The 121,896-nt window shown below is 39.5% G+C and overlaps 2 protein-coding genes and 1 long non-coding RNA gene across 6 annotated transcripts; 1 reads left to right on the top strand and 2 right to left on the bottom strand.

Annotated features, from left to right (window-relative positions):
- Positions 1 to 279: 279 nt before the first annotated feature.
- On the bottom strand, positions 280 to 3,968 carry LOC129713079 (uncharacterized). The gene is made up of 2 exons (XR_008726182.1): positions 3,877 to 3,968; positions 280 to 1,630 (listed from the first exon to the last, which is right to left on the bottom strand). It is a non-coding gene; the product is annotated as an uncharacterized LOC129713079 (long non-coding RNA).
- A 273-nt stretch (positions 3,969 to 4,241) lies between these two features.
- On the top strand, positions 4,242 to 98,455 carry LOC129713008 (A disintegrin and metalloproteinase with thrombospondin motifs 14). 4 transcript variants are annotated; one of them, XM_055661850.1, is made up of 22 exons: positions 4,242 to 5,503; positions 5,739 to 6,106; positions 11,000 to 11,147; positions 38,096 to 38,292; positions 64,652 to 64,735; positions 65,744 to 65,891; positions 69,381 to 69,486; positions 73,145 to 73,288; positions 74,116 to 74,248; positions 75,758 to 75,871; positions 77,037 to 77,185; positions 79,155 to 79,330; positions 81,343 to 81,476; positions 82,502 to 82,625; positions 84,389 to 84,469; positions 84,972 to 85,135; positions 86,090 to 86,255; positions 87,268 to 87,400; positions 88,856 to 89,063; positions 90,984 to 91,116; positions 95,151 to 95,261; positions 96,433 to 98,455. In XM_055661850.1, the coding sequence occupies exons 1-22, from the start codon at positions 5,428 to 5,430 to the stop codon at positions 97,047 to 97,049; spliced, it is 3,714 nt and encodes a 1,237-aa protein (XP_055517825.1). In that variant the 5' UTR covers positions 4,242 to 5,427; the 3' UTR covers positions 97,050 to 98,455. The 4 variants fall into 4 exon arrangements, with proteins under 4 accessions (XP_055517825.1, XP_055517824.1, XP_055517826.1 ...); XM_055661849.1 differs by having other exon boundaries at positions 65,744 to 65,900; XM_055661851.1 differs by lacking the exon at positions 5,739 to 6,106 and having other exon boundaries at positions 65,744 to 65,900.
- A 2,722-nt stretch (positions 98,456 to 101,177) lies between these two features.
- Positions 101,178 to 106,002, bottom strand: LOC129713009 (steroidogenic acute regulatory protein-like). Its single transcript, XM_055661853.1, has 7 exons — positions 105,725 to 106,002; positions 105,435 to 105,551; positions 104,575 to 104,720; positions 103,600 to 103,758; positions 103,304 to 103,488; positions 103,120 to 103,213; positions 101,178 to 101,729 (listed from the first exon to the last, which is right to left on the bottom strand). The coding sequence occupies exons 1-7, from the start codon at positions 105,786 to 105,788 to the stop codon at positions 101,619 to 101,621; spliced, it is 876 nt and encodes a 291-aa protein (XP_055517828.1). The 5' UTR covers positions 105,789 to 106,002; the 3' UTR covers positions 101,178 to 101,618.
- Positions 106,003 to 121,896: the final 15,894 nt, after the last annotated feature.

Below are 121,896 nucleotides of genomic sequence, written 5' to 3'. Positions count from 1 at the left end.
ACCAGTACGTCTTTGGGGTGTGGGAGGTAACCAGAGCACCCAGAGAAAACACACACGGTCACAGGGAAAAAATACAAATTCTGTACAGACAGCACCCGTAGTCATGATCGAAGTTTAAATTCAATTTGGAATATTTTTGGTGGACCAGGAAACCAAGAACCCGGCCTCTGGTGCTGGCAGGAAGCAACTCTACCACAGTGCCGTTACCTGACAAATCAAATCCTCCTTTGTCAGTGATTGTTGTAAACTGGGTAAAATAATGAACTGCATACTCATGTTCTTTGTTGAAGTTTTAATGTCCTCCTTAAATAGCACTTTCATGTGCTTATGAAACTTGAATACAATATTGTACACCAAAAACAATACTGACACCTGTGATGTTAATTGTTATTTTCTTTGGAATGGTGGCCAATTTAAGTTCATCACAAACCAGCACCAAAAACCTATTGGGAAAATTGGTCAGTTTAATTTCACTGTGCAATAAGGTATACTTGAGTGAAAATAAGTTCTTCGTGGCAGAAGTTGACTTTGCTTTTTACTTGGAAATCAAACAATTACAACAACTGTAGTGGAATTTCACCCCTTGGTGTTGCTGACACAATATCCATATGGGTCTTTCTTTAAAAAACTGCAAGTACTTATTTGAACATGTTTATCCAGAGAGCAAGTGCGGCTTCAGTGCTGTTAAATCAACAACCAACATAGATTTGCAAGAAGAGTCAGTTGTATGCCTTTCAATCTGACAAATGCTTTTGATTGACCCAGTCAGCAAATAAAAGTATTTTCCAATTATTTATGAGATTTACCTGCCGTATCTTCCCAACTTCCACTATTCAGTATTTTGTTAGTGGGTTTAAAAACTTGGTTTTGGGTATTTTAAAAGGCTGGAACTTCGAAAATAAAGGTGGAAATGCGACGGGAAGATATTTATGGCGACCATGGGAAACATGTGAGTATGATATGTGAAAATGGGAAAGCTATGGCCAAGCGTTAGGAAGAAGATAGGAATTAACCAGATTTTAACCAGATTGACACACACATACGGAGACGGCCACACATAGAGATCGTGGGCACAAACACAAACAATAGGAAGACTTGGGGTGTTGTTAGAGATGGGGTGTTGTTAGAGCAAGACCCAGTGCAAGCAAAGTTTTGAAGAATCACATGTCAAGCTGTATTTTTTAATAATATTTGAAAAATATTCAGTTTGGGTAGAACATGGAAAGGTGTTATTAGCACAATCAACACACTTGTGATTATGTTATCAGTATCCCAGAAACTGAAATGGAATGGAGCTAGGTGGCATTATGGACATTGAAATAGTTGACTTAAGTAGTGGAACAGCAATATGGTTAAAACATAACCCTCTGTTAACACAATGCAAAAATTGCAAATGATCTGACCCAGCTTGGGTTAATTTTCTGGAATGGTTAGAGATTCAAGCTAGTGGGGGTCTAAAACAATGGTTTCAAGTCTTCCCATATTGCTTGGATATGTTACTTGCATGTTATTGTATTTTATTAGATATTGTGTTATAACTTCTAAAAACATGGAATAGAGCAACACTTGGGATGAACTGGACCCGTGAAAAATGACATCATGCTTTTGAATGAATTTGCTGAAAAGTAACCTGTAAATGAGAAAATAAAGGGGTCAAGTACAAATCGTCAGGTGACTGTGAAAGCATGGTAACAGTAACCTTTTATATTTGATTCTCTGGCTTTTTTATGATAAGTAGCAGAGCTGACAGAAAACATGCTCATCTAATTAAAACATAAAAATACAAGTTCAAAGACAGTAATAAAAAAATGGTTTAAAAACAAACCCTAGCACCAAACTTTTTAGATATAGTTATTACATCAAATAACTCATCTTTGTAACATAATAAATCTAGAGGTTCTTTGTACAATGTTGGAAATGAGATCGGGAAGAGCATTTCAGGTAGGTAGTTTATGATAAAGAAATTGGCATCATCTTTGTATTTTTTAAATAATATTTGAAAAATATTCAGTTTCAGCAATGGAAAACAGAACCCTATCATTGTTTTTGTAGCTTAGCTGAAGCCAGGATTGGATAATTAAACTAGCTGTCTGCCAAAGATATTTAAACGTTAAATGTGCGGTGGTCCACATGACATGCCAAGATCAAAGGGCCGACTATAAATATAAGACATTGATGTGGGAATAAATGTATGGAAGAAAGGAGAGCAAGGACCACTGTATAAAGGGCAAGTAGAAATGACACAATATTAGTGGGCAGAAATCAGTGTTGAGGCTTGGACAGGAAAATTATAAAGGAAGACTATTCTCTCTGGAATTTATCAACCTCTGTCAATAGCTGATTAGAACATTAACAAACTACTTTATTCAGAGTAAGTACATAACATATTGGAAAGAAAGACTCAGGGTCAGGTAACATCTGGATAAAGAAAAACAGAGTAAATGGAGCATTGTGGGCTCCGCCTTTCCTTGATCACTGTTGTGTTTTGAACATCTTTCATTAATTTGTACTATTTACCTTCTATATCTTTCGTTTCCCTTTCCCCTGACTCTCAGTCTGAAGAAGGGTCACAACCCAAAACGTCACCTATTCCTTTACATTGAGATGGTATATTGATTTACAAGAACATTGCCAATGCTGGAAATGTTTTACTGAGTATTAGGTGCATTCAGCCCTTTGAGTTTATGCTAACTGTCTGACTCACCCCATCGCTCTCATTCTACCGTTTATTTCTTTATATCGATTCTCTCACACATGGCCAATAACACTGCCTCGATCATCCAGCACTTACACAAGGACTAATTTCCAGTTAGCAATTAATATATTGGAATGGCAGGGGCGGGGGGTAAACTAATCGAGAGGCTGAGATATCTATAGCTTCTTCTTCTTGCTTATGGAGTGCACAACCTAACTTGTTCTATTTGATCTTATTTGTTTGTGCACACCAGGATGATTGCATTAGTCGAAACAGGGCGGACCACGTGAAGGTTGCAATCTCCCACCCCAGATATCTATAGCTACTCTTAGTTCATACATTCACAAAACCTGCTTAGGCCTCATTGAAACATACCAAATACTAAAAGGCTTGGATAAAGTGGATGTGGAGAGGATGTTTTCACTAGTGGGAGAGTCTAGGACTAAAGGTCATAGCCTCAGAATTAAAGGGCGTTCCCTTTAGGAAGGAGATGAGAAGGAACTTCTTTAGTCAGAGGGTGGTGCATCTGTGGAATTCTCTGCCACAGAAGGCTGTGGAGGCCGTCAATGATATTTTTAAGGCAGAGAGATAGATTCTTGATTATTACAGGTGTCAGGAGTTATGGGAAGAATGGGGTGCACACACGTGTGTGTATGTATGTATATATATATACACACACACACGTATATACATACACATGCATACACACATATATACATGCGTATATTATATACATATGCATATATATACATACGCTATATACATGCATATATACATACACACGCATGCATATATACACATGCATGAGTAGATGCACACATGCATATACACACACACATGATTTTGTGTCTATTATACATACAAATATATATATATACACTCTGACATAGTGCAGTGGAGAGATACGTTTTTTTGGCCTTCCATCACAGCTATGTGATGGATGTTTATGTAAAATGTAATTATGTTGTGTCTGGGGTCTATTTGTGTGTAATGTATGGCTGCAGAAACGGCATTTCATTTGGACCTCCAGGGGTCCAAATGACAATTAAATAGACTATTGACTATTGACTATATATACATACACACACGTATACATATACACATTATTATTTATATTATTCAGTACATTTTGGATTTTAAAAGTACCAAAGAAATATGAAAGAAGCCGCGGTTGTACTGACCTTCCATTTGTGACAGCGCGATGCGCGGTAGATATTCAAATACTAACCAAAGATCCTATAGCAGAGCTCTGCTAAAGGATCTTTGATGCTAACGGGCGCCGCATTGGGGGGGGGGGGGCGGGTCGGCGACGGGGGCGGGTCGGCGACGGGAGGGCGTGGTCGGCGACGGAGGGGGGATTGTGGTCGGCGACGGGGGCGGTCGGCGACGGCGACGGGGCGTGGTCGGCGACGGAGGGCGTGGTCGGCGACGGGGGGGGCGGGGCGTCTGTGGAGAAAAGGAACATGCGACGTTTCTGATCGAGACCCTTCCTCAGACTGAGAGCCAGGGGAGAGGGAAACGAGAGATAACGACGATAGAGTGGATAGAGGTGGCAAATGAGGCAAAGTAGGAAGCAAGATCATGGAAATGAGGCAACTTTTTGGACTGGGCTCTCTGGAAAAATAGAAAGTTGCCTTACACCATAGGAATGTGTGGAACTGTTAACTATCAAATACAAATGCGGTCGTTATTGGATGTTCGGGCATATTGTAGAGATTATTATTGGTTGTGCGCAGTCTTGGCTGGGTTACAACGCATTTAACGGGCATATAGTCATCATTTTTCACCAAAGGAAGCTCCTAGCGATATACTTTAATACGAAGTTAGACAGTTCAACACCATTTAGTTACTCCAGCTTTTTGCGTCTATCATCACTTATGAATATGTGTCCCAACAATTGGTACAATTAACGAATGCAATAATTCATTAGTTACTGAATAATTCGTTGATTACTGCGTTCATTAATTATACCAGTTATATAGGATGCGTTTTCGTAACGGGTATTGAAGTGCATAACTTGCATTAAACATTTGATACAATTCACAAATGCGGTAATTCAAGTCTGAAGAAGGGTCTCGACCCGAAACATCACCCATTCCTTCTCCCCAGCGATGCTGCCTGTCCCGCTGAGTTACTCCAGCATTTTTGAGTCTTATCTTCGCGGTAATTCATTCATTGCTGCATTCGGCAATTGTGCCGGCTAATTGCTGAATGACTGCATTCAGTAATTGTACCAGTTGTACAATCGAGTGTGGGAAAAGTGAGCAAACAATGAAAAGGGGGCGGGGAAATAACACCAAAAAATGTAGAATTGATTGCTTTTTGTAGAGGAAGGAATAAGATAGTTGGACTAGTTAAACTCAGGTGAGTTGATGTGGGTCTGATGGTTCTCATTCATATTCTTCAGCAGTGGCCCTGTGTAATCTGTGTACTTGACGCGTGATCTGTCAATCACCCAAGCGTCACTGCATTTCCAGGAGCCGATGGTTCAACAACTCCTGCCTCCAAGGGCTGTGATAAAAGGGATCGCTGCCCCCAAACTAAAGAACAGTTAATCGAAGGCCAAAAATAGTGGATCGGCTGTATGCCGTCTGTCAGTCGGAACAGAGGGTGGGAGAAAACGAGCGAACAATACCTTTTGCATTGCAATTCCACCGCACATGAAGTAGAATCAGGGTTTGCGTGGAGCTTTTTTTTTCCAGATGTGTTGGCTTCCAAGCTAGAAAGACGCTATGGGATATATTTATTTATTGATTTCTTTCATTCCGATCATATTAAAAAGCAAACTTCATGCATCCCGAACCGAAGGTAAATATTTACAAAAATATCCCTTTTTGTGAACAACGTGTATTAGGTTTAAACATGTAAACCAAAACACTCCCAGTAAATAATGTTTTATCCAGAAGGCAATGGCAATCCTCTGAATGTAATTTAATGGCATAAATTCAGATCGAACTGCATGGAAATGCTATTTTGCAGCAAAAAGATACGCAGAAACTCGATACAGGTTCGGAAGTAGCAACTGTGTTTTTTCCCCCCACAGATGTGCTTTTCGAGAGGTTTACGGATTATGGGCTGATAGTACCGTTTAGTACCGATGACCGGGGTCAGTACATTTCGCACATTGTATCGACGGTGTACGGCCAGCTTCGGTCTGGGCGGCGCGTTGCACGGAGCAGCCCACAGCAGAGCGGAGACCGGGAACTGTACTTTAACGTCACCATTTTCGGGAAAGAATTGCATTTACGCTTGAAACACAACAGCAAGCTGGTTGCTCCCGGTGCAGCGGTGGAATGGCAGGAGGATTTTAAGACCGTAGCTACCGAACCAATCCATGGAGACTGCGTGTTTTCCGGGGATATTACTGATATGCCAGGAGCAACCGTGGCTCTAAGCAATTGCGATGGATTGGTGAGTGCGGAAAAATAACTATACTAACTACTGTAATTAACACAATGTTGGCGAGGGGAGTGTGATGATTATTAGTGAGATGACCAATGGAACCCATTTGGGAAGTTCCAGTAAACATCACAGTAACAGAAGTATTGTACATTGTGTATGCAAACAAAGAATCTCCCTGTGCCTAGCACATGTGACAAAGTGTTCCGATTCCTATCCCTATCCTCCACTATCCTTCCCACCCTTGAATATATCAGCCAATCGCATACAAAAGCAACTTGAAAGTTTTTTTGTTGTTCACTTGGTACATTCGCTTATTTTTGCAATGATAAAGTAAATTGGCTCACTTTTAATAGATTCTCAAACGGGTATGTTTAAACAATGTTAATTAATTTGTTACTTTGTGTTGTATACGATATGTCGGGCTACAGTAACACAATTCGCCGAATATCAGCATCCTGCGCTACTAACACTAGCGTTCTTCCATGTTAAGGGTTTCAGTTTTTCCGCCCTTCCCTGTGTTGTTCTGATTGGTGTGATGTTAGGGTGATTTGAGATAGTGACCTTTATCTCCTTTCCGGATTGGCTTCCACTTTATATGCAATTGGACCGAGGAAGAGGAAGAGGGCATCGTTTTTGTTTTGGGGAAAAAAAATCTTCAGGATAATGACTCTTTTTGGAAAATGTGTATTTGTCAACGACGTTTATTCTAAATGTTTTGGATCCATTATTGCGATACCATGGATATTCCGTTAACCAAATTCAGTGATAGACTCTAAGTACTGGAGTAACTCAGCGGGTCAGGCAGCATTTCTGAGGAGAGAAAAAAAGATAGATGACGTTTGGGACCGGGGCCCTTCTTCAGACTGAAGTTATCTCTGGTATAAATCAGCATTTGTAGTTCTTTGTTTCTGTCGTTAATTTTGTTGCGTCGCGAGTCCTATTGTCACCATATAACTGGGGTGACGGCTTGAAGGTTAGATTTTCTGGAAAATGACAAGGATGAAGCACAAATCCACGCGGATCTACGTCGAGCGTTTAGCTTGACAGGATAATCTTGGGAACCTATCAACATTTGGTCTGCTTAACTGTTGCCCAACAATTACTCCTGCACCGTGTTCCTGATTCCAACTACCCTGTGGATATAAATGTTATTTTTTAGATCTCCTCGAAACTACTTTTGAAAAACAACTGGTATGGCAAGGCGTCCTACAATGTACTCTGTGTCTGTCATAATTTTGTATTTAGGACTTAAATCAAAACTACACTTTGCGTTTTAACCACAGCTTGCAGGAAATCGTAAATTATGGTAATGGCAGGGTTGTGAAGGAAGCAGAAGCCTGGGAAAATGTCTGTTCTGAATAGCATAATCTGCTGTGTATTTTCAACCAAATGAGTTACCATTGTAAGGGCAACTGAACACTGCATGCTTACTCCATATTGCCTTCTTTAGTATGGAAATACACGTTAAATTTGCTTTGTGTAATTAAAAATTGAATTCCAGCAAGATCTATATATTCCATTCAACTTAATTTTCATGCCTTATTTTTTATAATCTGTCTTTAATTTTGGAAGAATGTTTCCTAAATCAGATGTCAGTACAGACTTGTGAGATGGAAACAATCCCAAAATTAACATCGATATTTGAGTATACCTATGGGCTAGATAATTCTGAAGATTTACCAACGTTGTGTAAAGAATTTTATTCTCACTTCAATTCACAACAGTCTGTTCTTTATCCTGAGGCTATGCTTCCTTGTTGTAGATTTTCCATCTAGAAGCAACAACCTCTTGACATTCACCATATCAAATCCTTTCAGAACTTTCATATTTCAATGAACTAACAACTCATCCTTGGTGTATGTAATTCCATTTTACTTGAAGATAGACACAAAATGCTGGAATAACTCAGCAGGTCAGGCAGCATCTCTGGAGAGAAGGAATGGGTAACGTTTCGTGTCGAGACCCTTCTTCAGTTGACCCAAAACACCCGTTCCTTCTCTCCAGAGATGCTGCCTGACCCACTGAGTTGCTCCAGCATTTTGTGTCTACCTTCAATTTAAACCAGCATCTGCAGTTCTTCCCTATCCATTTTGCTTGAAATTGGTTTGTATGACAATCATAACATTCATAAAAACAACCTAGCTGTTAAAACATATCTAATAGTAAAGGCAGAGGAATCTTCCACTTTTTTTTGCAAAAGGCTAGTGTGCAGCAACACAAATAACTAGGAAAACTAACAATACAGTTTTGTTGCTAGAGGAAATCTATATAAAAATAAGGAGGCCATTGTTCAGTTCAACAGGGCATTGTTGAGCCCACGTCTTTGATTCCATGTATACTATAAGTTATAGGAGCAGGATTAGACCATTCGGTCTATCAAGTCTGCTCCGCCATTCAATCATGACCGATCTCTCTCAACCCCATTCTCTTGCCTTTGCCCCATAACCCCTGACACCCAACATTATTGGCCATCTTATTTAAGAGAAGATATTAATGGATTGGAAATGGTTCAAAGAAAATTTGGAATGGATAGGTTGTCATTATGAGAGTATGCGGATTTAGGTGCTTCAATCCACAGTCCAATTGGCAATCAATTGCTCATTTTTACACTAATCTCAGCATATATCATTCTCTACATATTCCCATGAACTTCCCTTCTTGCCTTAGCAAAAAGAGTTTTCGGGCAGGTATGCATTTATTGAAACCTCGGGTGACTTGATGAAAGATGCACGAACCTGTTGTGAGGACGATGTTTCCTTGTGGGAGATAAAAACGTGAGGTGACTATTTAAATATAAGTGTAATCAATTTTATACGGGGATGAAGCAGCTTTTGTTCCGGAGCTGAATCTTTGGAATTATTTCTCCTTTGCATGGTGGAAGCAAAGTTAGATAAATTCTTGATATGAATGTGAAAGGTTAACTGGAATTGTGGTACAATTGCCTTCTACAGGAACCAAATGACTGACTTGCTCTGGCCCTTCTTGCAATAAAGGTCAACATACTCATTGACTTTCTAATTACTTGCTGCATCTCATTTTAACTTTCAGTCTTTTGTATAATAGCATCTTGGTCACATTAATGTTCATTTCTTGTGTATGAAGGAACTGCAGATGCTGGTTTACACTGAAGATAGACACAAAATGCTGGAGTAAATCAGCGGGACAGGCAGCATCTCTGAAGAGAAGGAATGGGTGACATTTCTGGTCGAGATCCTTCTTCGGATAGCGTCGGGGTGAGGAAGTCTAGAGATATGGAGGCGTGAGGTGTGAAAACGACAGATCAAAGCAGACAATGTTAAGGAAATGTTGAATCTGAATAATCTGAAGAAGGGTCTTGACCCGAAACGTCACCTATTCCTTTGCTCCATGAAATTTGCAGATAATTTTATTTTGATTTTAATTCCAATATTCTTGTGTGCTTATACCTCTGAACTAAAGTATATACTCAATCCGTTCGATCTCTTCTTGTGCGTTTTAACCCACTTTTCCAACAACAGATCAAGTTAAACTTGCTGCTGTTTCTTTGTTGCAGGTATTTCCTTATTTTCACCTTCCATCACAGTGATGAATGTGGAGTGGCCACTGTGGTGGATGTTTATGTTAAAATGTATTTGCCGTGTTCTGTTGCTTTTTATTTGTATGACTGATTTGGCAAATTAAAATAAATTCCTCGTATGTTGCAATATATACTTGGCTAATAAAGTATTATTGTGTGTTTGTGTAGTTAGAGATCAGGCAAGTGGCAATCTTTTCAGAAGCTTATGTATTTGGAGCAAGGCATTTCCATATAAATCGTTGGCCTCTATTGTGCTACAATGAAACCAGCTGACCCTTGAGCTTGGAAATTGAGTTCGAGCTTGAGGGCTGAAAGCATCTTTGATGTACATGCTTCCCCAAGCCGCATGAAGTGTTCTGATGTTTCACAAGACTGATTATTGTAGACAATAGGTCTTAGCCACCCATCAATGATCAGAGAAGCCTTGTAATTTTTTTTTCCTCTGTTCTGTTTTTAATTGGGTTTAATGTACCTGATCATTCTGGACCTTGGATCATTGCCTAAACTCAATTCCACCCCACTCCTCTGGACATAACTTCAGAAGTTGGGAGGGGGGCAACAAATTGACTCTGTACTTGTGAGGTAGCCTCTAGTTCTATGTCCTGATTTTTCTTCCATGAAAGCTCCTATTGTTGAGCCATTTAAGAATGTCAGATAGACAAAGTAATTTCAGCTTTTATTTCAGAAAAGGAAACCATGTAGCAGTATAAAGTACTGAAAACAAATGAGGCTCTTCACAAATATAACCTGTGCTTGTTTTACAATAAAATAGAGGGGAAGAAACCTACTTGATAGGTATTTTTTGTTCTTTAAATATTTATCTTGTAATGTTCTTGTAGACATACAGTTGAGGTTGAATTTAATTTGCAAAGGGCAGTTTTCATTCTCTGCATTATTTGGAGGCTACCTTTCAAACACAGGGACATGAAAGCTAGTACTTTAAGTCTGGGGAGGAGTCTGAAATCAACAAGCCATCTGGCAACAATGGCAATTGAATGAATAACTTGTATATTTCAGCTTGTAAGTTTCGGCTTGTAGGTTTCAACTTGTCAAAACAAACCAGTTTTCTTTTTATTTACTATTCTTACTGGGAGGTGATTGATTAACTGCTTGTTATTCACAACAACAGGTATCTACGGCAAAAGGTGAGGGCTGCGTGAATTTTCAAATAATGGGGACTTCTTTATGAATCTAATCTCTTAATTAACTGGTGGAGTCATGATTATTGGGAAAATAGTGAAAATTTACCACTGCTGATTCAAAACATCAGAAGTGACAAATTGAATCATGTTACCTTGTTATTCATAAGAAGTTGCTAACCAACATTTAAATGTTATATTCACTAGGCTGGATTGATTCATGCAGATATTGGCGAGTTTTTCATTGAGCCATTGGAGAAAGGCCAGAGGGCGCAGGAGGAGAAGGGTCGTGTTCATGTTGTGTATCGTAGATCATCTATCAAACAAACTGTATCAAAGGACCCCGATACTGAAGGTATTTAAAGGAGTAATGCTTGCAGAAAATTTCATGTCTTAAAGACATGATTAAAAATAAAGATCTTATTTCATAAATCCTTGGAGTCTGAATGCTAACTTAGCACAATATAAATGTATGCTTTACAAGACAAATTTTATTAAATATTTGTATTCTGCACTATTTGCTTGTTTTATCCATCTGCACAGTTATTGTGATAATCTGCCTTTTTAGTATTTTGTTTGAAGGCCTGTAATTTCTCTTCTAATTTAATACCCTGTCTAGTGTTGTTAAATGTCCAGAAAATCAATCATTTAAAAATTATGTGAAGTTTAGCTAAAATAACTTGCTGATTTAATCTGCGTTAATCTATATTTCAATACAACATTTGTGGTATGCTGAGTTCTTGGAGAGAACATCTGCTTTATTCATATTTGAATGAGGAAAGAAATTATAAGATGAGCTTTCTTGACTTTCACAAAGTCTCCTTTGCCTCCGAACCCATTCTCATCTAATTGCACGTTAAATCAGTGCCTTAGGATATTTGTGTATATTAAAACCAAGTTGTACATAATAAGCTCGGGGAGAATAGTTGAGGCTGTTGTTCAGTGGAATTCTAACACTCTGAATAGTGCGTATTGCTAAACCAGGTGTTTCTATAAACTACACATTAAAAGACATGTAGCACTTCATTACTCAAACTTAAAGCTAATTTATTCAGATCAAACTCTGTTTGAAGCCCATGAAAGTAAGATTGATTACACTAAGGACAATGTAGTTCTTGAGTGTATGAGGAAAATTTGTCTTCAATATGATTATTTATTGTCATGTACACCAGGGTGCGATGAAATTCCTAGTTCACATGAAGCTCACAGTGCAATATGTGTACGTACAGTTGTTATAAATACAATGACCAATGCAAAACGGCAGAATGCTGCAAGGATGTGGCACAAAATCAGAGGAGGGCAGAAGTACAAAGCTGAATAACAGAATGAGGTTGAGTTAAGAATGGCAGCACCTCTGTGAATGGGGTGCGAAATAAGTGATTGGTTCAGAAACTGTGGGGAAGAAGCTGTTCTGAAGTCTGGATGTCCTTTCTGATTCTTCTCCCAAATAGTAGAAGAGAGAAACGGGAATAGCCAAGGTGCAATGATCCTTGACTATACCTCTAGCATTTCTGATGCAACACACTGTGAAAATAAACTGGATGGTAGGAAACGATGATCATGTGATGCACTGGGCTGTGTTCAGCACACTATACAGGTTCAGCCTGTCAAATTGAATTGCCATTGGAAGCACAGTGTAAGAGTTGCTGCCTTATAACACTTGAGACCCTAGTTCTATCCTGACTATGGATGCGATCTGTATGGAGTTTGCATGTTCTCCCTGTTATCCATGTGGGATTTTTCCTGGGGCTCTGGTTTCCTCCCACACTCCAAAGACGTACAGGTTTGTAGGTTAATTAATTTCTTTAAATTGTCCCTAGTGTGTAGGATAGTGCCAGTGTACGGGTCATTACTGGTGGGTGTGGACTTGGTGGGCCGAAAGGCCTGTTTCCATGCTGTATATCTAAAATCTAAAAATATATAATTTCAGGGTACAAAATAATGACCATGACATTTACTCCACATATTGAGAGCATAGTTGTTGTGGAAAGGGGAGGCAATGAACTATTGCAGATTAACACTTTTCAATGGAAATGTAAAGACAAAGAACTGGAGTTGCTGGTTTAAAAATAAAGACCGTTGGAGTGACTCAATGCGTCTCTTAACAACATCCTTCCAGTAACTGCTATACTGTTCCAGCAACCCAGAGAGTTGTGAATTTGTGGAATTCTTTGCCTCAGAAGGCAGTGGAGGCCGATACAGATGGATGCATTCAAAAGAGATTAGATAGAGCTCTTAGGGTTGGAGGAACCAAGGGATATGGGTAGAAGGCAGGAACTGGGTACTGATTGTGGATGATCAGCCATGATCACATTGACTGGTAGTGTTGGCTCGAAGGGCCGAATGGCCTACTCCTGCCCCTATTTTCTATTTCTACCTTTCTAACATTGCGCCCAGAACTGAACACAATACTCTAAATATGACCTCACCAACATCTTGTATAACTGCAATATGACCTTCCAACATCAACACTTGTACGAAGACCTAGTATTAAAAGTTATTATGGGGCCAGAAATGGAAGTAGTGTGGTTAATAGTTTATTGGGCATAGGGCCAAGGCAACAGCAAGTGGGCACGTGGGAAAACTTGTTGGTAAGGACTCCAAGGGAAAGCGAAAGATGCTTGAGAAAGACGTACCCAGAAACCTCACTTTCTTTCAAAAATATATATATATATAGAGCACAAAGGATAGAATGTCCTTAAGTCACCATGGGTTGTGTGAATATTAAATACATTATTGTATATTTGTAATCCCAATTATCCTCTTGTTAGATTGTTAATGTAATAGCGTTCCCCTAAGCACAGCTAAGAAGCAGTCACTCATAAAATTATCCATTTGCTATTTAAATTGTAGAAAACTATATGAACTGCCAAAATAGTCCATCAATCAACTCTGCTGTTGTGCAAAATGTATGCCAAGTTTTAGAACTTATTAGACCAAGTGGGACCTGTTGGGTCCCATCCTCCAAGGCGCGGGGAGGGGGCGGCATCATAGGGGGGGACTGTTCCCCGAACGCAATACACCACTTGCACTCCAGGCCTAGTTCCAGACCGAGGGACTGAAGAAGTATTTTGATACAAAAGGTCACCTATCCATGTTTTCCAGAGATGTAGCCTGAGCCACTGAATGACTCCAGTGCTTTGTGTCCATTTACAGTATATATTAACCAGCATCTGCAATTCTTTGTTTCTACTAATACAGTAATAATCACTTACTCGGTTAGAGTGGACGATCGACAATAATCAACACCATTTCCACCCACTCCTTCATCCGTTATAATGAGGGTTTACCATAGTTTACATACTGAATAGATGCCTGAAAACTAAACATATATTTGTTCAGTGCTATCAATGCAGTCAGATATCAAGAATGGAAAGTTGCTGTATGCAATTTTGTTGATTTTGATTATTAAAGAAAAATCTTATTCCATGCTGAAACACTTAGTTAATGAGTATTATGAATTATAGCCTACATAAAACAATATTGCTGTCTTTCAATGAATGCCATGTGTATGTGCAAAGGAAAAACACTCCTTTTGATTAACTGTGCCCGTATTGATCGTGTAAGACCAAAGACTGAGTGCAATAAACTAAAAAAAAATCTATTAATGGATAAAACAATCAGTGTTCAGTATTCAAGAAACAGCTTAAATCAATGGTGCACAGTTGTTAGCTGCAGGCAGGGTAAGATTAACATTTCATATCATGAGGCGTTCTCGTGTTGTATTTTCAGAAATATCATCTGTTCAAATAATCTGGCCCAAAAATTAATCCTAAAATCAGAGATGGTGTAGCATTGTACATAAAGTATGAAAAAAAACTAATGGTGAGAGTAAAAGCTGGCTCAGAAAAGCGGGGTGAAGACGCAGTCTGGGTATAGCTACGATGCACCAATGGGTGAACATTTTCAAGAGAGTTATCTATAGCCCTTCAAACAATGGGGTAATTTAATGTGGGAAGCATATAAAGTTACCAGAAAAAAAAAGTTGTTTAGAATTTGACAAAATTCACCAGCAGCTTAAGTTGAGAAGAACAATGCTCTATCTTGCCTGGATCATAAAAGCAAACTTTAAAAGCTTCCATGTGTTTGTAAAACAAAAGAGACAAATATAGGTCCCATACAATCAGTAATTGAAAATGTTATAATTGAAATTACCAGGAATGGGTATTAGTTAAAGAAAAAGAAACTGGAGAAAGTAATAAGACTGAAAGCTCATATGTCCCTCCAGTGATAATGTGCATTCTGAGCAATTATGAGATGAACAAGTCTTCGAGCTATAGGGAGAAGTTGATTAGACTAGGACTCTATTCCTTGGAGCACAGGAAGATGAGAGGTCACAAAGGATGGTGGGTGTATGGAACTAGCTGCCAGAGGTGGTAGTATGACTCGAAGTCCTGAGGATTTCAGTTTTCCTAAAGATTGGACAGATGGATAATGTGGGATGATAAACCACTTGTCCTAACATCACAAGTAGGGAAAATGCCAGAATTTGTAATAAAGAATGTTATCAAAATGAAACTTGTGCTAGAGGACCTCCGAGTCAAGCAGCATCTGTGGAAGCAAAAGGCTGACACTCTGCATTAGGACTTTATTTTCTGCACCCTGCCAGCTTAATGATGTATTTTCTTTGGAAACTGCGCAATATTCCAAGTGCAGCCTCACCAACATCTTTTATAATTGCAACATAGTGGCCCATTCCTGTACTGCTGTAGGCACTGTGCCACAAAAACCTCCTTCAGCACCCTGTCTACCTTTGACACCATTTTCAGGGAAGTATGTACTTGCGCTCCCAGGCTTATCTGTTCCATGACACTACCCAGGGGCCTATCGTTCACTGTGATCATCCTATCCTGGTTTGGGTATCCAAAATACAACACCTCAATTATGTGAATTGAATGCTGCTCTGTCATTCCTTGGCAAACTTGCAGAACTCGGGAAGATCATGCAATTTTTGACACCACCTTCAGTGTCTACAATACCTATTTTAGTGTAATTTGCAAACTTACTAAATATGCCTTACACATTCCCATCCAAATAATTAACAAACGCCGAACAACATTGGGCTCCGCCCCATTTCCTGTGGCACAGCATTATTCACAGGTCTCCAGTCTGAAAGGCAATATTTCTGTATCACCTCCTATTATCAAGCTATATATATATATAATTATTTATGTATTATTATCTGTATAACTAATTATTAATATTGATTCTTGTATATTTATTTGTTTTATTACATTAATGAACCTGAGCCTGTGACGCTGCAGCAAGCAAGAATTTCATTGTTTCATTCCTGATGAATAGAACAATAGAACTCTCTTGACTCCTGGACGACTTGATTTGCTCCAACATTTAGTTTGATTGCGGCTGGTTTTCCCCTTTCTAATGCACCTTAAAGCTTTTTGTGTCAAAAAATCTATCTGTCTCCTTCGTAAATGTATTCAGGACATTTGTCTCCACATGTGGCAGAAACCTTGAATAAACTGCTCAACGAGAGTATTTGCCTGTTTGATTCATACAGTCAATATCCAGTATATACTCAATTACCTAATTCCATGTGGATCCTCTGCAATCTAACCTTTTTGAGTAGGCTACCAAACAGGATGTACTTGAAGTTGGTCATGATTACAGCATCAATGAGGTCCTCTGGTATATCCGCTTGTTCTCCGAAGTAGGAAAAAGGTGCGGGTTCATGAGTGAAGCTCTTCTCCTCCAACTGTTAGAATCTTTTGCAAGGATACCATCTGCTGTCGATACCATGTTCATTTTTGAGATGGCACATGGATATTTCTGGTCACTTGCAGTAGTTGCAAAGCTGAGCCAGAAGGTTTGCTGTCGGCACGAGTCAGAATGAGATTTGATTAAAATCAGGGTCGTAGTTCCAAATGTTTTATCAACCGGCACTTAACAAATCTTTCTCTCTTGTCCTATCATCTCGATGATCAGGGGTTTTTGTTGAACCTCTCTACCTTTCGCAGCCTAGAGAGCTGTTTCTTTCCCCCTGAGGCATGGGAATGAGAATCCGTATTGCAAATATGATAAATTAGTTACTGCATCTCAAGGACATTCTTATAAAACTAGCCTTTTGTTTTCTGGTAAGAAGACTGTTTCTCACAGTATTTTCTTGTGACAGTGGACATGTTTCTGCTACTGTGCTAAAGCCGTGCAGATGGGGGATAACAGTGTGGATTAGGTGGTCGTTGAACAGTCATCAGTGCAGTCCTTGCCAGGGAATGTGGACATTCCTTCTGTCTTTAGATCTTAAAATGATGCATTCTAACAGATGCCAGTTATTGGATCAGGATGTTTCCATGACATCTTGTGTTTGTCTCGTTCTGGCAAAACAGGGGATTTGTTATGACAAGCCTTTTGTTTGCAAGAGGACTCCATTAGAGTTTGTTTTCCCTGCTGTTCCTTGTCAATCAAATACTGGCAGAGTATTGTGAAGTTTCCAACCCCAAAGGATCAGTTTATCTTCTTGGAATGCAGGCTAAGATTGGGGCATATACACGCTTATGGCCATATTATGTTGGTTGTTTGAGTGAACCATTTAAAAAAAACAAAAAAAACCGTATCAGCCATTTGGCTCATAGCATATGCAATCCTAAAGGAAGTTTATCAACGTTTTTGCTTCCACAGAATATTGAGGAAATTTGGCAGGTCGCTGAAAACTCTATCGGTCTTCAACAGGTGAACAGCAGAGGGAATACTGGCTGGTAGCATCGCAAACTGGTTTGGTTACTCAACCACCTAAAAATGAAGGAGGATACATAAAATAAAGGACATTGCCCAGTCTAACACGGGTATTAACCTGCTCACTATCAAAAGGAAGTACAGGAAGCGCTGACTCAAAGACAGTTAATATCATCAAAGACCCACACCACCTTGACCACGCTCTCATCGGGTAGATGGTACAGGAACCGAAAAACATGATCTCCAGGTTCAAGAACAGCTTCTTCCCTATGATCACCAGGATCTTGAACCACACTGAAAAATCCCAAACTGGTTTACGTTTATTATTGTCACATGTACTGAGGTACAATGCTTTGTTTTGCAGTCTGTCCAATCAGATACTATACATAAATGCAATCAAGACAAACTCAAGTACAATAGAGCAAAGGAGAAGATACAGAGTGCAGAATATAGTTCTCGGCATTGTAGCACATCAGGTCCCGAGACAAAGTCCAATGTCCACAGATGGGATAGAGGTGAATCGGGCAGTATCCTAGCTTATGGATGGTAACAGAAGGAAAGAAGCTGTTCGTAAGAAACCACCTACTTCAGCAACAGTTTACTAGGGACTTGGTTTTGGTTGCTCTACATACTTTGCCTATTAGAAACAGAAAATAGGTGCAGAAGGAGGCCATTCGGCCCTTCGAGCCAACACCGCAGCAATCAAGAATTTAATTGTTCCGTCCCGATGCATATAATAATTAACCTCCTTTCACTCTTGGTCTTGACTTGATTTGCTCCAGCATTCAATAGACACTCAGCATCATTGTGGCTGTTTCTTAATCCTGATGCCATATTTCCCCTTTGTTCCGAATATCTGCCTATGTAAGTGTATCCAGAGAACTTCATAAACTGCTCAGTTTAAAAGTAGATTAAAATCTCCTATTATTAACACTGTACTCCCAAGCAGAACTGTGTTATTCTTCCCGGGTGGACAGGGGAAAAGGTCCAAAGATCTTTTCAAAGCTTCTGTGAAATGTTTGCAGCAGCTTGTGGGAATTCCTGGCCCATGGCCACTCATAATGGAAGACAAGAATTCAACATGGTGTTGAGGACCTCAAATCCATTCATTGACAGCACCTAAACCCAAGAATCACACTACCTCCCGAACTAGCCTCTTAACTGCCTCGTCATGCACTTCTTGCTTGACCAGAATATGGTCGAATCTGTGGGTCCAGCATTGGCCTATTGGCCAGCTCAGAATCATAGAAATGAAATGGATCAGGTTATCCTTGAGCCTAGGTCTAAGAATATAGCCCATATCTAACTGATGCCTTTGCATCTTTTCTGGCTGTTATCGTCATTTAACTTTAATAAAATAACCAATTTATAGCATTCAAACAAAATCAAGTTGGATGTACCCAGTATGTTTTTCATTTCTTCCATGTTCTTTACTTACCCCCCCCCCCCCCCCCCCCCCCCACTCCTTAAGTTTACTTGGTGCCTCTGATGCTTTTCTAAGACCACTTTATTGCAGAATAACAAGTGAAATCTCCTACTCCCAACCAAGCAAATACTGTAATAGCTGGTAAGGCTGAATTGAAGTTGACCATGAACACATTATTAATGCGCTGTGAACCTTGGCTACCTGGACACTTGTATCCTAGCTGCAAAAGAAAAACAAAAGACGTATTTATCTTTAGTTTTTTTTCTAACTAAATGCATTTACTCTTGAGCATTTAAAAAAACACAGCAAACAATCATTGTTTGTTTTAGGACTGAGAATCCATCAGTTTATGGTGTCTGACGAATAAATTCTTGGTAATTATTTCACAGGAGGGGAGTTTCACTATAAATCCTACAGAAAACAACAGTGAGAATCTTTCTGTTCAAGAAGGAACTGCAGATGCTGGAAGATCGAAGGTACACAAAAATGCTGGAGAAACTCAGCGGGTGCAGCAGCATCTATGGAGCGAAGGAAATAGGCGACGTTTCGGGCTGAAACCCTTCTTCAGACTGATGGGGGGGGGGGGGGAGAAGGAAGGAAAAAGGGAGGAGGAGGAGCCCGAGGGCGGGGGGATGGGAGGAGACAGCTTGAGGGTTAAGGAAGGGGAGGAGACAGCAAGGGCTAGCAAAATTGGGAAGTATGGGAAGTGAGAATCTATCTACTTTCTACATGTATTCTGTCTTAGTGAAACGATCAAAAGTTTCAAAGGTCTTTTATTGTCACACGTACCAATCAAGGTACAGTGATATGTGAATTACTATACAGTTATACAAAAATAAAGCAGCAAGACACACAACTACATCAAAGTTAACATAAACATCCACCACAGCGGATTCCCCACATTCCTCACTGTGATGGAAGGCAAAAAATGTCCAATCTTCTCCCTCTTTATTTCATGGTAATGAAAACCAAAATCTAGCTATTCAAAGAGAATAATCATGATGCTCTTAAACTTTGTAAATTACAGTGAATTTGGGCATTGAACATGGTTAATTTACCGCAATACTTTGATCACTTAATATTACAATTAGTAGCCTCCAAACAAAACATTTGTTAAATGCTGATTCATAAAACAAACCACAATACCAATCTTTTTGTTTCTACAAGGAAGGACTGAGATTGGCTATTTCATAGTAGCCAATTATAGTGTTTGTTAGTAGTGACTCTGCCTACTATGTACTTCATATTATCAAGAGCTTGCTTGCGCTAGTTAGAATGAATAGCAGCTCGGAGATGTGATGACTGCAGATCCTTGCTGTATGTAGATTTAATAAATATGTGTTGTATCGTGATGTGTGTTCAAGTCCACTCATTACAGAGAACAAATGAGCATATGGATTTGTGTCATGGATAAACCATAATCTTATTAAAATGAGGGAGCACCCGTCTGGTGCTAAATAAACCTCCTCTATCTATGTGGGCAGAAATACAGAGGCATACTTGCGTGGTTGATTTTTGGCATGGCCAATTTGGTGTGGCCGATTTTTCTATCTTTTAATATTTTTCGGGCTTTATGTAGTGAATCAGCTGGGTGCTGCCAAATCAATAGTAGCTTGGGGACTATTCATACTCTGCTGAGTTATGTCCATAGCTTAATACAGACCTCCCTAAGATAGTGATCAATGTGGCATTAAAGAATTTAATAAGAATGAATCTTGCCTATTTCCTTCGCTCCATAGATGCTGCTGCACCCGCTGAGTTTCTCCAGCTTTTCTGTGTAACCTGGCATTAAAGAATGCCTTGCACCTTTGTCTTCAGTTCTCCAATGGTGTTTCCAAGAAAATATCCAATGCGACCATTCTGGTTTATCCTTCCACACAATCAGTCAGCGTGAATAGAACATGAAACTAACATTTCTTTTCTTTTTTGGATAATTAGGTACTTCTTTGCTCTTTTGCTATCTTTGAGAAGTGATTTTGGTCTTGAAGGAAACATTGGAAACCGTTTTAGAGAATTTGTCAGGGAAGGCATGTATCAAGCCATTTTAACCTGGGGGTAGAGGACAATTTTTGCAGAGAACAATGTATGTGCTGTAAATAAATACAGCACTTCTCATGGATCTTTTAAGTGCACGTATTAAATAAATTGCAATGAATCTGTCCTATTGAAACTTGATACTTTTTAATAGCATTAAATTATATTGCACATTAATTACTTAGATTCTCAAAAAAGTGTATTTTCCTCCAAGAGTATGTAGAAATTACAGGATGAAGGAATGCTGGTGATTTTGGGACACTTGGAACTTTGGTGCACTGGTTATGTTTCATTCACTGCTTACCACCTTGTGGTAATTAATTCACTAGGAATGCAACTGCTATATGCAGTGCCTACATGCATGCCTCAATTTATATGTCAGATCTGTTTTGACCTTTATTAGATTTAAACTTCATAAAACGGGAGGAAAGAGAACAATTAATAATGAAAAATGTTCTGGCATTTTTGAACTACAACTTTTTAATGGTTTGTGGGATTAATAGCATTAGTATTGGAATAAATACATCGGTGTTAACATTTTTACGTATCAAAGTGCTCAGCATTGCTCTCTGCAGCTGAAAATGAGTGCATTTGATATTGACCAGAGTTAAGAATTCTGCTTTAGAAGCAAGTTGAGTAACGGTAATTAGACAGTCAAAATTCATAGTTTATGTACACGTGTAATGAGATTGGATCTAAAATATATTGCTTAAACCTCCTCCTGGTTGCACAACAACCACCGATAGCTGTTCTGATCTTCACAGAGCATCTGCTGTAAATGCAGAATGAAAGGATCTTCTGGTTGTGCTGAGATGTAAGGAAGCCATTATAGAACAGTGAGACAATGCTAAAAAAGTAGTGAATTACATAATGTACATTCCATTTGGTCATGCAGCTCTAGAGATAGTTAACTGTTTAATCCATCAGCAGTATTTTTAGATTTTGTTTTAATTCTTTTCTACCAAATTAATCCGTCAATGGGCCTTGTTGACTAGAAACATCAAGAGATATTGTGTCTCATTGTGGCGTTCCGTTTTTCTAGAAAACGGGCTGCATCGCGAGTTTCCATAAGATGAAGTCGCATCATCTATGTATGCTGATTCTGAGGAAGGGTCCTGACTCGAAATGTTGCCTGTTCATTTCCCTCCACAAATCATGCTCCTCCCACTGAGTTCCTCCAGTAGTTTGCATTTTGCTCTTTATTCTCACAGCTGCAGATCCCGTTTTTTGTGTATTAGTTAACTACAAAAAAACAAAGTGCTAGGCTTTGCCCCATTCTTGCCTCTTTTTACCCAGCTTTCATCACTCTACTCCATCAGTATGAAGAAGGGTTCCGACCTGAAAAAGCTGTATGTCCATTTCCCAGCACATGTTGCCTGACCCGCTAAGTTTCTCCAGCAACCAAATTTCGTTTGAACCTCTGGGTTCAAATGACAACAAATAATTGTATTGTATTGTATTGTACTTTGCTTTATACTCAAGAATTCAGCTTCTCTAGTCTCTTGCGTCACATCCATAATAGTCAGTTGCTTTTGCTTAATATTTGAGCAGAGGGGCATATTTTAAATTTCTAAAGTATGCGGGAGATCAGATGAAAAATGGTGCTTATGTTGATAGCGAGAAGGTCAGATGAGGCTACTGAACGATATATATTAATCAACTGGTAAGCCGAGTTGATAGATGGATCAAGTAGCAGAAAAATATACATTTACATAGGATTTGCATAAAAAGTACAGCACAGAAACAGGACGTTCAGCCCAAAGATACTTTGGTTCAGCCTAAATAAGAAGGTCAGAGTTCATGCACCACATGAGCCTCAGCATAATCCTCAAATCACGTTTATATTTATTTAGTTGCCTCAGTGCAGTGGTTTATAGTTGACATGAAAATTGCTGATATGTTTGATAATGAGGCGAAAAATCTTAGGTTGAGGAATGATATTGATCAGCTGCTATATTGCGTGCAGCAATGGCAGGTGGAATGGAATCTTGATAAGTATGCAGTACTGCATTTTGGGAAATCGAATAAAGATTGGGCATACACCATGAATAGCAGAGTCCCGAGGAAATATTGAAGAACAGAGAGAGCTTAGTGTTCATAGATCCGTAAAGGCCACAGCATAGGTTGATACGTTAGTGAAAAGGACATCTGGGATGCTGGCCTTCATTAGCCAGGGCATAGAATATAAAAGCATAGAGGTCATGGTATAATTTCATAAAATTTTAGGCTAAGCTGAAGCGTTACATGAATTTTTGACCACCAAATGCTCTGGAGAAAATGCAGAGGAAATTTCCATGATGTTGCCTGAGATGGAATGAGAGAAGACCAGACTGGGTTTATTTTTAATTGGAATGGAGGAGGTTGAAGGGGAACCTAATAAAGGTGTACAAAATGAGGGGGTGTAGATAGGTGGGTTGTCTGAAACTTTTCCTCAATACAGAGCAGCCTAAAACCAGCAGGTATGGATTTAAGGCAAGCTGTAAAATAATTTGGGGGAATCGGGAACATTATTTTTGCCTAATGAATGGTTTCAATCTGGTGCCCACTGCCTGAGAAGGTGGAGTGGCAGGTATTCTTGCAATTAAAAATATATAAATCTAGGTGAAGATTTGAATCATAATGGTATGGAAGACCAGGGATCATTTGCTGGTAAATGGAATAAGTGTAGATGATTAATTGATGGTGAACTTTTGGTGGTGAATTGATCGTGAGTAGTTGTCGACTCCCGTGACTTTTCACAGGCACAATCAAAACTAAGTCTAGTCTTTGTCAAGTTGTAATTGCACCTACTTCCTAGCGTGATTTTATAATACTCGCCTGAGCAGTAACATGGAATTGTTCTACGTTATTTTTAACTGTGCGTTTCATTACAGTTTGGATTTGAGAATGCATTTTGCATTATTGGAAATGGCTAAAAGCTACCATTTGTGTAGTATAAACATGACTTGCCATTTATTAATGACAATGTGAAACATGCCTTGTTGCAAGTTTAGATGGAGTGCTTAATTATCTGATGAGTTGTGAATGGATTGAACACTCGGCAATCATCTGTCTATACAAATTCCTGATATAATAGAGGGAAGGTCGTACCTGAACATGCTACTTACAGCCGTAATTCCCTGAGGCGGTGTCTATTTTTATAAAACTACAGTATTTGTGCTTGGTGTGACCCTAACCAGTGGAATTTTCCACTTGACTCCCACTATTTTTTATTGAGGCTCCCCATTATTCCTAAAATGCAGCATTTATCTCAAGGGCAGTAACTCTCTAATTGTCTCCACAATTAAGTTGTTTTGTCCATGTCAACATTTTTGACCAAGGCAACAATGAGAACAAGCTAAATGGTCATTTTGAAACCCAAATTGAGTATTACTGAACAAGCTATTTCAACAAGTTAATGAAGAAGATCACCTTCGTTTTGGTTGACTTTTATCAATATATGTTGCTGAGGTTGAAGAGAACAGACCTATCAAATTTCATTCTAATTGTCCATTTTAGTGGTGGCCTCGTACAACTGAGTGGCTTGCCAAGCATTTTGGACAGCAGTCAAGAATTAAGCAGGTTAGGTGACCATGCCAGACTTGGGAGAATGGGAGATTTCATTCTCTGTAAAAGACATAAGTGAATTAGTGCATTTGTGTCATTTGAGAGAGTGCTGACCAAGCTAATTTCACCTTCTAAAAATAGGTCTGTAGCACTGTAAATCATGACTAAATCAATTACTTTTGAAATGCAATGGGTATTTATTTCATGCTGTGGATATCAAGATCCTCTAGGTGGAAAAAATGCTTGCAAATCTCCCCTCTGATCCTACCAGATATTTTAAATGTCTGTCCAATGGCATTTGACCCTTCTAGGTGAAAAAGCCCTTCCCTTTTACTTTGTTTAGTCCTCTCATTCATTCATCCAAACAAAACAACTCTGACTTATTCAGTCTTTCTCAATCTTGGCATCATTCCCATAAATTTATTCTGCATCCTAACTGTTGTAATAATATCTTTCCTCTATAGGAACCAGAGCTGTAGAGTATTCTAGCTGTGAATTTACTCTTGTGAAAGTGTCCTTTCTTTGATGTAATGGTCAGTTAATGTCTTCCCCGTTAGCACATTACAAGGATAACTGCTTTTAATGTCTCTGTAGGAAAAAATGTGCTAGTCATCTAATGGGCTAACCTATGCAGTCTGGATGATTGAACGTGATTCTGCATGTAGTGAAATTAAAATCATCTGTCCTGCGTGTTTATCTGACCATATTAATATTTTAAATAAGCAGCTGGGGCCATTTAATTGGTCTCTGGAGAAAGGTTTTGGCTGGATTCCCAGTACTGCGATGCCTCTGACTCGCCATCAAGTTTGAGGCAGGGAATGTGGCTTCCTATTAAATACCAAAAAGAAAGAAAACACTGGAATTGCTCAACACGTCAAATGGCATCTGTGAAGATGATTAACATTTTAGGCCATGAGGTTTCATCCGAAACAGGCAAATTAGGACACAAGCAAATGTTAAATTGGAGAGAAGGTTGAGGGGTGGGGGTAAGAAAGGGAATGCAGTGGTGTCACCAAGAGAGACTTTTACAAATGGTGGTACACTTTGCAGAGAGAAGGCAATGGAAGCATATTGATTGCATTTAGTTTATGTGGAGGAAATGCTTGAGGATGGAAGGAGAAAAAAAAGAACAATGCTGGCATTGTGAGAAACCGAGCATGACAGTTGCTGGAAATTTGAAATAAAAATATCCAGCAGGACAGGCAGCATCTGCGGAGAGGGAAGAAGTATTATAGACCATTCATCAGTTGTAGCAATATACTTGTCAGAGGAAGAATCCAAACGTGTATGAGAAGAGGGTACACAAAAATTCTGGAGAAACTCAGTGGATGCAGCAGCATCTATAGAGCGAAGGAAATGGGCAACGTTTCGGGCCGAAACCCTTCTTCAGACTGAGATTGGGTTAACCAGGTCTGTATCCACAAAAATGATTCATATTTAGGATTGTGATAAAATATTTCTTCACTCGGAGATTAGTGAATATGAGATCCTCCCACGGAAGGCTTAGCACACAAAGTCATTGAATGTATTTAAGAAGGAGAGAAGGTTTAAACTCATAAATTCACATTATAGGAGTAGAATTCGGCCATTCATCCCATCGAGTCTACTCCACTATTTAATCATGGCTGACCTCTGCCTCCAAATCCAATATTCCTGCTTTCTCCCCATAACACTTGACACCCATTCTAATCAAAAATGTGTCTATCTCTGCCTTAAAAATATCCACTGACTTGGCCTCCATAGCTTTCTGTGGCAATGAGTTCAACAGATTAACTACCCTCTGAGTGAAGTTCTCCCCTCAACCTTCTAAAGTCCAGCGAGCAGAGGCCCTGTGCTGTTAAGCGCTCATCATATGCTAACCCACTCATTCCTGGAATCATTCTAGTAAATCTCCTCTGGGCCCTCTCCCGAGCCAGCACATACTTCCTCATATATGTGGCCCAAAATTGCTCACAATATTCCAAATGCGGCCTGACCAGCGCCTTGTGGAGCTCCAACTCTAATATCTCTGTTTGTCTTCCAGTCAACTTGATATAAATGCTAGCATTGAATTCGCCTTCCTTACTACAGATTCGACTTGCAAACTAACTTATTGAGAGTCCTGCACCAGCCCTCTGATTTCTGGATTCTCCATCCATTTGGAAAAAAAATTACGCCCTTATTCTTGTTACCAAAATGCACGACTCCACACTTTTCTATACTCAATTTCATCTGCCACTTCTCTGCCCACTCTCCCAACCAGGCCATTTCCTTCTGCAGAATCCTTGCTTCCTCTACACTGCCTGCCCCTCCGCTTACTTTAGCATCATCTGCAAACTTGGCCACAAAGCCTTCAAGTCCATTATCCAAATCATTAAAAAAAAATTATTGATGTTACATGTACCAAGGTATAGTGAAATGTCTGTGTACCTTCTGCAGGACTGGAGTAGGAAGAACAAGGAATTACCGGAGTGGAACAAGTAATTGATTGTGTCAGCATTTTTTGGTGGGAATCTGGTCTGTGTGATGGACTTGGCTACATTCACAACTCTGCAATTTCTTGCGGTCTTGGGCAGAGCTATTCCTAAATCAACCCATGATTCAACCCTACAGTATGCTTTCTATGTTTATCATATTGGTTTGGGAATATAAAACAGGAATCTGATGTTGAGATAAATAATAAAGCTTCATTGAATGGCCCAGCAGTCTCAAAGGTCTACTTTTATTTTAGTTTCAAGACCAGGTGAAATGCAGGTGTCAGAAGAAGTAATCCTTGGAATTTGTACTGGATAGATCTCATTACGGGCAAGTGGGCAAGTATTGGGTGGTTCATGTAGGCAAGTATTTCTTAAATACAAAATATAAATAGCTTGATATTGGATTTTTTAATGCATTTAATCTAAAATCATATTTAATTTTGAATTGGTACGAGGTAAACATCTGGCGATAACCAAGTTTTATAATCTGAATTTGAAAGCCTCAATTGGATGATTGTGAATCTGGAATTATGTTCACTGAACAAAGAAAAGATGTAGAATAAACAAAATGCTATGTTATCAATGTTGGTTAATATTACACAAATGTTGCCCTTTTTGGTGGACCAGTTATCTTTCTATTTTGAAGTAGAGTTCTGTTGAGCTATAAGGTTAAAACGTGAACCAAAGAGAGCCGATCCAAAATTAAGGAGTACCTATCTTTTCCATACCTGACCCAGCCATTCTGGCTGTACATAGTGTAACTCCAGTGGCGCAGTGGAAGAGAAGCTGCCTTACAGTACCAGAGACCCGGGTTTGATCCTGACTATGGGTACTGTCTGTGCGGAGTTTGTGTGTTCACTTGGCTTGGTATAGTTATGAATTGGCCCAAGTGTGTGTTAGACAGTGTGAATGTGCAGGGATTGCTGATCAGCACTGACTCGGAGGGCCGATGGGCTGTTTCCACGCTGTATCACTAAACTAAATAACTATCTTAAACCAACTCTTGATCTCTTGGAGAATTGTTGTAGGCCTAAGCAAGTCATCTGACTTGACGAAGGTAAAGTAGTGGGTAGACAAAAGTGCTGGAGAAACTCAGCGGGTGCAGCAGCACCTATGGAGCGAAGGAAATGGGCAACGTTTCGGGCCGAAACCCATCTTCAGACCGAAACGTTGCCTATTTCCTTCGCTCCATAGATGCTGCTGCACCCGCTGAGTTTCTCCAGCACTTTTGTCTACCTTCGATTTTCCAGCATCTGCAGTTCCTTCTTAAACACAAGATAAAGTAGTGGCTGGGCCAACACAATCTGATTGAACGCTACCTTTGGGTCCCATCTGGGTGAGGAAAATAATCAGGCTAAAATGTACAGCTTCATCAGCAAAGGTACATAGTTTACAAAGATAAGTGGAAAAGAATATTAACATGCACCAATTTCTATGGTTTAATTATCCTATGTATAAATTGATATTAGATCCACTTAGTTCCTGTCTTTAAAACATTTAGTAATTTTTTTTTCCACAAAACATATTTATATTAGAAGTAATCTTGCTCACTCTAATTGAGCCATTCTGCCAAAAACATTGTTGCAGCATGTCCATTTGTTATTGTTAGTTTTGCTCAATACATTCTATTGTGGTTAGAAGCTGTGGTTTCGAAACAAATCATTTTTTAAATAACATTAATGGAATGAGAGTTTCATATTTAATTCCCTTGGAAGTTGTAGACTTTTTTTTCCAATCCTTACAGTGCCCTCCATAGTGTTTGGGACAAAGACCCAATATTTATTTATTTGCCTCTGTACTCCACAATTTGAGATTTGTAATAGAAAAAAATCACACGTGGTTAAAGTGCACATTGTCAGATTTTAATAAAGGCCAATTTTTACACATTTTGATTTCACCATGTAGAAATTACAGCAGTGTTTATACTTAGTCACCCCCCATTTCAGGGCACCATAATGTTTAGGACACAGCAATGTCATGTAAATGAAAGTAGCCATGTTTAGTATTTTGTTGCATATCCTTTGCATGCAATGCCTGCTTGAAGTCTGCGATTTATAGACATCACAAAATGTGTAATATAGGCAAATAATTTGTACACAGAATGAACTCAATGGTTTAATTGCTGTTTCAGTAATGTTGGTTGACTGATAAATATAGGCCACTACCATGAGGCCTTTTGCATCCACATGAAATTTTACCTGCAAGATTACAAAACTTGCCTAACTGTTCGATACAAAAGGCTGAAGTAACTCAGTGGGTCAGACAGCATCTCTGGAGAAAAGGAATAGATGACGTTTTGTGTCGAGACCCTTCTTAAGTGTTAAGTATTAACCTAATTTATGTGCTGAACTTCCTTGGCTGGAGCATAACACACATGGTCATATATTATGTCAATAAGAAAAGTCAACTCGGGTTTATAGCAGTTAGCTTTTTGTGAATTTTATCGTAAATCTTATGGCAAACTATTACCTTGTAGGGATTTGGTTTTGGTGTAATGCAAATGGTTTCACAACTCATTTTGAACCCAAATGATTTTTTTCTTTTCAAATTATTTGACACTGACAATTAACTTTTTTGAAAGACTGAAATATTTGAGCTTCAACGATTGAACTTGAAGTGCCGACTTATTACAGGGATTGAAATATCAAGTCCTATTAGCTCTACTATGGTCATTATAGTCTTTAATACTTATTTGCTTTTGAGAGTATTGTTCAATTTCAAATTAAGTTTGCTTATGTACATCTTCATAATATATTCTTAGGAGCAAGTTGTTTAAAAGCCCTGGTGAATTTGAGCATATAATTTAATCATATTCTGATGGCTTAATAACATTCAAGATTGATTTGCATAAATATCGGAAAGGGAATGGACCAGGCATGGTTTTAATTGAATAGTGAGACGAATGTTCCAGATGGCCACCCTTGCCATATTATTCCATGATTCTATCCAATTTATTTCTTAATCCTGGCCATTTTACTCGCAATTATTGTGGCAGTTTGTCACAAAAAGTATTTTTGGTTCTGTATTCTTGGTGGGTATCTGCCTCATGTTTTACTAATTTACCATATGAATGATTCACATTTCTATCTGTGCGAGTCAAGGGCTGAGGTCGAATGGAGTTAACATTTTATTGCGAAAGATTGGATTTCAAGTTTATATTGGCTCAACTAAATATTCGGATCTCAAGCACTGTTTATGGGCCCTGCTGTTCAGCATGGGTAACTATCATGGAGAAAATTGAAATATTGCATGCAAGCAAAATTGGAAAATAACAGCATTAGAATGATAGCAGAGAAGTTCACATATGTTCCTGATGGTCACTGTTATAGGATGTGGGGGAAGAAATTCTGGTGGTATGCTATTAGTTATTGGGTAAAGAAAGTGTATGACTGCTAACACTGGCACATATTCTGGTGCTTGCACAATCCAATAGTTTGGTGTCATGTGAGCACATTGTTCCAAGTGGTGCAACGTTTTTCTGAAACAATTTATTCTGAAATTATTAGAAATGCCATTTTTATGAAGACAACAGTCAATGGTATAAGGAGTGCATTTTCATAACACTAAAGGTGTCTGTCTTATCACTGTAAATATCCATTTAATTTCCAGTCACCTCTGGCTGCTTTGTATGAAATATTCATTCTCCTAAAATCAGCTCAGTAAATTTTTCAGTGCATTGATTGAAGCCAAACCTTTTGGATAGCGTGCTAGATTAAATGTGTCAGTCATAGATATGCACAGTGCTTCAAAGCAGTTATTCAGAACAAAACATAGTTCAAAAGTATTAGAAACAAAATGCAAAGGGCAAGACAGAACAGTTCAAATCTGACAAGATGTGATGCAATACATTCTGAAATCCATCCAGCTATTACAGCATGTGAAATTCATGGATTTACTTGTAGTGGCAAGAATTCAGTATTTTTCCAACCGAATAGTAAAATACACACTGTGAAAAGTGGCTGTATATAATTTTTAAGTTTTTAAATAAAAAAACAAATCTGATATTTATCCGACCACATTCATTAAGAGTTTTTAAAACGCCATCTTTCACATTTTAGTACTGAACTTTACATTAATGATAGAATCATTACAAAGTTTCCAGATGTTTATGTTATTGATATATTTGCTTGGATGTCCATTAAATGCTTAGAATAACTTGCAGTGAATATCAGAATATGACAGTTTTTCATGACCAAGCTTGTTATTGATTTAATGGACTGTTATAATCTGATTATTTTTTTGTGTGAGGCCATAGCATTTACTGAACCTATTTTAGGAAAATGATTGGTGATTGCCTTGAATCATTGAAAATTCTTACTGGGCTTGACATTGTAGATGGAACGTATATTTTCCTTGGCTTGCGTGTCTTGAACCAGGGCTCACAACCTTAAATTAAGTGGTGATTTAAGATCAAGTATAAACGTCTTTAGTCATGTTAGCTAGTCTTTCAAATTCTCTACCCACGGAAAATGTGGAGGTTCAGTCTCTGAGTATTTAGTTTAGTTTAGAGATACAGATACAGCGCAGAAACAGGCCCTTCGGCCCAGTGAGTCCATGCCGACCAGCGATCTCCGCACACTTACACTATCCTGCACACACTCGGGACAATTTACAATTATACCAAGCCAATTAACCTACAAACCTGTACGTCTTTATAGTGTGGGAGGAAACTGGAGATCCCGGAGAAAACCTATGCAGGTTACGGGATGAATTAACAAACTCCATACAGACAAGCAGCCATAGTCAGGATTGAACCTGGGTCTCTGACGCTCTAAGGCAGCAAATCTACTGCTGCAGCTCCATGCTGCCCAAACATATTTAATTCAGATTTGTGGAGAAACTGGCACTGAGTTAAAGGATCTATTTGAATAACGGAACAAGAACAAGGTGCTGAATGGCCCTCTACCTCCATTTCTTTTGTTCTGAAATAACATTTTGACATCCCTGAACCAAATACCTATAAAGGTTTCTCCAGAAAAATAGGATATAATTTTATAAATTGTATTATCAGGGTGTTGGAGGGAATTTTGTGTTATACTTGTACCCTGAATCTGGCTTTACTAGGGGTCCCGCTCAGATAGGAACAAACACAAAATAAAACATCTCAAAGATTAGTGGTGAATTTCTCGAACAAGTCGGTTTATTAAACTGGAAAAAATACTCTGAGAAAACCCAAAGTGTGGGTGGTGAGTGGGGGAACCTGGGCCCTGATAATTATTTGTTGAGAGTACAACAAATGGGACTACATCAAGCAGCCACTAAGCACTGCACCCGAGCCTCGGGAGCAAGAGAGCCAGGTACCTGAAGAACAGGAAGGGAGCATGGGGACCTAGACCCTGGAAGTGGACAGGGAGCATGGTGACCTAATGAGAAGGAAGGCAGCATAGGTACTGGGGACCCAGAAAGGAGAAGATAAGGGCAGGAACAGGGGCTGTGTTGAGTAGAAATTGCCAACCTCGTCTAATGAGTCAGATGCCAAACCATCAGAATAGACAAGGGATGGATGCTACGATTTTATTCTTTCTCAGGTGGAAATAGCATTTAGCTTTTTCAGAAAAGAAAATAGCTTTCTCAGGATTCATGTGCAATGTTACACTGCTTCTGGGATATCACTTTAGTAATGTCAAGTTTTATTTTTAATATTGCAGGATACATTTAAGAAGTCTCAAGGTTATCATCTATGATGCAGTTATGCTTTTCCTTGAAGCCACAGTAGGGAAAAGGCAAGTTTTACAGTTAACTTTGTGTCTCAATTTAGAATTACTGATGTAGAACTTCAGCGTTTTCTGCAGTATTTTTGGCAAAGCAAGTCAGAGCACTGATGGGTGAAAAGTTCAGTGCTAAATTCCTTTGATTCTGGGATAGCTAAAAATTAGCCTGAGGGATTTCCCCTTTTCTGAACTTCTGGAAATTGTTAAGAATCGCTGCTTCCACAGAGCTTTAGAAGACCCAGATTCATAGTTGTTCAAAGATTACCTGGCAGTATGAAAATGAAAGCCTATCTTGCAGCATTTGTGTATAAATCAGTTTGTTTAGCCTGAAAGTTTGTGAATCGATTGAATCGAGAGGTAGGGTGATTTATTTCATGAAGATTATTAAGATAGACTGTTAAGTCAGGAGGATAGACAGATAGATAGATATAGATATGCCATTTATTGTCACTATACATGTACAGTGAAACTGAAAGCTGCTCGTACTCAGTGCATACATACAATTTTACACAAAAAACAAGAAACAGAAAAACAAAACAGAAGGGAGATGGGGGGGGGGGGAATAGGTGCACAAATTCTACGGCGCTACATACATATATACAGATGGAAGTCCTGTTGGGCGGTGTAGTCAGTGCATGTGTGGATTTGAATTTATGGTAGATATAATTCTCGGGAAGCAGCTATTCCTGAGTCTGTTTGTCCTGGATTTGATGCACCTATAGCGCCTTCCAGAGGGCAGCAGGTCGAACAGTCCAAACGCAGGATGGGAGCTGTCTTTGGTGATCTTCTTTGCCCTGCTAAGGCAGCGGGAGGTGTAGATGTCCATCAGGGAGGGGAGAGGGCAACCAATGATCCTCTGCGCTGTCCTGGTTACCCTCTGAAGCCTCTCCCTGTCTGCCATGGTGCAGCTGCCATACCATGCTGTAATGCAGTATGTCAGCAGGCTCTCGATGGACGAGCGGTAGAAGGTCAGCAGCAGGTTAGAGTCCAGGTTGTGCTTCCTGAGGACCCTCAGGAAGTGCAGCCGCTGCTGAGCCTTCTTGATGACCGCTGTCGTGTTGTCCGTCCAGGAGATGTCAGCCGCGATATGGACGCCGAGAAACCGGAAGGTGTTGACCCTCTCCACACACTCGCCGTTAATGTGTAGGGGGACTAAGTCGGTGCTGTGCCTCCTGAAGTCGACAATGAGCTCTTTTGTTTTCCTGGTGTTCAGAGCCAGATTGTTTTCTGAGCACCAGGTTGTCAACTTCAGGACTTCCTCTCTGTAGGCTGCCTCGTCTCCCTTTGAAATAAGTCCGACCACAGTAGTGTCGTCAGCAAATTTGACGATGCGGTTGTTGTTGTGGGCCGGACTACAGTCGTAGGTGTAGATACAGGAATCACAAGCCTGTAATGCCCCTGTCCCACTTAGGAAACCTGAACGGAAACCTCTGGAGACTTTGCGCCCCACCCAAGGTTTCCGTGCGGTTCCCAGAGATTGCAGGTGGTTGCCGGAGGTTGCAGGTAGTGGAAACAGGTAGGGAGACTGACAAAAACCTCCGGGAACCGCACGGAAACCTTGGGTGGGGTGCAAAGTCTCCAGAGGTTTCCGTTCAGGTTTCCTAAGTGGGACAGGGGCATTACTCTTTCTCAGAGGAATCTTTCGCCATTAACATTTTTTGGATGTGTGTCATTGAGTTACAGACTTTATCTCTGTTGCATGGTAAATCATATCGGCTTATTCAGCATCAATGTATTTGAAAATATTTCTGCAAGTTACAGTATTTGAATCCATGTGATTTCATGAAATTGACTGTAGAGATGATGATATTTATTGCAAGTATAAATCAAAACTTAAAAAAAAAGGTTTTGCTAGTGAATAACACTATAATAGTAGATGAGCTGCTCCTCCAACACCCAGAGAGTGCACAGGATACGTGAATATTGCAATGTTCAATTGTGTCCCACTGTCACTGACAGCATACCATCTGTCAAAACACAACTCATTTTTTCCATTTCAAACTCAAAACTTCAATTTTATTCCGGTAATTGATAAAACAAATGCGAATGAACCCGGAGATGTCTAGATTAACACATGATGAATGTTTGATGGATCTGGGCCTGTACTCAATGGAGTATAGGAGGGTGAGGGGGGGGGGGGGGGGGGGGGTCTCATTGAAACTTACCGAATAATGGAAATGACTGGATAGAGTGGATGTGGAGAGGATGTTTCCATTAGAGGAGAGTCTCAGAGCAGAGGACACAGCCTTAGAATGAAAGGGATGAGTTAGAAAAGAGATGAACAGGAATTTCTTCAGTCAGAAGGTGGTGAATCTGTAGAATTCATTGCCACCAACTGCTGAGGAACGCAACTCTTTGGGTATTTTAAAATCAGAAATTGATAGGTTCTCGATTAGTAAGAGGGTCAAAGGTCAGAGACGAGGAAACACTTTTTCTCACAGAATTCTGTGGAATTCTCTGCCTCAGAGGGTGGTGGAGGCAGGTTTCCTGGATGCTTTCAAAAGAGAGCTAGATAAGGCTCTTAAAAATAATGGAGTCGGGGGATATCGGGAGAAGGCAGGAACGGCTTTTTTGATTGGGGATGATCAGCCATGATCACATTGAATGGCCTACTCCTGCACCTATTGTCTGTTGTTATGGGGAGAAGGCAGAGAAATATGGTCAGAGGGAAAGATAGATCATTCGCGATTGAATGGTGGAACAGACTAATTCTGCTCCTATATCTTTGAACTTATGAACAAATCCTTGTGTATTCTTCCATGAGGTGAAACCATTCTGTTGATTCTTTGTAAACTGTGACAATCTTTTTGTTTAGTGTTTAAAGCTTCAATTGAACACAGTGTTTTGCACGCAACTAATAAGCAGTTTTCTTCTAATCTATTTTGGCAAAAAATGAACTACACATTTAATGGAAGCAATCTGTAGCCCACCTCTGAGAGTTTCAGATTCTTTCTGCACATTTTGCAAGATTTTCTTCTCACAGGCAACTGTTGTCTAACATGTTTACAGTTTATGTCTCTGTGCAGGTATATTGCAGGTTGATATGAGCCTGTTTGGTGTTACAATCTTTGTTAAAGCTGAATTATTTTTGGCACTGCAATTTTTCCATTACATATCAAACAATAATTCAGCCCCCTTTCTTTAACAAAGCAGCATTTTTCTGTGCAAATCTCTTGTTATTTCACTATTTCCCATCTATGTTTAGCTACTTTATCACCACCATGAGCTTTTTGCTTCATTTACTTCACCAGTTCTTGCACTCTTTTTCATAGTTCTTTTATCCCCATGGTCTTTACTGACCATGCTGCCTCTGTGTTGCTCTCTTGTTTCTCTCCAGCTTGTAGAGTGCTCTTCACCCTTCTCTGGCTTTGGTGCTTTTGGTACCACTTTGTCATTTCCGGTACACCATCCAACATTGCCAACAACGTTGTTGTCTCCTGTAAACCTTTTAATACTCATTTGATCGAATAATGGTGCTCACCTGCGTGGAACACAACGTGGCACTGAGGTGGGATGGATGTAACCATTGGGGTCTCTGCTGTGTACATAGGCCATAAAATCAACAAGTTTACCGAAGGGATATATCGCGTGACTAATTTGCGATAAATATCTGACGCAGATTACCGATATTCATAGATACGAGCTTTGTCTCTGATACTTACTAAGATCATTAAACATCCACTTTACTAAGCAGGTAAATAGCTGTTAAAAGGAACTTTGTAATTGAGAACAGCTCATTGTTTTATCGATTAACCGCTAAGTGCTTGGAGTGTATTCCCTCACTCTGTTGTCGACAATAATAGACACCATTCTCTCCCCCCCTTCCCATCCCCCATCATGGTCTGTTATAACAAGAGTTATCTGTAATGAAAATGATTGTGTAATTTTGAATATGTTGAGCATATTATTCATCATTATATGACGAACCCCAATATGGGATCTTTCAGAAATCATTCTTTCACCTGTACCATTCTTGGAGTGAAGCAAAGAATATTTGGTTGTCTTTTAATTTGTTAGCTTCATGTATCCGGCAACTAAATAGGAAAATAAAATGTATTTCTAATGTTGCCCGAAGGAAGTTCTATCTACAATTTAAGAGTTAAAATCCTTGCAAGGTATCTCTGGATTTTGCAGACTGACTGAGGCAGTGAACATTGTATGTGAAACAATTCTGCTGAAGCTAAAAATGCTCATCAAATCATGTAATGTCGGTCAAGAGATAAATAACTTCCAGATGCAGGGAAATGGATGAGGGAGCGGTTGGTAGGTCAGTGATGGACTGGGAGATTGGAGATATTAAATGAAGAAAAGTAAGCCAACAGAAGTCTCAAAGATATACAAATAATGAATAATTATCTGTAATTACCAAAGGAAATGGAATGGAAATTGTGCAAGGAATTCAAATTTCTGGAAATGTTTTTCATCCAAAGTCTGTTCAACTCAATGATTGGTCATGAGTGTCATCTTCAATGGAGATCAAATATAAATTGAGAAACCAGAACAAATAGCTGTTAACCGGTTCTGCCTGAGTATTTCCAACATTTTTCCTTCATTTCAAATGTGTGCCTTCTAAGTATTTTGCTTTCGTATCACATTGCCTCTTGGCATCAACATGTGTGAGATTATTTTAAAGGTGTATGATCAATCTATTTATCAAAATTTGCATGCATCAATGTTACGTTTACTGTCCTTCCCAGTCTTACAAATAAAGTTATGCTTCCTTTGTTTATCCATTCTTATCAACAAAACTGCGTCTGGCCCTTCATTTACATAGTTAACTATATAACCATATAACAATTACAGCACGGAAACGGGTCATCTCGGCCTTCTAGTCCGTGTCGAACACTTACTCTCACCTAGTCCCATCTACCTGCACTCAGACCATAACCCTCCATTCCTTTCCCGTCCATATACCTATCCAATTTATTAAACATTCCACTGGAAGCTCATTCCACACAGCTACCACTTTGAGTAAAGAAGTTCCCCCTCATGTTACCCCTAAACTTTTGTCCCTTCATTCACAAATCATGTTCTCTTGTTTGAATCTTCCCTACTCTCAATGGAAAAAACTTATGGAAAAAGTTCATGATGAATGTTTAGTTGCTTGGGCAAGAGTAATTGTAGGGCTACATGTTACTGATTATAAATGATAACATAAACATTATAATCCTAAACAGCATAATTCAATCATATAGAATATTTATTATTAATAATTATTGTTTGGATTTGAATGTAAAGTAACTGTCTTTGAAATTCTGAAGTTTGGATTTAAATGAAATGCTGCTATATATTGCTGAGATGCGAGTAAACTGGGTCAAATTTTGCACTTTTTTAATACTGCTTATAAGATGTATTTTAATGTTTAAATATATCAATTAATTATTATAAAAGCAATGTTGATTTGTTTTTCTTTTGTCTTGCTAAATTTATTTCCCCAAAGCCTTGAAATTTGGTATTGGTGATCTTGCAAACTCTTTAGACATCATTGAGGAAAAACTAAATCATCCAGCACGAAAAAGAAGGCATGCAAAGAAAGATGACTACAACATTGAAGCTCTATTGGCAGTAGATGACTCAGTTGTTCGCTTCCATGGAAAACAGCATGTTCAGAACTATGTTCTGACCCTAATGAATATTGTAAGTGGCCTTATATACTATTTATTGTATTTTATTCTTCCTTCATTAGTAACAATTGAATTTTGTGTCACCCATAAATCTGTAATTTGAAGAGTTAGTGTACGTAACATTTATCATTTTCTGTATTCTCATGGAATCTGGAGTTGTATAGTGGGATGATATCGTGAACGTTGTGTGAATTTTCCACTTTAGGCTCTTCTAGCACAGCCATTCATTAAAGTAAATGGTATTGTACCTCCACAGTGAGAGCTGAGATAAAACAGCTGAATAGATTATGTGTATAGCTGTCCATTTCATTGAGTAATGTTGAGAACGATATGTTCAATTATATATTTTTATTTAAAATTACCAAGAAGTTCATCAAATATGCAAAGCACAAACATTTTCATCACATGCCTGCTGCTTGTAAAATTTGCAGCACAAGACATTAATTAACACTAGTGAATCACGTTTGAACTTAAATAGGGTTTTCCTTCATGCTTTGTACCAATGTACCTTGCACAAAAGAAAACTGGTAACTCAGCGTGTTACTGGTAACTCAAGAAAGGCCAGGAGTCTTGAGGAAGCAAAATAGAATGTTAGCATATTGGGGCAAGGTTTGGATGCCAGCAAGTATCGTGAATCTGAGGCCTGCATTCACTAGGTGGCTAGGATTGTAAAGACTGCAAGCTTGGTGATGTGGCCGATAAGTGTGATATATATGGTAAAGGAAAGATACAGGACATCCCCGGGTAACAAACAAGTTCTGTTTTTTCCATACAATGTTGTCCCATGTTAGAAAATAGAAGAGTATAACTTGATATAATAACCATACCTCCATAGTATTGCAATGAATGTCACCAAAAGCACATTAGACTGATGTGAATTAATCTTCTGGCCCAGCCTGTCATGAGGAAATTTGTTAAATGATTTACTAAAGTCCATTTAGAATGTTTTCCATTTTGAAAACATCCACAGCATTTTCATTACCTCTTCAAGTGCACACATCAAATTTGTGAGAGAGTACCTCCTCCACAGAAAGCCATATTGACTGATTATGATCCAATTATGATGGTCTATTTATATATTTTAAAAACCCTCCTGGATGTAGTTAATAAATTCTGCCCCATCTAAGCCCCTGACACTAATTTTCGAATCAGCAGCAAGTCTGGATACATTACACAAGATCCCCTTATTCAAACCATCGATAAAATGTAAGGTTGGCATCCAAGTATTGTTTCTATCTATATTTAGCACTATAGTTTTGGACTTTTTGGCTGATTAGAAATATTGGAATTGTTATAGCTAATCACCAGTTGGTATCTGGGAAATTTGTGAAGTAAAATTAAGATTTCTATGTGCTCAAGCGAAAAATAGTTTAAAGCTAGATTACCTTCTGCTAGTTAGAGATAACTTGGATTATCTCTTGGGTTACTTTTCATAGAATTATGTTTGACTTTAGTTCATTTTTTCTTAAGGCATTCATTTTTTTGGAAAAAATGGCCTGTTGGCAATAACCAGTTAATGTATATAGTGCTTGAATCTTGAACTGCAAGAAGTTTTTTGTTTCACTTTTTTTCTAATTATTCATAAAGTCTTTGCAAAATTACCAGTATCTCCTAAATATTGTCTCTCTGGCCTTTTCCTCGTCTGTTTTGCTCATTTTACCATAATGATCAATAAGCCTGTGTATGTGCCAGTAATATTGAGTTTTATTGTTCCACTATCATCAACTGGTGACAGGATACAACTGGATGATTGCTTGTTTAGTATGATTGGGAATGGACCAAATTTTACTTTTGCCACTTCGAGTTCAAGATTGAAGACATGCTGTCCGGTCACTACTTATAAACACTGCAGCTTAGTTTGTGTTCATTTTTTTCCTCTGAGTGCCACAATGTCTTTGTAATGTATGTTACTTGGGTGACCTGCTAAATTCTCAGCTTAGCTTCAAATCCTAAATTCTGTCCCATTTCCAGCTCTGCAATATTTTCCTGCTGTTTCTGTTCCAATTTTAACCCGTGCCTATGGAAAATATGAAGTGTTAACGATTCCAAATATAGAATAATTTTATTATTGGATATTTCATGTGCCTTTCTTTACTCTGTTACATCAAAATTTTCCAGTGAATGAGTCTCATGGTATGCTAAATTTTGTATGTTTACTCATCCGTGAAGCACCTTGGAACTATTTACTGAAAATTGTTTATATGTGCTGAGATTGATGGGCAGTGGAGCCATTTGAGAATAATGCTGGATGGTGAACTGGCCTGTATCACTGTTAACTTGTAAAATGCCTTACAAATACTAGATTAATCTCCTGATCTTTTAGTTTAGTGTTGTCGTTCACTAGGCCTTAAAAGTTTGTTCTTTAAAGTTAAAGTTATTCAGTGCACGAGAATGCACAAGAATATACAATTGTTGCAGTAATTTATGTTTTTAAAACTCTTTTTTCCATCTGCACCATTACACAATAAAATATTTTTCTTGAAGCTCCATCGAAAGATGGTAAGCATGGATGGAATCTCCTGAAATACACTAGTACGTCGAATTGGAGGGACCCAATTGAAGCATCTGATTTTTCAGTGGCAGCAATTAGCAAATAAATATTAATAGTAAAACAAATGCCCAGAATTTGAAATGGTGAGATATCCAATTGCTCTTGCACTATCTTATTAAACCTTTTCTGTGCAGTTTTCTAAAAGTGTGATCTAATGTAGGTTAGCAAAGGAAATGGGGTCTGAAAATTTTATTTTTAATCTCTTGGGTACAGTGTGTGTGGTGTGCTTTAAGATTGTGTTCCCTAGTAAATAATGTAATTAGGTTGCCTAGTGCAACAATGCCCTGTTTACATTCCAGCATACTAAGTCATTAATGTGTTTAAAATTGCACAGCTGCTCTCATTTAACCTCACAGCTATGGACTTCACATATAGCCCTTAAAGGGCCACTTGCAGAAATAAACCACTGTTGTTCCAACTAATGTTTAAGAAGGAACTGCAGATGCTGGATTTGTCTACCTTGTTCCAACATGGTGTGTTGCTTTCTCAAATATGGCTTCTGTAATCATGGAGGAAATAATAAAAGGTTTCAAAGGTGGCCTGTCTTAGAGCAGTGGAGAACGATGCCCACTGAAGGGATTGCATCTATTTCAGACATCCTCAGAGAACCTCCAATGCTATAATCAAATGTCCCTGGTATTAGATACCTATGTGAGCACTGCATGGAGTAAGCAATGAGGCTACATAGTACTGAGCAGGCATGGAAATGCTATCAAAACATGGGGGGGACACAATTTCTTGGCAGGCGCACACATGCACACACACAAGCGCACACACGCACACACACACACACACGCGCACACACGCTAGGCTTTGGCCATGGGCCCTGTGGATGATAACATCGGGAGCTGACCAGGTTGGTGACCGACTCCGAACTCTAGCAACAGCAGTTTCGTCCGCCCCGAATCGTGGGGCTTCAATCCGTTCGTTCACGGGGCTTTTCATTGGTCGGTGGGGACTTCAACATCGGGAGCCTCAATCACCTCGATGCAGCAGTTTGATTTTAAGCCGCGACGGGCGCTGAAAGGCCCCGCGGAACGGGCCGATTCAGCCCTTAGAAAGCATCTGATAAAGTCCGGATTACAAAACATGGGGGGTTTGCCCCCACCCCTCGAAGCATGGGGAGGACATGTCGTTGTCTTCCAATACCAATACCATGATATTTAGCAAAATAATTTGCAAGGGAAAGAGAATAATTTGAAGATGTCAGATCATAGCATAGATAACAGTAGGCAGGCGAATATTAAAATAAATGCCATATCCATTTTGTGTCAACAAAGAAAGAAATCGTCTAATTCAAGAATATTAAAGTATTTTAGGATTTTTGGAATCCATTCCAAAATTGTATTTTAACAAGAAGCCCCATTTAAATTAAAGGATTTAATGAAATGTCAAAATGTAAACTTATAATAGTGTGTTTTATTACTTTGGGGGATCAGGGAAAATATTACTAATAAGGTAAATTCTATACATGGCAGCTGTGTGAATGAGAATTAATGATGTAATAAACTATGAAAATAAAGTTGTGTGATTCATATAATAAAAATCTCAGAGATTATGTTACAGTCTGAAATACACTTGTAGACTGTACATTTGAGTAATTTTGCCACTTGAGTTAATTTTCATTTATGCTGCCACTGTTATACTTGGATGCTTGGATCACCAGTGAATGTGTTTTATGTTAAACTTTCATTATGGAAATAGCAGAATGCAGGTATGGAATGTATTTCTGAATAAATAAACCTGTTCAATGCACAGAACTTTAGTTAAAATCATACCTTTGGGCCCGAGATTATTGAGCATGCAGGGACAAAGAGGGATGGATTTGAGATTTGTGAAAAACACTTCACAAGGTATGAACATTGCTGACAATGATGCCTGCATTTGTTGGCCATCCCTAAATGACGTTAAAAGTCTTCTCGCTGCCCACAACGCTGCCAATTTCTAAGTCATTAGTAAACTAAGTTTAGGGGTAGCTATGTAAACATGAGAAGGAATAGAGGGTTATGCTGAAGCTTATGTGAGGTACAAACTCTGGTATGGGTCGTTTTGGGCAAAGGGCTTGTTTCAGTGCTGTACATTATGTACAATTCTATTGTTAATGATTCTACTAAAATGGTGAAGAACAGAATAACCTCTGAGCATTATTGGTTTACCAACATTATCAATTGTACATTTTTAGGTGTAGTGTTTGATAAGAGATTTCATTGATATTAATTATTTATAAATCTAATAACCAGTTACCAGTGTAGGTAATGCAGAGTTTACTTTTCTCATTTCGTTGCATTTGATGAAATCAAAAAGTATTGCTGTGGGATTAGAAACATTTTAAAGGTAGTTTGGTAGTTTATCAAACAAGTTTTGTTTGTTTTTTTGCTTATTTACTTCAGTTATGGTCAAGGTCTCTTCACATTTATACTGAATTGTATTTGTGTGTATTTTAAATACATTTAAAAAAAAAATAATGTCCTAATTGTCCCAAAAATATCCACATTACAGCTCCAAAATGTAGCATGTGAAATGAAGGGATATAATTTATTGTAGTTTCACCTATCTGTTCTGATAAATGACTAGGATTAAGTTAATTGTCGGGATTAGATTATTTTTGTAGTGCCAACGCATCAATTAAATGACAGTTTTTTCACACAAGATAAAAAAATAAGTAAAGAAATATTGCTCTCTTACCTCTAGATCTATTTCCTGACAAATTCAACTTTTGCAACTCTTAATCCTAAAAATAGACACCGATGCAGAGATGAATCATTCTTTTTTTAATTCATTCATTCATTCGATTTACCCTCTATAGTTCTTAAAAGTGCATTTGTTTAATATTCGGAATATACCTATTTAGGTTGGCAGTTTTGATTAACATGGTGTATTAGGTTTGTGCAAAGAGGCAGGGTCAATAATTAGGTTGTTAAAAAAAATTGTTGGGTTTCTGGTATAGATTTACAACAGTTTGTGTTGTATTCAGCCAAATTCATTGCTTGGTTGATTATTGCATGCAGAGAGATCAAGATGTGCCTCATTTACAGCGGAGAATTACAATAGCCCATTTGCATTAAATGTAAGTGCTTTGGTATGGGATTTGCTGTGGTTACATTGTAGACCACATTTGAATGTAAATGCTGACACACAATTAATTGATCCAGTAAGCTTGTACTGTGGTGCCCAAAAGTCTCAATTATGGCTTCTATTTATCTGATGAAAGGCTTCAAATCTGAACAATGGGGGTATCAACTTGAAAAAAAAATCTAAATGTTGAATTGGCTTTATTTAGTTATATTGTAGGAATAAACATTGCAATTTGAGGAATTCTCTGTCACTCTTTCTTTAATACTTATCTATGAGAATAAGATCACCTAAGTGACAACAAACTTAATCTTATTTGATATTAGTCCTGAAAAACATATTCTATTTTGAAAATAAGTACTTTGTAGCAAAGTGAAAGTGTATTAAGTAAAAAGAATAATTAAAAAATCATCACAGCACAAATTTATCTTTGAGTGTTAAACTTTGTACCTGCGAAGGCTATTGTTGATATGATGAATTAAGAACAGATTTGCAATATTTTACATTGCCCGTTTCTCTTATAATCCTCATTGGTCAAAGCAATTCCAATACGGAATGTCCATGCTGCTGCCATTGGTGAGATATATCTGAAAATAAAAACCTTATTCATAATGTTTGAATTATGGAAATAGCTCATGAAGTAACTGGTTGCAAGCTGTCTTAATTCTTCTTTCGTTAAAGGCTCCACCAGTTCCTGACACCTTAATCAGATTATTACATAAATCCTTCAAGTCAGATTTTGTAGCAAATGGTTTCAGCCTGTAACAGTTACCATTTGGCCCCAAAGATGGTTTGATTGTTATACTTGGTTAACCATTGCCTGTGATGGTAGAACCTGCTGCAGATGTCTGATTAAGTCATGAAGAAAAATGAATAAGTAAACTTAAATCTTGATTGATTAAAACGATGAAAAAATATTTTCTCAATTGAAAACTATTTATAACATATGCATCTTCCAACACAATTTTTCTGCAATACGTTCTCTAATCGGCATTTGAATGGATTAATTTGATCTCAAAGACAGGTTATGGTGCCCATCATTCCAACCAAAGTGGAATACAGGGACACCCCAGGTTATGAATGACCTGATTTATGTTAATCTCACAATGCAAATTCTCCCATACATTTTAAAAACATTTTTCAAGATTGTAATAATAATAAAATGTTTTGTGATATTCATTAATAATGGACGCATTTGATGTATTTGATTATTTTAATTATGGGTAATGTTAGGGTGATATTTGATTAAATGAAAGAATTACAGCAGTGTACATAAAATAATACCATATGGGTACCTATGGAAAATGGTGTTTCTAACATGGCTTATTGGCTTATAAATAGTTCTCAGACTTGTATTTGTTTTGGAGGACTGTACTTTAAGACTGGATTGTGTACATCACCACAAAAATTATTGCTGTAAATTACCCCCAAAAAGGGGTGGCTTCCACTTAGCTTCATTGTGCCAATCTCAAATCTTGCCATAGTTAGTATCTGCCACTAGTTTGAGCAAACTCTGAGGCCTGCATTCACATTACTCAGGAACAAATGGAAACACATCTCTTTGACAAGCTATCTTCATGAGAGAATGAGATGCCCATAACACTCAGAATGTCCAAACTTTTAAAGCCAGAAAAAAATAGAGCTGTTTGCTGGAGGGGCATGTAACTACCTCCAGTTTAAAGGTAAAGGGCATGTGTGTTCTGAAAACTCAATTTGTCTTTGAGAATTGCCACCAGCATTTAAGTTTCTGTATGCTTTATACCATTCTCGAATGCCATCAATGTCAAAGTTTGAATTATCTGAAGTACATCTCAAACTCAGCATGCAAAGACTGATTAAGCATTTAGCCATCAATAATGTAAGCCAACTATTTTACTTAAGCAAACTTACATACAGTGAATTCAGAATGTATTCACACCCCTTTACTTTTTCAACATTTTGTTACTTTACAGCCTTATTTTAAAATGGATTAAATTCCATTTTTTTTATCATCAATCTACACACAATACCCCAGAATGAAGAAGTAAAAACAGGTGTTTAGACTTTTTTGCAAAGTAATTAAAAATAAATAACTGAAATATCACATTTACAGAAGTATTCAGACCCTTTGCTACTCTGACACTCAAAATTGAGCTTAGGTGCATCCTGTTTCCATTGATTATCCTTGAGATGTTTCTACAACTTGATTGGAGTCCACCAGTGATAAATTAAATTGATTGGACATGATTTGGAAAGGCTCACACTTGTCGACATAAGGTCCCACAGTTGACAGTGCATGTCAGAGCAAGAACCAAGCCATGAAGACGAAGAAATTGTCTGTAGACCTCCGATACAGGATTGTGTCGAGACACAGATCTGGGAAAGGGTATAAAACAAGTTCTGCAGCATTGCAGGTCCATAAGAGCACAGTGGCCTCCTTCATTCTTAAAAGGAAGAACTTTGGAACCACCAGGACTCTTCATAGGGCTGGCCGCCCGGCCAAACTGAGCAATCGGGGGAGAAGGGCCTTGGTTAGGGAGGTGACCAAGCACCTGATGGTCACTCTGACAGAGCTCCAGAGTTCCTTTGTGGAGATGGGAGAACGTTCCAGAAGGACAACTATATCTGCAGCATTCCCTCAATCAGGGCTTTATGGTAGAGTGCCAGACGGAAGTCACTCGTCAGTAAAAGGCGCAGGACAGCCCGTGTGGAGTTTGCCAAAAGGCACCTAAAGGACTCAGACCATGAGAAACAAGATACTCTGGTCTGATGAAACCAAGATTGAACTCTTTGGCCTGAATGGCAAGTGTCATGTCTGGAGGAAACTAGGCACCGTTCATCACCTGGCCAATACCATACCTACGGTGAAGCATTGTGGTGGCAGCATCATGCCGTGGGGATGTTTTTCAGTGGCAGGAACTGGGAGACTAGTCAGGATCGAGGGAAATATGAAATGAGCAAAGTACAAAGATCCTTGATGAAAACCTGCTCCAGAGCGTTCTGGACCTCAGACTGGGGCGGAGGTTCACCTTCCAACAGGACAACAGAACAACAACCCAAAGCACACAACCAAGACAATGCAGGAGTGGCTTTGTGAGAATCTGTGAATGTCCTTGAGTGGCGCAGCCAGAGCCTGGACTTGAACCCGATCGAACATCTCTGGAGGGACCTGAAAATAGCTGTGCATCGACGCTCTCCACCCTATCTGACAGAGCCTGAGAGGATCTGCAGAGAAGAATGAGATAAATTACCCAAATACTGATGTGCCAAGCTTGTAGCGTCATATCCAAAAAGACTTGAGACTGTAATCACTGGCAAAGGTGCCTCAACAAAGTACTAAGTACAGGGTCTGAATACTTATGTAAATGTGATATTTCAGTTATTTATTTTTAATTACTTTGCAAAAATTTCTAAACTACTGTTTTTTCTTTTTTTATGATTTAAAAAAAAGAATTTAATCCATTTTAGAATAAGGCTGTAATGAACAAAATGTGGAAAAAGTGAAGGGGTCTGAATACATTGTGAATGCACTGTATATGCCAGCTGAAATCTCAATTTTAAATTTCTGATGCAAAACATAATTCTCCAAAAACCAACCATTAGGAAACGTCGGTGAGCCATTCGCTGCAATGGAACAATAGGCACTTGAACGTCCTGGAGGAACAGAGGGAAAATTGGGGCAGGTGTAGCAGGGTAATCGTTTTTGAATATCCTTAGTGAGAAAGCTCTCCATTGTGGAATAATGAACTGCATCAATTGTGGATTCAGTTTAGTTTGTAGTCACTGGTATATGACCTGTTTAAGTGGTGTGGTGCGCACCAGACAGGAAGCTCAGTCTGGAATAGTCATCATCACAAATATAAATACCTACCTGCTGCTGAATGTCATGAATTTTAGTCATGCTTGTAGACAGAAACACCAGTTTTGGCTCACAGCTATACATCAATCTCCGACTGGAGTAGCTGTTCCAGATAGTTGTTTCTATTTAAAATAAGAAATGTATCTACATCCTTAAAACAAAGTTACTTGAAATAGTGAAAAGTAAAACGAGCTTTATATTGGTAAGAAAGCTAAATGCTGAAAAATTGTAACAGAAAGGTTAGAAAGGTGCATGGATCTGAATTCGATTTAAACTTCTTTGTGCTATAAAGTTCATCAGTGCCTGATGTTCTGGCCAACTATTAACGACAACTAACATCACTGGAAAAGATTACAGTAAAACTCAGATAATCTGGTATCCAGTTGTTCAGAACACTCAACGGTTCCGCATGTGGCTTGCTCATTAGTCCTTGTTATCCTTAGTCCTCCTCTCTACAGATCCAATAATCTCATCTGTTCCTGAGAGTGTGAAACAGATGTGCAGCCATCGTTTGGATTGGGAAAACCCGGGTTCAAGAACATGGGTAGGTGTGAGGTAGGAGCTGGAATCCAAAGAGCAATCGGGTATCTGGAGTGCATGTACATTTACCCATCAGTCAAGTCAAGGTGCTGGAAGAACCCAAAGGATCAGGCAGCATCTGTGGAGGAAATGGATAGGCAATTATTCCGATCGGAACCTTTCTTCAGACCCTCCTTGAGTCTAACGGATGGCGCAACCCCAAATATTGCTTGTGCAATCCCCCCAGGGTGCTGCCTATAACTTGCTGAGTTCCTTTGTGTTTTGTGTTTGAGCAAAGATTTGCAGTCGCTTGTGCCTGCATTTTCAGTTTGTTTGACAAACTGAAATTTGCAAGCTGAAACTCACCTGCTTCCTTTTTGAACTCACTTGTGCTCAGTTTTCCACTCCCTTCAAACTCACCAGGTTCACTGGAAAATTTACAATAGCTCTATTTAAAAAAAAAAGGAAAAGTACTTTGGGGTGCGTGAATAACATCCAATAGTATGGTCACTCTGCTAGTCTGGCACCATCAAAATTCTGAAGGAGCTTGATTAGTTTAATTCCGAGATACATTGTAGAAAGTGGCCGTTTGGCCCACCGAGTCCGTGCCGACCAGTGATCACCCATACTCTAGTTCTATCCTACACATGGGACACTTTACAGAAACCAATTAACATACAAACTTGCACGTCTTTGGAATGCGCTAGGAATCCGGAGCACTGGAGAAAACCCACAAAATCACAGGGAGAACATACAAACTCTACAGACAGCACCTGTAGTCAGTATCGAACCAAGGTCTCCAGTGCATCTACTCTGCCACTGTGCCACATTATCAACATTTTAGTGCATTTATAATTGTGAAAAAACGATATGATAGGATTGAACTTAATTTATCCCAGGACGGAAATTAATCAACTTAGACTTTGCTAGACTGGCTGAATTTCCTCCATTTAAACAGTTTCAAGAGTATTTTAATTAGCTTTAAAACATTTTGTTAATATTAGGAGTTGTGAAATGTAGTATGCCAAAGCAAGTTTTATTACTGTAACAAGGTAAACAATGGGAAAATTGGTAAAGAGCAAACAAAAAAATATCTTAGTCCAATAACAGCAAAATGCACAAGGAATGTCAATTGTTGTTCTTTTGAGGTTTAGGAAAGGCTTTTTCCCAGCACAATTTTGAAATTGCTCACAGATGACTGAGAGTTGTATTGCCTTCTACATATAAGAAGCTGTTTATTTTTAAGTTCAAGGTTTTATTGGAGGGGATATTGCACTCTGGAGCATTGAGGATGGTTAGACTTGGAGGTAAGATCACAGCTGCAAAATACAATCTAAACAATCTGGTGAAAAACCATCACCGCTACTTCAGGATGCATTGAAAATAAAGGAGATATACAAAATGAGGGCCAAAACATTAATGTTGCATAGCATTTTTAAATTTAATTCTAAACTTAGCCCTTCAGGTTAGAACGGGAGGTTGTCTTTAATATGTCACATCCCATCACAATGTGCCATATACTGTACCTGCCTACTTTGAACATTAATAACTATAATGTTAAGTATATTTCAGTAAGCCCATTTGAAATGCCTAAATTTGCTTAGGTTCTCATTTTTTTGCATTAGCACAGTCCACCACCACTAATTCAAAAGCGGAGCGATGGAATTCTGGCCCATTGGTTAAAAAGAAAAACATTAGGGTTGTAAAAAGTCTACATTGACACGCAAACATCAATCCAATTGTGGCGCATGCAGAACTCAGGTGACCCAGCCAACGATGATTTTACAGAAATGCACAGTGCTTGTTGACTCACTTGACTGAAATGATGTTTGATATCCTGTCCTGACCCCTGCTGGCAGCTCACTGACAAAAAACTGACAAACCAACGGCTCACAATGTACATATTTGTAAAACTATAGAATTCTACAGTTTGAGAGGAGGACATTTGGCTCATCATGCCAATGCCAGCTCTTTGAAAGAGCTAGATTAGTTGATAGTCATATCCATCAGGGTGCAATTAAATGTAATGTTCACATCAAGCTCACAGAGTAAACATACATGCAGTAATGATAAATACAAGAAAAATACAAACAGCAGAATGGTGCAAGATTGTAATGCAAAGTTTGAGTAATGCAAAATAGTATTGAAGTACAATGATAACTAAATAAGGTAATGTTAAGAGTACGTGGCAGCATTTCTAGGAATGGGGTTTTGAAAGAGATGATTAGTTCAGCTGTTGGATAGCAATGGGAGAAAAGCTATTCTGAGGTATGGACACCCAAGCTATCAAGTTCATATTTTCTCCAGAAGGGAGAATAGGAAATGGCTAAAGTGACGCATCCTTGATAATACTTCCAGCCTTCCCAATGCAAAACACAGCAAAGAAGGACTGGATGGATGGAAATAGCAAATCATGACGGACTTGGCGGTGTTCACCACTCTCTGCAGTTTCATGTGGTCAAGAGCTAAGCAGTTGCCATACCAGACTTAAATGCCAGAATCTGTCAGAATACTTTCCATTGTGCATCTGTAGAGCTTCAAGCCAATCCCCATGGACATGCTGAATTATCTTGGATGCCTAAGAAAGTAAATGCGCTGGAGCATTTTCTTGATTACCACATCAGTGTGAAGGGACCAGGTTAGGGTCCTGGTGATACGGCTGTCTAAGAACTTGAAGCTGTCAACCAACAGCTGTTGATGAAGCCAGGGTTATGTTCACCTCCTCATTTTTTTTTTTTTTTTGGACAACAACCAGTGTTCTTAGTATCCAGACATCATGACATTAGGTTCTCGATCTCTTTCCTGCACTTTGTCATATTGTAGATCCGGCTGACAGCAGTGGTATCATCGGTGAATTTAAAAATTGAGTTGGCATTGCAAATGGCCACATACTCATCAGTGTACAGCAGAACAAGGTACTGAACACACAACCCTAGGGGCACCAATGTTGAAGGTCTGGGTAGCAGAAATGTTATGACCAATTTTAACTGACTGAGATCTGCCAGTCAAGAAATCCAAAACCCAAAGCTAAGATCCAGAAGTTTAAGGATGACCTTATTTGGAATTCTGGTGTTGATGGCCATGTTGTAGTCAATAAATAGCATCCTGACATAAGAATTCTTATTGTCAAGGTGATCCTGGACTGAAGATAGTGCAAGAGAGATGGTATTCTCCATAGACCTATGTTTCTTGTATGTGAATTGCTGGGGTGTTGAGATTGTCTGGAAGATAGGTGCAAATGTAGGCCATTCACAATCTTTCAAAGTACTTCACGTGTTCAATGTTAGAACTTATTGGGTGGAATTTATTGAAAGGTCACTATTTTTGTTGAGCTCTCCATTTGTACTGTGTATGCTCCATGACATTTAAAATCTGAAAATCTCAATGAAGCGATTGCCTTTTATTTTCCTATTCCTTTGTTTAGGTATAGGTTTTTCTAATATTCAGGTTACATGCATTCTTTTTTTTAAAGTTGATGATTCTATAACTGGAATTAAGTCAAACAAAAAAGTTGAATCATCAAATTCAATGAAACTATGATATTCTAGCTTTTGCACTTGAGTTTTGTTATTTATTGCACAAACCTACTTGGACTGGACCCTGGGGATATACGACATGTAATGCAATTCTTAATTCTTGCAAGGTTTTGGCTATTAACATTTTCCCCACAGTATTGGACATTAATTATTTTTGCAATGTTTTTGTCAATGGAAATCGGTATATTTTTGGATTTATTTTTTGCTAATACTTTTTTTCCTGGGAAGTTATTGCTAAAATGAAAGATTTAATGGATCATGATTGTTTGCTAAGTTACGAGAAAGCCAACTGTGAAAACATTTGATCATTAGCATTCACAACCAGAACACATAAATAGCTCTTCAAATGTCAACTTTCACAGGGACCTAGAAAACTGGAGGCACTTTTGGCTTGAATATCAAGTCTGAATTTCTTGTTGGCCAATGAAATGCTTCAAAGTAACAGTTACAGGAAACAAGGACATCATTACAAATCTGTGCATACATTTATTTTCATCGTTTTCCTTGTTGTGGACTCACTTCCATATGTTTATTGCAATAAATAATTGTGAGCATGTTGAAAAATCAAATTGAATAAGACATGGAACAGCAATTGCTGCAATGATGAGTTTTGGTGTAGTTAAAATGAAATTACTCAGTATTATTTGAGCTACGACTTCTTAGAAATTTTGGTGGCTGTGGAACCTTATATCATCTAGTTATTTGTATTTGTGTGAAATAAAAATTTAGAGAAAAAAAAAGCATGGATGAAAAGAAGGAATTAAGGCAAAGGCAAAGTAAGAATAAAACAAAAATGAAAAAGTAGAGATATTTGTAATTTAGTTGCTTGGTTTATGGTGAACTAACTCTGGAGAGTTTAATAGCAGGATTCAAATGTGAAACGTATATTTATATTTATTGATCAAAAACAAAATGGCCACTTGTCTAATGATTAGGAAAGGTGGACCACCCAGTTTGTGTCATAGAACAGCTGGACAATTAATTATTTTCTTGAACCTTTTCTGCAATTGGTACTGTTAGGAAGGGTGTTACAGGATTTTGGTCCAAAAACTATGAAGCAATATACTTTAAAATTCAGCATTGTGTGACTTGGAATGTAATAGCAGATGATACTGTTCCCATGTGCCTGCTTCGTGTGTTTTTCTAGATGGTAAAGCTTGTGGTCCTGTCAAAAAAGGCCATGGCAATTGGCTGCTGTGCAGGAGTAGAAGAGGGAGTCAGTATTTAAGTTGTTGATCAAGCAGACTTTGTATTGGTCTGGATGATATTTAGTTCCTTGAATGTTGTTAGATCGTCTGATCCTAATTTCTAATTCCCTGATCCCGACTAGTTCATTTTTACCTTGGGCATGCAATCCCCCTAATACTTCCAGTCTGGGTTAGGAGGATGTTGGTCTTTATGGGCTACCTTTTTTACTTGCCCATGGTTTGATTGCACTCATGTTTTGTGTGATTTGCCTGGATTGCACACAAAGCAAAGTTTTTCAATGTATTCTAGTACACATGACAATAATATACCAATACCGAACATTGGTTCAGTATGTTTAAGATGCTGCAACAAGAAGTATTTCAAATGCTAATAACTTGCATCATTGCAATGATAGAAAGGATTGAAAACAATAGATAGAACTGGAATTAGACAAAAAGTGGAGTAACTCAGCTAGTCAGACAGCATCACTGGAGAAAGGGAATAGGTGACATTTCGGGTCGAGACCCTTCTTTGGACTGGAATGGTCTCTGAGAATTAAAGCAAAATCTTAAAAACCTAATTAATTTCCTGCTGTATCTAAGGTTCTGGTCATTTTTACATCAATTTTGAACAAGTATAATGTGTCGAACTTTGCTTTTGGTTTATGACTATTCTTTGGAACTATTATTAAGCTAATCTATGACCAGGTGCCCAAACAGGCACTTGGGACAAAAACCAGGTGGCACACCTACTAACAATGAAAGCATTGTTGTAGATGTCAAATCTTTAATGAAAAATTAAACCACACTTGGACACAATATATTCCTTAGTACTGTATCAAGTAGTGAGTATTCAATCTAGTGTTATCCCTCAAGCAATATTTATTATGCATCCAGGGCATTATCACTTTTTTTCCGGGATCTCGCTGTCCAAATGACAAATGTGTCTTCCACTTTATAACAGATGCTGGTTTGCAGAGATCCATTAAGATGATAGATGAATGTAACAAGATCTAGTAGTACAAGTGTACCTTATTTAAGTGACATGGAGTATTTGCTTGATCTTTTACACCAGTAAATTACTATCACCTCATGTATTTCTGTGGATGTATCTGCACTGCCCTGTGGCTCAGCACTTCAACTCCCCCTCCCCATTCCGAATCACACCTTTCTGTCCTGAGCCTCCTCCATTGCCAGAGTGAGCACCACCAGAAACTGGAGGAGCAGCACCTCATGTTCCGCTTGGGCAGTCTGCATCCCAGTGGCCTGAACATTGACTGCTCCAATTTTCGGTAGCCCTTACTGTCTCCTCCCCTTCTCGGCTCTCCCTCAGCCCTCTCGCTCCTCCTCTTCCTTTCTTCTTCCCTCACCCCCCCACCCTGTATCAGCATCAGTCTGAAGAAGGGTTTCGGCCCAAAACGTTGCCTCTTTCCTTCGCTCCATGGATGCTGCTGCACCCGCTGAGTTTCTCCAGCAATTTTGTCTAGTTGATGGATTTTGTTTTTGTGCATCTGAGGAGCGGCAATTTGGGAGAATACAATATAGTAAAGAAACGTTCCTATTCACATGCAAAGTGAGGTAAATGAGTATTCCTGCTGTCTTGACTAGTCTAATTTGTTTCAAATAGTTAACGTTTGCACATCTTTATCATTTATTGGGAACTGTTGCCAGCACAACAGGCTTCCTCGGGGACTGTTCACACAGTGCACAATAGTTTCAAGATCACCACGTGCATTCCTTTTATTTATAAATGAAAGGAATTTGAGTTGAACGATTCCCATATAATGGAAGGGTCTTGACCCTGCACCGCTACATTTAACTTCCTGCCATATTATTAAAAGTGGTGTCTGAAGCAGACAACTGACAGCACCAGAACCCCAGGATCCTGGCTCCGAAAGTGAAGAAAGATGACCCATCTGAAAACTGCTGCCAAGGTATAGTTCCTGACTATTTTCTAAACAAGCTAGTGGCCAAATGTATTTGCCACGTTGCAATTCCTTGCACTTTTTTAAAACTAATGCTGTTTGTATACCTAAATAACCAACATCAGCATTTTAGATTGATGGACGATAGTTACAGTGCTTCGATTACAACATTTATGATAAATTGAATGATATCATCAGTTTAAACAGTTGGCATTGGTATAAATCTAATGAACAGCAGCCCCAATCCCAGTGCCACTCTAATATCTCTTTATTCCCCTATTCAGTTTTTAATTCAGATAAGGACCTTGATAATACCCCTGGGAGGAGATGTGAGTATTTGTAGCCTATGCAACATGGGGAGATGCAGGTTTAGGATAAGGCAGGTGGTGTAGCTGCGCCAAACACTGAATGTCCCCTCAATTAGTTATAGTGATAAGATGTGCATGGTTTGCCTCGTGGAGTGATAGAAAATTCATTGTCGTAATAAATCGACTTCAAAACAGACTGGCAAATTTGTTGTCTGCAAAGACTAGCATTTGATAGTGCCTGGTGGAGCAGTGTGTTCCTACTGTTGCCTTGTATGCGTCCTTGTTCTCCTTCTCACTAATCATGTGCTGCCAATTAACAGACCCATCACCGCCTGTTGGTTAAGCGCCAAGGATCCCTGACCATGTCTTTGTTTCTGTGCTTTTCCACCTGGGAACCAGCCATTCCATCTTTCGGCTGGGAAGCAGGTGGAAACAGGAAAAAAGAATCACAATAGCAGCCTTTTTTTCAATTGAAAAAGATCTAAGTTTGTCTGCGACCTTCCTGCCTCTTTCAAAATTGAAAATGCTTTAGCCTTATTCCCTTACGTGAACATGACAATTTCTGGGGAAAAGGAGTGTAATTGGTGTCTTTAAATTTGTCCACCAACTTGTATATAGTTTAAACAAAGACATTGTTGCCTGAGTAATCAACTGTTGATCCTTTAAAACGGATCTAGAACTACTGTTAATCAAATGATTTGTAGAGTTGTCAATATCTTAACTGCATCTGCATTTTGTAAATAACACTTTACCGTGGCACTTATTTTTATTTTGTACCAATAACTGAAAATTAAGAAATCCTGCTGCTGAATTCCTAATTCTTTCCCTTCCTAACCACTTACATTTTATGTCCAAAAAGGGAACAGAGTATATTGTTTAGTATTTGCCAATTGCCTTTTCTCCATACAACAAATAAAATCTAACTGGTTCAATTGGTATACGTTGCCCATATTGGGTTGGGTTTGGCGATTAGCAGTGAAATATCTTAAGAACATTTGCTTTGGTCTTTGTCGGAACTACTTTGGACAAAAATGCTGGAGAAACTCAGCGGGTGGGACAGCATCTATGGAGCGAAGGAAATAGGCAACGTTTCGGGTCAAAACCCTTCTTCAGAATGTTATAATTTTATAATTGTCTTTCTCCTTAAATTTATAATATGGATACAGCTCATTTAAATTGCCCCCAAGTCTCATTTGTTCCCAAGTCCAGTCCGAAGGAAGGGCCCCTTCCCAAAATGCTGCCCATCCATGTTCTCCAGACATGCTGCCTAACTCACTGAGTTACTCCAAGACTTTGTGTCCTTCCAAGTTAAGTAAATTTACCTGCATAATTAATGTATTCGAATACTGGAAATATCCTTGTTCAATGGTAGACACAAAAGCTGGAGAAACTCAGCGTCAATGGAGTGAAGGAATAGGCGACGTTTCAGGTCGAGACCCATCTTCAGAATGGTTCAATGGTTCGTTATCTCATCGTACTCCAGTAGCAGATTAATTTTAACGGTTTTATTCTACTGGTTTATTTAATATAATTCTCGAGGGACCACCCTGAACCTACATTCTCTGCCTTACGGCAAGAGTCCCATATGCCTTATTATCCACTTTGTTTATGAGTCTTACTACCCTCCTGAACTGTGGAAAGACCTCTCTGTCTCTCTACACTATTTTATAGCTTATAAAAAATTATTATGTATTCTGCCACTCTGTTTATCTTTCTCAAATGCACACATCTCTGCGCTGGCTTTTGTTCTTGCCTTATCCACATAACCTTTTTTAAAATCATTTCTATTTGATCTATCGTCCTGTAACATTCTTCCTCGTTGTCTATTAACTCTGTGGAGGACCTTGCTAAAATTGCATCTGATCAACTGGTTTGCAGTTCTTTTGAAGCATCCTCCTTAAAGAACAGGTACAGTAAACCCTCGTTTTTATAACATCTTTATAACGGATTTCAGTTATAGAGGACGGACTTTCATCGCCAGGCCGAGCTGCCGACGCCACCTGCATTACCTCCTCGGTCACTGTCGGGCCATCCCTGCTGCTACCGACACCACTGATCCTTACCTGCACTCCTGCTGTCTGCAGAAGGTAGTTGAGGCCAGTTCATAGGCTATGTTTAAGAGGGAGTTAGATGTGGCCCTTGTGGCTAAAGGGATCAGGGGGTATGGAGAGAAGGCAGGTACAGGATACTGAGTTGGATGATCAGCCATGATCATATTGAATGGCGGTGCAGGCTCGAAGGGCCGAATGGCCTACTCCTGCACCTATTTTCTATGTCCATGGACTGTAGCCAATGCCTCACGGTCCTTGCCTCAACTCACCTGGATTCCAGGCCCAGTTCTAGACCGAGATTCTGAAGAAGGGTCCCAATCGAAAACATCACGTATCCATGTTCTCCAGAAATGCTGCCTGACCTGCTGAGTTACCACAGCACTTTGTGTTCTTTTGTGTATTGACCAGCATTTGCGGTTCTTTTCTCCAGAGATGCTGCCCGACCCACTGAATTATGCCAGCATTTTGTGTCTATGCAGTTCTTTGTTTCCACTACTTGTAATCCCTCACTCAGTTATAGTGGACAATAGGCAATAATGGACACACCCCCCCCCCCCCCCCCCCCCCAAACCCCGCGTGGGCCATTATGACGAGGGTTTAGCCCCCTTTCCACATGGCTGTAGCCAAAGGGGACTGGAAAATAGTCAAATCCTCATCTATTCCTCCCTTTAATAATAGAGCACAAACCTACAGCGCTCACCCTTTTTTTTTCCCTTGTCTGTTGATGTATGAATTCTGTACATATGTTTCATTACTTCTCTGTGGTATAATTTGCTCCAAGCAAATTGACTGACAATATAACTAAATAACACCCTTGACAAAAGGAATTATAAGTATGTGAACTAGCTCTTTATAACGCCACTTGCGTACACCTATTTATAAAATAGTCTATCTTTGCAATGCGTCCTGTAATTTATGGACGGCTCCTTGTATTATACCGAAAAAGCCTATGTACTGAGATATATGACTGTTCCTGTATAAATAACTAGTTGACTGCAATTGAGACAAATGGCATGTTTCTATGTAAGGGGGGCAAGCTGATCACATGGGGTTTAGATGATGGATGGAGGAAGCTTTTTTCTAGTTTATAAATGCAGTCTAGAAAAGGGCCAATTAGTTTGATTATATCCTATAGACTCAATGTAACCTGGTGCAAAGCACCTATTAGAAATAAAAAGGGAGCATAAAAAGTTATCTACTTTTATAATCGCAGACCGAACATAAATAATCTCCACTGGTCATTTAAAATTGGCGCTTTATTCTTGAACTGTATATCCTTCTTGGTCTTTTGGCAAGAAATATATGGCATCATGTATCACAGCATGTGGGAAGAACAATTTACTCCCAGTTGGGACTTGGGTCTACGAACTTGAATTTTTTAAATTGTATTAACTAAAGTACTATCAAAAGCAGAAGTTTATACAAGAAAAATAGAACATTTTGTCTTCTTGTCCTGTGACCTGCTCAACTAAAAGCAGAAAACTCAAATCACATGTAGGGAATTAAAAAAAAAAAGTTTTTCAGCTGTTACCAAGCAACTGAATCATCCTACCACAACCAGAGAGCAGTGCTAAACTACTATCTACCTGCTTGGTGACCCTCGGACTTTCCTTGATCAGACTTTGCTGGCATTACCTTGCACTGAACGTTATTCTCTATACACTGTAAATGGCTCAATTGTAACCATGTACAGTGCATTCAGAAAGTATTCAGACCCCTTCATTTTTTCCACATTTTGTTACGTTACAGCCTTATTCTAAAATGGATTAAATTCTTTTTTTTTTATCACCAATCTACACACAATACCCCATAATATAAAAGCAAAAACATGTTTAGATATTTTTGCAAAGTATTTAAAAATAAATAACTGAAATATCACATATCACATCAGTATTCAGATGCTTTACTCAATACTTTGTTGAGGCACCTTTGGCAGCGATTACAGACTTAAGTCTTCTTGGGTATGACGCTACAAGCTTGGCACACCTGTATTTGGGTAATTTCTCCCATTCTTCTCTGCAGATTGGCAGGTTGGATGGGGAGCGTCGATGCACAGCTATTTTCAGGTCCCTCCAGAGATGTTCGCCCGGGTTCAAGTCCGTGCTCTGATTGGATCACTCAAGGACATTCACAGACTTGTTACGAAGCCATTCCTGCGCTGTCTTGGCTGTGTGGTTAGGGTCATTGGCCTGTTGGAAGGTGAACTTCTGCCCCAGTCTGAGGTCCAGAACGCTCTGGAGCAGGTTTTCATCAAGGATCTCGGTACTTTGCTCTGTTCATCTTTCCCTCGATCCTAAGTAGTCTCCCAGTTCCTGCCGCTGAGAAATATCCCCACAGCATGATGCTGCCACCACCATACTTCACCGTAGGTATGGTATTGGCCAGGTGATGAGCGGTGCCTGGTTTCCTCCAGACGTGACGCTTGCCATTCATGCCAAAGAGTTCAATCTTGGTTTCATCAGACCAGAGAATCTTGTTTCTCATGGTCTGAGAGTGTTGTTTGGTAAATTCCACGCGGGCTGTCATGTGTCTTTTACTGAGAAGTGGCTTCCATCTGGCCTCTCTGCCATAAAGGCCTGATTGGTGGAGTACTGAAGATATAGTTGTCCTGCTGAAAGCTTTTGCCATCTTCACAAAAGCATTCTGGAGCTCAGTCAGAGTGACTATCAGTTTCTTGGTCACCTCCCTGACCAAGGCCCTGCTCCCCTGATTGCTCAGTTTGGCCGGACGGCCAGCTCTGTGAAGAGTCCTGGTGGTTCCAAAGTTCTTCCATTTAAGAATGATGGAAGCCACTCTGCTCTTCGGGAACTGCAATGATGCAGAAATTGTTTTATATCCTTCCCCAGATCTGTGTCTCGACACAATCCCGTCTCAGAGGTCTACAGACATTCCTTCATCTTCATGGCTTGGCTTTTGCTCTGACATGCTCTGACAAGCACTGTTAACTGCGACCTTATATAGTGTACCTTTCCAAATATGTACAATCGATTTAATTTACCACTGGTGGACTCCAATCAAGTTGTAGAAACATCTCAATGATAATCAATGGAAATAGGATGCACCTAAGGTCAATTTTGAGTTTCATAGCAAAGGTTCGGAATACTTATGTAAGTGTGATATTTCAGTTATTTCTTTTCAATTACTTTGCAACAATTTCTAAACACCTGTTTTCGTTTCTTCATTCTGCGGTATTGTGTGTAGATTGAGGAGTAAAAAAAATGAAGTGAATCCATTTTAAAATAAGGCTGTAACATAACAAAATATGGAGAAAGTGACGGGGTCTGAATACTTGCTGAATGCACTGTATTTATTTCTGCTGACTGGATAGCACGCAACAAAAGCTCATCACTATACATTGCTACATGCGACAATAAACTTAACTAAACAGTTACCAAAATTAATTCACAAAGTGGAAGATGGACACACTTTAATCTTTTTTTTTCCCCAAAAGCTGAGAATATTTAAATGTTTGAGGATCATGTGCTCATCTTACTAATACCAATTATTTTTAAAGAATGTGGCATCTATAATTGATAATAACACCTGATTTGTTGAACTTGGGTATTTGTCCCCAACAGCTCTCACCAACTTCTACAGATCGGCCGTAGAAAGCATTTTATCAGGGTTCATCAAGCATGATTTAGGCACAGCTCCATACAAGACCACAATAAATTGCAGAGAATTCTGGTTGCAGCCCAGACCATCACACAAATACTTGGGTATACTAAAGGTATACTTGCATACTAAAAGATAAATTACAAACTGTCCCTAATTGTTTTGCTCCACACCTCAAGTTCAGTCCTGTGAATATAAGAACAATTAAAAGCATTCTTTGTTGGTGTTGGTTAAGAGCACAGCCAGAGTATTTGGCTATGGAAGGCATCATACAAGCCTGACTCTATTCTTACCCAATGTTTATATGTATGTGCTGAACCGGTTTGTAAAACATAGGGACACGGAAATAAATGTCAACACCACACTGCTGGTCCAGTGTAGATTGGAAGAGGCTGTGGATTGAAGCAGGGAGAATGCCCCTCAGTAAAACCTATTCAGCAACCAAAATGTTCATGCATTTTCGGATTAATTTTAGAAACTTCATTTCCTGGGATTTCTGGCGATATCCCTAACTCCACCCTTTACTTTCCAACAGTGCGTTGCTGAATTGAGGACTCGTACAATTATTAGAATAAGCATTTCGGGATTTGTACATAATTAATTAAAACATTATTGGAATAAGCATTCCAATAACGCTTTAATTAATTATGTACAAATCCAGAAATAATGGATCTTTTTAGCTAATTATTGAAATTTTGTTTTATATCAAAAGTCACAACACATTGTTAGTTGGGAAATTAGCGTTATTGCATTTTTGTCCGTGAGGCTAAATGAGAACAGATTCAAGAAATTGACATTTTAATTTTTACTGGGTAGATATTCAATATGTAGATCTTTCTTCATTACAATATTAAATATCATACGGATAGCAATTGAAAGACATTGAAAAAGCAAACTAACAATGGCAGGCTTATTTTTCTTTTTGAGCCCTATGGTACAGTGACTAATCTTCTCCTTTACCAGAAATAAACTTTGATCAGAAAATTAGAAACATAGAAAATAGGTGCAGGAGTAGGCCATTCGGCCCTTCGAGCCTGCACCGCCATTCAATATGATCATGGCTGATCTTTAAGAGCTTTGAATTTTACCAGTGAGTTTGCACACAGTTTGGTGAAAGATTCTCGATCCAATATGAGCATCTTTCTATATTTAAGGAGACTGGAATATTATTTGTAACTGTATTTCACATTTTCAGAATGCAATCCCAGGAATGTTACTTTTCATATAGGCTACTTGGTGAAGCTGCCTTGGCAGATAATTCAATACCATTGAGTGCAGATTAGTAATGATTGAGGGCAGATTATCAAGTAATGAGAAATTTTAAAAAGCTTTCTCTTTTGATCGATGCAGTACAACTAAATGTGATGCTTTTCTGGAGACTCCTCATTGCCAAGCGATTGATCCGTGCCTTGGTACCAGTCTGTGAATAAGCCTTCTCAATGTTAGCTTTGTCCTTTGCTGATGTCACAACTGGAATATTTATCTTTTCACAACAAGTCAGTTTGTTGTTCTATATCAGCAGCCTCTCACGTCTTTCTTCAGCTATTGAACCACATCCAGTGTCAACACATTCATTCTGTATGAAGCTGTTAAAGCACAAGAAGTGTTTTCACAGATTAAGGCAATATTTCTTTTGATTAAACAAGGTTACTATATGCATTGCTAAGGGAGAAAGGTTTCACCATTCAGAGTTGAGGAAAGATTTGCTTTTTTTAATCTGACTGCTCAAGATGTTTGCTTAGCCAGGGCCTAAATCAAATAGACTTTAAATTTAAGGTCTGAGGTCTGTCACCTTAAAGTGCAATAAAATTATCACATTGCTCTTCATGTGAGAACTAGTAGTAAATTTATATCTATCATCTCATCTCACAAAATGAAAGCCAAGCTAATATCTCAGAGCAATTTGCAATTTTCATGTTAATTGTGCACAGTTGAAGCACATGTTCCCACCCCATGGGTTGCAGTAAATGGAACTGCTGCCTCAGAAATCCAGTAACCCTTGCCCAATTCTGACCTTTGAGTTGTCTCTGGAATTTACAGAGTTACTTCCTTACAGCGCTTGCAGTGCCGGAGACCCGCGTTCGATCCCGACTGCGGGTTCTGTCTGTACAGATTTTGTATGTTCTCCCGGTGACTATGTGGGTTTTCTCCGAGACCGTCATTTTCATCCCACTCTTCCAATACGTACCTGTAAGTTTGTAGGTTAATTGGCTTCGTATAAGTGCAAAAAATTGTCCCTAGTGTGTGTAGCATAGGGTTAATGTGCGGGGATCGCTGGTCAGTGTGGACTCGGTGGGACGAAGGGCATGTTTCTGTGCTAAACTAAACTCTGCATGCGTTTAAGAGTATTCTGGTTTCTTCCCACATCCCAAAGGTGTGTAGATTGGTCAGTTAATTGACCATTTAAAATTATTCATTGTATGTAAATGAGTGATAGAATCATGTGGCAAATAAAACAGGTTTACTCCAGTAAATGGGTGCTAGATAGTTGTCATGGACTTAGTGTGTCATGGACTTAGTGCCTGGATCACATTAATCTCTCACTATTGCTAATGTAAGCTATCAAATAAAATTGACTATAGTGTTTTAGTGTTTTAGTGAATATCAAGTCCTTATTGTACCAACATATAACAGATGTGTTGCGTTAATGCCATCTACAAACCTACATATCAAAATGGCCTAGAAAAACTAATACAAACTAGGGGTAAGTATCACCAGCAACATGTCCTGGACCTGCCCCTTTGAAGAAATTGCCAAGATAACACATCAAAGCCTTTACTTTCTTAGAGGCTTAGGAAGTTTGGCATGTCCCCAACAACTGTCACCAACCTGTACAGATGCGCTGTAGAAGGCATTTTATCGGGACGCATCACATCATGGTTTGGGATCAGCTCCATCCAAGACCACAAGAAATGTGGAGAATTGTGGATGCAGCTCACAAACCAGCCTCCCTTCCATTGACTCTATCTGCATCATGCTGCCTCGGCAAGGCGACCTGCATAATCAAGGATGAGTCTCGCCCCAGACACCCCCTCTTCTCCCCACTACCATCAGGCAAGAGGTACAGAAATGTGAAATTGCATCCCTGAAGATGGGCTTTTTGCAACAGTCCAGTGCTTTTAATCATGATCATTTATCCAGCTGCTGTACTAGTTACGTGGGTCTAGGACTCTGCAGTCCAAGGAGATCACCATCGTTCATGGTGAATAGTTTCTCACCTTCTCTAAGTTCATGGACTACAATTTTAATTTATTTGCTTCCAACGGTGACTGGGCTGTGTCCGTTCAAAGCAATCTGATTTGAACACTACAATTAATGATTTAATTGCAAGTTCCAAGAACATAAATCAAGAAAACAATATAGGGATGAAGAGAATTGTGTAAAATATTGGGTTAGAAAATGCAAACATGATTTTTTTAATGTATCTCCAAAACTTTAAAGCCTAGAAATTGGATCCATTGGATCTCCTCTGTGTGCACCTTCAATCACCGGCGGATAAAATCATTGTGAAACTGGTGTGGATAAAGATGTGGGCGTTGGAAACATTTGCTGCAGCTTTCATCAGAAACTGCAGGAATTCCTTTATAGTGCATGATTCTGGGCGTAAATCATATGTTTCTACATTTTTAATTATGATTATGATTTTTAAATGGTTAAAGAGAAAAAGAATCAACTGGTAGCTGTAAGACAAAGGATGAAATGCATTCCTGACTCACCCAGCAGAAGCTTATTTATATCTAATTGAATACCGTTTGGTTTTCTTGTTTCAGGTTGATGAAATCTACCATGACGAGTCGTTAGGTACGCACATCAACATAGTTTTGGTCAGGGTGATTATGGTAGGCTACAGACAGGTGAGTCAGCGACATCTCAAACTGTTCATTATTTATTTTTCTCAAGCAATTATACAATGTTAATTGGATTCTAATGAGTTATAGATGATTTAGCGCATCTCGTAGGAGCTGTAACTAACATATAATCATCTACTGTTTAATACTGTATAATAAGATACATCAGATGGTGGCACGGCCAACGTTTGTGGCGGCCTGTCTCGGTGGCAATGCAGTGCAGTGGTGTGATTGCAAAGTGTGTGGAAGGAAAGTGTATGTATGCAACAGTATGAGCGACAGTTTCTGTTCGACATCCGTAAAGAAGTTTCTTGTTGTGACAAACACTTGCTGAGCGTACTGGGCGAGCTTGGACTTCTACGCCGTATAGGCCCAAGGAAGGCCGCGACTGCACCTGAGGAATCACCGTAAGCGGTGTGACAGGATGCGGAAGGGGGGCAAGCGCGGAGGAGTCCACGCTAGGCTAATCGCTAATCCACACAAACCAGCAAATGTTGGCAAATGTCCAATCCCTCGACAACAAGATGGATTACATCGGAGTGTGGAGAGCTTCTCAATGTAGCGTGAGGAACTGCTGTGTCTACGTTTTCGCGGCGACCTGACTGAACCAGAACATCACGGACGATGCGATCCAGCTGGAGTGGCTAATGCTCCACAGAGCTGACAGAGTAGCCTCGCTAGCCGGTAAGCTAAGGGGAGGTGGCCTGGCTGTGTACATCAACAGATCGTAGTGCCGGGATGCCGTGGTGGTTTCCACTCACTGCTCACCCCACGTAGAGCTAATGACTGTGAAATGATGACCCTCCTACTTGCCGAGGGAGCTGACGGCAGTCTTCATAACTCTTGGATTCATTTTAAGATGTGAAGACATAAAAACTAAACAAGAGTTTACATTATACCAGTACTTCACCGTACTTGTGCATATGGCAATAGACTCAAACTTGACGTGAATCGGGCTTCCTTTTTAATAAGTTTATATTGTGCTGTTATCTATACATTATTTTTATTTTACAGTCGATCAGTTTAATAGAGCGTGGGAATCCATCTCGGAGTTTAGAACAAGTCTGCCGGTGGGCCCATACTCAACAGCGCTCTGACCCAGATCACAAAGAGCATCACGATCATGCTATATTCCTTACCAGGCAAGATTTTGGTCCCGCAGGTATGCAAGGTACTGTATTGTTCTCGATCAGGTTTTGTGCAGTCTGAATTCTATAGCTGTAAGAGGTAACTTCTCTGAATACAATTATTGATACAATGTATTTATTACTTGCCAATTAACCACCTTTAGACATCTGTAGTGCTGGTGTGTCCTTAACCATACTTGTTATTTTTGAATGATCCATTTTAAAAGAGCATAGTTATTTTTCCTTCTCAAAAGCTTGTTTCTTTCCACAGCATGTTATTTTAAAATCCTTTGTGTTCCCTCGTCTGCCTGTTCACTTTTGACATTACATAAAGTTTCTTAGTGAATTAAATATAACTGCCAGAATGTCCAGACTTTGCTTATTTTCAGCTGGGAAATTGCCTGCATTTTTGTCCCTTTCCATGTCAATTAGTAGAACTTGTCGCGTTTTGGTGTAGTATTTCCGTTTTCACATTTGCTTAACCAATTGTTAATGAATGCAAGCAATTCCTCATTGTGGCTAATTGAATGCGAAAACTGGTGCATGATTTTCCTAGCTCCATGCTTTTAGCTTTAAGCTTCGAAAACCGTAACACTCAAACAATGATTATTCCATCAAAGATATTTAAATTATACGCTGCTCCTGCATCTTATTACACTATTGATCACGGCAATAAGCGCTGTTAATAAGTACCTTGATTTGTCTTTTATACCATTGGCTTGAACTTTCTGCAAAACCGCTTGTCTATTGCTCAACTGTTAAACCTTTTCTTCCATGAGCTAGTCCCCATGCAGAAATTCAGATATTTGCTCCATGGTCTAAGATGCTTCTTGCAACCTAGATTAATGCTCTAAAGCAAACTGTAGTTTTCACCATTTAAGTGACAAATGCACTGCACCATTTTGCTATAGCTGTTTAAATAAAAACTTAATGCAGTTTTGCACATAGCATTAGATATTACCAGACAATTGTGCAATATCCTGATTTTATTTTCTGTGATGGGAGAATTCATCAAAATAAAGATATTGTATTCATTACAAATAGCTGAAATTACGTTTTCCTGCGAGCAGTTATTAAAAACATCTTTGCTAACAATTCTTTCAGCATGCTGTATTTTCAGAAAGGACAGATTTGCATGAGTTTCACAAAACTAAATAAACTAAGATCCATACTTTCTAATAAAGCAATTTCTTGCCTTCACATTGCATAACTGGATAACTGCACACTACTTGATCGAGGAAAGTATATAAAATGTTGCTTTTCATTTTTAATGTAAACATATATGCTGAAATGCTGTCTGACTTGGTATCGCCATTATCGTTGTTACGCATTTGCTGATGCTTGTAATCTCTGAAGGAAGGTGTGTATTTGGAGTTGGCCTTACAATACAATGTTTAAGTAAGATTAGTCTAATGAGTTTGCCTGAATGGTGTTCTTCAAGACATTGTTTGAAAAACTGCTTCTGAATGCTACCACAACAAAAATTGAAAGTCGTGCGAAGACTCTTGCTTCTTGTACAAGAAAATGAGTTGTGAATCTGTGGAATTCTCTGCCACAGAAGGCAGTGGAAGCCAATATTAAAGTGATAGTTAGATATAGCTATTAGGGCCAACGGAATCGAGGAATATAGGGAGAAAGCAGGAATGGGGGACTGATTTTGGATGATCAGCCACGATCATATTGAATGCCGGTGCTGGCTCGAAGGGCTGAATGGCCTACTCCTGCACCTCTTTTTTCTATGTTTCTATACGTATTATGAAATGTATCTTCACGTGACTTATTTTTGAAGTGGAGTGATTTCCTGGGTAGGTCATGATAGTATTGGAATATTGTACAAAATTAACCAAGAAGGTACTTGAGATGTACTTCAAACATGTTAAAATTTTAACAACAGCAGACAAGATATTTAGTTGTGGCTTAGGGTAACAATAGCATTGATGGTGGTCTGAACGTCACAGTCTACGTGCATTTTTTAAGTGCATTTCCTTAACTGAAGAAAGGTTTAAATGATATTAAAAGGCTGTTTAAATGTAATCATAACATTGTACTGATAATGCCGTGCTGAAATTGTATTCTAAACATTTCAAATCTTTAGGTAATTTGCACATGCAGCTTCTGATTTTATTTTTCACCCAGTCCCTTTCATTAATCATTTTATTTTCATATCTTTCCTTGTATCCAACCTGGACCAGGAATTATTAATGATGGTATTGAAACAGGACCTGTGAAGGCCATAGAAACTGCTGGGATAAATTTAGTCCAATTCTTCAACAATGCTGTAATTTTGTCCCTCTCTGTAAAATTAAATATGGACATGAATATTTTTTGAAATTCTTCACTTTAAAGCTGATGGTAGTCATTAACTTAAGGTGTTGTGTTGGTGATCATGAGCCTTGTTGCTGTATTTTGATTTACATTTCCTGCATTAAGTTGCCAATAAGCACCATATTCACTGTCAATGGAACAAGTATTTTAATCACTGAAGTTGTGTTCATTATATGAATTTAGCAGTTTTGAGAAACAAATGAATGAACCTGATTGAAATGTTCAAATTTAAAGGCACCTGCAAATCATTTTCTAATTCTGACTGAGACTGAGAATTAGAATGAGAAGAAGCATGGAAACCAAATAATTAAACATACAAACAATGTTCCAATAAAACAAAGTACTGGAGAAGCTCACCAGGTTAGGAAGCATCCTGTGGAAGGATAAAGCAAGTTAACGGTTTATTTAGGTCAATGACGAATCATTACAAGACCGCCTGACCTACTGTTTGTTTCCAACACTTCCTGTTTTCATTTCAGATTTTCAACGTCTGCAATTTTTTAAATCAACCATTTTCTCAAGCGGATCACTGGATTAGGGTCCCAACCATATGGTTAATGGCCAAATCGCTATGGATCCTGAAGAAATGGGGTTTTAATAATCAAATTGCCAAAAGCAAGTGTCCCATTGTTATCTTAATCTAAAATGTGAAAATCATGCATTATTATGCCATGAATACAACATTTAGAAAGATAATTAGATCTAGATTTGAATTGTGAAGTAAACTGTTGGTCAGGACCTTCACTAGAATCAGACAAAGGAATTTGTTATGAATGCTAAGTATTTGAATGATAACTTCATTAAGTTACTTCCAGGCTAGTTTCCATTTGTATGAAGAATTATTTAAAAATTGATAGGAGTTTATTCGTGCTATGTGAATCTTTAATATTTCAGAACCTTGAATCTGGGACTGACAGTATTATCCAAAGCTTTGCTCAACATGATTTTATTCAAACAACATATGTACTCTGACCCTATTATTGTTCCTCATGATATAAGCATGGAATAAAATTCTCTCTTGAGTGTATAAACTATGGAAAAAAGATATCGCTTGTGTGGTATGTTGGCCTCCATTTTATCTTTCTGAGCACTTACATAGCTACCGTATTAAGAGGTCGAGCATCAGTTGTAAGCATCTCTGAGATGAATTTGTGCAGTTTCAGTTTTCTTATAAGTTCTGTGCTCTGTGTTATGTTCAGGTTATGCTCCAGTGACAGGCATGTGCCATTCACTCCGAAGCTGTACCCTCAACCATGAAGATGGATTCTCTTCTGCATTTGTTGTCGCCCATGAAACTGGTCACGTGTAAGTACGCAGAGCAGAAATACTCCGGCACAGACACCAGAGGGACAAAACTCCACTAAACCTTTGGGTTGTAGATCAGTCACTTATATAGGGGTAGTGGCTGAGGCAAATACAATTGTGCCATGTAAGAGACTTTTAGACAGGCATATGGATATGGAGGCGTATGGATTCTGTGCAGGCAGAAAAGAGTTAATCTCGGCACACATATTCAGCACAGACATTGTGGGCCAAACAGCCTATTGCTGTGCTCAACTACTCTATGTTCCAAACTGGGGTAGGCAGTTTAGTAAATAGAATATGTTTAGATTGAACTAAATATATCAGCTTTATTGCCACATTTGTCTGATAATGCACACCTATGTTGCAAACAATGGGTTAGAACAGTAAAATAGGACCATATTGATACTAGCTAGAATAATTAAAACGAAAACCAATTTAAAAAAAAAAAGCCTTTTATTAGCTAAAGCCAAATCTGCTTACTCATCATATTTTCTATACCAGTAAAAGTAGCAATCAAATCAATATGAGAACAAGTGCAGTTGGTTGCTATATCAATATTTTTTTTCCATAACTGACGAGCAGAAAGTCAGGATACATTTATGATAAATATAAGCTCCAGAACACACACTTTTAGCTGGTGCTAGCCGTCTGTTTTGTATGACTTGGCTTGAGGACACTTGATTGTCTTACTCTTGCCTCCCTCCCTCTCCCCATAAGTATCTTGCAGGTCTCTGCTATTCCTCTACTGACATGGCCATTGTGCCCTTTGCAAACTTGAGTTTATCAATCACTAGGCGGTGTGTATTATAAATTGTAAAATACACAGCCCAGAATCCCTCTTATCTCTGTAATTGCTGCAATCTCATTCATTCATACAACTTGCAAATGTTATGCAATGATTAGTTTTCTGAGGAATTTTGTTTTATTTTAATTTAAGCGCACCAGGTTATTATTGCTGGACACAACTAGAGAAATGACAGTGCAGTTTTACCTAATGGCCATAGTTTACGCACAAATATATCGAGATGTGAATGTAATGTTGAAAAAAAAACACCATGCTACATCAAAGAATCTCTGACCTTTGCATTTGTAGGAGTTTGTAAGATTTTTATAATGAATCATTACAAAATAATTGTTAATGAATGTTTTAAAGTCTTTTAGTGTACACTTAGTCTCGCTATCGTGAGCACTGAATGCAATAGACCATGTTGCAGGAGATGCCTCAGCCCTTCCAGGTGACCATTTTGCAGAGCCCTTGCATTTTATCTGTACAGGCTATCTTGAGCTTTAAGTTGCACGTCACTTCAATTCACCAACTTGTCTGTCCTCTGCCTTCTCCACTGCAATGGGAGACCAAATGCAAATCAGAACAGATCTCTAATTCCACTTGGGTGGCTTACACCCTGTTGTATAAACGATGAATTTTCCCATTCCACTCCCACTTCCACCGTGAAAAAAGAGTCTCTCCCTTTTATTTTCTGGACGTATCACCCTCCCCCATCTGGCCACCCCCCACATATCTAGCCTTGTCATTGTCCTTCCCTCTTCCACAATAAGCTCCATTTGTTTATCATTATCCTGCCTCATCTGGTTTCACCTACCAGTCTTGGCCTCACCCCTCCCTCTCACTTCTATGCTGGCTATCTTCCCTTTACACTCTGTTCCGATGCTGGGTTTTGACCCAAAATGCCGACCAAGCCCTTTCCTGCACAGATGTTGCTTGACCCACTGCCGTTTTCTTTTGCTGCAATTCCAGCATCTGCATTCCCTTGCGTCTCAGTTTAATAGGCAGTGACCACAATGATAGCAGTGTAAGAGAACCATCTATTGGAACTAATCATAAAAGCTTCTGTTTATTGGTGTTAAATACCCAAGGACCACAGTAGTTGACCATCCTCAAAATTGTTCACTGTTCAATGTCATGTCAGATCTACTATGTTGATTTAATTTATCTACGTAGATACAGATCCTTGAATTCATAATGATATAGTTGAAGTATGGAGCATATTCAAAGGGCCAAATGGCCTGCAACTGCTTGTCTTTTCTCTTTCCTTCAATTCCTTGATCTACACTCAACAAAAAGCAGTATTTGTTTTGAAAATAAATCACGAAACTGCGGTTATATATCAAGATTGAAGATGTTATGTAAGGAGGCATGTGGCCGTTGAGAGTCTGTTGATTGGAGACGCGTTTCAAGTCTCAGCTGAGCAATTGTGCTATTTAAATTCAGTTAATTAAAGAATCTGAAATTTTAAACAGAAATTTAAAATTTACGATTATGCTACTAGATTGCAGTTTAAAATCCCCTCAGTCAGGGATAAAAATCATCTGCCCATAACAATTCTGATCTGTATATTGCTCTTAACTGCTCGTGAAATAGCTGAGTAAGCAAGGACTGAATTGTTAATGTGTATCAATTAGTTCAAATCCAAACAAAAGCAGCTGAAGAATGTGATTTATATTCATACAGTTGAAATAAAAAGACTGGGCATTATTGTATTGTTGGTAGATAAATTACAGGTTTGTCTATGTCAGCAACATGGAAACCTCCCCTTTGGCCACTAACCGCTAACACTAATCATCAAGCACATCTATCTTGTCAAACCGCATAAGAATTTTGCTTGCTCAATCGAATGTCTCATTCAAGAGAATGCTGGTCTGTTTAATCTCATCCAGCAGAGATTCAGTCCGGTAAACCTGAGTTTTGCTCCTTCAAGCCCGAGTCATCCAGCATGGAGGAAATTTGACCCATCGCATCCACACTGACCACTAGATACCCATCGGTATTAATTCCATACACCACCATTTGGCCTAAACTTCTATGTCCAGGTCGCCTATGTCGCCTAGACACCTTTTAGCATTCTGCTTGCCTTCCTCTGGGTGAAAAAGGTCCATCTCAGATCCCTTCTAAATATCTTAACCCTTACCAAAAATGTATGTCCTGGTTTGCTCTACTTCTGATGTGAGTAATAGGTTCCTGCAGAGTAAGTATATCCTCCTTTGTGCTAGGAGATCAGACCGTTGCTTAACATCACAAATGGTGCTTTATAATTGCTTTACAATGTTTACCTCGGGCGTGCTACAGAGAGCCAAATTTACGAAATTTAGTCCTTGCTTACTCAACTTTTTAATGAGCAGTTAAGAGTAATATACAGATGAGAATTGTTATGGGCAGATGATTTTTCACCCTTACTGAAGGACCCTGAGGGTGTTTGAAAATGCAATAGATGTGAATTTGCCGTGAAATCGTGAGGCTCTGGAAAATCATATATTTAAATGGGGAATGATGACTTTTGTATGAACATCAACTTAATTTGGGTGCAGCATAGGAAATGGAAGAGAATTAGAAAGGCACATCAGCACAGGGCCAGATAAAGTGTTGATTCAACAAGAAGGCTTGAAAGAAGTGACAGGATGAACATTAGTAGTGAGGTTGTCAGATTTTGATGTTTTGTTTTCTGCAAGGGTGATGAGAGCACTAAAATTACCAGGCCGGGTGTCTGAAAATTGCATTTCTGTCTCAAAGTAATGAAATGTGTTAAACTTCAAACACAATGTTGTAACAATGCTCGAGTGCATGTCCATTACATTAAACAATTTGATTGTGTCTTTTTGATTAAGTGGATTTCTGAAATGACTAGCACATGCTTGCAAACAGTTTAGGAATGGAACATGACGGGCAAGGTAATCGCTGTGCTGATGAGACGAGTATGGGCAGCATCATGGCACCTCTGGTACAGGCTGCGTTCCATCGCTATCACTGGTCTCGCTGCAGCAAACAAGAACTCAGCCGCTATATAACGTAGGTGATCAAATTGCTTAATCATCTGTCCGATTCCAAACATTTTTATGGAAATTTGCCAATTAAGCAAATTAATTAAAACATTGAAAAATTCTGGATCAATGTTATATGTAGCAAGTAATGCCAATGAAAGATAATATGGCAGTTATGGCTGAGAATAGTTTTTCCCCCCCGCACAGTCTGTTGAGTACTCAGATCTATACCAGAGATACAGCACTAATTCCTGGGTCACTCATTGTTCAGAGATGATAGAGTTGGATGGATATATTTCTTGCAAACTCCATGCTGAGCCAACTGTAGTGTTTGTCATTTGTATACGGGGCATATCATGTTTCACTGAAATTCTGATCATGAACAAATCCCTAAAAATGCTGTTTGGACAGTATAATCTTCCTAGCATAATACAGTGCAGATTGGGACATGTAACAGATATGTGAACTATTTTGCATCACTCTGTGGCAGCCCCTTATCTGCCCAGCCTTGCCATCCCTTCCTCTCACCAACTCGCCCATCTCCACCCTGGTCCCTTGCTCTGAAACTGCCATACCACAGGTCCCAGTCACATAATCTCCTCCACTGAAATTCCAACAGTGACAGCAAATGAGATAAGAATTGAGCTTGGATTGGTAGCAGCATCACTGACTATACCACCACCATCTAACCTCCCCAATAGTTAGGTTTTAGATTGCTTTAGCTAGGAACAAGTGCACACCTGATGGAATAAGTGACATTCTACTGTATTAAATATTATTCTGTGTTTTACTAGAAAAGTCCAATTGGTATAGATTAGTTCCTTGTTTGTAACATTTTCTCATGATTGTTGTCAGTTCCTATGATTGTCTACTGGATGATCCATTTGAACACAAGTGGCCAGTATTGCCAGAACTTCCAGGAATCAGTTACTCAATGGATGAGCAGTGCCGCTTTGATTTTGGAGTGGGCTACCAAATGTGTACAGCAGTAAGTGTCCCTTTGTTTCTTAGCTTAATCACACACCTCTTTGCCTTTCTTTCAAAACCATGTCAAACAAATAATAAAGGATTCTGAATCTTTTTCCTTGACGTTTTTTCCAATTTTTGATTTTTGTACCATACGGTTGTATTTGTGTCTGGTTTATTAAATCTTGTACTCTCTGCCACAGAAGGTAGTTGAGGCCAGTTCATTGGCTATATTTAAGAGGGAGTTAGATGTGGCCCTTGTGGCTAAAGGGATCAGGGGGTATGGAGAGAAGGCAGGTACGGGATACTGAGTTGGATGATCAGCCATGATCATATTGAATGGTGGTGCAGGCTCGAAGGGCTGAATGGCCTACTCCTGCACCTATTTTCTATGTTTCGGGCCTCATTGGTCTACCTAATTTTTGATCCCATCACAGGCTACATGATATAAAGGCCTTAGAAGGATCTAGACAGGAGGAACTAGACTGATCACGGTCCCTTTGTTTCTTAAATGCTGCCTCACCCACTGAGTTTCTCCAGCATTTTTGTCTACCAACAGTTTTAAAATAACTTATTTGGCTCAATATCATTCGCAAAGTGGGTCTTTCTACTTAAGAAAAAAATACTGGAGATTTGATTGGGATTTTAAATAATTTACGTGCCAGTCAGTGTCAACTTTGATTTGCATTAGTTAGAACAAAGGATGTGAGTTTAATATATATGTTTGGTTAGGTTAGGTGAGCCAGGTTAGAGGTCAGGAAGTTCTTCCTCTCACTAGAGCAAGTAGCTCAAACAATTGGTGCAGATTCACTGCATATTGGTGCAGAATCAAATTCCTCATATGTTGCAAAACATACTTGGCTAATAAAGTGTGATTATGATAATGATTATGGTGTGTTCAACAAAAGAGTTGCACTGTCTGGGCTGAGGTGATGTATACACATATACAATATGTGGTGCTATGTGTTAAGGTAATGGTGATCTTATTGAACTTGTTTAGAATGATTTTTCTGAATTAGATAAATATTTCCCAGATTTTCTCCCTAAACCTCCACCAAAACATCGGCCCCAAATTGAATTTTCTTTTGTTGTCTTTCCCAGGAGATTATATTGTTGGTGCTGTATAGAACCTTTTGTTTTTGACGCTTGCTTATAATAAATGGGACTGTTTATTTGTGACTGACTTGCTGAACTAATCTGCCTTTTTCCTTCCATTATTTTCATGTTCATAATTGATTGGAGCAGAATTAGGTCATTTGGCCCATCAAGTCTACTCCGCCGTTCAATCATGGCTGATCTATCTATCCCTCCTAACCCCATTCTCCTGCCTTCACCACATCACCCCTGGCACCTATACTAACACGATTCTATCTATCTCTGTCTTTAAAATACACGTTGATTTGGCCTCCACATCCTTCTGCGGCAATGAATTCCACAGGTTTGCCACCCTCTGACTAAAGACCACAGTGTTGTCAGCACTATGATTAGATATCACAGGCTTACGTGTGCCATTTGTTTGACCTGATTGCAGTTTCGAAGCTTTGATCCCTGCAAGCAGTTATGGTGCAGCCATCCTGATAATCCTTACTTCTGTAAAACTAAAAAAGGCCCTCCACTAGATGGGACAGAATGTGCACCTGGAAAGGTAAGCTACCAATCTACTATCAACAAGAAATGGTGTGCTTTAAGATTGTTGTAAGTGCCGTTTGATGTTATTGTAACAAGTTATCATGCTATTGTATTGAACAATCAAATAATTTGGTAATCTTCCTATGCTTGAGGTGATTAATACTTATTAGCCTGTGTTTCTGTGTGAAAAGCATGGAGATGAAGAGAAAGTTGGATTTAAAAAAAGCAAACGTAAACTAGCTATTCACTTTGACATCAATTGAAATAAGAAAGTTTACTGTCCTTTGTTTTGCTCTGGGCATGCTTGGAAGATATTTCTGTGTGTAATAGATTAGGACAGGACCTGGGGCAGATTCCAGTAGTCCAAGGGCTTTGTGTCAAAGATGATTGCAAGTAAAGTTTTTGAGGTTAGGAATAAACATTCTGGAAGTATTTTCCAATAAATTTATGCCTGGCCTATCCAAAAGATACTGTTTGCCAGCCAAATGCAGGCTTCCAGTAAAGAGTTACAGCATAATGAGGCTCAGGGGAATGGCAAGACCTGGACACCACTGAAGAAGAAAATATTCTATTCAACAAAGCCCTCTACAAGAGCTCCAATATTTTGTTTTGATCAAATGCTGTACCAAATTCTTAACTGTAGATAACCTACACCACATCCTGTTTTCCTGAATCCACTCTGTAACGTTTACTGGGCACAACTACTGTGAAGTACAAGTACAATGGAAACTTTGCTTGCAGTAGCATCACAGGCATACGGACTCTACAATACACAAACATATACTTTGTATTCTCTTCTCGGTTGGCTCCATATGAAGAGGGTTAATGAGACCAAAGGCAGTTGGTCCAAATCATGGAGAACTATTTTCAATCTGATAAATGGATAAAAAATTATTTATACTACAATTTGGGAGTAATTTATAATCTACACCTATTTTAGTGACGGTGATGTGTAGCCGGACAAAAATAGGAACAATTAGGTAATTCCCCTGGTGTGGTTTAAGGCTGTTTTCTGAGTAAATTTGTTTTGTATAGATAAGAGTCATATCATCTCCTTCATCTCCATCTACTTGCCAATAAATATTCCATTTCTCAAATTGCATCCTGTTGCATTGTGATAGGGTTAATCCAAAATACTTATCAGCAAATTGTGAAGATGATTAACCATTTCTACTTTCCAGTGGTGTTTCAAAGGTCACTGTATTTGGAAGAGTTCAGATCAGTTGTACAGTCAGGATGGAAACTGGAGTCCCTGGACAAAGTTTGGAACATGCTCAAGAACTTGTGGTGGTGGAGTGCGTTTCCATAGTCGACAGTGCAGCAACCCTTTGTAAGTTTGTGACAGCTGACACACTTGATTGCACATTTAGAACATAGCTCTTTCGCAGGCATGATTTACAATGTGGAAGTACCTCAGCAGCGGTAGAGTTGCTACCTTACAGCTCTTACAGCACCAGAGACCCCGACTATGGGTGCTGTCTGTACGGAGTTTGTACGTTCTCCTCGTGACCGTGTGGATTTTTTCTGAGATCTTCGGTTTCCTCCCACATTCCAAAGATGTACAGGTTTATAGGGTTATTTGGCTTGGTATATATTTAAATTGTTCCTGGTGTGTGTAGGGTATGGTTCATGTGCGGGAATCGCAGGTCGGTGTGGGCTGAAAGGCCTGTTTCCATGCTGTATCTCTAAACTACACTATACTAAAGCATGCTTTTTGACTCTCTGTTAAGTGATAAATCCATTCCACTCTGCAAATTTCTATTTGAGACATTTATTCAGATCATCTTCCTACACACTTAGCAAAATGATATTATTTTACCACATTTTTAAGTGCTCTCTGTTTCTTCTTATGCCTTAATGGATTTTGAAATTTAGTGACTGCGCTAACCAAAATCCCACAAATCATCTCGGATGAAGCTGATTCAAAAAGTTATGTTGGCGATCTAACATATCTCTGAATCAGCTCGCCATTCTTCTTACAATTCTTCTCAACAGCAATAATTTATTTGTCATTCGAACATACATTTGAACAAATGTCATTCCTCACGGGGCTAAGGTACATAGTGGTTGATATTGATGTAAGGTGCCAGTGCAGCGCATGTGTGTGTGTTAGGTGAGGTGTGTGTGTGTGTGCATGGGAGGGGCAGCAGGGTATAATAATCTAAACACACACAAGGTAATATGGTGGCCTCCATCTAGTACTAGGGCCAAAGGACAAATACATTATTTTACATGTGTGTTCACAGACTTCATTGCAGCCAATGTACTGAAAAGTTTCTTGAATTCATTGTTTTCTAAATAAGGAAGGTGCTTTCGACTGAGATAATTTGATTATGCGTTATTGCTGATAAACAATAGGATATACTACAATTGATAAGGGAGTTTTTGAAAATAATAACACTTTTTCACCATAATTATAATAGTCAAGAACCATAATAATAATGACATTGAATTCCAGAATTCACTAAATTTTCTACCAATATACATTTATTTGTACATCTTTTCCCAACAAGGATAAGGTTCATTTTTTGATATTAATTTAAAAAGTAATTTTTTTTTTTAATGTAGCCGCAGTCATCATGCCTAATCACATGTTCTTTACCCTTTCCCCAAAGCACATCTAGCCTTTAAATCAACTGTTCTTACCACTATAGGTCTTCCCCAACTGACGGCAGGTTCTGATCCAACTGTTTGTTATTTGAACAGTTTGTAAATTGGAAATGTTTCTATGAACGGAGTTGCGACACAGCAAAAAATGTCTGTAGCCCTGCAGCAGTCAATAAATCCATCCCGCTGGTCTCCCAAGAGCTCGTTCATATTGTACACAAGTCAGGCATCCACACACTGGGGAGGGCACAGTCACTGAAGTACTGCCACATTTAATGCATTAGATATAATGCTTGGGTATACGCATATGCAACGTGGCGTCTCTCCTCCATGGATCCCACCAATCCATTATACATCTTCTTTGCCACGCTAAGTAGCCAGGTTGTTAACAGTACAGCATCAATTGTCAGTAATTGGAATATTACTGTGTTCTAACCCACTGAACTTTCAACATAGCTATCAAGAAAGCTTCATGAACTATCGAGGCTTATACCTTTTGTTCTAACAATTGCAAGATAAAATAAGAAACTGTGGATGGCTCGATTGTGATCATGTATTGTCTTTCTGCTGATTAATTAGCATGCAACAAAAGCTTTTCACTGTATCTCGGTACATGCGACAATAAACTGAACTAAATATCTTGAACGAAAGAATGTATATCCTGTCGCTGACTGCCGTTTACCATTCTGCAGCCCTGCCTATGGTGGCCGAGACTGCTTTGGCCCTGCTTATGAGTATAAGATCTGCAATTCTGAAGATTGCCCCGGGCAGTTTGAAGATTTTCGGGCTCAGCAGTGTCAACAAAGAAACTCGTATTATCTTCACCAAAACGTTAAACACACCTGGCTCCCTTATGAGCATCAAAATGGTGAGTTGGTCCTTGACACTCTACTTAGTAACTCAGATTCAGATTCAACTTTAATTGTCATTGTCAGTGTACAGTACAGAGACAATGAAATGCAGTTAGCGACATAGAATATGATTTCAATAAATAAATCTATTTACATGCATACAGTCATAGTGTTTTTCCTGTGGGAGGAGTGTGTCTAGGGGGGGGGGGGTGATTGGCAGTCACCGAGGTACGTTGTTGAGTAGTGTGACAGCCGCAGGGAAGAAGCTGTTCCTGGACCTGCTGGTCCGGCAACGGAGAGACCTGTAGCGCCTCCCGGATGGTAGGAGGGTAAACAGTACATGGTTGGGGTGAGAGCAGTCCTTGGCGATGCTGAGCGCCCTTCGCAGACAACGCTTGCTTTGGACAGACTCAATGGAGGGGAGCGAGGAACCGGTGATGCGTTGGGCAGTTTTCACCACCCTCTGCAGTGCTTTCCGGTCGGAGACAGAGCAGTTACCATACCATACTGTGATGCAGTTGGTAAGGATGCTCTCGATGGTGCAGCGGTAGAAGTTCACCAGAATCTGAGGAGACAGATGGACCTTCTTCCGTCTCCTCAGGAAGAAGAGACGCTGGTGAGCCTTCTTGACCAGAGTTGAGGTATTGCGGGTCCAAGAGAGATCATTGGAGATGTTGACCCCCAGGAACCTGAAGCTGGAGGCACATTCCACCTCCGTCCCGTTAATGTGGATGGGGGTGTGCGTGCCGCCCCTAGACTTCCTGAAGCCTACAATGAGCTCCTTGGTCTTCTTGGAGTTAAGGGCCAATAACTGTTTTCACAAATATTGAACACTGGATAATAACTGGTATATTAATTTTTGTGGATGAACTATGACTTTGTGATGCTTGTAATGATCTGACGACAGCAATCATATCTGGCAAGTTCAAAGGCACATTGTACACTCTTTGGCCTCAGTAGAGTAAGTGGTCAGAGAATCGACCAGGTCACACAGCAACAGCTAGAATTGGTGCTTTGATATATTCTATACAGCGGATCAGCTGCTCCTTGAGGTACCAAGGTCTAAGCGGAAGCTCAGAGGGGATAGAGCCTTTTCTGTTGCTGCCCCGGCACTCTGGAACACCTTGCCGCTGCAGATCAGACAGGCCCCTTCACTGTCCATCTTTAAATCCTCCCTAAAAACTCACTTTTATTCACTGGCTTTCGACACTGGCTGAGACATTGTTCCTGTTTTAGTGCTTTTAATGTCTTTTAATTTTTACTGTTTTTATAGTCCTGTCGTCTTAATGGTTTTAGTAGTTTGTAATAACTTTTTGTTGACTTCCCATGTACAGCACTTTGTGGTAACTGATGTTGTCTAAAAGCGCTTTATAAATAAAGTTATTATTATTATACAGTAAGTAACTTGGGGAAATCATACTGTAAAATATTAATGGTGTTGGTAAGGGTTCTGGGACCCTTGTTAGTTATATGGTCTCAGGACAAATGCCCTCCACATTAAATTATTATTTTTTCTTTGTCCACAGTTGTAAACAATTTGGACAAGTTATCCATCATGGCTCTTCCATTTCTCCTGTCCTATTAAATAAAAAATAAATCTCAGATACTGAGCAAAGCAGACCATTCTCAAGGCTTCCCCCGCTGCAGGTTGATGCATATGTTTCTGGCTGACCAACATTTTAACTTGCCAGGCTTCATCCCGTCCAGTGCATCATCTGCCATCATAATAAAGTTGAGAATTTTAATATATGGATTCAACACCTTATTATTTCCACCTCAGATCACCATTCTATACTCTCTGACCAGTATTGTTGCCATTATAGCTTCAAATTGTGTTCTTCCAAAATGATAAAAGGAAATATACTAATTGAGATTTAAAAAAATGTCTGGGAGTGAATTACGGATAAAAACCAAGCCTTTATGGTTTGGGTACTTCTAACCCTTTTGTGTTTTGTTTTCAGGGCTTATATTTCACCCTTTAGCCTGTATAAACTTCCACTATTTTTCTTTTCCCATCAACAAATGCTAGAGGCTCATAAATGTGAACTGATTTGCCAGTCCAAGGAAACAGGAGAAGTGGTGTTCATGAACCAGGTTGTACACGATGGTACACGCTGCAGTTACACGGATCCCTTCAGTCTGTGTGCTCGAGGAGAATGTGTGGTGGGTGCTTTTCCCTCTTCCTTTTTTCCCTAGCTCCTCAACTTAGATTCTCAACTCATCTACTAGCTTATAGAGTTCCCATTCTAAACTACCCCGACTTGAAATGATCCCTGAAATATAGCCATGTCTTCAATCAAGCTGTTTAACAAGGAACTGCAGATGCCGGAAAATCGATGGTACACAAAAATGCTGGAGAAAGTCAGCGGGTGCAGCAGCATCTATGGAGCGAAGGAAATAGGCAACGTTTCGGGACGAAACGTTGCCTATTTCCTTCGCTCCATAGATGCTGCTGCACCCGCTGACTTTCTCCAGCATTTTTGTGTATCGCCAACCAATTTGATTACCATTCCTAACATCTTTATGTGGCTCACAATGGCACAATGTTTTGCTGTTTCAAAGGAATTGTGTACGTTTTTGATTTCATGTTTTTATGAAGTCAAGGATTCATCGGTATCGTTTTATTTTTAATTTTAATATTTATAATCTCGGTTGTATATTACAGAATATATTGTATATTATTGTAGAACCTGTAGTAAGGATCGGACTCGGGTCTCCTGCGCTGTAGGGCAGTAACTCTACTGCTGCTCCACCATGCCGCCCTGATATTGGGTAGAGTTAACAGGGATATATGGAAAGGAAATAACATTAGACAACATCAGTTATAAGTTGTTTTGAAGTTTTAAGAATAAAAGGTAAGCCATTTAGAACGGAGATGAGGAAATACTTTTTCACACAGGGTTGTGAGTCTGAGAATTCTCTGCCTCGGAGGTGGAGGCCAGTTCTCTGGATGCTTTCAAGAGAGAGTTAAATATAGTTCTTAAAGATAGCAGAGTCAAGGGATATGGGGAGAAGGCAGGAACGGGGTACTGATTGTGGATGATCAGCCATGGTCACATTGATGGCGATGCTGGCTCGAAGGGCCAAATGGCCTACTCCTGCACCTATTGTCTATTGTCCGGTCTTTAATTCTGATCATTTTTTGGTAAGGGATGAAAATTAACAATGAAGCACGTTGTTTTTTGAAGCTTGTAGGCTGTGACAAAGAAGTGGCTTCTTTTAAGCAAGAAGATAAATGTGGTGTCTGTGCTGGTGATAATGCACATTGCCGAACTGTTAAAGGGACCATTGTCAAGACAGCCAAACAAATTGGTAAGTAATTTACATGGTCATCATGTACCGTTCAGCAATGTAGCCTGTTTTAAGAAACCTTTGTTCAATTATTGAAGGACACTCCTTATTTTCAATCACTATGTAGAGCCAATCTCTTTCCTGTGTTCCTTGCATATTTACAGCACCACACAACTCTTAAACTAAAAATATTGGATTTGGGAATATGTGGAATTTGGAAGCAGTATTTCCATTCATGCAAGATAAATCTTTAGCAACCCTGGCATTTGACAATCTTTACAGAAGCCGATGAACCTACAAACCTGCTCGTCTTTGGAATGTGGGAGGAAATAGTTAGAATTAGTTAATTGGTACTGATCTATAGCACAAATTCAACATGTGTCAGACCAGAGAGTTTTGACGTGTACCTGCAAGGACACCTTGAGTTTCTCTTTGGCTACTGACAGTGAATGCCATTGTTTCCTTTTACATCATTAATCAGACCTAATTATTTCATCAGGTAGACAAAAATGTTGGAGAAACTCAGCGGGTGAGGCAGCATCTATGGAGAGGAGGAATAGGTGATGTTTCGGGTCGAGACCCTTCTTCAGATTGATGTCAGGGGCGGGGGGGGGAGACGGGAAAAAGAAAGGAAGAGGTGGAGACAGTAGGCTTGTGGGAGAGCTGGGGAGGGGAAGGAGGGAGAAAGCAAGGACTGCCTGATATTCAAGAAGCCAGGTGGGAAGAAGTGTAGTCCTGATAGCCATGGGAGTCAGTTGGTTTGTAATAGATGTCGGTCAGTGGTCTGTTACCTGTGATGGAGATGATGAGGTCTAGAAACGGTAGGGAAATGTCGGAAATTGTGCAGGTGATAATTAATCATCAAATAGCTGGATAGACAAGGAAACAAATACAGACATTAAACAGTTCCAGTTTGCATCTGACTTTCAAGTTGATCAGGCTGCATTTATTGTCAAGATGTACAGGGCCCTGATGAGACCACACCTGGAGTATTGTGTGCAGTTTTTTGGTCTCCATATTTGTGGAAGTACATTCTTGCTATTGAGGAAGTGCTTCGTAGGTTCACAAGGTTAATTCCCAGGATGTCGGGACTCGTATGATGAAAGAATGCAGCGACATGCTGGAGGCAGGAAGCATGTTCGCGATGTTGGGGGAGTCCTGAACCAGTTTAAGGATAAGGGGTAGGCCATTTAGAACTGAGATGAGGAAAAACTTTTTCACACAGTTGTGAATCTGTGGAATTCTCTGCCTCGGAAGGCAGTGGAGGCCATTTATCTGGATGCTTTCAAGAGAGAGATAGTTAGAGCTCTTAAAGATAGTGGAGTGGAGGGATATGGGGAGCAGGGCCAATTGGCCTACTCCGCAACCTATTGTCTATCGTCTATTGTCAGGAAAGAACTGCAGATGCTGGTTTAAATCGAAGGTAGACACAAAATGCTGGAGAAACTCAGTGGGACAGGCAGCATCTCTGGAGAGAAGGTTTGAGGGGAGGTCTGAAGAAGGGCCTCGACGCGAAACGTCACCCATTCCTTCTCTCCAGGGATGCTGCCTGCCCCACTGAGTTACTCCAGCATTTTGTGTCTACCTTAAATTGTCATGTCCACAAGCTTAGTGAGACACATGTACAATGAAAATGTAACATTCCATAATCATCTAAAAAATAATTTTTATTATATTATTTATAAATGATTAAAACAGTACAGGTTTGGCAATATATTGCAGGTTTTACAGCATGTAAATGAAACAAGCAGAATCAATGAATTGTGATATTTTATATTCTTCAGGGATGCTCAAAATGTTTGAAATACCAGCTGGCGCGAGACAAATTCAAATAGAAGAAACAGAATCATCCACAAATCTAATTTGTAAGTTTTTCCCTGGATCTAGTAAGTTATCAATATTTGAGTCTGTAAATTGTTTTTTGCATATCAGATAAAGTTGAAATAAGGGTTTCGGCCCGAAACGTTGCCCATTTCCTTCACTCCATAGATGCTGCTGCACCCGCTAAGTTTCTCCAGCATTTTTGTCTACCTTCGATTTTCCAGCATCTGCAGTTCCTTCTTAAACAAAGTTGAAATAAACATCTGTGAAGATATGTGTAGGAAGGAACTGCAGATGCTGGTTTAAACCAAAGCTGGAGTAACTCATAGGGTCAGACAGCATCTCTGGTGAAAAGGAATAGGTAACGTTTGGGGTCGAGACCCTCCTTCCTTTTCTCCACCAGTGAAGATATGTTTGCTTAGAGAAGGTAATTTGGTAGTTATCCTCCAGAATTCATGGTTGCTGCCTCATTACCTATCAGTTAAATTATCATTCTTTAATATTGTAAAATATATTAAGCAACTGATAGTTTTTTCTTTTTAACAGCTGTGAAGATTCAAGGAACCGATCATTTCATCCTCAATGCCAAAGGTGAACATTCAAAACCAAAGATATTTATCGAAATGGGTCTGGAATGGGAGTACTCGATAGAAAGTGACAAGGAAATACTTAAATCCAGTGGTCCACTGCATGCCAGCATAATTATTTATGTAAGTAATGCAATAATAAGGTAGCAATTTTTAAGAAATATACTTATTTCCTTCTCCCCTTTGAATGTTCTAACTCATTCCAGTTTTTCTAATTTCATCCCAACAGCCAGTTTATGCAATGAGTAAGAAAGCTAGTCAAAACTGGGGTTATTATCTAACTAGAAATTTATATAAAGTTTATTTATTTTGTTGCCTTTACTTGCCTTTACTTGGAAACACAAAACCTGCCCTCTTATGCACGGCACGATCCTTGCTTTCTGCACACCTAATTCAAACTGCGCTCTCCTTAACACTTCAGTGAGACAAATAAATTGCCTTGATCACCCATACTGACCTCTCACCTAACCCCCAATCACAGCCCAAATGCGCTGAATTGGTTTCTCCTGACCTCCAGATTCTAACACAGCTATGTGATTCTCTGATTCCATGTCCCCACCTTTGCCATCCACCTTCAACCTGAAGACCAACAGCTAATCCCTGATTCACTGCTACCGAGCAAACTGTTCTCCAGCTCATGCCCCTCATTGCCAAGACTTCTTCATTCATTGTCAATGTACCAAACCTAGACCAAGCTCCAGATGTACCTATTTTCCATGAAGGATGGTCCCGACCTGAAACGTCCATGTTCTTCAGGGAAACTACCTAACCTGCTGAGTTACTCCAGAAGTTTGTAAACCACTATCCCTATTTCTCCATTTCCCATGCTGTAATCTGCATGGAGCAACATGTGAAGTTAAGACCTTCCCCTCAAGTAAAGCAGATGTACACAAGCCTGATACTTTAGGCCTTGGGTGTTTTTGATGTTTGAAACACAGGCCCACAACCAAAATGCTAGTTGTTAGACTGTTCTACAAATGATCGACACAACACAGAGAGCACCAAGGAGATTCTTAGCCACTGTGTTGTGTATTTATTGAAGCTTGTTTAAATGGGAGAGGATTTCTCTTATTTCAGATTAGCCCACAAGGTGAAGATGCTAAATCCAATTTGATGTACAAGTATGTTATTCACGAAGATCTACTTCCTGTGATTGGCAACAACAATGTACTCCTGGAAGAGACTGAGAGTTACGAGTGGGCTTTGAAGAGTTGGTCCCAATGTTCGAAAGCCTGTGGAGGAGGTCTGTTATCAATAGCCTATAACATCATGACGCTGCATGTTCAGTAATGTACTTCATCTAATTCCACTTAACTGTGAATAGGATATTCCATATTGTAAAAAAAAAATTACAGCCCAAAGGAATATTCTACATTAATGTTTTATGCAAGGTAGGCATAAGAAGAAAAGCATAACATCTCCATCCTAACAGCAGCAAAATTGTGAAAATGGGGACCAGAAAATGCATTTGATGCCAATCATATCACAAATTCAACATGCCAGACCACAGAGTGTCAGACCACAGAGATTTGACGTGTACATGCCAGGAGACCTTCAGTTTCCCTTTGGCTAATGACATTGAGTGCCATAGTTGCCTTTTTCATCATACTTGTATTAATTGAGATTTCTTAAAGCTGGTTTTTGTCCAAGATGAGCAGAATTGACCCTTGATATATGTATATGAAAATAAAATATCTGCAGAACCTGCAAATCTGAAACATAACCAAGCTTCAAGAAACACTCAGCAGTTAAGTGGCATCTGTGGAAAGGGAAACAATTAACATTTCTGGTTGAAGACTTTTACCGAACTGGGGCAGAGAGAGTGGGGGAGGGATGATAGAAAAAACTCTGATAGGGTCATTGTAGAGATATAGAGTTTATCCATTTGATGAGTAATGGTCGGGAGAAAGTGACCAAAACCTATAAAATGAGGGTTAGTGGGCGAGGAAGCAAACAAATGTTTTGTGCTTTGAAAATATGGATCTAGAATGTGAATACAGATCAGTGTGGATGTGATTTTTCAGAAAAATATTTAAAGAATAAAGACCAATTGTGCCCATGCAATTATTACTGGTGCAAAAATAGCAGTACATTTGCCATCCTAATCCAGTACAAAAGGGAACGTGAATAGTTTTGTCCATATTTACTCTGTACAGTACAGTGAAAAAAAACCCACCACTACAAATAGAGATTTTTGCTGTATATTGACAATTTTTCACTGCAAGATTATAGTAATATTGTAACAATATTTTCAGGTATTCAATATACAAAATATGGATGTCGACGAAAAAGTGACAGCAAAATGATGCAAAAGAATTTCTGTGATAACAATAAAAAACCGAAGCCTATAAGAAGACGATGCAACGTTCATGAATGCACACAGCCATCGTAAGCATCATGATATTCTTTTTTCTCTCTTCTTTTTAAAAAAGATATTTTTATTTATTAGAAGCAAATGTACAAAAATAGAACCAACGGCATCTAAAATTATACAGTTATTGTACAGCTGCAATTTTAACTTTTTAGCTTTAGTTGGAAGAAAAGAAAGGAGAAAAAGCAAGAAAGAGAAAAAAAATGAGATGTGCAAAGATAGAACCCTTTAACTACCAAAGTAGTGTAGCCAAAGAGTGAAGAAATGAAAGGAAGAAGAGAGGAATAGAAAAAAAAATAAAAAGACAAAAAGAGAAAGAAAGAAAAAAGTGGTGATATACCTGCCTCACATCCCTCCCCACCCACCTCACCCAACCCGTAATTGGATTTAAATCTAAAGTTGTGTTGTGCCATACTATCCTTGTAATAAATCAATGAATGGTGTCCATGTCTTCGAAAAATGATCTGTTTTTTCCGATGATATTCGTATGATTTCATAATTATATTCTTTTCTCACTTGGAATTCACTTGAAGATTTGAGAGCATAGTTTCAGATTGTGCGAATCTCACCATTCAAGGACAACAGTTCAAATGTTTTAAATTTTTTTTAATACATTATTATTAGAGGCATCTGCATATCATAATCCAAACCAGTACAGACTTTGTTTAGCAGTTACATATTAAGTATCCAGGTTTCCAGGGACCCAGTTACCAAAGTAGCTGGGATCCTCCTTTATTTTTATTTTTTTTTATTTATTTTTTATTTTTTTTCCCTTTATCTGCTACCTATTAACATTGCCTCTAATTATTTATTTATATTTATAGATAGAAAAAAAGAAAGAAAGAAAGAAATTAGAAAAATAGGATAAACTATCAATAATGCAACTTGGGAGATAGGTCAGAGAACATACCTATTCATCTAGTCCTGGGTTCAGGCTTCAGTCCGGCCTCCGTGCCGGTCCGATCTACCCCTTCAAGTAATCTATAAATGGAGACCATATTCTAATAAATAAATCTGGATGGTCAATTAAGACATATCTAATTTTTTTTCCAAATGTAAGGTTCTCCGACATCTCCATAATCCACATCTTGATTGTGGGGGTTGTTGGGCCTTTTCAAAATATTAATATCAATTTTTTCCCAATTATTATTCTGTAATCAGGGAAATTTCTTTGGTTTATTGTGAATGTTTAAGAAGGAACTGCAGATGCTGAAAAATCGAAGGTAGATAAAAATGCTGGAGAAACTCAGCGGGTGCAGCAAGAGTCTATGGAGCGAAGGAAATAGGCAACGTTTCGGGCCGAAACCCTTGGGTTTCGGCCCGAAACATTGCCTATTTCCTTCGCTCCATAGACGCTGCTGCACCCGCTGAGTTTCTCCAGCATTTTTGTGCACCAACAATTCAAAATGGTTGTTAATGTTGGTTATTACTGTTAAACGTTGCCATTTATTTTAATTTTTGTATCGTTGCAGATGGTTAGCAGAGGAATGGGGATTTTGTAGTAAAACCTGTGGAAAATTAGGAATCCAAGTAAGAGTTGTACAATGCACCCAATACCTTAACGAGGGCGCCAATAGAACAGTGCACACCAAGTACTGCGTCGGAGATCGCCCTGGCAGTCGGAGAGCATGTAATCGCACACCATGTCCAGCGCCGTGGCGGACAGGAGCTTGGTCTCAGGTACTAACCTGATTCTTCAAACAAAGCCAAATTGCCAAAATGGTTACCCTTGTTAGATTCCATAAATATAAGACAACCATTGATAAGTCTAGGAATGAATTTGTTGGAGTAGTAAAATGTAGAATATGCTTCTGCATAAGTAGAAGAAATGGCCTAATATTCATTGCAATTCAAAAGAAGCATTGGCGAGTGGTAGGTATTTTACTGCAGAGCAACATTATGCATGTTTCTGCACATCTTAACGCCCATTGGAAATTCAAACTCCTGACATTTTGATGGAAATGTTGCTTGATTTCCAGTATAAAATTACCCCGCATGGCTTCAACTCATACACAATGCACAGCTTTTGTTTCTGCCATGATTTACGAACTCCCAGGTCTGGAAATTACCTGTTTTTATTTACTCACAGATGATGCAACACCTACCAAATTAATTCTTCTGAAACCAGTGCAAGCACTCAAATTCCATTCTCCGTTCCCATCTAGAACTTCCTGCAGCCTCAGATATGACCTTGACACATATATGTAGACAGCTTTCCTTTGAAGTTCAATGTCACGGCCATTCTCAGCTTCCGAACCTCTGGATCACTCTAATGTACTCTCTTATCTCTGCTACTCTTACCTGGTTACTGGTCTTAAATTAGGGTGTTCACCCATCATCTACTTCTCTTTCAACCTACAGGTCTGGGAACAGTGAGAGGAGCAAGGTGATCACAGGATTGTGTGCATTAATTTAGTATTAATTTGTTCTTGACAATTTCTGCCAGTAGAGCTTGCCTTTAACTGTTTGGGGCGTTTTGCTTAAAGAACATGGTTCCAGTAGATATCATCCTCCACTCTGACTCCCTGGGACCAGTCTCCAACCTCCCCCTCCATATTACAACAGCCATTCATTAAATAGCATTGCTCCCTTGTAGCTGGAAGAATTCTGCTTGTATATCATTTTAAAGGTTATCTGTATCTCTCGTGAGCAGAAGCCAACAGTTAAAAATCTTTCAATTGAGTAATAGCCGCACACATTGAAACAGACACATTGTGGATTGTTCACAGGGTAGCCCAACAATACTGACCAAATTTGTCAACAAAATAGAGAGAATACAGAGGAGATTTACTAGAATGTTGCCTGGGTTTCAACAACTAAGTTACAGAGATAGGTTGAATAAGTTAGGTCTTTATTCTCTGGAGCGCAGAAGGTTAAGGGGGGACCTGATAGAGGTCTTTAAAATGATGAGAGGGATAGACAGAGTTGATGTGGACAAGCTTTTCCCTTTGAGAATAGGGAAGATTCAAACAAGAGAACATGACTTCAGAATTAAGGGACAGAAGTTTAGGGGTAATATGAGGAGGAACTTCTTTACGCAGAGAGTGGTAGCTGTGTGGAATGAGCTCCCAGTGGAAGTGGTGGAGGCAGGTTCATTGGTATCATTTAAAAATAAATTGGATAGGCATATGGATGAGAAGGGAATGGAGGGTTATGGTATGAGTGCAGGCAGGTGGGACTAAGGGGAAAACAATTGTTCGGCATGGACTTGTAGGGCCGAGATGGCCTGTTTCCGTGTTGTAATTGTTATATGGTTAATACTGTTCTGGGATTGTCACAATCATAAATCAGGAATTTCACTTACAACAATGTTAGGGTGACCACTGTGCTGTTTTAATAATAAAGCAGCTTCTTAGGCTAATGTATTTCAGAAAAGTTAGATAAGAATAGAAAGATATGCTGATTAACTCAGATGGTATGAAACTTGTATACATTGGAGGGAAGACCGCATTACTGATTCCATGAAGTGCATCCTAAGTAAAGACATTTTAACACGTTCTTATAGAACATTCGTTGTATCTCGATCATCATATTTAGAGCATATTCCTGTTGCCAGAATATATTGTTATTCTTACTCTGCCCTTAATTTTCATTGCCCAGTGCTCTGTGACTTGTGGCGAAGGTTTCAAGCAGCGGCAGGTGGTGTGCCGAGGCAGTGGTGTGCCGAGCATCAGCCATTGTGTGAGTGAAAAGCCGGAGAGTGTACAAGCCTGCAAACTGGTGCAGTGCAATGGTAAGGACATGGCCATGACTAAGCTGGCCTTATTTCAATGTGTTCTCCGTGTAATTAAAATTAAACATGTTCAGACTGTCCCACAGAAGACCATCAACATTATGTGAAGCACATTTACATAAACAGCAATATTTTAAGTGTACTTTATAAGGTTGGTTTCCTATGAAATGCAGTTACATTTAAGTAGATTTTTGGTGCCAGTCCACCTACAGTAAATATGAGATGCCAAGTAATTCATTCCATGGAAAAGGAATGAATTGTGGAGACAACACACCATGCTTTCACTATTGTGTTTAAGAAGGAACTGCAGATGCTGGAAAATCGAAGGTAGACAAAAATGCTGGAGAAACTCAGCGGGTGCAGCAGCATCTATGGAGCGAAGGAAATAGGCAACGTTTCGGGCCAAAACCCTTTTTCAGACTGATGGGGGTGGCGGGGAGAAGAAAGGAAAAAGGAGCTGAGTGTGTTTAGCACAACTGATGTGCAGTTTTTAGTTTTGCTTTATTTTCAGTATATACTAAGGTACAGTGAAAAGCTTTGTTTTGCATGAACCGTACCAAATTGGGGAGAGAAGCAAGATTCAATGGGGTAGATGAAGTTTAGTAAATGAGCCTGAAAGCTGGAGGGATAAGTTTGAAAAGGAAAATCAAAGAGACTGGGGAAAAAATAAACTAGAATTTTTGGAAGTTCTATATTGTTCAAACTTTAATTCAAGGGTTCCAGGGCAGTAAGGCCTCAGATGATATTAGAGTATAATAGCGGCCTTTTTAGTCAGCATATAGAAAGCACAACAAGAGGAGTGAATTTAATTACTTTAGTAAATCTGAATGGTGCAAAAGGTGTCAGTGGGAGACTAAAATGAATCATAATTCAGTCAGGTTTAGCACAGTGATAGAAAAGAGAGACATTGATGACTGATCCTGAAAGCACAACCCTGCAGAAAGCCTGGATTATTACATAAATTGTAGGGGTGAAATGAAAATTATGAGGGTAGAAAGGATTTCAAGAAAGGCTAATGGGGTAGACTGATGGATTAAAGTATGAGGAAAGAAAAAGGGTCCAAATTGATTCCAAAGTGCTGTGCGAAGTTTAAAGTTAATACCTTTAAGAGAAGAGTGTGCTGATGCAACGTGCATTAAGGAAGAAGAATGCTGGGTATAGGCAATGATAAACAGAAAGAGAGGACATGTTAAGGGATATAGCATCTTTAAAAATAAGTAATTTGCCATGACAGGAGGATAAATGCACTCCAGGCTCTTAAAAGAACAAAAGGAGGAAATAATGCAAGCTCTGATTATAGTTTTCCAATGCTCTTTGCTTCCAGCATGGTACGAGAAGACCGATGAGATGCACTTAAACGGGGAGAAAGTGGGCGGCTGAGTAATCACACATTGATCTGTGCGGCATCAATTAGGGAAAATTGTTGCAGTACACTCTGGGGGAACACATAAATCAATACTTAGAGACACATGGGTTAAACCAGGATAGCCAGCACAGATTTGTTAAGAGGAAGTCGTGTCTGACGAACTTGGCTGAATTTTTTTGGAGGCTAGAAGGAAGGTCGATGTGAGAAGATTATTTTTGATCTGATCTGTTTGCTTTTAAGTGCAACCCTTGGTAGTTTCAGATGGAAGAAAGTAAAAGCTCTTGAGATTTGGAGGGACTGACATTGGATTGATAGCTAGCTGAGAAAGCAAGAGGTGATTGTCAATAAGATATTTATTGATAAGAGAGCTGTATACAGTAGGGGTTCTACAGACCCTTGCTTTTTTGTCGTAGGCAATTTGTGAACATTAGAAATAGAAAGTGGGCCATTGTGCCCTTTTCCAACGGACACCACTTCCCCCCAAAGATAGACACAAAATGCCCGAGTAGTTCAGTGGGACAGGCAGCATCTCTGGATAGAAGAAATGCCTTCCATCCAGAAATGCTGCCTATCCCAGTGAGTTACTCCAGCATTTTATAGCTATCTTCTTTGTAAGTTTTTGATTTTTTACTAGTAAAATAAAATATAAATCAATTAAAATATCTATCAATTTGGGTTTTGAATGAACACAGAGACTGAGATACAACAACTTTCCAAGGTGGTCATTTCTAAGTTCACCATCCACTGCATGAAGAAATCTCCACTGATCTCAGGCATTAATAATTTACTTCCCATTCCAAAACTGTGTCCCTGTTCTAGACTTTGCCTCAAGGACAAACAGTTTTCTTGCTTTAAGTTCTTTAATAATTTTATACATTTTATACGTTTAAACTTGGGAGCCACAATTGAGATGGACAAAAGTGCTGGAGAAACTCAGTGGGTGCAGCAGCATCTATGGAGCAAAGGAAATAGGCAACGTTTCGGGCCGAAACGTTGCCTATTTCCTTCGCTCCATAGATGCTGCTGCACCCGCTGAGTTTCTGCAGCACTTTTGTCTACCTTCGATTTTCCAGCATCTGCAGATCCTTCTTAAATATTTAGCCAGAATTGAGATGTTTGCCAAGAATAACAAGCTTGGTTGATGGTGAGAATGCAGGTTACAGAAGGATATCAGTGGACTCGTTTGGTGAACACATTGGTAGTTCATTTAAGCAAAATAATACACAATAAATGGTGAGTTACGAAGAAATATAGAAGGATCTTGGAGTGCGCGTACACAAATCCTTCAAGGCAGCAGTACAAATAAACAAAATGTTTGCGAAAGTATGCATGATATTTATTTTTTGGGCTGCAGAAGAGAGCAGAGTTACGGTTGCGGTGAACTATTTGTAACGCCAACAGTTTGCACATCAGAAATGCGGTGTAACCAGAGTTCCCACAGGAGCACAAAATGCCTGCAGCCCTCTAGCAACTGGCAAATCCAACCTCCTCCCCCACCCCCCTCTCCCCCCCCCTTCTCCAACCCCTCTTCTATGTGTGGTCTGTATCTATACTTTTCACTTAAGACAAGGGATCGTGAATAGGGAGGAAGGATAAGATAGCGCTCAGGAAATGCAACAAGATTTACAAACACATTATATTAAACACATTATCAGTGCCTGAGATATATACTCGTAAAGACAGATTGGCTGGATGAGGGATTTTTTGGAACAAAGGAGAATGACAGTATCTTGTTTAAGAAAGAACTACAGATGCTGGAAAATCGAAGGCAGGCAAAAATGCTGGAGAAACTCAGCGGGTGAGGCAGCATCTATGGAGTGCAGGAAATAGGCAACGTTTCGGGTTCTTCAGAAGGGTCTCGACCCGAAACGTTGCCTATTTCCTTCGATCCATAGAATGACAGTATCTATCATTGAGATGAAAATGATCAGAGGGCTGGTCAGAGTACATCTCGTTCCCTTGCATATAAGACAATAAATATAGCATATAAGTTTAATAGTTCATTCAATAGTTGAATGATTGGACAGAATTTGGAAGTGGAGGGTCTGGAGATGTCACAGTTGAAGGGCAAGGATCTGAAAACCACTGACCACAAGCCCTCAACACTTTGTTAAATAGTACTCAATTGACCATAAATAGCCATGACTGGCAGATGAGCTGAAAAGTTAAATTGGCCTGGTTTGTTTTTGGCCAACGTGAACACGCTGGGCCAAATCACTTGCATCTGTGGCAAAAATGTTTGCGTCTATGAATTCCTGGGCACATATTGGGAATTCTAGAGTCTGGATCAGTGATTATTGCATGTAATTGTTTGTACATTGACAGAAGATTATTAGTTTGATGACCATTATGTCCAAATTCTCTGTATACATATTTAAGTGGTGTTAGTTTGTCCCAGGTGTGTTAATTAAAAAGAAAAAATGTGCTTTTATGTATCTGCCTTTGTAAGTTTACACTGAAGATGGACACAAAATGCTCAAGTAATTCAGTGGGACAGGCAGCATCTCTGGATAGAAGAAATGGTCTTCTATCCAGAGATGCTGCCTATCCCACTGAGTCACTCCAGCATTTTGTGTCTATCTTCTTTGTAAGTTTTTGATTTTTTACTAGCATGATAGAAAGTAAAATAAAATATAAATGTTCTTAAAAATCCCTTTGCCCCTTTTAGGAAAGCCTTCTGTTTTCACTCCAAGCTTGGAAACCACTGAGCAAGTTACTCCACAGGACCAGTGGGTGTCACAGCTCGTACCTGAGAAGCTTCTTCTTAAAACAGCAGCAAGTAAATCGCACTTTGCAGACATTCTTTGCACTAGTGATGTTTAAATATTGTGATAGATTTTAACAATGAACACATCTAGATTTGCACTTTGGTCAACTAATCAGAAGATCAGCTGCATGTTTTTGACTAACAAAGATTTCAAGTCAGAATGTTTACTGTTACCTGAATAGTGCCAATTCATAAAAGATCTGTGGATAAATTGATAAATGGAGCTGTAGATTGTGGTAGTAGCTATTCTGGATTTACTTATGTATTTACAAAATGGTCTGGTTACTTTTATGTAGACATTGAGAAGTAGATTTCAATTCATCCCGTCAATCAAGAATCATATTGTTTACACTAATCTGTTAATGTGCTAGCCCTTGACAAAGTAGCTGATTTAAACTGAAGATAGACACAAAATGCTGGAGTAACGTTACCCATTCCTTCTCACCAGAAATGCTGCCTGTCCCGCTGAGTTACTCCAGCAGTTTGTGTCTATCTTGCATTTTCAAATTCACCCAACCTTATATTTACCCTGAATTGGGAGATTTCACTTAATGTGGAATGGAATTTAGACACTCTACATAGGATTATTGGTACTGTATAATACCACCAAGAGAATTAAAGGCACCTTTTCGAGTCACCATAGTGGTGCCCAGTCTAATACTGCCTCTGGTGTTGTGGAAGTGCCATCAATAATGACCCTGGCATAATTTTGTGCTCATTGCTTCAAGAGGAGCTCGTATAAAGAAAGATTTAATGCGATGCACATTGAACACTGAACGTATATTAATGTACAACATGATTCATGTGACTGGTTAAACTCCTGCAGCAATGGGATGGTCATTGACTCGATTTATTCTATAGCAGGTTTATTTCCATTTGCTCAGTGCTGAAGCCAACACTACTAAGCTATCTAATTTCCAGTTACTTTATCATTTCCTTATACGTAGCCACATTTTCTCAAATTCTATTGTTTTTAACTAGAAATGAACCGTGCAGTCTGTTTTTCAACTACTTGCCTGGTCTCATAGATATAGATATGAATACAGCTCCAATTGAAGGCAGCATTATTATTTTCTACCAAATAAGTAAACCATTTTTTTTGTAAAATAGAATTTCACAACCAGATAAAATGTAATTTCCTTTTTAAAGAAGCCTACTAACTTTGTTTTGATTCAATCTACAGAGGAGCCATGTCTCGGTGATAAATCAGTTTTCTGTCAGTTGGAGATTTTGGCTCGATACTGTTCTATTCCTGCATATCATAAGTTGTGCTGCGATTCCTGCAAAAAGAGGAGCCCAACTTCAGCACCTCCTTTTTCTCAGGCAACCTCCGAAACTGAAGATTCTAAGGGCACCATCCATTCCAGTCTCAGTCCGCAAATAATGGCAAAGCCGACCCCTCACAACCAATATGCGACATTTAGAGGGATCACTGTGAAGGATGAGATTTTGCCAACAACTCCCACCTTGGGTGCCAGTACTGACAGCAGTGATGGATTTTCAACCAAGGTTCTCGCTGCAGAGTCTCAAGGAACTACCAAAAGTTCTGGTAGGCGAAATACTCTCAATTTTGCGAGTACATTCAGGTTGCCTCCTGCTCAACAGGTAAAACTACATACAGAGGTGGGCGGCTTTGACTCCACAACTCCTCCTCAGTTGTTTATAAATAGTGACAAGACTTTGCCTTGTACAACTACCTGGAGTGATAGTTGGAGTTCAACAGATGTAACAAAACAGAGCAGGGATGATGGTGAATCCGAGGAAGACATGGCCAACAGAATCTCGTCCATCTCAACATAAAATTCCGATTCAACCCACAGCTTTGCATCGAAATGAACACTGGTTTGCATTATTCTCTCGGTGTAACCAAGTGGTTCCAATACATTGCTTGACTCTCATGCACACTTGAAGGTGCAGCCAGCTTCAGTTTAAGCTGAAAGTAAAGGTGTCCTGGGATCTTTAAGAGTTTCATTCTGCACATATTCAAGTTGGCAACTATTATCCAGATATTGTAAAAGGTAACAACCCAGTTCAACGTCTGCAGATACAAAGGTGCAACATTGACATGCATTTAAAACATGCAATGAGCATTTTCATCAACAGATTAGTTCTTCTGGAAACATCTTGCCTGTAAGGAATAATTCTCATAATGCACGACGCAATAAAAAAATTATTGCAGAGACATTTTCACTACTGTTGTGATAATGAAATGATATATTTACATCCATATTGTATATAATGTAAATGTCAGCATCCTCACAGTTAATGGGTTTATACTATGCAAGTAAATAATCGCTGTTAGATTTAGCTGTTGCTTGTACAAATCTGCCTTTGTTGCCGCCTGGCACATCATTCATTACAGAGTACATGTATTAACATGACTGTTGCTTGTGTATAGTTCCTGTACATAAATGAATTAAGAGCTTTTAATTTTAATATTTATTGAATTGAAAAGAAATTTCAGTTTTGCATTACTGAAAGAATTTATTAGTGCTGGCCTCCCTGTCTGCTCCTTTGTGTCATCATTGTTTGTATTGAAGCAGGAGGCTATAGCAGTGTAATATAATTTATGGAGCAACTGGATATTCCCAATACCAAATGTTTTCCCATATTACAGTCAATGCGTTCTCAGTCGAAGAAGTAGAAGTGATTTTTTTTTTTTTTTTAAGTCTCCACTCAAAGTTTTAGAGATTTTAAAGTTGCTGTATGTAAAATCTTATACATTCTTGTATATGATCTAAACATGTAACCAATTATTGTGCAATGGCTGAACAAAACTGTGAAAGCATTAGTCTATCATGAGCTTTTGAACAGTGTTTAAACTTCACAAATATTTTGTGACCTCAAGGAAACAATTTTTTGGAACTGCTTTGATGAAAACTAAACAAACTGAATGTATGTAAACCCCATAGATGTGGTGCTGTGCATGACTGACAACCTACCCGTAATTGTTTCAGTATAAATGCAATTCATTGGGTTAGAAATACCTTTTTGCAACAGTGTTTTCTTCAGAAAGCAGTTGAGAACCGTTAAAAGAAACTCGGCACTTTGTGTAATAATTAAACCACAATTATATTGTTCAACATTGTATTGGCTAGCAACTAACACAAAATATACATAAACGTTAGGTTCTTTGCGTGCTCAAATCACTGTTTAGTTGACTGATAGATTGTGCTAAAATTGGTAATAAATGCTATTTCAATATCTTTGTTGTTCAAATATTTTATTGTTAATGCTGTCTTCTGTTTATAACGTACCTGTTGAATTAGCACAAAATGGTTTATGTTCCTCCCATCTATTTCCATTGATTACAGATATCATTGATAAAGAATGTAGGCTGTAATGTTTGATATTTCTGATCATTGCAAAATATGCTCACTTCTGGTAAAATTTCAATAATTTGCTACCAGTTTGTTCAGAAATCTAGATGGTTCAGCAACGGACTCTCTACACCCTGATTCCTATGTTCCCTTCAGCGCTTCTGTCACCATGTAGATATACACCAGACACAGTATGTGATTCAAGTTCATCTTTAATCAGCACTGAGAACCTAACAGCATAAAGGGTGGTTGGTTGTCAGTACATCCTAGCTGCTCGAACTGAACTGTGCTGGAAGCAAGTGTTAGTGTAAGTGTTACAGTGGGGTGGAGTTAGTGATGCTGGCTTGTGTGTGATTGGTTAACATGCATCATCAATCTACAAGCACCTAGCAATCACACTTTCTGTGCTCCCTTAAAGGGGCTGTCCCACTTGGGCGACCTAATCCACAAGTTCTGGAGAGTTTGCCCTCGACTCATACTCACAGCATGGTCGACACGAGATCGTAGGAGGTCTATATAACTCTCCTTCATGCCTGAGAGTGGTCCCCGTGTACTTGAGGCCTCAGCTAGGTCGCGGCATATTTTTCCGACATGTTGAAAAATACCCGCGAGTAAAATATCACACATAATTTTGAGTGCAGGCATTGAAAATTAAAATTGGTGCTCATAATTGCTGGGTTACCTCATTTGAACAAGGCCAGTTTGCATGATTTGTTCATATCTTTGCTTGCATTGAGTTGGAAGAAGGATTGTGATATTTTTCACAATGGCATCCTTCTGCAAAGTCATTTATGTGGCCTTTGGCACTCCCTGATACTCCCTTTCTGGGCCTTAAATTAAAGTACCGGGAAATATATGCTCTAGGCTGGACAGTTTGAACTGTTAAATGACACTAGCAAGGTCACAATGACAATAAAGTTAAATTTGAGGTTAATCAAAAAGGGAAACAGCAGGAAGGTAGGTATGTAGAAAGGAACTGCTGATACTGGCACATACCAAAGATAGACACAAAGTGCTGGAGTAACTAAGCGGGTCAAGCAACATGTTTTTTAAGAAGGAACTGCAGATGCTGGAAAATCGAAGGTACACAAAAATGCTGGAGAAACTCAGCGGGTGCAGCAACATCTATGGAGCGAAGGAAATAGGCGACGTTTCAGGCCGAAAACCTTTCTTCAGACTGATGGGGGGTGGGGGGGGGAGAAGAAAGGAAAAAGGAGGAGGAGGAACCTGAGGGCTGAGGGAGAGATAGGAAGGGGAGGGAGACAGCAGGGGCTAACAAAATTGGGAGAATTCAATGTTCATGCCCCCAGGATGCAGACTCCCCAAGCGGAATATGAGGTGCTGTTCCTCCAATTTCCGGTGCTGCTCGCTCTGGCCATGGAGGAGACCCAGGACAGAGAGGTCGGATATGGGATGGGAGGGGGAGTTGAAGTGCTGAGCCACCGGGAGGTCAGGTTAGTTAATGTGGACTGAGCGGAGGTGTTCGGGTCAATCGACATCTCTGGAGAAATTATGTGGGTGATGTTTTGGGTTGGGACCCTTCTTCATACTGAACAGGAAGGTAGATATTGTGGTTTTAGAGTTGGAATAAATTAGTGCGTTGGGGAATGGGATTACAGAGGATTTCAAACAAAGGCTGATAATGACTTAAAGATTACAGTAGTTGGAATGTAGAGGTCGGTTGAGAATGCATCAGAATATTTAAATGTAGAAGGACTATTAAAATCAATGCGGGGTTTGTAGGTGGATGTAGCAGCCTTTAGTTATCAGTTCAGGTAGTGGTTGGAAACCTATCCAATGGCATAAACTATCATCCAGGAGAAAATAATTGTATGATTGGTATTTCTTTGACTCTTCCATCACTGGTACACTGTAGTTACTGTTTTATTTCTAAAATGCAGTGTAGCAAGTCACCAAGGCAACTAAGTCCGCATCCCCCAAATATAACCTCCACAATTTAGAAGGACAAGGGCAGCAAGGTCTTTGGAAGTTCTCCAGGTTTCCATGCAAGTCACTCCCTACAAAAGATGGTTGTTGAACTACCACCACCATGCAGACTAGCAGTTAAAGCTGGCCCGCTAGCCAGTACTATTTCAATATCAGCCAAAGATTAGTAAAAATAAATCCCTTACGAGTGAGGTTTTGTCCTGAATAAATAAAATAATGCTTTAAAGAGACCAATAAAAGAGTTGACAGGTAGTCAACAAGCAATTAATTCTAATAGACAATAGACAATAGGTGCTGGAGTAGGCCATTCGGCCCTTCGAGCCAGCACCGCCATTCAATGTGATGATGGCTGATCATCCCCAATCAGTACCCCGTTCCTGCCTTCTCCCCATATCCCCTGACTCTGCTATTTTTAAGAGCCCTATCTAGCTCTCTCTTGAAAGCTAGAGGCTGTGGACAATCAGGGATGCTTACTAAGTCGATTTTCATCGCGTTGAAAGCCCTCAGTAATGTTACCTTCCAGGGAATTTGATATCACTATATTGTTTGCAACGTCTTGTTACTTTAAATCTCAGTCAACATAGTTTTTTAAAAATCCATCATATTTTTAATATAGTTAAGCAAATAAAATTAAAAATACAAATACTATAAATTCGTACAATTTACCAATAAATCTTTCAAGTAATCAGAAATAAGTTAAAATTAGAATAAAAAACAGCAGCAAATCACATCGCCATTCCGAGATTTGTATCAGTTCTCAGTTTTCTGTAAGTTGTCAGTGATACCCTCGCCTTTTCAGTGCTACTTCTGACATCTCAACACCGTTACTGAAACAGTCTGATATTTTGCATGTGCTGTGGAATGGATGTGCGGGTCCGGTTTCTCGAATGAGTCTCACAAAGTATTTTCTTCCTGACTTTGTAAGTGTGCACTTGAAATACTTTGGGAAAAAATATATATTAAACAATGTCTTTAGTATCCAATGTCAAAACTGTGATTTGATACTGTGCAGTTGATTTGTTGTAACGCATCAGTAACTAATCAGCCATAAGGTGCTTTCTAGTGACTCCAGTTATATCTGTATTGTTTGTGTTCCTCAAGTTCAGCTGGACGTGGAGACCGAATTGACGGAGAGTTGCGACCTTAAATGTTCTGCAAAATCCACCTGAGCCTGTGACAGAGCTTGATTGATGAGGGTCTTTGGCAACCAACCCTGTAAAAAGACAAGATTCAGATTGAGGAAGGAGTTCAGGCTTTACACCAAGTATGTGAAAACAGCCGTGTTGACTTCATAGTAGCAAAAATAGTTTTAATTTTAATTTATAACAGTTGTAAAATAAATGAAGTAGACTAGCATGAGATATACGCCTGTCACACCTGCCAGTCAGCTTAAGCAGGCTCTGCAAGCTTTTATGCTCCTTAGGAGCCTCCTGCCTTTCCAAATCAAATTCTGACCATTTTCTTCCATATGTGCTTGTTCAGCCTTTTATATGCATCTATACTATTTGCCTCGGCTCCCTGTGGTAATGAGTTCCACATTGAGCACTATACAGTGTTGTTAAATTGATTGTTACAAGCCAGATTGATTGGGAAGATCCTAGAGGCATTAGACCAGGGTGAGTTGATCTCAGATTTATTACTGGTATCTGTTTTTTGCCCTGGATCACTGTAGATTGTGTAAAGTTGTGCTCTAGTTCTTTATTCACTGACCACAGCAATATGGGAGTTGCATATGTGGCTTAGAGTCAAATACACAGCAAAGAAACAGGCCCTTCGGCCCAACAAGTCCATGCTAACCATCAAGCACTATTTCTATTTTAATCTCCCCACATTCCCATTAACTCCTCCTAGATTTGACCACTCACCTAAACACAAAGGGTAGTGTACAAAGGCCTTTAATCCTACTGAGATGTAGGAGGAAACTGGAGCGCCTGGCAAAAACCCATACGGTGACGGGGAAAATGTGCAAACTCCACGCAGACAGCACCGGAGGTCAGGACCAGACCCTGCTGCTGCAGCTGTGAGGCAGGAGCTTTTCTAGCAGTGATTTAGGTTTGGGCATCATGATCAGGTCGTGATCTGAGACTGCCACGGGGTGTTAACACTGGGTGAAACATTTTAACAAAATTTTTTTTAAATCAGCCTTTTAAATTATATATATATATATATAGATTAAAAGCCTGGGTGAGTGACAATAGCAATGTCTGCGGAGGGCGCTCAGCATTGCCAAGGACTGCTCTCACCCCAACCATGGACTGTTTACCCTCCTACCATCCGGGAGGCGCTATAGGTCTCTCCGTTGCCGAACCAGCAGGTCGAGGAACAGCTTCTTTCCGGCGGCTGTCACTCTACTCAACAACGTACCTCGGTGACTGCCAATCACCACCCCCCCCCCCCCCCCCCGGACACTTATTATTATTTATTCAAATCGTTTGCTATGTCGCTCTTCCAGGGAGATGCTAAATGCATTTCCTTGGCTCTGTACTGTACACTGACAATGACAATTAAAAATAAAATTGAATCTGAATCTGAATTACTGCTGGCAGCAGAAGCAATGAGAGGCAAACGCAGAGATAGAAACACAGGGAGAATCATAAACCAACCTTGAGGTCCATGCTGAGAAGCCACGTAATCTGAGTCTTTTTCTTGTCATTGCACGCAGGACGTAATATTATACAGGATGGTCCAGTTTCAGCTCTGTTGTAAGAAAACATATCTTAGAAATTCTTCTTTTCAACATGTTCAAATAGAGTTTGTGAATAATTACTTTCTGCGATAGGTCTGTACCTTACGAAGCCTTTCTGCGGTGGCATCATCTTGGATTCTGTTGCAATTCCAGCCAAGTAACGGCATGATCCTTCTTTCCAGCTGTGTCTTACACTCACAAAGTCTCTCTGCCCGATGATGTTCCCAGCTGTCTCTCGCGTGATTTCATGAGTTACTATGGTTGTGTTACCAATTTTTTGGAGGACCTAAAAAAATAACATTAAGAACATCCGTTAAAATTATTTGTCCAGGTAAGCAATGCTAAATGCTAAATAATTTTGATTGCATAAACAGAAAAAAAAATCCAATTAACTTACTTGTACACGTCCAACACTTGGATTCCATGTGCTCATTTGATCTACTTTTTCATGAAGTTCGGAGTACACATGATCCACAGTTGCATCCAATATTGCTTCCAATTTAAAGACCTTCCCAGTTCCAGGTAGAACTTTGCTTACGACGTTATCACCATTCTCCTGCAAATAAAAAATGTAACCATTTATTAATAATCCTTATTCACAATTTCCTCCCCTTTATCCTCTCAACAACTGCAGTGTTTTGTATTTCTCTCTATTCTATTGAATCTACTATTCTTCTTCATGGAGCCAGTGTCGAACCTACTATTCTTTGACGTCACTTAAAGTAGAAAATCAATCAGACCTGACCTTATCTGGCATTTTCACACTTGAATGCGTACAGCAAGAAAATAGAGTAATTCCAACTGGTTTTTATCCATCATAGGACCAGTTTTATAAACAGTTCCAATTGCCACAATAATACCTTAGACAAAGTGTTAAACTGGCTCCTTTTTAAATAGTGCTTAATAACTAAATATAGATTTAACCTTAGTTTGTAGTTTGTAGTTCATTCTCCAAGGATTTAAATGAGAACGTGCTTTTGAACACTAAGATGAAGCATCATGGACTGCCTTGAATCTCCTTGGAGACTTAGACAAGGTGGCACATTGGCAGATTTGTTGCCTTACAGCGCCAGAGACCATGGTTCAATCCTGACTACAAGTGCTGTCCGTACGGAGTTTGTACCACACGGGTTTTCTCTGGGTGCTCCCGTTTCCTCCCACATACCCTAGTAGGTAAGATGGTGCTAGTGTATTGCACAGACTCGGTGGGCTGAAGGGCCTGTTTCTGCGATGTACTGTATCTCTAAACTAAACTAAAAATTCAGCAACTTATTTTAATATACAACTGATTCAGTTACTCTGGTAGTGTCAACAGCTATCAGATTCCTCTTAATATTAATTTCTGAACATCCATCAATTGGAAGATAATTACCATTTTGATTTCTGTTGCCCATCCAGCATCCTGTTGTAAAATATCCCGAGCTTGTTGCAAAGCATCTTCCCCTTGTTTAATGTAGAATAATTCATCTGTGTTCAAAGTGCTATTTATGTTCAGCTTTTCCTCTTCTGCCCTGAAAGCTGTAATAAAACAAAATAGTGTAAGAAAATGTGAATTTGCATGCGTTATTAATTCACTGCCCCTTTCCGTTTCACTTTCATTAAGTAATGGCTAATATGAGAAACATTTCTTGAGTGGCTGTAGATAGACGGAAGGTGCTGGTGTAACTCAACGGGTCAGGCAACATCTCTGGAAAAAAAGGACGGGTGGTTTTTCGGGTCGGGACCATTCTTCAGGCCAAATTCACACAGTGCATATCCTGTAAATGTATGGTTGTTTCTGGCTATTGAAGTGTAGAGATAGGAACCCGATCTTGTCTTCATCGGAGCTTCATTTTCAGAGGAACAGGAGTAGGCCATTCAGTTCCTTGAGCTTTTTCAGCTATTCGATTAAATATTCTCCAATGTTAAAACTATCTACTCACTTTGGTTTCATTTAATACTCTTACCAATTAAAAAATCTATCAATCTAGCAAATATGAGTTATCAATATCATCAGATCGTGTGATCTGGACAAATGTATCCCTTTCCTGGTCAAGAGATGCTGACAGCTGCCTCCCTGTTTGGAGCAGCTTTGGTTGTCACTAAGGCTATTCACATCCTTGCTGTCAGAACTACTATAGGAGTTTTATCATTGGAAGCAGCACGAAAGTGTGGAATTTTGCTCAATAGAAAATACAGTCTTGTATTAATACCGCAGCAATATTAATACAGTATACAGAAATAGTTTCATACCTTCACAGAAGTTTTCTTTCTGGATTAGAGTACGAAAGATGCTTGGCAGAAAGATTTCTTCTGTTTTCATTCGTCTCAGTTCACGTGTTAGGGCAACCGCTGCGGTTTTCTTCAATCCTACACGGGAAACAAAATTAGAAACCGGTTATTAAAGCCTAAACATTTAAGTCTCGTTCAGTCACTTAACTGTAAAGTGCTGCTTTACAATGTCCATTGCTGAATTCAAATAATTTGGTGATTAATTTTTCTGGTGCAGAAAAGCAAAGTGCAAACAAATCGCAAGACTCTACCTGTCATGCTCTTGAAATGCTGGTGTGAGATTCCGCAGCACAATTTGAATGTTGCTGGCAACATGGTTATTGAGCGATTTCCTGCTCTATTCTGAGCTTGTGCTTCATTTGTGCAGTGGCTCTGCTTTTATACTTACTGCACGAAGGCCAGTTTCTCTGATAAGAATGTGTGGAGAGATACTCACCAGCTGAATACAGCGTTCAAGGTCAGCAGGGGGAGCGATGAACGCAACATTATCACGGGTCATTCTGTGATAGATTCCTGAGCAATAGAGAGTGCTCTGTAATGAAGAATTACTCACAAGTGGGCATCAATCATTCATATTGTTTCATTATTAATGGAGAAAGCTGACTCTAAATTGTTCACCAGCCTACTCAAATGTTCTTGTTTATGGGTGGTTATACTACTTGTGTCCTAGCCTGGGAATGGATATCAGATGTGTTGGAAGCTTCCTGGTGGTCTGACCAAGGATTGCCAACTCTGGTTGGACGGTTAGACATTTCAATAGATCTCGTTTTGCTTTCAACTATTTCACTTTTGACTTTCCCCCAAAGATTTCCTAAAGTCCCACTTCACAGAATGATGCCTGATTGGACGGTTAAATATTTTTTTGTGTGCGAATCATTTTAAAATGTTGATTCATTACGCTTAAAATTTGAATTGCCTTTTTCTTCAAGTCTGCAATATATTTAGAACAAATGTTCAGAGAGTCTGAAATGTTGATTATTACTCGGATAAACCTCGTTAGTTCAGACACTGTAAATTATTCCCAAAAGCTAAACTAAAGCAACAAGATCAGGTATCTTTGGAATTTATTTTTTCATGTGAAATATTTTATGTCACAAATATTTGGCTGTGTATGATTTTTGATGTCGATCGACAGTAATAATTTGAACCAACCACTAGGGGGTGGTACAGTTACTGTTTATACTGTCAGTATTTTATGTTGATCCGCTGTTTCAAACAGATTCATAAATCAATGATACCTTACAGTTTCTGCAGCTCCCGTAACCTTCTCAAGAGACCATACAAGAACAAGATGAAACAAAATGAATTAGGAAAGTATTAATCTGGTTAACTGAAATCTGATCACTTTTCAGAATCTTAAGGTATCCTAATGTGCTTCACAGCTAAAGATGTCTTGTGGTAACGTGGGCAAATTTTAAGAATGGGAAGAGTTGTGGAGATGTGGAAAGTAATGCGATGCTTTAATGAAATTGTGTCTTATAATTAATGATGATTAAAATTGAGGAGCCACAAGAAGATGTACTGTCATTTGCTGAGAGAATGGAGCGGCTGGGCTTGTACACTCTGGAGTTTAGAAGGATGAGAGGTAATCTCATTGAAACATACAAGTTTGTTAAGGACTTGGACATGCTAGAGGCAGGAAACATGTTCCCGATGTTGGGGGAGTCCAGAACCATGGGCCACAGTTCAAGAATAAGGAGTAAGCCATTTAGAACGGAGATGAGGAAACACTTTTTCTCACAGAGAGTGGTGAGTCTGTGAAATTCCCTGCCTCAGAGGGAGGTTCTCTGGATGCTTTCAAGAGAGAGCTAGATAGGGCTCTTAAAAATAGCGGAGTCAGGGGATATGGGGAGAAGGGAGGAACGGGGTACTGATTGGGGATGATCAGCCATGATCACATTGAATGGCGGTGCTGGCTCGAAGGGACGAATGGCCTTCTCCTGCACCTATTGTCTATTGTCTATTGTACAAATTGTGTAGGCATCTTGGATTGTGAGGCTCAGGTAGAGATGGGGATGGCCAGAAAGGAATTTGATGATAAGGATTTTTAAGAGAGAACTGCAGATGCTGGAAAAATCGAAGGTAGACAAATATGCTGGAGAAACTTAGCGGATGAGGCAGCATCTATGGAGTGAAGGAATAGGTGACGTTTCGGGTCGAGACCCTTCTTCACTCAGCGATCCCTAGTGCCTAAACCGAAAAATCACACCAAACAATAGATTAACTCATGATTCACACTTTAAACAAATAGCTTGTTGTACCAGTGGCTGAATCAGCCTGAACAACCTGCTCAATAGCTGCGAGTCCATCAGACTAGTACACGGTAACACACCACTCAGTAATGGCTGCTGGCAAAAACTCAAAAACATAGTTCAGATTTTGTAAAAAATGAAATGATGGTTAGTTTTAAAAGAATGAATGAATATTTTAAAGTATGAAGGGACTGTCCACTTTCACGACCTAATTCACGACCTCTGCCGAGTTTGCCCTTGACTCATGCTCGCAGCATGGTCGTCACGAGGTGGTAGGCAGGTCGTGATGCTAGTCGTAGGTACTCATGGTGTCAAGTAGGTCGGGATGTTTTTCTAGCCTGATGAAAAATGTCCACGAGTAAAAAAGGTCATGAAAGTTTGGACAGGCCCTTTAGAATTGCACATAGAAATGGAATAAAACATGAAGAGGCTCAAGGGACAGAATGAGCCACTCGTGTTTCTATCGCTGGTGACTGGAGACATCGTTATGATTTTAGTGGTGAAATTATCTAAAGACATGGACAATTAATGTTTCCTAAAAATCCCCTCAGCAGATGGAAGGTGTACATTCAATTAATTAAAATGCTAGTATTGGAAAATACAACCATCAAACCACTGAAATGTCTTTAACAAATAAAAATATATTGTTTATTTATTATCTTTATGGAAGGAAATCTACTGCACTTTTCTGGCCTAGCCTCTGTGCCTCTAAACCACTAACAATTGATTCTCAGATTCTCAACTTCCTTCTGAAATCACCTTGGAAGTTCACCTGTTCATTCATTCATCATTGTTGAAAACATTAGCGATGCAGTGGTGCTGGTTTCCGACGGGAACGGTGATGGACGCACCACTCGCCTCTGTCCTCCATTTCCTGCGGACTTCCACCGCTGGAAGTGTAGGATTTTGGTGTGTGTGTGTGTGTGTGTGCTTTATCATCATTCCTTACAATGCTATGTACGACAGTGATTGCAACTTCTACTGAAGTGTGGATGGCCATTGGCTCGCTAGAAGCTCATCCGCCCTTTGACAGGCCTTGTTTTTGGTCCTGCTGGGGGTCCACAGCCCCCCCTTCAGAAAATATCATGGAATTGAAGGATCTCCATAATAGATTGGACTGACACATTAAATCCATTGATCCTCATCTCAGGTAATAGTTGATTATCTCTTTACAGAGGTATAACGTAGTTTCTATGGGAATTATGTGCTGCTCAATCTCTAACTCACCTTTAAATAAGTAAAATACATTAATTATAGCTCATGTTATGAGTGCACATTTATATATGATTCTTTATTTATTTGAAATTGGAAGATTTTGCGCTCAAAATCCAATGCTTTTCAGCCCGTGACACAGCGTGGTAGCTGTTTTAACCCAGAAAATGACATTAATACTTTTAGTAGATTCAGATATACAGCTATGAAGAGAATATGGGGAAGCAGAATTAGTTTTGGAATGTCGAGAGAAAGATTTTAATCTCTATTCTGTTGATTTATATGACAGATTGTTTTAACATGCTAATTGTAGCCTCAACGGAAGTTATTGGAATGTTAAGGAAACAAGCCTGATCTGAAAAGATTTCCAGAATGCTTTGGGAAATTCCATTTGCTTTCTTTCTGAATTACGATAAATATTATTTAAATTATATTCAATTAAATTAAAATAAGATCATTGCTGAAGTCATCTCACCGACCATACACTCATCCCTGGAACACCTGGATAAGAAGGGCACCAATGTCAGAATCCTAATCAGAGACTACATCTCTGATCTCAATACTATTATCCCAACCAAGCTCGGTCTCCAAAACTCATGGAACTTGGAAATAGCACTCCCCTTGGCAACTGAATCCTTGACTCGCTGACCAACAGACCCCAATCAGTGAGGAAAGGTGTCAAATCATCCTCAACACTGGTGGCCCCACAAGGATGCGTTCTCAGCCCTCTTCTATACTCATTACACTCTGCACCAAATGCCGATGCAACTCAATTTACAAGTTTGCAAACGACATAATCGTAATGGGCTGTATATCACAAAATGTCGAGATGGAGTACAGGATGGAAATTGAGAACCTCGTAGCTGGTGCCAACACAATAACCTTTCCCAAGACAAAGGCGATTATGATTGACTTCAGGAAGCGGTAAACACATACCCGGGTATATATTGATGGTACTGAAGTAGAGAAGGTTGATAGCTTCGAGCTCTTAGGAATAAATATCACCAGCAATTATTCCCAGACCTGCCACATTCGAAGATATGGCCAAGAAAACACACCAATGTCTCTAAATCATCAGAAGGCTTAGGAAATTGGGCATGTCCCCAACAACCCTCACCAACTTCTACAGATGCGCCATACAAAATGTTTTATCGGAATGCATCACTGCTTGATTTGGGAACCACTCCATCCAAGACCGCAAGAAATTGCAGAGATGTAGCCCAGACCGTCACGCAAGCCAACCTCCTTCCATGGACTCCATCTCCATCTCACATTGCCTCAGCAAGGCCACCAGCATAATCAAATGTCACTCCCTCTTCTCCCCTCTACCATCAGACAAGAGGTAGAGAAGTTTGAAAACGTACACCTCTAACTTCAGGATACACACAAGATGTTGGAGTGGGGTGACTCAGCGGGTCAGGCATCATCTCTGGAGAGAAAAAATGGTTGACGCTTTGGGCAGAGACCCTGCTTCAGACTGGGTCTCAACCCGAAATGTCACCCATTTCTTCTCTCCAGAGATGCTGCCTGTCCAGCTGAGTTACTCCAGCATTTAGTGTCTATCTTTTGTTTAAACCACGATCTGCAGTTCCCTCCTACACATTTCCTCTAAATTCAGGGACAGTTTCTTCCCAGCAGTCATGAGTCAACTCAACTGTCAGCTGGATTGTGGTCCTGACCTCTCATCTACCACATTATGGACCAGCGCACTATCTTTAATTGGATTTGATTGGACTTTATCTTGCACTAAATGTTATATCTTTTATCCTGTATCTGTACACTGTGGGCGGTTTGATTGTCATCTTGTTTCTGGTGTTATTGTTGATTGGGTAACATGCAACAAAATGTTTTTCACTGTACCTCAGTATACGTGACAGTAATAAACTCAACTAAATATTAATCTAAGTATAAAATTTCATTTAACCGACAAATTCAGTGAAAGAAAAGGGATCTTAGTTTATCAATGCATTATCTAGTCTAGGTTATCAAAGATTTTTACTACCATTAAAGGTTTGTGTGGTCACATTCACAATGTGGGACACCAGAGAAGATGGATTGCACACAGCAAGTTCCCTCCAGTCCGGGATGATGAAATAATGTTTTTTTATTACATGGACTCAGGGATGAATGTAGGCCAAACATCTTCAGCTACTTTTAACATGTTATTGCATCATACTTTAAAATAAAAACAATGCATGTCCTAATTATGGAGAATGTGAGAGGAATTCAGGGGGCCTAATTGAAAACTTGATCGAAGAGGTGAATTTTGAAATGAGTTATATTGGTAGAAAGATATATTTTCTAGGTTTTAAGAAGGAATTACAAGGATTGTAAATCCATCATCTATCTGAAGATTGTGCTAACAATACAGGGAGGATAGGATACACACAAGCTCAGAACTGCACGAGGCCAGCCTTTGGGAGGTAATGTAAGGCGTGAAGACGTTGCAGATACAGGAGTGGAAGAGGAAATGAAGGGATTTTAGCTATCTACGAAGATTGTGGATTAATGATGGACACAAAATGCTGGAGTAACTCAGCGGGTGAGGCAGCATCTATGGAGAGAAGGGATTGGCGATGTTTCGGATCGAGACCCTTCTTCATGAACTGGGATTGAAAATCAAAATGAATAAGGATGCAGGATTTTGGGCAAGTGCACGACTGATTGTGTCCTCAGGACAAACTGGATTTTACAGGGTGTGAACAGTGAAAGGGCAACTGAAAATTGCCGTTAAAAATAGAAAACAAAGCACTGGGATGAGGGGAACTTATTTGAAGAAGGTTGTGTAGTTCAGTGTGGAACCGTGGGCTCCATCAACAGAACACGGGCATAGCATTTCCTCAACTGTGTCAGTGACAAGAGGGGAGTCAGAAACCATGGGTCTGGAAACCCACAGACTCTGATCCAGCAAGGACATCTGTACACAGGAAGCTTCTTGCAAAGGTCACTGATCGCCTGGGTTAAGGGACATTCCTGGGGGCACCAAGGCCAATTTATAATAGTGGGACTGCTGCTTTGAACTAAACCAATGATTCAACATTAATGCCAGATTTAAATTTAGGCATGTCGGTTTCCTCCAGTGCCTTTATCAAATTCAGTTTCTTTGGCCCCAACCTTAAACTTATCCCTCAGCTACGTTTGTCCTCAGTAATTTTACATTGTTAACTAAACAATACCCCAGACTTGTTTGTGCTAACTTTAGATGTTTTATATTCTAATGGTTTGTTTTAAAATATAATTGCATCATATAGTAAAAGTTTGCAGTCAAAATTAATAGTTAAACTGTTGTGTAGTCTCAACAATCGAGTGTTTAGGAAATATCCTTATGTAATCAGTGAAAATCTGATTAAGTGCCAGAGGTTCCAATTCACATCCAAGAACAATGTTGCCCACTTTTCTACGACTCTTTATAGCACTTAAGAAATTGATTCTAATGTCATCTATGCATGTGGACTATAAGTACCAACGATACTCATGTCTTGCGTTTTTTTGCTGTATTTTAGGAAACTCGTGAATGTTTCCATATTTTACATGCTTTTTTGAAATTTGTTTGAACAGTGACTAGATTGTGTTCTCGTGTGAAACAGAAGAGGCAATGAGAGTTGTAGCCTTCAAACTGAAGGAACTGTAGAGGCGGAGTGAGATACAATCTTAAAGTTATTAGGCATACTGTTAGTTCAGAGCACATAGTGTGTAGACAAGCGGAAATGTAAATTTCCTCTTGGAAGAACATACAACGAGTTAAGATAATATTTAACTAAATAGTGACACTGTTAATACTAAAATAATGTTGGTGGTTGTACATTGTCACTCCTGGTCATGTTACCAGTGGCAAGTTAGAAATCGAGGTTAATGATCAAGGCGAAACATAAATTTAAATCCACTCAGTAATTTGAAAACTTAAATTCGATATTTATATTTGTCCAACTGGTTCACTCAGTGCTGGACCACTTGTACAATAGGAACAATACATAAGTCTGTTGTTCATTGACTACAATGTGGCTTTCATTGCTATCATCTCTTCTGAATTTATCATTAGACCCGGGGAACCAGGTCTCCACTCCATCCTTATCGGAAGAACTCAATCGGTACAGGGGTGTCAGGGGTTATGGGGTGAAGGCAGGAGAATGGTGTTGAGGGGGAGAGTTAGATCAGCCATGATTGAATGGCGGAGTATACTTGATGGGCTGAATGGCTTAATTCTGCTCCTATCAGTTAAGAATTTATGAGTTTAACAATAACATCGTCTCCTTACTGACCATCAGCAGAGGGGAACCTGTTGTCTGTGTGCTCAGTCCCTTGGCCTCACTCAGTCCCTTGGCCTCACAGTCACACATGGCCTCAACACCATCTTTACATTTGTCAGTGATGCCACTGCCATTTGAGGAGTAATGGGCAACAATGAGTCAGAGTACAGGAGGGCGAACAGTATTCTGGTTGAGTGATGCCAGAACAACAAACTTGGGATGGCAAAGAAGCTATTGATGACCAGGAAGGGAAAGCAGAGTGATGATGCATCATCATCGGCGGGACATTGGGAGATATTCAACAGCTTCCTGACATTACACATCTATGATTATCTGTCCTGGGCCCAGCACATTGACGCCATCTTCAAGAAAAACCCGTCAATGGCTCTACTTCCCTGAGCATGTTACCCATTACTCTTGCCTTCAGGTGCGTGGTGAAGAGCACACTGACTGGTTGCATCGTGGCCTGGTTCGGTAATTTGAACTTTCATAAGGAAGATTGTTCCCGATGTTAGGGAAGTCCAGGACAAGGGGTCACAGCTTAAGGATAAGGGGGAAATCCTTTAAAACCGAGATGAGGAGAACTTTTTGCACACAGAGAGTGGTGAATCTCTGGAACTCTCTGCCACAGAGGGTAGTTGAGGCCAGTTCATTGGCTATATTTAAGAGGGAGTTAGATGTGGCCCTTGTAGCCAAGGGGATCAGAGGGTATGGAGAGAAGGCAGGTACGGGATACTGAGTTGGATGATCAGCCATGATCATATTAAATGGCGGTGCAGGCTCGAAGGGCCGAATGGCCTACTCCTGCACCTAATTTCTATGTTTCTATAAAATAATTGAGCATTCGAATGACCAAAATAGGCCTCAAGAAGGCAGACATTATCATCAAAAGTACACACCATGCTGGCTACGCTCGCTTCTCACTGCTACCATTTGGAAGAAGGTAGCAATGGGCCTGAGCCTGAGAACTGTTACCTTGAGATCAACTTCTTACCATCAGCCATTGGGTTCTTGAATCACCTTTCACAAACCCACCTCAGCACCAAGGACTTTTGACTGTTTTGGCCTCGTGCTCTAAGACATAGTGCATAGTGGTCTATGTAGTTTAGTTTTTTTATTATCATGCTCTTGTTTATTTAGCATAATTAATAATGTATTGTATATTAATTTGTGTTGTTGGTTCTAATGTGCTGGTAAAGCTGCAGCAAAGAAGAATTTCATTTTTTTGATTCATGATTGCAAATGACAAATAAACCTTCTTGATCTCTTATCTTGCAATAAACAAGCCTAGATATAATAGATGATATCAAAAAAGTAATAAAAGCTATCCGATTAGTGGTTGATTGATGGAAATTGGGTTTATTTATGGCTTTGATATCACAGCAGACTGCAAGACCAGGAAGAGTGACCACTTAGTTGTGTGTATCTTGGATGATATTAACTGCCTTCTTCAGGCCTAATTTGATCATTCGAACACTCAATGATCTTCTTGACCCACTATTTAACAAGGACACCTTGCATCGAGCCACAGCCACAAAACCAACGAGGATAGATTAAGTACGGAGAAGCTCAAAACTATTCATCCAAGAAGCAAACTAACCCAACAGAATTAACAAAATTGTGATCCTCCACAATCTGTATCTCCATGCATCAACGAATCCCTTGTTATGTTCAAGTAAAGTGTGAAATGGAGATGTGAAACTTGGTTCCTGGAGTACTACAAGCCACAGAATCTTGAAATGATTACAATACATAAAAATAGAATTCATCCAATAGAGCCCAAGCTAACCTTCTGTAAGAGCAATCCCGTTAGTCTCATTCCTGTTCATTTGAATACAACTTTTTGTCACGGGTGCCCCTGAAGTTTCCAGCGGTTCTGGTAGTGACTATCCCAACGTTTATGAAACAGTTGGACAGGTACATCGCTAGGACAAGTATGGAGGGATATTTACCAAACGTGGGCAAGTTGGGCCAAAGGGCCTGTTTCCACTGTATCACTCTGACTCTACGACACTAATGGCCCAATGTGTTGAAATCTGTCCTGCACACCTGAAAATTATACCCTGGAACTGATCAGCCTGAAGAAGGGTCGCGATTGAAAATGTTGTCAATCCATTTCCATCCACAGATGCTGCCTGAGTTCCACCATGCAGGTTGTTGCACGTGGTAAAGACTGGGATCTGAATTGAAGGGGTGAAGTTTGGATAGATCAGCCTGGGATTGGGGAGGGAATCTTCAGGAATGGGGACACAGATTTTGGGCCGGACTGGGAGTTTTAAGTCCACTCGGAGCTTTAGGAGAATTGCTGGGTTAAGAGCAAGAGCAGATCTGATGTTTATGGGAGGGGGGTTGGGCACAATGGTTGGTCAATGGTGATGGAGTGACTTGTGGGATTACTGGGTCAAACTGGGTAATTGGCAGAATCTGTCAGGCTTGGATCCTCAGAATGTTCACTGAAGATGTGTGTTTGGAGAAGGAGATTGCGTCTCGATGGATTGGGAATGAGTGCGATTGAGAACAGTGGGATAAAATAGTTGGCGCAGTTAAAGGTAAGTTTGTGACTTAAATATTTGAAGGGCCTGAGGGAGCTCTGCTGTGACAACACGTTATTCAGTGCTCTACGAACATGTGCAAGGCATTAACTGGTACTCTGCATGGGGAATAATGACTTTCCTGGGTTTTTTTTAATACAAAGGGCTTTTATTCAAATAAAAGCTTTTATTCAATTGCCCGTAGCGGTGACTGCGGAGGCTTCAATAGGCCCAAACCACGGGTGAACTGAGGTAGTGGACTGAACTTTGGTGCCTTCCCTCACAGTGAGAAACGCTGATACCACTGTGGGGGGATGTTTTTAATGTTTTATGTTAAATTCTAAAGTGTTGTGTTTATCTTATTTGTGTGCTGAACTCAAATTTCACTCCACCAATATGTGACAATAAATGTCTCGGATTCAGATTCAGATTCAATTTTAATTGTCATTGTCAGTGTACAGTACAGAAGCAACAAATGCATTGGTCTTTTGTCCTTTGTCCTTAAACACCAATATAGAGTAGTAACAGAATCAAGACTGCCATTGGCAGATTACAATCAAACAGTTATCAGATTAAAATATTGTCTTTATCTTTTTTTTACTTAGATTGTTATTGATTTTTCAGAGATATATACAAAACTTGACCCTCCATGACAACCAGCCTGTACAGAAGGCCTCCAGTCCCTGAGGTTCCTCTCCATGTACATGCGGGAACGGACGTAGGCCCGGTAGAGGGGCCAGGCTGTCGGCCAGGGCAGTACCCTCGACTGCCCGCTGCCTGGACCCGCGAATAGCCATCTTGTCCAGGCCCGGGAACAAACTGACAGGGAGACCCCTCCCCCCTTCCCTTTCTCCAAACCCTCCTCCCTCTGTACCGGCTGACATGAGTTTCTCTGTAGGATCAGAAACTACTCCAGAAGCCCATGGATGTGTTGCGTTGGATAGATCCAAACGACTTCCCAGGGTGGCAGACAGTATCTGGGAAACAATTGCTGATGCCTTTCCCCATGTGAAAAATATAGCAATGAAAAAGTTGATGTTGCAACTCACAGCACCAGGGATTCAGGTTCAATACTGACCTCGGGTGCTGCCTGAACAGAGTTAATGCATTCTAGTTAAGTAGCGACGGTCTTAGTGCAATTTGAATGAGTGACCTCTGTTTAAGAATCTGGATTACAGAAGATGTTTGGTGTAGATTTGAAATAATAAATAATAAATAACAAGATGTCTTCCATATAGGTGTGGAGCATAAGCCCCCTAATAGGATGAAAAATTGTAAAGGAAAACATAATATAAACTTGTCAAAATATACAGCTGTAATCATTGGTGTTTTTAATGCACGTTTAGAATGGGAAAATAAGATATGCAAAACTAGCCTAGATGAGCAAATCATTGGGTATTTTAGAGATGGGTTCTGAGAACAGCTTGTTCTGGAGCCAGAGAACAGCAATATTAGGCTCGGCATGACAATGAGATTGGGTTAAATCATGTCCTTGAAGTGAAGACATCTGTGGGTAGCCATGATTACTACACCATTAGATCTTCTATTCATTTTGCGCTATGGAAAAAAGGGTTAAGACTGGTATTTTAAACTTAAAAAGCACAATCAAGGGTGCACAATTATAGAGCATGCCAGTGAACGGGCAAACTAGGTTAAAGGGCATTCACTCATGATGCAATGGTGTATATTAAAGGGGTTCATTTAGAATATCCAAAATAGATACATTCCAATGACGAAAAATTACTGCAAGGGGTGAACCCACCATCCATGTTAACATTGCGCTATAAAAGAAGATAGACACAAACTGCTGATGTAACTCAGCGGGACAGGCAGCATCTCTGGAGAGAAGATATTTTGGGCCGAGACCCTTCTTGAAGAACTGAAATGTCGCCCATTGCTTCTCTCTGGAGATACTGCCTGTCCCGCTGAGTTACTCCAGCACTTTGTGTCTATCTTTGGATCTGAAGTTCCTTCCTATACATTTTGTGTGCACTATAAAGAAGGAGTCTGTCCCACAATAGCAGGGGCAGGAGTTGTACAGATCGATAGCCATTGGGAAATAAGGATCTCCTGTGGTGTCTGCTGCATCTTGGTTGAACCAGTCTGTTATTGACGGTGCTCCTCAGGTTGACCAGTGTGTCACTGATGGGGATGTGCTGTATTATTTGTGGTAGTATATGGAACAAGCTACCAGAGGAGGTCATTGAGGCAGGTACAGTAACAATGTTTAAAATACATTTGGACATGGACTAGGACATGGACATGGATAGGAAAGGTTTAAAGGGATATGGGGCAAATGCAGGGAAAATAGGGCAAATGTAGATGGGGGCATCTTGGTCAACATGGACATTGGACCAAAGGCTTGCTAGTGTGCTCTAAAATGTTATGAATGAATGAATACGTTTATTGGCCAAGTATTCACATACAAGGAATTTGCCTTGGTGCTCTGCCCAAGGCAAGTGACACCATGACATACAGTGATAGTTACATTAATAATAAAACATTATCGATTAAACACGTGAATTAAATAAAATACCAGAGCAAAAGTAGGCTACAGATTTTTTGTTATTGAGTAGAGCTACTGCTCGTGAAAAAACGCTGTTTTTATGTCTGGCTGTGGCAGCTTTAACAATTTATAATTCTTTAAATACAAATGTCTTATTTTAAAAGAAGAAACATAGAGCAGGAAACTACAGCCTAATTAGCATTACATCTATCGTAGAGAAAATGTTAGAAGCTTTTATCAAAGACATTATAGTAGGCCACTGAAAAAAATCCAAGGTAATCAGACAAAGCCAACTTGACAGTGAAAAGGAAATGGTGTTTCTTTGAAGAAATGACGTGTATTTTGCATAAAGGATTTGATGAATTTCCAGAAGGCGTTAGATAAAATGTCACATCAAAGCATTTGGTGGAAAATAAAAGCTTATGGAGTAGGAGTTAATATTTTTCCCATGGAAAGAAATTGGCTGATAAGAAATAGTGAGGAGACATTGATGGCTCTTTGTCTCATTGCTAAGGGCTGGACTATTGTACCAGAGGAAATATATAGGAAGAAACTGCTGATGCTGGTTTAAACCAAAGATAGACACAAAGTGCTGGAGTAACTCAGCGGGACAGGCAGCATCTCTGGAGAGAAGGAATGGGTGATATTTCAGGTTGAGAACCCTTCTTCAGGGGAAAGGGAAACAAGAGATATGGACTGTGATGTAGATAGAGATAGAACAAATGAATGAAAGATATGCAAAAAGTAATGACAATCAAGGAAACAGGCCATTGTTAGCTGTTCACCAGGTGAGGACGAGATCGTCTATGTCTCATGTTTCCCTTTCCCCTGACTGTCAGTCTGAAGAAGGGTCTCGACTCGAAATGTCACCCATTTATTCTCTCCAGAGATGCTGCCTGCCCTGCTGAGTTACTCCAGCATTTTGTGTCTATTGGGCCAGAGGGGTGGTACTGGGACCTTTTATAATATATAATGATAACAACTAGGAAGTAAATTTGTTGACGATATAAAGATATGCAGGGAACTAAATCTAGAACTAGGGACCATTATTTAAATATTAAAGCATTATTTATTTAAGTGAGATGAAGCAACATCTTACCTCTCAGAAGGGTTGGAATCTCTGGAACTCCTCTTCAAAAGTGCCAGAAGCAGCATGAATATCACTAGATGCTATGTTGAGAATTGGTAGGTTGGTAGTTGAGAGTACAATGAGCAGCCATGATATTATTAAATGGGAGAGCAGACTTAAAAGCTTTATTGTCTACTGATAATTGGCATGTTGAAAGTATTCAAGCAGAGGTAGAATTATGTTTGGTTTTATAGGACAGTTAAGAGTTACGGGGAATAGAGAAGAACATCAGATCAGCCACAATCTTATCAAATAGTGGAGAGGGAAAAGGGGCCACCTGGCCTTCTCCTTCTCCAGTTTCCCAAATTCTCGTGCATTATCCAGTCTCAGGAGTAGTGAAGGTCTACGGTGCATTCGATGACACTGGCAGCAGGGGAAGTTAAATGCGCAAACTAATGAATGCTTTCTTCAATGGTAGAGAAAGTTAAGGGAAGAACATACAGGCAGTGGGACAGTAATGATATGGGTTGTAGCCAGGAAATTTCCATCACTGAGGTTCCAATGTTGTCTAGGTAGTCACCAACATGCCACAATGACAAACCATTCCCCCTACCATTACACATACCAGCCTCGCAAAGAACCATGCGTGCATTTACCCTTCGAAAGAGTGAGTCTGAAGAAGAGTCTCAACCCAAAACGTCACCCATTCCTTTTCCCCAAAGATGCCGCCTGTCACGCTGAGTTACTCCAACATTTTGAGTCTTTCTTCAGTGTAAAGCAGCATCTGCAATTCCTTCCAACACATCACCTATGTTTGTGTTGGCTGATGTCTGCCTACAAGAGATGAATGCATTTAATTTTCCATCCTGGCCTAGTGGGATTTGAATCCACAATCAAGGATTGAAACATATAGGTTTGTGTGAATTGATTGGAGGGTGGGTGTACAGAGGTGACAACCATTCCCTTTCCCTTATGATTCGTGGAGCATGTAAACAGGCCCTTTGGCCCAACTTGTACTTGCTGATCAAGATGCTCCATCTAAGCTGGTCCCATTTGTCAAACTTTTAGCCCATATCTTTCGATACCTTACGTATCCATGTACTTGTCCAAGTGTTTATAAATGTTGTCCGAGTACCTTCCTCAACTACCTCCTCTGGCTTATGAATGGAAAAAGTTGCCCCTCAGAATTGTATTAAATCTTTCCCCTTCTACCTTAAACCTACATCCTCTGGTGTTTGATTCTGCTTGTCTGGGTAAAATGCTCTGTGCATTCACCTTATTCACTCACCTCATTGTATACACCTCTATAAGATCATCCCTCAGCCTCCTGCACTTCATGGAATAAAGACCTAACCTGCCCAACCTCTCCCTGTATCTCAGCTCCTCGAGTCTTGGCAACAACCTCATAAATCTTTCTCTGCACTCTTTCCAACTTATTGACATCCTTCCTATAGAAGGGTGACCAGAAGTGAACATTGTTCCCCAAATATGGCTTTGCCAACATCTTGTACAACTGTGACATGAATACTCTGACTGATGAAGGACAAGATACCAAATGCCTTTTTGACCACTTTAATCTACCTGTGACGCCACTTTCAAGTAGCTAGGGCGGCAAGATGGCGCATCAGTAGAGTTGCTGCCTTATAGTGCTTGCAGTGCCAAAGACCCGGGTTCGATCCTGACAGCTGAAGTTATCTGTACGGAGATTGTACGTTCTCCCCATGACCTGCGTTGGTTTTCCCCAAGTTCTTCGGTTTCCTTCTACACTCCAAAGATGTACAGGCTTGTAGGTTAATTGGCTTGGTAAAAGTATAAATTGTCCCTAATGTGTGTGTAGGATAGTGTTAATATGCGGGGATCGCTGGTCGGCACGGGCCAAAGGGCCTGTTTCCGCGATGTATCTCTAAACTAAATAATGTACCTTCACTCCTAGACTCCTCTGCTCTACAGCGTTCCCCATTGTCCTGCTATTAACTGTGATGCTCCTGCCTGGTAGTCTTTCCAAAATGCAACACCTCACACTTTTCTGCATCAAATTCTATTAGCCATTCCTCATTCCAGCTTGTCCAGCTGATCAAGAGCCCGCTGCAATTTTTCATAGCTTCTAGACATAGTTTCATAATTTCTAATAGTCTGTATACCCCTTGTCCTTACTAGCCAGAAATGGGTCACTTTTTGATACTCAAGTATGGAATTAACACCAAAGGAGGAAAGGCATTCCTTAATCAGGGTGAGATTGTTCATCTTATTTCTCATTTGCTTCCTGACCTGTTAGTCCCATCTTCTTTGGCCTGTTATTCCCTTCCTCTGACAAGCTAGAGTTAAAACTCTGCGGTGGATAAGGGTATTATCTGGAATAACCTGATAACAGGGCTTTAGAACATGAAGAAGGGAGTCATCAACAAGAATCAGTAGCGGGTCTTCAAGATTAAAATTGAGAGGCTACATCTTTTTCAAAGTGCTGCAGGTCAAACCAGTGCATTGAGCAGCCTGCCAGAGACATGGTTAATTCAGAACCAGCGTAATGACTAGACAGTTTAAACAAATAACGATTATTTCAAGGACGAGACTGAGAGCATTTTTAAAACCACTGTATAATAAGGTCA

The sequence above is a fragment of the Leucoraja erinacea genome, chromosome 34 (assembly GCF_028641065.1).
Source record: "Leucoraja erinacea ecotype New England chromosome 34, Leri_hhj_1, whole genome shotgun sequence".
NCBI classification, from domain to species: Eukaryota; Metazoa; Chordata; class Chondrichthyes; order Rajiformes; family Rajidae; genus Leucoraja; species Leucoraja erinaceus.
Note: the sequence above shows the minus strand (reverse complement) of the source record. Positions and strands in the feature narration are given on the sequence as shown.

Bases quoted from the DNA above. Each gene is read 5' to 3' on its own strand.
- LOC129713008 (XM_055661849.1), top strand. From the start codon at position 5,428: ATGGGATATATTTATTTATTGATTTCTTTCATTCCGATCATATTAAAA. The intron at 6,107-10,999 runs GTGAGTGCGGAA...TATATTCACTAG, and splicing joins TAAGCAATTGCGATGGATTG to GCTGGATTGATTCATGCAGA. The intron at 64,736-65,743 runs GTGAGTCAGCGA...TTTATTTTACAG, and splicing joins TTATGGTAGGCTACAGACAG to TCGATCAGTTTAATAGAGCG.
- LOC129713009 (XM_055661853.1), bottom strand. From the start codon at position 105,788: ATGTTGCCAGCAACATTCAAATTGTGCTGCGGAATCTCACACCAGCAT. The intron at 105,552-105,724 runs GTAGAGTCTTGC...TTTCCCGTGTAG, and splicing joins GCATTTCAAGAGCATGACAG to GATTGAAGAAAACCGCAGCG. The intron at 104,721-105,434 runs GTATGAAACTAT...GTTTTATTACAG, and splicing joins GAAAGAAAACTTCTGTGAAG to CTTTCAGGGCAGAAGAGGAA.